At 41.4% G+C, this 144,179-nt stretch overlaps 1 protein-coding gene and 1 long non-coding RNA gene across 3 annotated transcripts; one reads left to right on the forward strand and one right to left on the reverse strand.

Moving 5' to 3' along the window:
* Positions 1 to 41,109: 41,109 nt before the first annotated feature.
* LOC112621451 lies at positions 41,110 to 85,733 on the reverse strand. The gene is made up of 3 exons (XR_003118729.1): positions 85,520 to 85,733; positions 63,309 to 63,426; positions 41,110 to 41,417 (listed from the first exon to the last, which is right to left on the reverse strand). It is a non-coding gene; the product is annotated as an uncharacterized LOC112621451 (long non-coding RNA).
* A 66-nt stretch (positions 85,734 to 85,799) lies between these two features.
* Positions 85,800 to 92,687, forward strand: SEC61G (Sec61 translocon gamma subunit). 2 transcript variants are annotated; one of them, XM_025379795.1, is made up of 4 exons: positions 85,800 to 85,888; positions 87,464 to 87,563; positions 89,067 to 89,169; positions 92,517 to 92,687. In XM_025379795.1, the coding sequence occupies exons 2-4, from the start codon at positions 87,470 to 87,472 to the stop codon at positions 92,524 to 92,526; spliced, it is 207 nt and encodes a 68-aa protein (XP_025235580.1). In that variant the 5' UTR covers positions 85,800 to 85,888; positions 87,464 to 87,469; the 3' UTR covers positions 92,527 to 92,687. The 2 variants fall into 2 exon arrangements, with proteins under 2 accessions (XP_025235580.1, XP_025235581.1); XM_025379796.1 differs by having other exon boundaries at positions 85,806 to 85,888; positions 87,468 to 87,563.
* Positions 92,688 to 144,179: the final 51,492 nt, after the last annotated feature.

The raw sequence follows: 144,179 nt of genomic DNA on the forward strand, positions 1-144,179 counted from the left end.
ATTTCTGCTATAAATACCCAGATATAAGAAGTTATAGACATTATGTTGATATATTTATATGTAACATGCCATTGTGTACATGGCAATATTATTGAAATTATTCTTGAAAAATAAAAAGTATAACAACTAAACAACAACAACAAAAGGGATGTTAGGAACGATAAACATGCTTACAAAGGACCAAAGACAATTGCAGTGCAGTAAAACCTTGATCAGGAAGGCAAGCATATTTCTCCTGAGCAGCTCCATGAATGTACAACACAGTGGTGGTATCTTCTTTCAATCAGTGCTAGTGCCATAAGCCAAAAGATTCCGAGTTTGTTTGAGCAAAGCCACAAAGGAACTGCTGTCAGGAATCAATTTCAGGCTGTGGAGAAAGCCCTCCAAAAGCCAAAGAATTTGGTCTCATGGAGGGTATGGGATTTTGAAGGCATATTTTGTAGTGTGGGAATGACTTTTTCCTGACATGAAGGAAATGGGGAGTAAATGAGAAAGTATTTTTCCTATGAGTTGGCTAAAACTTCAGTAACCTGATGCTTTTATAAATCAATCAGATGCAGCATCCTCTTTCTTCACATGACTGTTTTTCTTAGATGATTAGGCGCCCTTACCAAATGGATTTGAGTTTTAAAATGCAGTAAATGCTAAGTCAACTCGGTCGCAACAACCAGGCTTTTGTGTCTGCCTGAGCTGTTTAGTTAGCCTTGGTCCTTGTTCACTTGTTGAGGCCAAACTCTTTTCATTGTGAAAGACCAACAGTTTGGAGAAGAGAAGCTCAAATAGTATTTTCTTGCACCTAGAAGGTTATCCTTTGAAAAAGTCTTATTTCCAAGAGTATTGGCTCCCTCTGGGTGCAGGAAAGCCTACGGTTTTCTGGACTCTCTGGCTTCCTTCAAGTTTGGCAGACATCCTGGTTTACTTTGCATCCCCAGTACACATAGGAAATGGAGCAAAGAGAATAAAGCGCTGCTGCCAACGCTGCTGCAAACCGAAGCCACTGACCTGCTGGCTTTGGCTGTGTGTCCTCCAGGGGGCGTGACACATGCATTTCAGTGTGAATGACTGATGTGCAATGTTGTACTCTAAAATCCCCCAAATTTATAGCATCTCTGTGACAGTTATACAAAAGTGACCTAGTGTGAAAACTGACATTCAGAGTCATCAAAACTTGTGATACTAATGATCCTAGTGGCTTTATTTTTTCCTCTTTAGAAGTTCTCAGATATTACACATATCCAGAGGAGGATTTGTGGTATTAATATTTCCCGAAACGTGTTAGACCACAGAGCCCTTCTTCTGTGGAACATTATGAGACTAATGTCCACAAACTATTCTTTGGGAAACACTTACCAGAATGCATGCACTTAAACACAAATAAATAGCAATGCAAAGATGTTTATCTACATTACCCTTTCAGCAAGTTAGAGAAAATCTTCAAGTGCATTGGTCAAAGCAAAACATATGACAAAGCATTGAGTTAACAATATAAAATACTCAGTTCAAATATTTCTATTTCCCTTGGGATCCTCTAGAGAAATTAATCCATATGTGTACCAATTTTACTCTCAGCCTTTTCTCTGATATCATAAACTGTTTGTATCCTTTTGTCCTGAGTTAAGACAAAAAATAGAAAATTACTGAATGAGAGACTGAGTAGCTTCTCAGGGTGTCTTCACTACACTAAAACCATTAAGATGCAAAGTAAAATATCTGAAATATCTGAAGGGGCATGTTCAATGATAACACAAAGGCACAAAGTAAAAATGTCAGTGTAAAAATGAAAATCAGGAATTCTGTGAATATTTATGTGGAGACATGTTCCTCATCTCGTTATCTTGCATCTACACAGATATTCTTTAATTTCCATTTAATTCTCATAAGTTCTTGGAGTATGAATTTATAATCCTGAAGTATTGAATGATTCTTATTTTGTTCTTTCTATTGTTATTCAATTTTTTCAATAGACATGCATTTTGTATAATTATGTGTAGATTGTATTTCTAAGCACCATTATATAATATGTAGATTACAACAATTTTCTCTATCTCAATTAGGTATCATATATTTGTAGTTCTCTCACCCCTAAAGAAGTTAGCGGACCAGAAGGTAAACAGTAGCTCTCTGTGTGGTGGGGATGTGGTGGAATTTTAAAAATATTGTAACTCCTTTTGAATTTCAGATTTTATACATGTGTTTGTTACTTTTTCAACAGAAAAAAAAATTTTTTAGCTTTCAAATGTATCACAATCATTTTATGAATGGACTATGAAGTCCAGATCGGTAGGGTGTGAATCTCAACTTCTCCCTTTCCTCTCTGTGCGGTCCTGGGCAAGTTACTTAACCCTCTGTATCTCAGTTTTCACGTCTGTAACATGGGGGGAGATAATAGAATCTACTTCCATAGGCTGCTGTGTGGAATAAATGAATCAATACTTTGAAAGGACCTGGAGCAAAGTCAGTAGTCTGAAAATATTAGCCTTGGTGACAATTATTTTTTAACTGTGGAAGTGTTTTATTGATGAATTTGGAAGAATACCATTGCTAGAAGGACTTTCCCAAGTAAACACTTTAATCCTGGAGTGGGAGTAGTTCCTCAGAAATGTTGTACTGCAGCTTGGAATCTAATGCTGCTTAAACGTGGCTCTTTTGTCCTTGCTTTTTCTCTGACTGTGAGGTGCTGGGGTGTGTCATGACTCCTGTGCCTACTGTGTTGTACCTCGCATTGTGTATGCAATAAACGTTTGTTAAATACCTGGACCTAGGCGTCTTAATCAATGTTTCAGGGAACAGGGGCCTTGGTCTCTGCCCCAGCAGTTCTGAAATATTTGCACACTGCAGCCACTTTCTGTGAACCGGTGGGACTGCAGCAGTGGCTTCCTCAGTGTGGTACCCCATCCAGCAGCATCAGCATCACCTGGGAACCTGTTTAAAAATGCACATTATCAGGCTGCACCCCAGGCTGACTGAATCAAACACTCTGGGCCTGGGGCCTGGCAATGTATGTTCAAAACAAGCTCCGCAGATGAGTTTTGACCCACATTAAGCCCCAAAGAGTCTGACACAGCAGGTCGCTGCAGAGGCCCTGACCAAGCCCTGCTGCCAGGATGGCCACTGTTCCCACAAGAGGGAGGCAAAGGGCAGGGAGCAGAGGCAGACGACCGCGAGGGAACACCCTGCAACCCTGGCCAAGGCTGTCCCAAGCCAAGTGCAGATGCAGCCTGCAGATGGGAGGGGATCCCCAGGGTGGAGACCCGATTACTCATGGAAGCCGGGTCAAGCTGGGGACACAGGGCGTGGGTGGACCCAGGGAAGTGGAGCCCTGGATGAAGATTGAAATGTTGAAGGGGAACTAAATTAGATGTAGATCTAAGCCCGTAAAGCAAAGCACAGCCCATAAGGCACAGTACAATAACGACTGTAGGGTGCATTTGGGACCCGAGTCAGATTTGCCTGTTTTCTCCTGGGGATCACTCCCCCTTCTGGGGATCAACTGGGTTCCTAAGCCCAGTTGCAGGACTTGTGTTTCTAATTTCTTAACTTGATAAGTAACATCTGAGCTGGGTTTTGAAGTGATGTTCTGTCTCCTGTTCCCTCTCACTGAGTCCTCGGGTGGCCAGCAGCGAGAAGGTTGTGAGTGCTGGGCTGTCATCTGAAATTCTGCTTTCTACACCTTACCAAGCGCCTCCTCTACAGTCTGGGCAATGGTGCTTTAGTACCGTCGCACATATGAAATGAGACATGGATGTGAAAGTCCCTTGTAAACTGAACTTTGTCCAAATGGAACCTATATTTCAACCAGGGTTCTCCGTGACTCAACTTTGCCTCCCCATGTCCCCAGGATGGGTCCACCAATTCTTCTGATGGACGCATTTATTTTGTGAAAGGTGGTGTGGTTATTAGAACAGAGAAGAACAGATTCGATTCCACCTTAGCTTGGTCAGTTACTAGCTCCATGACTCTGGGGAGACACTTACCCTCGCTACCTCTAAAACAAAGCAGAGACCATAAAACCTAACAGCGGGCTTCAGTGGGAGGATAGGCCTGGCACACAACCACACTTGTTGCCTCTTTTTCCAAAGACAACACAACTGAGGTCAAGAAAGAGCTCAAAGAAGAAGCCAGTGATGAAGTTAAAATTTGTGCCGTTTCCCTGTTTGGAGTCCTACAGTGACTTCCCATCTCACCCGGAGTAAGAGCCAACATCCTTAAAATGTCCCTTAAGGCTATTCCCTTAGATAGTTTGGGCTCTGCTATCCCTGGCTCCATCTTCTACTCCCTCTACCGCCCACCTCCCAACCCCCTCAAGGCACTGCAGCTGCACTGGCCTCAACTTTACCCAGCTATCACCCTTTGGGGAGGCCTTCCTTGCTACTTTACCTAAAGTTCTCACCCTCCCCAGTACGTATACCCCTCCTTTTTGTTCTGCTTTTCTCCTTGCATGTCTTTTTATCTAAAGCACAAGTTATTTTACTTATTTGTCTTGTTTATTTTCTCCTCCCTTACTACAAGTTCCATTAGGTTGGGGAATTTTTATCTGTTGTTCGTTCCTTTATCCCCAAGGCCCAGAATATTGCTTGGCAGGTAGTAGGCACTTATAAATTATTTACTGGACACAGGAAGGGGAACATCACACACCAGGGCCTACTGGGGGGAGGGGGGAGGGGGAGAGGGATAGCATTAGGAGATATACCTAATGTAAATGACGAGTTAATGGGTGCAGCACACCAGCATGGCATATGTGTACATATGTAACAAACCTGCACATTGTGCACATGTACCCTAGAACTTAAAGTATAATTTAAAAAATTATTTGCTGGATGACTCAAGATGAGAGCTCTGTCAATTATACTATAATAATAACTAAGATTTACATAGCTGTCTGGATTGACAAGTGCTTTACATGCATTATGCTGTTCTATCCAAGAGTGGATGTGCAATAATTTTGTACAGCAGTGGGCTAATTCAATGTACATAATTTTCCAAAACCATTCCTCTATATCCTTGGCATTATATTGGTTTTTGACTGGAGGAACATGCTTGAATGTTCAGGGATCATTTACAAAGGCTTCTGGTGTCTTCACTTTTGCTGCCGTGCAGAACAGGGGTGCTCTGGATTGTCAGTGTGGATCAAGGACTCTGCAGTGGGAACTGGAGTTCACGTGACATGGGCTCCATCAGCTTAATTCTGAATCCCTAGCTCAGGAACAGCGTCAGTGCAACATCACAAATACACTGAAGTGTGAGGAGGCTGAGGGGCACCCACACCTACAGTCCTTCATGTAACTCATGAAACTCTACTCACTCTACTTGACAAGAACCGTTTAATTTGTTGTTAGAAACTTTAAGTCCTACTTGGCCTGGACACCTATTCCATTCACTTACAGCCTGTAACACCTCCATGTGAAGGCAGGGCCTGGCCGTTCTACTGAAAAGCAGTCTTCAGGCAACAAGGATGGATTAGCTCATTTTCCACTAGCAAAACCAGTATTATCTATCGTTTTTACTTTGAAACACAGAGATCTGTTTAACTGAAATATCTCAAAATATCCGACTGGCTTTAATCTTTAGTATTCGAAAAAGGCAAAGAAAACAAAGCAAAACAGGCCTCAGGACTCTGAAAACTCTGGCACATGTGACACTAGAAACTCAAAATTCATCACGTGCTGGGAAAAGTTGTGCAAGATTCCTAAATTAGGGCTGTCTGGCCAGGGGTTGTATCCCGAGAAATATTTTCAACATTTCCATTGCTCATTACTACTGAAGTCCCACACTGGGATGGTCATCTGCTGGACACCAAAAACGCATACTGAGCTCTCTCTCACACCGTATCCAATGCCCAGTTAGCGTTCGCAGGCAGGTCCAAGAAGCCAGCTGCCCCAGTTAAACGTTGTGTGTTTGGGTGCTCTGCCCCTCAGGGGCTGGGCTGAGGAGCGTGCAAAGGAATCAGGTTTTGGGTCAGGACACTGGGTCACTTTCCTCAGGTCAACATGAAAGAGAATGTGTATTTGTATGTGTGTGTAAGAGAGAGAGAGAGAGAGAAACTTTACACTTATTATAGTGCAGGGATCTATTTCCAAAGGGAACAGGGTGACCGAGTGCAAGGTTTCAAACTACATTCCTATCCATTTCTTAGGGCAGGGTGTTTTTGTCCCTTGAGGAGTCTTATCTGTGGTCAGGCATGTTTCCCACCAGAGATCCCCAGACATCCGTCTCTGCCTGAGGGTTGGCAGCCATTCCTGTCCTTCTACCACCGCTCTCTGCCTCATGAATTTCTCAGAAGGAGGAGAAATGGGAGAGACTACTAAGTCTCCACCAAGGCATCGCATTGCTAACATCACGTGCTGGGTCACAACCCAAGAATTCACTTTGTCCTGTCTGTCCACCCTCCACTAAGCATAGCTGCACTGTGTGACCCCACTGAGTTGTCCGCAGGGTCTCTGGAAGAATGTGCACCCTCACTTGTTCACACCCTAGTCTGAACAAGAGGACCCCAGGATAATCTTCTGCCTTTCTTATGTTCCGAAATTGTGCCAGGAACCTAATTAGCATGCGAGCCTCATTGGCTATGTTGGTTGCTTACCCTTTTGCTCCCTATCAGTCACAGTTATGAACCCAGGACTTGTGGCAAATTCTTTAATTTTTACATAGCTTTTGATTTATTCATTGTGATACCTGTGGAAAATTTGACTAATACAAAACGGGTAAACATAAAAGAAAACAAAACACAATCAACTACCTAGCATCATTCTTTACTTGGCTACTTTGCCCAATTGCTTTCTGTATATTTTTTGCACAGTTGAAATCATTTAACATACAGCATATTACATTTTCTTCTTATCCTCATCCCATAAAATGTTTCCAAAGTAAAAAAAAAAAAATTATCAGGTACTATTTTCATGGCATCATAATATTTCATCAAGAAGTACTTGATAGTTTATTCAATTATTCTCTAACATAGGATATTTAGATTGTTTCCAACTGTTTCTGTGCAAATTATAATTAAATTTGTATTTAATCTTTGTCTACCTTTCTGCTTACATTCTTGTAATATTTTCTTAGAAGAGGAGTTATTAGAGATAGGAGTGAACACACATTTTGTTTTTGATTTTGTTTTTTTTCTTAGAGACAACATGTCACTCTGTTGCTCAGGCTGGAATGCAGTGGCACCATCATAGCTCACTGAAACCTTGAACTCCTGGGCCCAGAAGATCCTTCCACCTCAGCCTCCTGAGTAGCTAGGACTACAGGTGTGCATCACCACACCTGGCTAATTTTTTAAACTTTTTTGTAGAGATAAGGTCGCAGTATGTTGCCCAGGCTAGTCTTGAGCTCCTGGCCTCAAGCAATCTTCCCACTTTGGCCTCCCAAAATGCAGGAATTATAGGTATGAGCCACCATGCCCAGGGAAACCACTTTAGGATCTTTTTACTCTGTGAAAGCCATTGTAATGGGCACTGGCTTCACTGAGTAAAAGGGTCCTAAAGTGGTTAGGCAAAGATTCTCAGCCTCTTGGATACTATGTTCTAGCTAACTAGAAACTCTGTAGGTTTAAAAGTATGTATCTTTAGTGCAAGAGTCTTGCTTAGTGCATTGTGCAAGTTTTATTCAACACACATTTTTGAGGACCTCCTTTGTGCCAGGCAAGGTGTTAAGATGCCAGCAAAGAGAGAGGCAGTTCAGCAAGGCGTGGTGGCTCATGCCTGTAATCCCAACGCTTTGGGAAGCCGAGGCAGGTGCATCACCTGAGGTCAGTAGTTCAAGACCAGCCTGATCAACATGGTAAAACCTTCCGTCTCTACTAAAAATACAAAAATTAGCTGGGCATGGTGGCACGCGTCTGTAATCCCAGCTACTCTAGAGGCTGAGGCAGGGGAATTGCTTGAACCTGGGAGGCGGAGGTTGCAGTGAGCTGAGATCGTGCCACTGCACTCCAGCCTAGGTGACAGAGCAAGACTTCCTCTCAGAAACAGAGAGAGAGACAGTTCACGACCTTGGCATTTATCCTCTAGCAGAGGGAGGTGCCAAAGGGATCTCACAAATGCAAGCAAGCTTCCTTCTATGATAAATATGATGCAGAATTGCTGAATTGATGCATGGCGTCAAGGGACTTTATGATGGAGGGAGTTGACTTAGAGAGGTCAGGGCAGTGAGGATTGAATCGAGATTTGAAGGAGGAGGAGGATGTGTTGCCCTGAAGCAGATTTGAGGGAAATTGCAGAGATGGGGATGCAAAGATTCTGGCCAAAGACTGTGCGGTGAGCATGAGGACAGGACGGAAGGTCACCATGCAGGGCACGAAGTGAGGCAGGGAACACAGCAAACGTAGGGCCTGGTGAGCGTTCTGAATTCAATGCGTACACTGGGGGTGGGAGCAGGGTGGGTGGAAGCACATAACCAGATTTGGTTTTGAAATGGCCAAAGGGCATTATGATAGGCAAATCAGGCACAGGACTCTGCCTGCTATTAAACCATTGTCTCTCAGCTCCAAACCACCCCTCCGTACTTGTGATTTTCTGGCAACGTCACTGCCAACTCAATTTCTCCTTTGCAGATTGGTCCCTGTTCGCTTCTGCCACTGGGGCACTGGATCAGGCATTGGGAGGCGGGATGATGGCCGAGGGGACTGGGGGCTGTGGCTCCCTGTCCTTCCTGGTGGGGTCCCTCCGCAAGGACGCTTCGCCCCAGCAGCAGCATTTGGTCAATCCCCTTTCAGCAGTTCCGGGAGCAGCGCCTCTATGGCACCTGAGACGTCTAGGGCCCACCCTGGGCCATCAAACCTGAGCGGTCCAGGCAGAGAAAAGCAGGCGGGCCGCAAAGGCCACTTAGTGAGCTTGACCGGAGGGCGCCAGCCAAGGCTCTCAGCCTCCAACGCGTGTTAGAATCCTGGGGCTCGGAAGCCCCCCAAGTCAGAATCCTAGGGCAGGAGGCCGGCCCTGTGTGGATGGGTGGGATCTGGCCATGGGGATGACACAGGGTCACCCAGGAGCCAGGCCCCAACCATTTAGCTGCCGTCCAGGCACCCTCCGTAAGCTTCCCTGCGCCTACTTTGAACCCATGGCTGCCAGGCGCGGTCACTCACGCCTGTAGTCCCAGCACTTTGGGAGGCCAACGCGGGCGGATCACGAGGTCAGGAGTTCGAGACCAGCCTGGTCAACATAGCGAAACCCCATCTCTACTAAAAATACACAAATTAGCTGGGCGTGGTGGTGCGCGCCTGTAATCCCAGCTACTCAGGAGGCTGAGGCAGGAGAATCGCTTGAACTCAGGAGGCGAAGGTTGCAGCGAGCCAAGATCACGTCACTGCACTGCAGCCTGGGGACAAAGCAAGACTCCATCTCAAAACAAACACACACAAAAACAAACATAAAAGAACCCAAGGCTAAGAAATGTTGGCCGGATCTCACCTCCTCTAGGCCCGCGTGTCCAGAAATCGACAAGAATTCTAACCAGAGGTTGAGAGGCATTAAGAGCTCACCCCCCGCCCCCGCCCCCGCCCCCGCCCCCCCACTCCCCGACCCCTCCACCCCGCCTCTGGCTCCACCCCTCGCCTCCGACCTCCCCGGCCCCCCGACCTCCCCCGACTCCCTAACCCCCACCCCCCTCCACCCCGCCTGCCGCCAGCACCAGCCCGTACGCACCGCTCTGGGAGCCGCCACCGCTGCGGCTTCCCTCGCAAGGCCCGAGGGCCACAGGGCCTGGAACCAGTGCGCGCCTCGGACGCAGGCTTCGGGAAGGTTCGGCAACCGCAGGGCCCGGCGCCTGGCCACCAACCTGCACTGCTCTTGCTGTGTTGTGTCAGCCTCAAACCAGATTTACGTTGTTTCTGGAAAAATAAACGCATCCTTACTCACCCAGGCTCGGAAACAAGCGGCACCTCAGCCTCGCCCGCTGTCCTCTGGCTGCACAGGGCGGGCGAGTTGGGCCCGCGAGGCCAGGACTGGACACTGCCCGGGATGAGCGCGTCCTGACCCACGTCTGGCCTGCCGCCCACTCAGCCCTGCGCTATGGAAGAGTCACTCAGCGTCGCTGCACGCCTCGGTGCCCCTGTTCACAAACTTGCAGCCCAATCCTGGGCTTCCTCGCCCAGATGGAGCAGGCAGGGCTCCAGGACGCTGACTGAGTCTTCCCAGTCTTGTGTGAACCCCAGGCCCAGGGAAGTGCAGTCCTGGCCCTCTTAGGAGGAGAATCCTTAGGATCACCTTCCTCCACTCTGCACTCCTATTGAAAAACCCACACTACAAGGGGAAGCGGGGGCCAGGGAATGGGGAGCTTTTCTTCTTTGTTTGAAATGGCATTACAGCTTCTCTGATTATAAGGGTAATACATTATCATCGCGAAAAACCAAGGCAAAAATAATTTCTGTGATATCAACTCCTAGAGATAATTTCTACTAGTATTTTACTGTATTTTTGAGGTACATATTATGAAAAGAGAAAGGATAGGTGTATTTTAAAACCAACAATGATTTAATCTTTTTAATTATATTTAAGTGCTTTACTTTAATGCTATTTTGTTTAATTACTTTATTTCCATCTGCTATAATCTTTTAACTACTGTTTTGTAAAAATACTAAGATAACTCCTAACACCTCTTCTACTTTATATTTTTTGCATATTTTTTTCAGTGTTTGAAAGTTGTATGGTATATTTTAGTGGGCGTGGAATAGATTTTTTTTAAAGAATATGTATTGAATCAAATGGTGCACTTAATTCAGTCTTCAAGGTTTACCCATGTTGCAGAAATGTGTTAGAATTTCTTTCCGTGTAAAGGCTGAATAATATTCCATTATATGTGTACATCACATTTTCTTTTTATGGTAGTAAACATTTTATTTTTATTTATTATTTTTTAATTGATGGAAAAAATTGTATGTATCATAAACAACATGATGTTTTGAAGCACAGTATCTTCCCTTATCTGCAGTTTCCTTTTTGTGGTTTCAGTTACTTGTGGTTAATCATGATCCAAAAGTGTTAGGTGGAAAATTCCAGAAATAAAGAATCAGTTTTAAATTGTGTGCCATTCTCAGTAGTGTGATGAAGTCTCATACTGTCCCGTCCATCACACCCAGGATGTGAATCATCCCTTTGTCCGGCGTACCTGGGCTGTGTAAACACTACCTGCCCGTTAGTCACTTAGCTGTCTTGGTGATCAGATTGACTGCCAAGTATAGTGTGTAAACCAAAAAGTATCTGAGAAAGGTATCCATCAATTCAGAAGTTAATTTTGCCAACGTTAAGGACATGCCTGCAAGGGAGGTCTGTGCCTTGCTCCAAAGACGATTCTGAGGGCTTTGGTATTTAAAGGGGAAAGAGGGAAGTTGTGGTTACATGACTGAATCCATGTGTGGCAGGAGAAAAGGAGCAGGTAAGGGAATAGCCTGTTATGTGTTCTTCTAGCCCTTGGTAAATCGGTGCTTCACTTAAGATAAGGTGAGGGTACAGTAGCTACCTGTGGGGATGTTTAACCTTTTATCTGTACTACTCTGCTTAGGAATATAAGGAAAAGCAGCTTCTTGCATGACTCAGCTTTCAGCTTAATATTTTCTTTTGGCAGAGTGAAAGTAGGTTCCCAAGTTTTTGTTTTCCTTTCGCAAGTATATACAGGGTTTGGTACTATGCATGGTTTCAGGCATTTACTGAGGGTCCTGGAACGTATTCCCTTGGAATGGATAAGTAGAGACTACTGTATATATACATTGTGGAATGGCTAAATCTAGCTTGCATTACCTCACATAGTTGTCATTTTTGTGGTGGGAACACTTAACATCCTCATTCAATTTTCACACGCTGGTACTGAGTGTCTACCATGTACCAGATTCTGTTCTGATACTGGGGACAGAAGAGAGACAGGCCACACCCTGAACCCATGGAACCAGGAGAGACAATGAATAAGAAAACAAACAAAAAAATTGAGCAAGACGATCTCAAAGTGTGGCATTAGTAGTAATAAACAAGATGATGAACGAGTTGGCAAGGGATGGGAGAAGGTTATTCAGATAGGATGGTCTGGAAAGGTCTCTGTAGAGGTTGTGTTTGAACTAAGCTGAAGGATAAGAAAGACTCAGGGACAGAAAGGACTTGAAATATTACAAGAATGGAAGGGAGGCTAAACTGCTGAAATACCCCTGTGTGCAGGTATGTGTATGTGTGTGTGTGTGCGCGTGTGTGTGCATGCGTGTGTGTGTGTGCATGCGTGTGTGTGTGCATGCGTGTGTGTGTGTGTGTGCATGAAAGATGAAAGATGAGGCTAGAGAGAGCCTTTTATTATTGTAAAATATTATGGTTGAAGAGTTTTAAGCTTATGAATGAGACAACCTGAGTATTAGATTTAAAAAGATGGTCCTGGCTACTTTATATGAATTAACGTTTGTGTAAAGTTTTACAGTTTACAAAGTATTTTCCCATTCATAGTCTTATTTTATCCTCATTCCAGACTTGTGAAAGGGTTTTCCTCATTCCCCTTTATTTTTCATTTGTGATAAGAGCACTTATCATGAGATTTACCGTCTTAACAGATTTCAAGTGTACAATACAGTATTGTTAACTGTAAGCATGATACTGTACATCAGATCTCTAGAAATTATTGATTTTGCAAAACTGAAATTTTATGTCCATTGGACAGCAACTCCCCCTTCTCTCCTCCCTCCAGCCCCCAGCAAACACCATTCTACTCTCTGCTTCTATGAGATTGACAGTTTTAGATTCCTCATGTAAGTGGAATCATGCAGTATTTATCTTTTTGTGACTGACTGACTTAGTATAATGTCTTCAAAGTTCATCCATGTTTTCACATGCTGCAGAATGTCCTCCTTTTCTAAGGCTGAATAGTATTCCACTGAAGGTATACACCATGCTTTCTTGATTTGTTTACCTTCCAATGAATATTTAGGTTGTTTCTACATCTTGGCTGTTGTTAATAATGCTGCAATAAACATGGGAGTATTAATTTATCTTCAAGATCCTTATTTCAGTTCTTTTGAATAAATACCCAGAAGCTGAATTGTTGGATCCTATGTTAGTTCTATTTTTAATTTGTTGAGGCACTTCAATACTGTTTTTCATTATGGCTGCACCATTCTGCATACCCACCAACTATGAACAAGGGATTCAATTTCTCTATATCGTCACTGACACGTGTTGTCTTTTTTTTTGATAATAGACATCTTAACAACAGTAGGGTGATATCTCACATTGTGGTTTTGATTTGCAATTTCTTCGTGATTAGTGACATTGAGCAACTTTTCATATAGTGGTTGGCCATTTGTATGTTTTCTTTTTCATTTATTTATTTATTGAGATGGAGTCCCACTCTGTTGCCCAGGCTGGAGTGCAGTGGCATGATCTCTACTCACTGCAATCTCCACCTCTTAGGTTCAAGCGATTCTCCTGCCTCAGCCTCCTGAGTAGCTAGAATTACAGGCACGCACCACTATGCCTGGCTAATTTTTTGTATTTTTAGTAGAGATGGGGTTTCACCATGTTGGTCAGGCTGGTCTCAAACTCCTGACCTTGTGATCCACCTGCCTTGGCCTCCCAAAGTGCTAGGATTACAGGTATGAGCCACAGCGCCCAGCCAGCCATTTGCATGTTTTCTTGAAGAAACATCTATTCAGGTCTTTAGCTCATTTAAAAGTTGTGTTATTTATTAAATTAAAAGTTGGTTGTGTTTTTTTGTTTTTGTTTTTGTTTTTGTTTTTTGCTATTGAGTTTTAGCAAATGTGTTTCTTAAATATTTTGGAAATTAACTCCTCATCACATGTATGGCTCGCAAATATTGGAAAACTGGGAATAAATGTGGGTAACTAAGTGTATGAGTCCATTTTTGTGTTACTATAAAGAAATATCTGAGGCTGAGTAATTTATAAAGAAAAGAGGTTTATTTGGCTCACAGTTCTGCAGGCTATACAAGAAGCATGGCACTAGCATCTGCTTTTGCTGAGATCTCGGAAGTTTCCAATCGTGGCAGAAGGCAAAGGGGAACCAGTGTGTCACATTGCAAGAGAAGAAACAAAAGAGAGAGGAGGTAGTTCCAGGCTTTTTTGAACAACCAGATCTTTTGTGAATGCATAGTGTGAAAACTCGAAGATGGCACCAAGCCATTCATAAGGGATTTACCCCCACGATCAAAACACCTCCCGCTAGGTTTCACCTCCAACATTAGAGATCACATTTCAACATGAGATTGAGAGAGACAAAACATCTAAACTACAGCACTCTGCAAAGGTCACAGTGGTAGAATTGCACCCATGTCTTCTGACTCAAAATGTCTTCAAGATACTTTTGGACAATCACTACTTTCTTTCACATACTTATTTTTTTATTTCCATTACAATTTTAGTTCTCTAAGTGAATGGACAAAAAATGTCAGTCAGCTGCCTGCTACTTTAACAGAACCATGTTAAATGCTAAACAGACACTTCAGTTCAGATGTATTTCTTGTACTCAGTCTAGTTGGAGTGCAGTTGGAGAGCCCAGACATATTTTCCTGCATAATTAATAATGTGGGACTACAACAAAGAGCATTAAGAAAGTTACCGGAGATTGTCAAGAGTAATTCTTAAGGAGTTAGGACATGAGGCCTGTTTTATAAAATGAGTAGACATTGGACAGGTCATGGGATGAAGAAGTGCATTTTGAGAGATTTAAAAAATTGGTAGCCAATAATTTAACATCCCGATCCTTACACTCCATAATCATAATACCGACAACTTCCCGCTGCCCCACCAAGTTCCAAAAAATTGAACTGCAATATAAATAAAACCAACATGCCATCTTCACAAAAGTCTCCAGCTAGCAACCCTCAGTCTTTCCAATCACAGAACTGTTGCACAGTCTCTCCTTTATAGAAATTTTGAAACTACTAATGAACAAGCCAGGAATATTTGAAAACAAAAGCACTGAGGTTGAAATTTGTAAAATGCATTTGGAGGATGCAAAGGCCGATGACATTGGTAAAACAGGTTGAGAGTGTTGAACTTTGAGAGGAACATGCATAGAGCTCTGCTTTGGTAATTTTTAATTTACAGCAGGGAGAATTCAGAATGTCATAGAGACTGAAATCATTTAAAGGGATAGGAGGTTTCCTTGAATAATCCAGGTAGTTAGAATGCAAACAAAGATGTGAAGAAAAAGGACAAATTGGAGAATCACGTTGTGGTCATGTAGAATTGAATTGGGAAGGCCTATTAATTAATGGAGCAACACTCAGCATTCAGTTTTTCTTCAAGAAGAAGGCTATGTTGTCTCATGCTTTATGACGGCAACAGTGTGTAAAGAGCTTGGAACTAGTTCCTTCAAAACAGGCTCATTTTTTTAAACTTGTTTATATGAGTCAGTTTTATTTTACTTTTATTTTAGGTTCATGTCACAAAGGAAAACTTGTATCATGGGGGTTTGGTGTACAGATTATTTCACTATCCAGGTAATAAGCATAGTACCCGATAGGTAGTTTTTTAATCCTCACCCTCCTCTGCCCCTCCACTCTCAAGTAGGCTCCTGTGTCTGTTGTTCTCTTTTTTGTGTCTGTGTTTAGCTCTCACTTACAAGTGAGAACATATGGTATTTGGTTTTCACTTCCTGTTTTAGTTTGTTTAGAATTATGGCCTCCAGCTCCATCCATGTTCCAACAAAGAACATGATCTCATTCCTTTCTATAGCTGCACAGTATTCCATGGTGTATATGTATGACATTTTCTTTATCTAGTCTACCACTGATGAGCATGTAGGTTTATTCCATGTCTTTGCTATTGTGAATAGTGTTGTGATGAACATATGCATGCACCTGTCTTTATAATGGAATTATTTATATTTTTTGGATATATACCCAATAATGGGATTACTGGGTTGAATGGTAGTTCTGCTTTGAGTTCTTTGAGAAATCATCAAACTGCTTTCCACAATAGCTGAACTAGTTTATGTTCTCACCAGCTGATTGTAAGCATTCCCTTTTCTTCACAAGCTCACCAGCATCTGTTATTTTTAAAAATGTTTTAAGAATAGCCATTCTGGCCAGGCATGGTGGCTCATGCCTGTAATCCCAGCACTTTGGGAGGCTGAGGCAGGCAGATCACAAGGTCAGGAGATCGAGACCATCCTGTGAATGGTGAAACCCCGTCTCTACTAAAAATACAAAAAATTAGCCGGGCACAGTGGTGGGCGCCTGTAGTCCCAGCTTGGGAGGCAGAGGCAGGAGAATGGCATGAACCCAGGAGGTGGAGCTTGCAGTGAGCCGAGATTGCGCCACTGCACTCCAGCCTGGGCGACAGAGTGCGACTCCATCTCAAAAAAAAAAAAAAAAAAGAAAAAAGAAAAACCATTCTGACTGGTGTGAGATGGTATTTCATTGTAGTTTTGACTTTCATTTCTCTAATGATTAATGATGTTGAGTATTTTTTTCATGTTTGTTGACGACTTGTATGTCTTCTTTTGAAAAGTGTCTGTTCATGTCCTTTGCCCAGTTTTTCATGGTTTTGTCTTTTGCTTGTTGATTTGTTTAAGCTCCTTATAGATTCTTGTTATTAGACTTTTGTCAGATGCATAGTTTGAACATATTTTCTCCCATTCTGTAGGTTGTCTGTTCATTCTGCTGATAGTTTCTCTTGCTATACAGAAAAGCTCTTTTGTTGAACTGGGTCCCATTTGTCAATTTTTGTTTTTGTTGCAATTGCTTTTGGCATCTTTGTTATAAAATTCCTTATCCAGAATGGTATTTCCTAAGTTATCTTCCAGTGTTTTTATAGTTTTAGGTTTTACATTTAAATCTTTACTCTATCTTGAGTTGATTTTTGAATATGGTATAAGGAAGGGGTCCAGTTTCAATTTTCTGCATATGTCTAGCCAGTTATCCCACCAACATTTATTGAATAGGGAATCCTTTCTTTATTACTTGTTTTTGTCAACTTTATTGAAGATCAGATGGTTGTAGGTTCATGGCATTATTTCTGGGTTCTCTATTCTTTTCCATTGGTCTATGTGTCTGTTTTTATACCAGTACCATGCTGTTTTGGTTACTGTAGCCCTGCAGTATAGTTGGAAGTCAGGTAATGTGACACCTCCAGCTTTGTTCTTTTTGCTTATGATTGCCTTGGCTATTTGAGCTCTTTTTTGGTTTAATATGAATTTTAAAATATTTTTTCTAATTCTATGAAGAAGGTCATTGGAGTTTGATAAGAGTAGCATTGAATCTGTAAACTACTTTGAGTAATATGGCCGTTTTAACAATATTGACTCTTTCTGTCTGTGAGCAGGGAATGTTTTCTATTTGTTTGTGTCACCTCTGATTTCTTTGAGCAGTATTTTGTAGTTCTTATTGTAGAGATCTTTCACCTCCCTGGTTAGCTGTATTCTTAGGTATTTTATTGTTTTTGTGGCAGCTGTGAATGGACTTGTATTCTTAACTTGGCTTTCATGTTGGATGTTGTTGCTGGACAGGAATATTACTTATTTTTGTACATTAATTTTATATTCTGAAACTTTGCTGAAGCTGCTTATCAGCCTTAAGAAGCTTTTGGGCCTGAACTATCGGGTTTTCTAGATATAGAATCATGCCATCTGTGAACAGAGATAATTTGACTTCCTCGCTTCCTATTTGAATGCCTTTTGTTTTGTTCTCTTGCCTGATTGCTCTGGTCAGGACTTCCACTACTATGTTGAATAGGAGTGGCAAAACAGGCTTATTTCTATAAGGAAATAGACTTTAAAGGAGTAATTTTCATCATAATAGAATCCCTTACAATGTTTCTTAACCAGGATGAGGTAAAAACAATTCATTTTGCTTAGGATCACTGTGAATTAATTGTTTAGATTATAATTATTATGAAGTTTTGAACTTCTTGCCAAAATTTAAGACTGAATTCTGCCTTTGAATACAATGATAGACTGATATTTGTTTTTCAAGGACCAAGACTGAAAGAAACCTTATACAAACAGTAGTAGATATTTTTTATAAACATTCAGTGTGGCCTTACCATGCCATACTGACCTTCATCTTTGACCTGCAGAGAAATGTGGCTTATGGTGGTGAGATGTGAAGCCAGACGAAGCAGCAGTGGAGGCTGTCTGGAGAAGCAACTCACTGTGCTAGAATTAACTGGAGAGTTTTTGAAAAGCAGAGATTCCCAGAACCTACTTGTGGGGGTCCTGCCTCAGTGTGCCTGGTGTGAACCCTGGGCACTGGTATTTAGAGAAGCTTTGCAGAAGCTTTCTGTGGTGCTGCCCAGTCTCTTGCTCACTCCCTCTGCTGATGAAGCTGTCCTAAAGGCCTGGTTTGCAGCAGGAGAAAATCTCCTTTTATATTTTTCTTTAGGTTTATTAAAACTTTCTATTAACCTGGAATCAACCTAGGCTTTTTTCGTGGAAAAAAATTTGCTCTTTATTCCTATGTTTATTCGTTCAACAAATATTTATTTAGCAAGCCTTTTAAAAAAGATACAGTGGTCACTTCTAAGACTCACGGGTCAGTTCTTTCATACTGTTTATATTCCAGTGGGGGAAGATTCTTTCAATCAGAAAGAATGAAAGGAAAGAAGGAAGAAAAGAGGAAGGAAAGAAGAAGGAAGGAGAGAGAAAGAAAAAAGGGAAAAGAACAGAGGAAAAAGGACCCTAAGGAGAAATATGGCTAAAGGAGTGTTTACTTTCAAAAGAAATATTTACAAACATGTGTGTGTAGGAGAATGGTATGTATTGGTGCAGTGCTCCTGAGTGAGAGGCAGCCTGGCTTGTATCATGTGTAGACCTGAAGGGAGGATGAGAGTGTGGCTACTTGAATCCGGAAAGAAGCTGAATCCTGCACAGTGGGCTATTTGTAGAGAAGCTGCATCCTTAGATAGAGGGGCAGAGCCTGGTATAAACTGGGAAAAATTATTCCCAGCACGTATCTGATAAAGGATATGTATACAGACTATACAAATAACTCTTACAACTCAATAGTAGAAAAATAACCTAACAAATTTGGCCATTTCCCCAGTAAGTACACAAAAAGGTGTTTAAGAACATTACTCATCAGAAAACAGATTAAAATCATGACTGACCCACTAGGAAAGCTATTTTAAAAAAAGAGTCAAACAATAACAGATCATAGCAAGGATGTAGAGCAAGTGGAACTTCATACATAGCAGGTGGGAATGTGAAATGGTACAACCACTTTGGAATATACTTTGGCTGTTTCTCCTAAAGTTAAAAATACACTTGTCAAAGGATGCAGCAATTCCTTACCAAAGCATTTGCTCACCGCCCCCAAAATGAAAACTATGTCCATGTAAAGACTTAACTTGAATGTGCATTGTAGCTTTACTTATAGTGGCCAAAACCAAGCATGACCCTAATGTCCACCAAGAGGTGAATAAATATACCATTTGTGGTATAGTCACATAATGTAATACTACACAGCAATAAACATGAAACAAGCAAACTACTATGGCATGCAGTTCCGAGGATGACTTTCAAAAACATTTTGCTGAGTGAAAGAAAACAGACATTAAAAAGCCCTTAGATAGAATTTTAATCTGCAGGACAGGATAAAGTCTTATAGGGAGATTATGTAGACAGGGAAGAAAATGAGCCGGGTATTAATTCTAGAGTTTTCCAGTATTTCCAGGCCAAGCAGAAAAAGATGATCCAAAAAAGGAGGCTATGGAGATACAGCCCAAAGGATAGGAAGAAATCTGGAAGGAGTGGCACCACTGAAATCAAGAGTAGAAGGAAGTGGTGGCTGTCCTTGTCTGCTGCTGCCGAAAGAGCAAGTGCAATCAGAACATGGAAGTGACCATTGGATATAACAAAACAGGGCACATTGGTGACCTCGACAAGAGCTGCCTCAGTGAAGAAATGGGGAAACAGTGTGACTACACATGTTAGCAGAGGAAATGTGATGAAAGGAAGCGGAAATGGCAGCTCCTGACAACACTAGCCAGCTGTTTTGAATTGAAGGACTGCATAGAAATAGGGCACAAGCTCATGCGGGACAAAGGGAGGTTAATTTATGTTTTATTAGCTTGTGTTTTGTTTGTTCATTTTAGAATTGGAGACACTAGCCCATGGTTGTATATGGGAATGATCTGGCAAAGAGAGAGAAAGAGAAGTAGATGACTCAGAAGAAAGTATAATTGCAGAGGAAAATAGAATGGAATTGCAACAGAATGAAGATAATTAAAAATACATAGTGTCCTTTTAATTTATTGCTTTCCAATTATATATTTACTTTTTAATTCAAGTATTACAACAAAGTCCCCTTATCAATCATCTTCCAGAAAACTTTGATCTCAAAGTTACGCTTGGTTTATTCATTGTATAAACACCAATTTGATTTTACTTGCTGGAACAAGTAAGAGGGAAAGAGTTGGAAAATGAATTGATGCAAGGGCTCTTAATGGAATTAACAAAGAACAGGAAAGAATACTGCCAGAGAACTAAGTGACAACTGTCTTTCTCAAGACAACAGGGAGATAACCATGAAAAGATCAGATAGAATAAACACAAGAGACAGCTACATTCATGTATACAACTTTAGCAATGATCACTTGTATAATATTTATAAATAACCAAAATGCAACAAAACTGGAAAGAAATAAATGTTTAAAATAGCAAAAACAAGCAAAGGCAAATTTAAAAGGTAAATGACGAAGAAAAAAGAAACCACATGGTCCACAAAGGGATAATAAACTTGTAAAAGCTATAACAAGTCAATAAGAAAAAATCATGGCCGGGCGCGGTGGCTCAAGCCTGTAATCCCAGCACTTTGGGAGGCCGAGGCGGGTGGATCACGAGGTCAGGAGATCGAGACTATCCTGGCTAACATGGTGAAACCCCGTCTCTACTAAAAATACAAAAAACTAGCCGGGCGTGGTGGCGGGCGCCTGTAGTCTCAGCTACTTGGGAGGCTGAGGCGGGAGAATGGCGTGAACCCAGGAGGCGGAGCTTGCAGTGAGGAGATCACGCCACTGCACTCCAGCCTGGGAGACACTGCGAGACTCCGTCTAAAAAAAAAAAAAAAAAAAAAGAAAAAATGGAATCAATGATTGTTTAATGAATAGAAACATGAAATTACTCATAAAAAAGAAATAGAAATAGTATGAAAAGGACCTTTTATTTACTACTGATGGAAGTGTAGTTTTGGGTGACTTTTCTGCAGAACTAATTACTACTATAAATCAAAAGCCTTAAAATGCCCTTAAAAATTGACCCAATAAGTCAATTTCTGGAGATTTCCTGGGGAACTAATCAGACTTATCTATAATGATTTTATGTACAAGAGTGTCTGCTATAGGAAAAAAGGGAATAAATGCTCCAAGCTTTCAATATGGTAAGATTCTACAGGAGCATTATAAAATTATACTGTGGTGAAATATTCATGCTGTGTTATGAAGCAGAAAAAGACATTTCACAAAGCAGTATATACAATATTATCTCATTTTAATGTATTTCACATATGCTGGTAACAATGAAAAGTATATGTGACTAAATATTGATAACAGTTATTGCCGTATTATGGAATACAGTTAATTTTTACTTTTATTGTGCTTTCATATTTCTCTCCAAAGTGTTAGAGTCATAAAAAATGCCACTTTAAAAATGTTAACTTGTGTATCTATTTTTAAATCCAATCTCTCAAATAACTATTGAGTTAAGGAGGAAAAATAAAATTAATGAGAAAATAACATACTTTTTAGCTTTCACTTTGCCATCGTCATAAATGTCTTTATTATTCTGAATAAAAGGAGGAAAATAAATAAACTACCCAACCAAGAAACAAGTGTCAACAAAGACATTTTTAAGAGAACAGGAACAAGAACATAATAAACCTAAACTAGAAATAATTCAAATAAATACAATATATGTAATAATAAAAATTTATTTTATATGATGACTGAAAAAATTTTGTAACAAATCTAGAAAAGAAAAAAGAATGAAAGTGCATATATGTAAAGAGAATTTTTAAGTTTACAAATTGTAAAATAACATGTCATATAATTTCAATTTGTACGTGCATGATGTATGTGTAAACACAAAGACTTGAAGTGAAAACACTAAAATGTTAACAATTTTTCTCTCTCTGTGATGGTATTACAAGTTATTTGTTGTACGTTTAAATTTATGTTTATTTCCCACATTTTACCATGACAAATATTTAAATTATATTTTAAGATAACATTATAAACACTTCTTCCTAACAGAATGCAACTATATTTCTCATACAGATGAATGCAAGTTCACTCTTTCCCCAAAGCAGGAAGCACAGAGTGGACCCCTGTGAGGAGGTGGCTGCAGTCACTGCATTCATCCCAGTGTGATGTTAAGCCTTCGTCTCTTTTAGCCACCATTGTACCTTGGACATTCTATAACCTAAAGGCTAGATTGTAAAATTAACCACCAACGCTCAGTGTTGTGCACAATAAGCAAGGAAGAAAATGTGTGTAGCTGCTACAGTCTTTGTTTTGGTAATAAAACTAGTTGATTGGTTAAAAAATAACATTATAAGATACTTGAAAACACAAATTATAAGTAAATACTCCATATAATTATAAATAATTAAAATGTCTAAAAGAAATGGAAAATACAGAAAATATAGGCAATCAAATATTAAGCATATTTAATAATTACAGATAAAGATACCAATTTCTTAGCAACAGTATTTCTGAATCATAAAATTAGATAATTTAAAATGTCTTTCCCTCACCTGAATTTTCCACAAGAGACACATACCACTTTTGTTTTAACTGAGTTTCACTCTATTGCCTAGGCTGGAGTGTGGTAGACAGATCATGGCTCACTGTGGCCTACACCTCTTGGGCTCAAGTGATCCTCCTACCTCAGCCTCCCAAGTAGCTGCAACTACAGACACACACCATCACTTACATTTTTTTTAGTTTCTATAGAGACAGAGTGTTGCTATGTTGCCCAGGCTGGTCTCAAACTCCTCAAGTGATCCTCCTACTTTAGCCTCCAAAGTGCTGGAATTACAGTTGTGAGCCGCTGTGCCCAGCCATGACACATATCACTTTTTAATAAAGGAAAATAGTACTTATTGCTCTAAACAAGAAGGAAAAGTAAATAATGTGATTCCTTTTAAAAATACATTGTATATTCTTACTTGTAAGTAGGATCTAAACATTCAGTACACACAGACACAAAGAAGGGAACAGTAGACACTGCGGCCTGCTTGGGGGTGGAGGGTGAGAGGATGGGGAGAACTGAAAAACGACCTACGGGGTACTATGCTCACTACCTGGATGATGAAATAACTCATACACCAAACCCCAGTGACAAGCAATTTACTCATGTAACAAACCTGCACTCGTAGCTCTGAACTAAAATAAAAGTTAGAAGACAAAAATACTGAAAGAACGTGAAAATAGCAAAAACCTCCCAAAACACCAATGTCAATGTTTTCAAAATTCTATCAATTTCCTCAAAAGCTACACTTGTACGTATATATAGTTAGTATTGATGGTGAAGGTGCTCAGACTTTCAAGAAATGAATAAATCCCATTCCATATAAACAGTCTCACAGAACAGTAAAAGTTACTGCGTGCAATTTAATTTTCACACATAAGTATTGCAAGTGTAAATCTCAGTTCACAGCTTTGACCATGCGAGGAATGAAACTTTTTGTTTTTCTTTTACAATTCAGGATGGCAGCATTTTAATCCTGGTTTCCTCAGGATTCTGCTTAAATTCTATGGAGTTTACTATGTACCACAGTGTCACAGGTGACTATTTGATTTAGCCCTCAATGACACTTCTTAATGGAGGTATTGATTGATTGGTTCATTATCTGCTGTGTTCCAGGCAGCTGGTGGCATGTCCATTGCCTAGGCAGTTAGTTGTGTATGGGGCCTTCCCTCTTCCCCACCTGCATGGTCTTTTGGGGTTTTGTGGTTCTCTCTGCCACTCCCATGCTGCTCCAGTGTGCTTGGGGATTAGTCTGCTCTTCCTGGATCTTGCTGTCTCTCCAGGAAACCCTGAATGTCTCAGATCCGCACATCAGCCTGGAGTTTCTGTCTTCCCCTTGGGGCATGGTCTGGGGAGGAGTGTGCCGAGGTCACTCTTTCTTGGGCCTACAGATATTTTCATCTCCAAGTTTCTTTCCAACTCTATGTCTCTCCCTAATTTAAGGAGCAATAATCTTGGTCGAGAATCCTTGCAGTTAATAATTTTCTTACCATCCCATAAGAACTTTCCTCTCCTTAAGGGTCCTTTTTTTTCCTCTCATTTTTGATATTTCATGCCTGTTCTTAAGATAATGAGCACAGGTGGCCAGGGCATCACTGTGGGAGAGGGCCAAGGGAAATATTGAGACAATAAACTCTTCATATTGCAAAAATATTTCCAATATAAAAATGTAACTGGCTGGGCATGGTGTCTCACATCTGTAATCCCCGCATGTTAGGAGGTCGAGATGGGTGGACCACCTGAGGTCAGGAGTTCGAGACTAGCCTGGCCAACATGGTGAAATCCCATCTCTACTAAAAATATAAAAATTAGCTGGGCATGGTGTCAGGTGCCTATAATCCTAGCTACTTGGGAGGCTGGGGCAGGAGAATTGCTTGAACCCAGGAGGCAGAGGTTGCATTGAGTGAAGATCGTGCCTTTGTACTCCAGCCTGGGCAACAAGAGCAAAACTCCATCTCAAAAATACAAAAAAAAAAAAAAAAAAAAAAAGTAACTGAGATAGCACACATAAAAATGGAGTGGACTACTCAGGAGGTTGAGGTGGAAGGACTACTTGAGCCCAGGAGTTCAAGGCTGCAATGAACTGTGATTGTACCACTGCACTCCAGCCTGGGTGACGGAGTAAGACTTCATCTTGAAAAAACAAATGGAGTTGAACAAGCAGAAGAAAGAACTTCAGCACTCGAAGACAAGGTTTTCAAATTAACCCAACCCATCAAAGACAAAGAAAAAGGAATTTAAGAAAATGAACAAAGCCTCCAAGAAGTTTGGGACTATGTTAAACATCCAAACCTAGAATAATTGGTGTTCTTGAAGAAGAAGAGAAATCTAAAAGTTTGGAAAACATATTTGAGGGAATAAGAGAGGAAAAATTGCCTGGCCTTGCTAGAAATCTAGATATTCAAGTACAAGAAGCTCAAAGAACACCTGGGAAATTCATCACAAAAAGATAATTGCCTAGGCACATAGTCATCAGGTTACCTAAAGTCAAGACAAAGGGAAGAATCTTAAGAACTGTGAGGCAAAAGCATCAGGTAACCTATAAAGGAAAACCTATCAGATTAACAGTAGATTTCTCAGCAGAAACTCTACAAGCTAGAAAGGATTGGGGTCTTATTTTTGGCCTCCTTAAGCAAAACAATTATCAGTCAATAATTTCGTATCCAGTGAAACTAAGCTTCATAAATGAAGGAAAGATACAATCTTTTCCAGACAACAAATGCTGAGAGAATTCCCTACTACCAAGTCAGGACTACAAGAAGTGCTAAAAGGAGCTCTAAATCTTGAAACAAATCCTCAAAATACACCAAAATAGAACCCCCTTAAAGCATAAATCTCACCTATATAACAATAACACAATGAAAAAAAAAAAAAAGAAGGTATTCAGGCAACAAATAGCACAATGAATAGAATAGTACCTCACATTTCAATACTAACATTGAATGTAAATGGCCTAAATGCTCCACTTAAAAGATACAGAATTGCAGAATGGATAAGAATTCACCAAACAAGTTTCTGCTATCTTCAGGAGACCCACTTGACACATAAGAACTCACATAAACTTAAGGTAAAGAGGTAGAAAAAGACATTCCATGCAAATGGACTCCAAAAGTGAACAGAAATAGCTATTCTTATATCAGACAAACTTTAAAGCAATGGCAATTAAAAAAGACAAAGAGGGACATTATATAATGATAAAAGGACTAGTCCAACAGGAAAATATCACAATTATAAATATACATGCACCTAACACGGGAGCTCCCAAATTTATACAACAATTACTGCTAGACCTAAGAAATGAGATAGATGGCAGCACAATAACAGTGGGGGACTTCCATATTTCTCTGACAGCACTGCACAGGTCATCAAGACAGGAAGCCAACGAAGAAACAATAGACTTAAACTATACCCTAGGACAAAGGGATTTAACAGATATTTACAGAACATTCTACCCAACAACTGCAGAATATACATTCTATTCATCAGCACATGGAATATTCTCCAAGATAGACCATATGATAGGCACAAAACAAATCTCAGCAAATGTAAGAAAATCAAAATTGTATCAAGTAATTTCTCAGACCCAGTGGAATATTAGAAATCAACTCCAAAAGGAACCCTCAAAACCATGCAAATACATGGAAATTAAATAACCTGCTCCTGAATGATCATTGGGTTAACAATGAAATAAAGATGAAAATTAAAACATACTTTGAAATGAATGATAATAGTGACACAACCTATCAAAACCTCTGGGAAACAGCAAAAACAGTGCTAAGAGGAAAGTTCTGTGAACCTCAAAAATTTGAGACAGGTCTCAGTTAATTTAGACAGTTTATTTTGCCAAGGTTGAGTACACGCCCGTGACACAGCCTCAGGAAGTCCTGATGACATGGGCCCATGGTGGTCAGGGCACAGCTTGGCTTTATACATTTAGGGAGATAGGAGACATCAATCAATATATGTAAGAAGTAAATTGGTTTGGTCTGGAAAGGTGAGACAACTTGAAGCAAAGGCAGGAAGACTAGAAGCAGCCAGGGCGCTTTCAGGTCACAAATAGGTGACACAGGATTACATTCTTTCAAGTTTCTGATTAGCCTTTCCAAAGAAGGCAAATCAGATATGCATCTATCTCAGTGAGCAAAGGAGTGACTTTGAATAGAATGGGAGGCAGGTTTGCCCTAAGCAGTTCCCGGCTTGAGTTTTCCTTAGTGATTTGGGGACCCAAGATGTTTTCCTTTCACAGTTCAGAGCATTAAATGCCTACCTCAAAAAGTCTGAAAGAGCACAAGCTGACAGTCTAAGGTCACACCTCTCAGAAGTGGAGACGAAACAAGAAAAATCCAAACCCAAACCCAGCAGAAGAAAATAAATCACGAAGATCAGAGCAGAACTAAATGAAATTGAAACAACAACAACAACAAAAATACAAAAGATAAATGAGGCCGGGCGCTGTGGCTCATGCCTGTAATCCCAGCACCTTGGGAGGTCAATGCAGGTGGATTCACAAGGTTAGGAGATCAAGACCATCCTGGCTAACACGGTGAAACCCCATCTGTACTAAAACTACAAAAAATTAGCCAGGCATGGTGGCAGGCACCTGTAGTCCCAGCTACTTGGGAGGCTGAGGCAGGAGAATGGCGTGACCCCGGGAGGTGGAGCTCACAGTGAGCCAAGATTGGGCTACTGCACTCCAGCCTGGGCAACAGAGTGAGACTCCGTCCCACCAAAAAAAAAAAAAAAAAAAAAGATAAATGAAACAAAAAGCTGGTTCTTTGAAAAGATAAATAAAATTGATGGCCCAAATACACTCAATTAGAAATGAAACAGGAGCTATTACAACTGACACCACAGAAACACAAAAGATTATTCAAGGCTACTATGAACAGCTTTATATGCATAAACTAGAAAACCTAGCGGAGATGGATAAATTCCTGGAAATATGCAATCCTCCTAGATTAAACCAGGAAAATATAGAATGTCTGAACAGACCAGTAACAAGCAGCAAGCTTGAAATGGTAATTTTTAAAATGCCAATAAAAAAAAAGTCCAGGACCAGACAGATTTACAGCTGAATTCTATCAGACATTCAAAGAAAAATTGGTACTGTTGGAACCGAACTCTCGATTCCCTCCTGGGCAGGGGTCGCCGCGAAGGATCACCGACACGAGGTTCACAGCAGAGAGTTATTTATTACTAGCGCGCTAGGGTCCCAAGCTCTAAGTTGGCCCTGGGACCCCGACTGCTTGTTACAGGCTGTTTATATAGGCAAACACAAGTTCAAACACAGTTTATGGCGCGAAATTCAAACAAAGCTTAAGGCGTAAAATGATTGGGTCTAGCTATAGCCTGAGCAAGGGGTCTTGGTTTAATTGGTTAGAGCAGGACCTTATGAGGTTCTTTCCTGGAGTTGTTGATTCCGGGAACTTCGAGGCAGGGTGAGACCCCTGGAATTGGCAGGGTGGGACCTCATGAGGTTGTTTCCTGGAATTGGCAGGGTGGGACCCTATCAGGGTGGGACCCTATCGAGGCAGGGTGGGACCCTATCTAGGGCCACCTGGTGCTAACTTTTTAGGTTTTGTGAGGCCTAGTTTCATTCCCTCCTCTTTTTGTGTCAGAGGCTCAATCTTGAGCCTCTTTTTCAGTCCTAAGGGTCTGGTATTGTTGGGTCAGAACCATAGCATGTACTATGTTTAATCTATTTTTAATAAGGGCGAGTAAACGGTTAAGTATGCACGGCCCGAAAGTCAAGATGAGCGTGAGCAGGATGAGGGGTCCTAAGATGGTGGAGATTAGGGTGCTAAACCAAGGGGAAAAATAGAGGCCCCATATTAACCTTGTTGTTATTTATCTGTTATCAGATTTTGCTGCATCTTTAAACTTGATGCGGACCAGGTTGCAATTTTTCAAATATCGGGTTGTGGTACAAGGCTGGACAAAGGATATGGTTATATACCAAGGTTTTGTGGCCCATTTTTATTTTTTTATTATTAGTAGTTATACAGGACCAGCTTTTGTAATACAAGTGAGTCAGATCTCTACAAGTTTTTTTTATTTGTCCTGTCCTGAATCCGGGACAGGCATAAAACCCGTTTCGGCTGATGGACACCCTTTTAGCCTGTCCTTTTTATTGCGAAGGCGGCCAAAAGTAGACAAAGACCAGTGTGCCTACTGCAAAGAACGAGGACATTGGATCAAAGATTGCCCCAAGCGTCCCAAAGACCAAAAGAAACCGGCCGCTGTCCTCACCCTAGGTGAAGATAGCGAATAGGGGAGTCAAGGCTCTGGAGCCCCCCCCGAGCCCCGGCTAACTCTCTCTGTAGGGGGGCAACCCACCACCTTCTTGGTGGACACTGGCGCCCAACATTCAGTTTTGACAAAGGCAGACGGGCCCCTGTCTTCCCGCACATCCTGGGTCCAGGGGGCAACAGGGGGAAAATTGCACAAGTGGACTAACCACCGGACAGTTAATCTTGGACAAGGAATGGTGACACATTCCTTCTTGGTGGTACCTGAATGCCCCTACCCCCTCCTAGGGCGAGATCTTCTGACCAAGCTCGGAGCCCAAATCCACTTCTCCGAGACTGGGGCCCAGGTATTAAATCGGGACGGTCAGCCCATCCAAATTTTAACTGTGTCTCTGCAAGATGAGCATCAGCTTTTCGACGCTCCGGTTATCACTAGCCTCCCCAATGTTTGGTTGCAAGACTTTCCCCAAGCTTGGGCGGAAACAGGAGGACTCGGGCTAGCTAAGTATCAAGCCCCAATCATAATTGATCTAAAGCCCACGGCGGTGCCCGTGTCTATCAAGCAATATCCCATGAGCCAAGAGGCTCATATAGGAATTCGGCAGCACATTAACAAATTTCTAGAACTCGGAGTGTTGCGACCTTGTCGCTCGCCCTGGAACACTCCTCTTCTGCCAGTAAAAAAGCCCGGTACTCAGGATTACAGGCCTGTCCAAGACCTGAGAGAAATTAACAAAAGAACCATGGACATCCATCCCACGGTCCCCAATCCTTACAACTTACTCAGCACCTTAAAACCAGGCTATAACTGGTATACAGTATTAGATTTAAAAGATGCTTTCTTCTGTTTGCCTCTGGCCCCCCAAAGCCAAAAACTCTTTGCCTTTGAGTGGAAAGATCCTGAGAAAGGAATTTCGGGCCAATTGACCTGGACCCGGCTTCCCCAAGGATTCAAGAACTCTCCCACTCTCTTCGATGAGGCTCTTCATCGAGACCTGACCGACTTCCGGACCCAAAATCCAGAAGTGACCTTACTCCAATATGTAGATGACCTCCTCCTGGCTGCCCCTACAAAGGAAACCTGCATACAAGGTACCAGGCATCTACTCCAGGAACTGGGTGAAAAAGGATACCGGGCATCTGCCAAGAAGGCACAGCTCTGCCAGACCAAGGTAACATATCTGGGGTATATCCTGAGTGAAGGGAAAAGGTGGCTCACCCCTGGGCGCATAGAAACAGTGGCTCGCCTTCCACCACCACGAAGTCCCAGGGAAGTACGTGAATTCTTGGGAACTGCTGGGTTCTGTCGCTTGTGGATACCCGGTTTTGCTGAATTGGCCGCCCCCCTTTACGCACTCACCAAGGAAAACACCCCTTTCACCTGGCAGACAGAGCATCAATTGGCTTTTGAGGCACTAAAAAAGGCACTCTTGTCTGCCCCAGCCCTTGGGTTACCGGACACCTCGAAGCCCTTTACCCTCTTCCTGGACGAAAGGCAAGGGATTGCCAAAGGAGTCCTGACCCAAAAATTGGGGCCTTGGAAAAGACCGGTAGCGTACCTGTCCAAGAAGCTGGACCCTGTGGCGGCCGGCTGGCCCCCATGTCTTCGTATCATGGCAGCCACCGCTATGCTGGTCAAGGACTCTGCTAAGTTAACCCTTGGGCAGCCACTGACTGTTATTACCCCACATACTCTAGAGGCCATAGTGCGGCAGCCCCCGGACCGGTGGATAACCAACGCACGCCTAACCCACTACCAGGCCCTCTTACTGGACACGGACCGCGTCCAGTTTGGCCCTCCGGTCACCCTAAACCCTGCTACGCTGCTGCCGGTACCAGAAGACCAACCAAGCCCACACGATTGTCGGCAAGTACTGGCTGAGACCCCTGGAATTGGCAGGGTGGGACCTCATGAGGTTGTTTCCTGGAATTGGCAGGGTGGGACCCTATCAGGGTGGGACCCTATCGAGGCAGGGTGGGACCCTATCTAGGGCCACCTGGTGCTAACTTTTTAGGTTTTGTGAGGCCTAGTTTCAGTACCAGTCCTATTAACACTATTGTAAAAGACAGAGAAAGAGGGAATCCTCCTTAAATCATTCTATGAAGCCAGTATCACCCTAATACCAAAACCAGTGAAGGACATAACAAAAAAAGAAAACTACCAACCAATATCCCTGATGAAGATAGATGGAAAAATACTCAACAAAATACTAGCTAACCAAATCCAACATCATATCAAAAAGATAATCCACCATGATCAATTGGATTTTATACCAGGGATGCAGGGATGGTTTAACATACATAAGTCAATAAACGTGATACACCACATAAACAGAATTAAATACAAAAATCACATGATCATCTCAATACATGAAGAAAAAATATTTGAGAAAATCCAGCATCGCTTTATGATTAAAACTCTCAGAAAAATTGGCATAGAAGGGACATACCTTAAGGTAATAAAAGCCATCTATGACAAACCATAAGCCAACATTATACCAAACAGGGAAAAGTGGAAAGCATTCCCCCTGAGAACTGGAACAAGACAAGGATGCTCACTTTCACCACTTCTATTCAACATAGTACTAGAAGTCCTAGCCAGAGCAATCAGAGGAGAGAAAGAAATAAAGGGCATCCAAATTGGTAAAGAGGAAGAGAGACCATCGTTGTTTGCTGATGATATGATCATATACTTAAAAACCCTAGAGACTCATTCAAAAAGCTCCTAGAACTGCTAAATGAATTCAGCTAAATTTCAAGATACAAAATTAATGTACACAAATCAGTAGCTCTGCTATATACCGACAGCAACCAAGCTGAAAATCAAATCAGGAACTCAACCCCTTTCACAATAGCTGAAAAAAATTAAAATACTTAAGAATATACCTAACCAAGGAGGTGAAACACCTCCACTGGGAAAACTAACACTGCTGAAAGAAATCATAGACAACACAAAGGGAAACACATCCCACGCTCATGAATGGGTAGAATCAATATTGTGAAAATGACCATAATGCCAAAAGCAATCTACAAATTCAATGCAATTCCCATCAAAATGCCACCATCATTCTTCACAGAATTAGGGGAAAAAATTCCTAAAATTCATATGGAACCAAAAAAGAGCCCCCATAGTTAAAGCAAGACTAAACAAAAAGAACAAATCTGGAGGCATCCCATTACCTGACTTCAAACTATACTATAAGGCCACAGTCACCAAAACAGCAGGGTACTGGTATAAAAATAGGCACAAAGAACAATGGAACAGAATAGAGAACTCAGAAGTAAAGCCAAATATTTACCGCCAACTGATCTTTGAAAGGGCAAACAAAAAAATAAAGTGGGGAAAGGACACCCTATTTAACAAATGGTGCTGGGAAAATTGGCAAACTACATGTAGAAGCATAAAACTGGATCCTCATCTCTCACCTTCTACAAAAATCAACTCAAGATGGATCAAGGACTTAAATCTTAAGACCTGAAACCATAAAGATTCTAGAAGATAACATCAGAAAAACTCTTCTAGACAATGGCTTAGGTGATGACTTCATGGCCAAGAACCCAAAAGCAAATACAACAAAAACAAAAATAAATAGATGGGACTTAATTAAACTAAAAAGCTTCTGTACTGCCAAAGAAATAGTCAGCAGAGTTAACAGACAACCCACAGAGTGGGGGAAAATCTTCACAATCTATACATCTGACAAAGGACAATTTCAGAATCTACAAAGAACTCAAACAATTCAGCAAAAACAAAACAAAACAAAAACAAACAAACAAACAAAAAACGAACAATCTCATCAAAAAGTGGGCTAAGGACATGAATAGACATTTCTCAAAATAAGATATACAAATGGCCAATAAGTATATGAAAAAATGCTCAACGTCGCTAATCATCAGGGAAATGCAAATCAAAACCACAATGTGATATCACCTCACTCCTACAAGAATCACCATAATCAAAAAAATTATAATAATAGATATTGGTGTGGATGTGGTGAAAAAGGAATACTTTTACACTGTTGATGGGAATGTAAACTAGTACAACTACTATGAAACAGTGTGAAGATTCCTTAAAGAACTCAATGTAAATCAACCATTTGATCCAGCATTCCCACTATTGGGTATCTCCCCAAAAGAAAAGAAGTCATTATATGAAAAAGATACTTGCACACACACGTTTATAGCAGCACAATTTGCAATTGCAAAATTATAGAACCAGCCCAAATGCCCATCAGTCAATAAGTGGATAAAGAAAATGTGGCATATATATACCATGAAATACTACTCAGCCATAAAAAGGAACAAAATGATGGCATTTGCAGCAACCTGGATGGAATTGGAGACTATTATTCTAAGTAAAGTAACTCAGGAATGGAAAACCAAACATTGTATGTTCTCACTCATATATGGGAACTAAACTATGAGGATGCAAAGGCACAAAAATGACACATTGGACTTTGAGGACTTGGGGGAAAGGATGGGGGTGGTGAGGGATAAAGGACTACGGACTGGGTACAGTGTACACTGCTTAGGTGGTGGGTGCACCAAAATCTCAGAAATTACCACTAAAGAACTTATTCATGTAACAAAACACCACCTGTTCTCCAAAAACCTATTGAAATAAAAAATTAAAATAAAATAAATTTTAAAAAGAAAAAATAAATTGAGTAGACACCACTTAGGGTGGCTGCCTGACTCCAATTCACTTTTCTAGGAAAACTCTCCCAATACACAGTGGTTGCTGCCAACCGTCCTGTCCGTGGTAAGGAGCCCTGCCTCCTGCTAGAGTCAGTAAATATTTGACTCAAACTGAGCCCATCGAATTTTGTGCCAGGATTGTGTAACTTGGAGCTGAGAATCTAGAGACATATGAACCTACAAAGTGGAAACTATGGGCCCCACGGTGTATCCGTAGAAGCACTCTATGGGGACAGCCATGAGCCCCTGGGTGGAAAACCTCGGAGCTGCCCTGGTTCCGCTTCCAATAAGTTCTTCTGTGATTCCATTCCGTGAGCCCTTCATTGCAACGTACTCCAACTCGGGAAACAAACAAAAGGATAAACACAAACAAATCCAGGAAGATGCAAATCAACCTATTCCTGCAAGTCTCCTCACTAGGGAGAGAGGCAGTGCCATGAGCAGTAATAAAATTGAAGACTTTATGTTCACCCTATCTGGGGGCTGAGACTCAGGGTGACCATATAGTGTATTTTCTAAACTGGATCACTTTGCAAGTAAAAGTGCATTATTAATTATGTTGGAATAGGAGCTGCAGTCTGGTATACAAGGACAAAAGGTCACTCTTCCCAGACTGCACCTGATGCATCTTCCTCAATCCAAAATCTGTGATAGAATGGGTAGCTGCAAACCAAAGACAAAGGAGGGCTTACAAATGATGAAATTGTCTAGGAAGATTTCTATGTGAAGGAGTCTGCAAAAAGATGCAGGAAAGCGTAACTCCCATGAAATGAATAAAAAGCAGAAGCATACAGGCCTAGCTGAAGGCAAATCAGAAAAGGAAGCTGGAGGTTTTAAGTCTCTCTGGCAGGAAGAGTTGCTTTCTGCACTGCGCCAGAGCTGAAAATGGCTGCTCCATTGTTCAAAATCATTGTTCAACATTGTCCAACACCATTTTACTTTCTATAAACACAGCGACACTCTTCCTGGCAAGTTTCACGGTGTGAGCTTTCCAATTTTACATCCAATATTCTGCGGTTTGCACATGCACATGAGCTGGCTGGAATTCAGGGTGGGGTGTAAAACAGAGACGAAAACCAGAGCAATGCTCTAAGGAAGTCTCATCCAGTTCAGAACTGTCCTGTGCAGCTGTCTCCCGAAGGCGCCCAGCACGGCCGTGTGCTAAGGCTTTCTAGCTTGTGACTGCTGGTAAAACAGGAGAGATCATCTCCTATAGCGGAAGGTCTCTGATGGAAAAGATCCACAACCAACACAGAAAATAATGTTCTTGAGGCAATTAGGAAAAGATGACCTTTCAAAAAGACTGAATACGTGATATAGCTTGAGAAAAGAATACTGGCTTCTCTCTTTTTTTGTAAATAATTAATTCTTTTTCAAGGAGACATGCAGTATAATTCCACAATAGATAATTAAGATGGTCTGCAGTTGATGAAAACAAATGGAAAAATGATAATTGTAATAAAAATGGAATTCTATATTGAGCACTGATGATGTTCCTGAGACTGTGTTAAGCATGCTAGTTTAGTGCCTCATTGCTCACAGTGGTGAGAAGACGTACTATCTGCATTTTACAAGTGAAGAGACGTTAAGTTCGCATAGCCAGTGAATGGTAGGTAGAGCTGGTTTGAATTCACATCCGGCCAGTCTGAAGGAGTGTTGATTGTCATTCCAAACTACCACAGAGTCTTAGCGCAGATAGGGATCTGAGCAGAAGCTTCTCAGAGTCCCACGTGTGCACACTGTACACTTAAGTCAGTGAACTGTGCAGTAGGCATTACAGGCCCTGTGAAGAGGACTCTTAATGGGTAATGTATTAATTGGATATTACTCCAAAAGCAATGTGCACTTAATGTCAATAAATTAGAATCCCATTTACAGTAAGTATAATTAACCCACTGAATATCCATTACTAGCCAGCTTTCTGCAGAGAAAGATCATTTTATAAAAAAACTTTTTTTTTTTTGGAGACAGTCTGACTCTGTCACCAAGCTGGAGTGCAGTAGCATGATCTCAGCTCACTGCAACCTCTGCCTCCCAGGTTCAAGCAATTCTCCTGCCTCAGCCTCCTGAGTAGCTAGGACTACAGGTGCCCGCCACCACATCCGGCTAATTTTTTTTTTTTTTTTTTTTTTTTAGACGGAGTCTTGCTCTGTCACCAGGCTGGAGTGCAGTGGCCAGATCTCAGCTCACTGCAAGCTCCGCATCCCGGGTTTATGCCATTCTCCTGCCTCAGCNTTTTTTTTTTTTTTTTTTTTTTTGAGACGGAGTCTTGCTCTGTCACCAGGCTGGAGTGCAGTGGCCAGATCTCAGCTCACTGCAAGCTCCGCATCCCGGGTTTATGCCATTCTCCTGCCTCAGCCTCCCAACCCGGCTAATATTTGTATTTTTAGTAGAGATGGAGTTTCACTGTGTTAAGATGGTCTCGTTCTCCTGACCTTGTATCCGCCCACCTCAGCCTCCCAAAGTGCTGGGATTATAGGCATGAGCCACCGCGCCTGGCCTACAATGTCATTTTTTTATAAATATACTTTTTTTTCCAGAAGCATACAGCTAATATTAAAATATTTTTAAGCAACTGTCAAGCAGCAGGTTCAGTAAGTCTCCTATTCAGTAGGAGGGTGGAACTTTCTTTGTACTTAGTGTAAGTAAACTAAGTATGATTTTCAGACTCTACATGGAAAATGGCTTTTCCCTGCTTACATCAAACAAGTAGACAATTTATCAACACATCACTTCTGATTATTTCACGTTTGAGCGAGAGCCACAGTTTAAAACCCCAGTCTGAACAATGCATACATGCTCTCTTTCTGACAGTGGAATGAAGGAAAGGTATACCATTCTGACTTTAGTATACGTCCCCAGGAACGTGTTTACACTGAGAAGCGTGTGATATGATGAAAGTCACTTGGCAGTTTGGCCCTTTCTTCTCTTCGGCAGTGGGAGGCCATGACAGCCGGAATTCTCACGAGCAGCAGCGGCCCTGCGGCCCTCAGCAGAGGGACAGACTGGAAGCAGATGTGGCACAAGTCTCCCGCTGTAGCTTCACTGTTGACTCTCAGGACATCTACCCGGAGACTTCCCGCACCAAGAAGACCTTGAGGCGAGATAAATAGGCATCTTTCTTTCAACATATTAAACAAAAGTGGATAACTTGATGAAGTAGCTGCAAATCAAGGTCACTTGCTTTTAGAAATGAGGCCTTATAAAGTGAAGGTGAATTGGAACATCTGGAAATATTTTTGGAAATAAATCACTACTCAACTGAAACATTAAATAGCATTTTTTTTTTTGGCAAGTGATCTATCTTAGCATTACTTAGAAATGAACTCCTGGCAAACCACGGACTTAATGCTCTCCGATGAGATCAGCACGTACTTTGTTGTATTCTTAGGATTATTGTGCTTGAACTATTTCAAGAGTTTGGCCTGTCAGGAAATAAGTTTAGGGTGAAGTGGGGATGACAGGCACTACAATTTCTCAGAGCAGATTTTTATCAATCTGTGTTCAAATGGAGACCTGCATAAAGTCAGGAAACTTTACAGGAAATTGTCTATACATACTTGGTTAAGAATCTTATTCCCATAAAACCACAGTTAAAGTAAAAAACATGTGAAAAGCCATATTTGATGGAAGTAGAGACACTCTATAAAAAGAAACAGGAAAGCCCCAGAGTGGAATTAAACACACAAACTCACATTTACTTCAAAGACAATAGAATAACTGTGTCAAGACCTCATACGATGGGAACCTCCTCTTTGCAGAAAAAGCAATGCTTCCTGTTTTGGGTTTTCATTATGTTTCTATAAATCCCTGAGAACAGAAAGTGTGATTTCTGATCATTCTTCAACTACCATGTTTATGATAAAAGGCAACATTTCTGTGTGTGTGTGTGTGTGTGTGTGTGGGTGTGTGTGTTCTTCTCTGTGAAATGCTTTGGCCAACACAAAAAATTAGTGGTGTAGCAAAATATTTTTGTGTGTGGAAAAATAAAAAAAATCATAAACAAAATGATACTAACTATAGTAACAATGATGCCAAGATATGCTAACATGAGAACAGCAGGGAAAAGGTGTTTACAAACAAATGAGCCAGGGACCTGTAGGAGGGGCTGAAGAAAATTGTATTGACTTTATTTTGTTTATGTATTTTTAAATTAATAGCCCTGTAGAAGATCTTAGGAGTACTCTGTAGACTAACATACATTCTGGAATTTCTTTTCCTGAAAAAGAGCTCTGATCAGCAAGAATTATAGGTTTTTTTTTTTTTTTTTTTTGTCTGTGTAGGAGTGTTTCTTCAATGATTCATTTCATTGTTTTGAGAGCCTCAACGAATGGGTAAGAAAATATTTAAGATGGATAAGAACTCATTTTCTTAGGAAGAAGAAAACATTTCTGGAAACTTGGAAACACCCATTCAGCATGTGTAAGGAAGTGAAATAATCTTTTATAACGTGTATACCAGTAAGACACAGAATGATATTGTTCTTTGTTAAAAGGTAGCAGGAAGGATTCCTGCCTCACTGCTGAAGGAATATCTCACAGTCCAAACAGATGGTTTAATCTGTTCTCCTCAGTAGAACATTGACCAGTAATAATGTTAATTGGCACCAACCATCTATGTGACAGTCTAACTTTAGAGAACAGTGCGATTTTATTTATGTGTCCCTAAGAATGTCTTTATTCTAAAATTCAGAGTGTACTGCAATTTTGTAAGTGGCTTTGCTCCCACAGTTGCTGGGATCTAAGTGAGTTCACCCATCAGATCAGAGAACTTATGTCCAGTACTGACTTTACTTCAAAACATTTCCACATCCATCTGGGGTCTTTCACCAGAGACCTTTAAAACTGAGATGAAAATCTATTTTAATACATTGAAATGTATTCAACTTTAGCAAATTAAAATGTATTAGTGGCCAAATTGTCGTTTGTTTCACTTGGGCTGATTTCCTCTGTCTAGTTATCTGCTAACTCCAAAAATATTTGTCAATAGAAATACTAACTAGCATTTATTGAATGCTTAACCAAATGATAAGAAAATTGCTATAACTGATCGGGCATGGTGGTCCATGCCTGTAATCCTGGCATTTTGGGAGGCCAAGGCAGGTGGATCGCTTGAGCCCAGGAGTTTGAGACCAGTCTAGGCAACATAGTGAGACATTGTCTCTACAAAAAATAAATAAAAAATTAGCTAGCTTTGGGGTGCGTGCCTGCAGTCCCAGATACACAGTAGGCTGATGTGGGAGGATAGTTTGAGTCCAGGAGGCAGAAGTTGTGGTCAGCCGAGATTGCACCACTGTGCCAGCCTGGGCAACATAGTGAGACCCTGTCTCAAAAAAATTGCTGTAACTGAGTATTAAATTTAGCCAACACAAAAAGATGCCACAATAAATGTATAATGCTTACTGGAAGATTTTTAAAAAATCTTGAAGGAAAAAAAGCATGTTTCTGGCCATATCCTTTAGACAAATATTGCCCTATAAATTTTGCTTTGACAAATATTTGAGCGCCTATTTGTACCAAGTCTACTGTGGGCAAAGGTGAATATATTGATGCACAAAATAGGTAAAACCCCTGTCCTTTTGCATTCTGTAGGCAAACAACTAATAAAACATATAGGATGCCAGATGATCCTATGAAGAAAAATTACAAGAGAAGTGACATAGGGTGAGGTGTGCTGGTCTCCAGGATGGCCTGGCCAGGCCTCATCGGAAGGTGACATTTGAATTTCCATTGCGAGGGATGCGAGGGAGTGAACCATCTAGAGAAAGAACATTTAGGGTGGAGCAAATAGCCACTGCAAAGTCCTGAAGCTAGTACAGTAATACAAGATCTTTTCATCTGATAATCTTCCACACTACCTGTATGGTAATATCCTTATAGAGAGTTCAAAATAAAGTTGAGCCTGTGCTATTTAATAGGAATATCTTTCCTTAGATACCTGGGCAGATACTTTATTTGGGACTGGTACCAAAGGAAGTGGCTAGAAAAGTAAGACAGAAGGGAGGAAAGTCAAAATAGGGTATGTTCATGAGCTTGTTTCTGGGTGCACAACTAGGTCTGTGTTCACTGGGACACCATTCACACAGAAATCTCTCACTAGACAAAGGTGTCTGGGCACTTATTTTTTATTATCATTTTTTGCAGAGACAGTGAGGGTCTCACCATGTTGGCCAGGCTGGTCTCAAACACTTGGCCTCAAGTGTTCCTCCTGCCTCAGCCTCCCAAAGTGCCAGGATTACTGGAGTGAGCCACAGCACCCAGCCCCAGGGCATTAATTCACTGTATTTTCTTTTCCATTGGTTGACGATTTTCCTGAGCACTTTACCCTCCTCCACCTCAAGGTTTCTGATGATTGGCTGTCCCCCAACTTCAGGAAGGGCCCAGAGGAAGCAGGGCAGAGAGATACCTGGCAGAAACCTGTGGGTGACAGCTCACCACGCAATGCATCATGGACGACTGCCGCAGAAGAGAATAGTTACTGGTACTTTCTGCTCAGTGCAGATAGTCCGTTTCTAACGAGCGACAACATGAAACAGACAGTGTGACTATACAGTTGACAGTATGTTATAAAAATGTGAGAGCCCAACTTACCTGTCTTGAGCAATAAGCCAATATGCAGACTTATCAAAGAGACTCTTTAAGGTGCTCACAGGCAACACCCTTTAATTTTAATTTTGTGCAAAAAATGCTGGAATTTGCTTTAAAAATTTAAGAAAACCTTGTTGAAATCAAGGACATTGATAGAAGAAACAGTTTGACTTCAAAACTTTTCAGAGAATTTCAGTAGACTCCAGTTGGCTTTGAATAGCATTAGATTTTCTCCAACCTCTCAGAAGACCCTTAAAAATATACCTCAAATACCTGAATGTGTGATGCATTGAGTAAAGTGAGTTACTGGGTAACATTGGAAGATCCCTGGGCTCAGTCATCGCTCTTCTTCTTCTCTGTCTACAGTCACATGCTTGGTGCTGTCCCTATCTCTGATGGCTGTAAATTCCATTTGCCTGCTGCTGTCCATGAACGGAAGCCTACCCAGGACCCTCTCCTGACCTGGAGACCCATACATCCAACTGCCTGCTTGGCAGCTCCCGTGGATGTTTCATGGTCAGCATTCTCAGCAGTGAAATCCTGAACGCTCCTCCCCAAATCTACTGGACGGTCAGCCCTTCTGTCCCCAACACCTAAATTGGGATTGAATCATCTCCTGTGTCTGTCTTACTTTATTTGTTTATTTCAGGTGCAGAGCATTGTTCTGTACTTATGACCTGCTGCATTCTCTCTGGAATCACTGGAGGCAGATTGGGAGGAAGGGATGGCTCTCCGTTTTACTTTAATTATCCCCTACACAAACACTTTATACGTTGAAGATGTGTGACCCACAATGCATTGGGAATAAAACTGTTAAGTAAGCCACATTGCTTATAAGCAATACTCCAAACTACTACTGTTGGTGGGGAGAATTAATGTCACTATCCAGAAAGTCTTGTGACAAACTTTTTTTGAGACATCTACTTCAAAATCAGTTTATTCAAAAGAGATTAACATGTTCACTCCCACCCCTGCCCTACATGCTCACGCCGTCAGTGTGACAGGGAAGATCCAGGGAAGAAGTGCTCCCAGATCACAGACAGTCCATCACGGTGTGAGAGACCCACCTCGCAGTAAGGAAAACAGTGCGTTTTATAGGAGTACAAGTCCACTGGTCATGTTCACGAAGGCTGCTATTCAGTGGATCTTTCAGCAAGTGCATACACAAAGTTGATGACTTCCTACGAACAGTTACAAAATGTTCAGTCTTCTGACTAGGTCGAGAGAAAAAACAAAAACAAGAAAACAGACAAACAAAAACAAACAACAAAAAAACAGACATCCCAGGTTATATACATCTGTCTGCACTGGCAGGATGCTCCCAGTGAGGGGAACCCCAGCTTGGAAAGCTCCCAGCAGGCACTGCCAGGTAAGCAGCTCCTCTTAAAGAATGCAGTCTCTACTGGGTTGTTTAGCCTGTGTGTGCCACACATTGATATTCTGCCCAAACAACAGCTGTTTTAACTGAAGTGGAATATTCCATGCAGCACTGATACAAAGGCAAAATACCTCTTCGCTGTATATTTTCCTATCTGGAAAATATAGGCTTTCTCAATTCCATAAATGTAAAAAAAAAAAAATTACAGAAAATGTAAAGCCTATTGCACAAATTGGAAAGCCTGTTTATGTTGTGACATATTGTTACATTCAAATTATATAGGAAGTTCCCTGGCAATGCTCATTGCTGAGACCAGTTTGTTTCTGAAGAGACCATGTGTGTCTGGAGTTGGTTCCTGCTGGTGGGTTCATGGTCTCACTGACTTCAAGAATGAAGCCACGGACCTTCATGGTGAGTGTTATAGCTCTTAAAGATGGCATGGACCCAAGAAGTGAGCGGTAGTAAGGTTTATTGTGAAGAATGAAAGGACAAAGCCTCCACAGGGTGGAAGGGGATCTGAGGGGGTTGCTGCTGCTGGCTGGGGTGGCCAGTTTTTAATCCCTTATTGTCCCCGCCCATGTTCCATTTCTATCCTATCAGAGTGCCATTTTTTCAATCCTCCTCGCAACTGACTACTTTTAGAATTCTGTTGATAGGTGCATTTGACAGAGTACTGATTGGTGAGTTTTACAATCCTCTTGTAAGACAGGAAAGTTCCCCAAGTCCCCACTGGACCCAGGAAGTCCAGCTGGCCTCACCTTTCACATGGACCTTGGCAAACCCTCAGCTGGGCATAAGAGAGGTGATGGGCGTCTCAGGTTGGGCTCTACACCCAGGGTTATCCTGGAGGCAGCTCCTGTGGGCTCCAAGCACCAATTGTTAAATGCACAGGAATTCTATGAGGAAGTTGCTAAACTGTTTATAGCTTGAAATCAGCTGTGGCAGGAATCTTTACACCACAGAAATCAGCAAATGCTGCAAATCAGGGTTGTTGTTTAAATTCAGAAAGCCTGTTTACACCACCATGCCTCATTCCAGGAGGAGGAGTGTAAAAGGTGGAGAATTATTACAGGATGATTACACTGCTCAGAGGGGTAAGAGATGCTATCCAGAATGCAACAGCATACTGTACCAGGAACATTTTTTAAAGCTGCCTGCTAACATGTTTCGGTCTCTGAATTTGATTGGATTATTAAAGGTTCCCATCCTGCATGTTTTTATAATTATTCTTTCAAATTACAGTAATAATTTCAGCCTAAGAATTAGCTAGCCAACGTTTGGTCTCCTTATATGTCAGAAAACCTTTCCATGTCTGGTTACCATGCTTTCAACGGACATCTAGTGGAGAGGCAACAAAAAGAAGCAGGCCAGGAAATTGCTTACATGTAATTAGAAGAGAAAGTTGTCAGCAACCTTGTCGGAAGTCCTAGTCACCTTCCAACTAGTTCTGACTCAGCAAGCCGCTCAGGAGTGCACCCACCAAATCCAGCGGAAGGCCCGGTAGGTAGTGAGGGAAGGTGGCAGCCTAGCGGGTAGCCCCTCAGCTGAGATGTGAGTCAGTGAAAAACGGAAATATGCTCCCCTGACTCAGCCATACTGTGCTATGGTAAAAACCCAAGGGGCTAAGAGCAAAGTGTGATTTTTCACGGAGAGAAAATATTGACACAAGAGCACATGTAGGAATTTTTCCATTTATCTCACAAATTATGCTGATCTAATTGACCCAGGCATCAAAAAGCCAGTACTCACAGGAAAGTTGCAGCCAATAACATAAAGGAGTGAATAAGATAGATTTGCAAATATCAGAATATCAAGAAGGATGCCAGGCCTGAAGAGGCAGAAGAAGATGTAGAATAATTATCTGAGCAAGAGAGATGCATCTGAGACTTAGTGAAGGGCACAGGGGCCTTGAGTTACAATCCAAGGGCAAATGCAAGAAGGGTTAGCATCGTCATTCAAGTAAGTTTATTCCAGGCAGAAATTTCTACATACCAAGTAATGCCTGAGGGAATGGTCCAAACTTACTCTGGGGGAGGGCGGGGAAAGTAGTATTGTTTAGGTGCAAAGCAAAGACACAGTAATAAACTGAAGCAAAACGTACAAGTGCAGGTGTGAACGAAAGGACTGGAGAAGACCCAGCCTGGAGCGTGGCCCTGAGCCAGCCGGCAGCTGCTTGGGAAGGTGTTGCGCTGCGGCTGATGAAGAATCTGACTTTAACTGCAAATGCTACCTCTTACCATAGCCTTCCCTGATGCTGGCCTCTGATGGCTCTGATCTTTGCTGCCAGAGCTGCCCTGAGTTTTCTCTCTCTGCTTTTTACATTTCCTTGGCTATTTTAAAGAAAAAGTTAAAAAAAAAAAAAAGAGGCTATATCCTGTTCTAAAACATTTTCAGGAAGTCCACTACAAATTGCATTTGTAAAGAAATAATAAGTGCATTCAAAGCACTAGGCATGGATTTATATTCAGCCCACAGCCTAGCAGAACCAATAAAACCAAAGTCAAGTCCCAGTTTCAGGTGGAGACCTCTCAAGTCGCGACATCCCTTTTAAAGATGTTAGGTTTATTTATATACAGGAGGTGGATGGAAAAACAGGGTTTGTGGATATTAGTATTTTTGTTCCACGAGGGAACAGTTTTATATTCCTTGACTACCAAACAACTGGGCTAAAAGCTTGAAATTAGCAATCCTTGTCATAAAGACAGAAGGATATTACGCTGAAATGGAGGAGAGATAGTATTTCATTAATTCAACAAATTATTTTGGAACAATGTTTTGAAAGAGTCACACTGTCAGATACTAGAATATGTAAATGAATGAGACATATTTACCACTGTCCTGGGACTGAGGGATTGCTGAGGAAGACATGCGGAAAGGTTGTTACAATCCAGGTCAGTGAGATTTCATGTGAGTAATGCACGAAACGATCCCATGAAATGCGGAGTTACCGAATGCACATGACGTTCTCATGTTGGCAGGCTAGCTTACTGATGTGCAGAGTTGGCTAGTCATCAGAAGTGGAGAAAATCAACTGTGTACTAATTCATTCGGATGAAACACAATAAAAGGAACTCTTTTTCTGTTTTTGTTTTTTGAGACAGAGTCTCGCTCTGTTGCCCAGGCTGGAGTGCAGTGGTGTGATCTCGGCTCACTGTAACCTCTGCCTCCCGGGTTCAAGCGATTTTCCTGCCTCAGCCTCCTGAGTAGCTGGGATTACAGGCACATGCCACCACACCTGGCTAACTTTTGTATTTTTAGTAGAGACGGGGTTTCACCATGTTGGTCAGACTGGTCTTGATCTCCTGACCTCCTGATCCTCCCACCTCAGACTCCCAAAGTGCTGGGATTACAGGCGCGAGACACTGTACCCAACAAAAGGAACTCTTAAAAGTTCATTAACAAAAAGCATCATGGAAATGCAAAGGGGAACTTCATACGGTCTGTAGAATTGGGAACGGTGTCCTGGGGAAAATGATATTTTTGTTGTGAAAATAGGAGTTGGCCAGAGAGGGAGGATAAAAAATTGTAAGGTGGTCAGAAATGGCACAGCAAGTGGAGGACCATGGGCAGTTCTGTGTTGCTGGGTCATGATGTGCAAGGCATAGCTGACAATGGCAGGTTGGAGAGGGAGGACCCTGTATGTGCTGGTGGCATACTTGGATTGCTTTCTTTCTTTCTTTCTCTTTTTTTTTTAAGATTCACTCTTGTTGCCCAGGCTAGAGTCCAATGGTGTGATCTTGGCTCACTGCAACCCCTGCCTCCCAGGTTCAAGTGATTCTCCTGCTTCAGTCTCCTGAGTAGCTGGCATTACAGGTGTATGCCTCCACGCCCAGCTAATTTTGTATTTTTAGTAGAGACGGGGTTTCTCCATGTTGGTCAGGCTGATCTTGAGCTCCTGACCTCATGTGATTCACCCCCCGTCAGCCTCCCAAAGTGCTGGGATTACAGGCATGAGCCACTGTGCCCGGCCTTGGATTTCTTATGTGGGCCATGGCAAGGCACTAAAAGGGGCTAAGCCAGACAAATTTCCATTTAAAGGTGAGTGCCCAGACCCCAGTGTGGAGGACAGATTTAAGAAGGACAAGACTTGAGACTAGAGATGATTTTGGAGGCTACTGAGTTATCTAGGTGCAAGTGAGGGTTTGGACTGAAGCAGTAGGAGTAGACGAGGAAAAGCAGAGCAGGCTGGAGAAATATTTATGAAGGGAAATTGGCAAGGCCTCCAAGGGTAGAGAAGGTGATGAAAAAGACAGAACTTCTGGGTTTTGATAATTGGTGATAGTCCCTACCAGCCACAGCAAAGTACAGAAAAGGTAGGGGCTATAGTTAAAGAGGTAGGTGATGATGTCACTGGAGACACCAGAGGAATACTGATGATGCCCCGGAGGCAGTTAGGTCCTTGTCTCTGCAGCTTGGGGAAGGGCGGAACTGGAGCGCAGGATTGGAGAGTCAGAGGAAGTGGGCAAAGAATCCAAAAAGTGCTCATGACATTAATTAAGGGGAGTGTGTGAAGGAGATAAGCAGGGAGCCAGGAATTTAAGGTCCGAGCCAAGAAAAAGAAAGGAAGCTATGGAAAAGCTAGAGATACCTCTAAAGTTCAGGGACAGGCATTTGGGGTGATGGGGGCTGCTGTCCTCAACTTCCTTGAAGAAGCAGGATGCAGAGTGGCCTGCTAGCACAGATGAGGGGTGGCTCGAGGAGAAAAACAAAAGTCTTAAATAGATACAATTCTTAATTTAAAAACAAATTTAAAAAAGAAAAAAAAGAGAAAATTCTCACCAAAGACAATTAGGAGAATAAAGTGAGGCCAGCTGAACACTGATAACGTGCATTTTCAGTGGCGTAATTCCGCCATGCTCTGTATTAATCCTTTTCCCAAGCTGGTCATCAGTTACCAGGGTTGGAAGAGAGAAGGCTGACCTGAGCACGCACATCACTAGATTCTACTGGGCTGTGTGAGGAGAGGCAGGATGGTGGGGAGTGAGGGGAGTGGCTGGGTTCAATGTGGGTGCGGAAGGACTCGAGGCCAGGCCAGACCTGACAGAGCGTGCTGTGATTTAGAGTCATGGTACTTAATTGGCTGTGTTTGTCAGAGGTATTTCCCTCCTTCCTCCTCATCTGACTTTCACCTCTCCGACTTCTTTAAATTATCCTTAGCTGTTTCATGGCTAAGAGCTTTCTAATACTTACTTCATTACTTTTATCCCATGATAATTTTCCTTTTATCTGGGGTTATCTCTCAAACACTAAGTTGCTTGATACATGAACAACAACTCCATTCTATCTTGCTCACCAAAAATGTTTCTGAAGTCGTTAATGTGTTCCGCCCCATAAAGTCAAATTAAGAATGTTAAAAAGTCTTCTAGCCATTTATCCCATGTTATCTTAATTCAAGCCATTTCATGTTTTATGAGCTCAGTTACACAACACGTCACCGTCTAATTGGCTTAACTCCTCTTCTGAAAGAAACTTGAAAAATTTTCTTTGAGATTGGGACCACCTCTTGCGTCTTAGTTCTTAGACTCAAATGTGAGTGAAGTTCAGAAGAGTGGTCACTGAGTGGGGAGTAAGCCAAGTTCAGAGTGCAAAGGGTGACTGGGGAAACAGCCTAGAGTCTTGAGATATCCGATTCCTGGGCATAAATGAATGACTTTGCAGACCTTCATCCCAAGGCGATGACTTATGCCCTTGCATCTGCCTTTGCATGTGAGAAAAGGCCTGGGCTGGGGAGAAGTTCTGTCCCTGAAATACTCCCTCAATTCCCCTCACTAATTCAGAAACTCACCAAAGGGAGGATAGTTTAAAACATGCATCTTTGCCAATATGTGTAAACTTTCCAGTCATGACCAGCTCGATGTGAACGAGTCTGAGAGCTACCTCTTCCTAACTGCGTTGGCCATCACGTCACAGATGGGCAGGGCTCACAGTGGGCATTTGTTGTTCTTCTGTTAGTACAGTCTCATCGTTCACTGTTTTTCTAAAAGTGAGTTTGGACCTGTGAGAGAAGAAAGCTAAGTCATCAGAAGCTAAAATGTCTGTGAGCTCTGTGGTGTTCAGCGCCCTGGCGCAGCCTGGGTCGTGAGGTGTTCTCACGCTCTCTCCCACCCTCAGTGTGCATGGGACAGGGAACCCCACATAGCCGCCTTTGTCCTGTTGGCGGCCCACGGGCACTGCGTCAAAATTAGCAATAGTAGCACACTGCCTTTCTGTGCCCACAATACTTCTGTCCTCCTGATGCTTCCTTCCCTTGCCCCTCTGCTAACCTTGGGCAGCTTTTGGCCTAGGTCCCTTCTTGTGTCTTGAATGGCATTTCAGTGGTTAGTCCCCACATTGATACATGATGCCTGCCTAGAGCTGGCCATGCCTCCTTTTGACTGGTTCTCCCCTGAAGCCTGTGTTGCCCTGGCCAGTCTTGGTCAAGACATACAGGCCTTGATGAGGCAAACTATCCAGATCTTCTCTGGGTTAATAGTTCATGCGTTCATTTTATAGACATTAATTAGTGGGACACCAGCTTGATGCCAAGCTCTGCATTAGGCCTGGAGATAGCAAGATATATAGACAATGGTCTCTGTCTTGGAAGGTCTTTGAGGTACCCACATTGCAGTGACAATAACCCATATTTGCACTTGTGAGAGCAGTCTGATTATTCTGGAGCTAGCAGCTGATATCTTTTTTGATGTCCCAGCACATAATATCTTGTGATTTTAGGCATCCTGCAAATACAAACTTAGAGGCTGCCAACAGGATTTCTTCAACATCTGTGAAACCCAGTGCACTGACGGAGGCAAGGAAGTTAGCACAAAGAAAATTGGAAATACATATTCCTATGCGATTGTGAGCTCCATCTCCTTGGCGGTCAGGACACCACGTAGCAATGGCAAGACTTGGGCATATGCCTCTGTTGAAGATGGAGGTAGAACTGCAGCTTTTAAAGAAAATAATCGGCTGTGAAAAACTGGGAAAAATAGAGCTTTTGAAATGCCACTCTGCCTTGCATAATTCTGGAATAAACAAAACAAAAAGTTTCCAGAACAGTGTTTTGGCATGTGTCCTTAATAACCTTGTTTATGAAAAGCACTTGAGATATAACCTAGTGCCTAGAGTAAATGAAAGAGTAAATACATGTCTACTGGAGCTACTTTATGTGGTACCACTGGCCAGGTCCATATCCTAATACCACAACACTGCTTCTATGAGAAAATTTAATTCTACTTCTATCGATTCAAATACAGCCCCTTTCTTGATGCATGTGTGTAAGAGAATATCCTCTGGCCCAACACGTCCTTTTTGAGACAGATCTCAGCAGGGACATGCGTCCTTGGCCCTGCCTTCCCTAGACAATGGGGTCACCTCAACCGGATATCATTACCAATGAACAAACCTTAAAATAAGTGCTCACCCAGGTTTAATACAGGGCAGACTGGTCATTTGGCATCCCTTGAAATGGGGATTCTTTGTCTTGGTCCAGTGCTTTTCTAGAGGAGAAGGCTGGGTGCTGCCTGAGAGAGAAGGGAGAAAGGTGGTCCCTGTCAGTCATTCTTGCCTTTCTCCAAAACAGGAGCCTTTGGGAACAGCCCTGCCTCCCTACAGACAGAATAGTGACCAGGTGTCACTCAAGCATGTTCACATTGATGGTCTAGCAAGGTGTTTTTTTCAATGACATCAGAACGTCCTGAAAGACTTGTGATGATCACGCTACACAAACATCTTACCAGCTTTCCATGATTAGGGACTATTGCCCATGAACAGTTTGGTGGCCCAGGGGGTTGGCACCACAAGCTGCTTAATCCAGTACTGATGAGAAAATGATGTTCTGCTCAGAGATGAGGCTGAAAACAGACCCTCTGATTTCTCTATGCCCTGGTGAGTCTCAGGTTACACCAGTAAATAACTCCTCTTCTTTATTAAAGAACCATGCAGAAGTAGCTCAGGAAATTACTGTTTAATCATGTAATACTCAGATTGCTCAAAGAGTAATCTAAAGAGAGAATTTTTATGGTGCATTTAATATTTTGGTATTTCAAGAACATGCTGCCTTGTGTATAGCAGAATGTCTGCAAACATTTGTGGACTCATTGATTATAGAATTAAGCTATTTACATTTTTAAAAGAAACATCAAGAATTAGGCTTACGGCCGAGACGGGTGGATCACGAGATCAAGAGATTGAGACCATCCTGGCTAACACGGTGAAACCCCGTCTCTACTAAAAAAAATACAAAAAACTAGCCGGGCGAGGTGGCGGGCACCTGTAGTCCCAGCTACTCGGGAGGCTGAGGCAGGAGAATGGCGTGAACCTGGGAGGCGGAGCTTGCAGTGAGCTGAGATCCGGCCACTGCACTCCAGCCTGGGCGACAGAGCGAGACTCCGTCTCAAAAAAAAAAAAAAAAAAAAAAGAAAGGATACACATCAATGCTTTTCTGACTGTGAATAATTAAAATTTCTAGAAATTATCCTGCATCATTTTTAAAGGACATGCATAAGGAAATGCACTCTACAGTCAAAATATTAAAAATATCAATGCAAGGTGGAGACGGCATGACAAACATTGCAAAAGAGGAAAGAAACGCAGGCCAGGGTCGCCCACCCACTCATCAGCTGGGGATACTGCTGTTGGGGAACATGATTTACCCATATTGACAAAATTCCTATTTTTGTTGTTACTCTAGTTTTTATCCGCAAAATACACACCAGAGTCAGTCGATAAGTGGAAAATAATATTTTTTTTCTGGAAACCCTAATCAGTATTTCTCAGTGTTTACAAAGAATCGAGGAAGAACAAGTAGTTTCAAATACAACAGAAAATATTTCATTCAATAAAAGCATTTGGAGGAAAATATTGCAGCATGGCCTTCCTGGCTTCAAAGTGTTCTTGGGAAGAAAATGCACATCCATCTGTGATGGCTTGACAAAACATGTCTGCCTGAGGAGGAAAAGAGGCCAAACTTATCCATCTCTTAAGGTTCCTCTAGTATTAAAGTGATCTTAATCCATTTTTAATTAGATTTATATGAAAGTAGCTATCACATGGTTCCAAAGTTGTGACCAAGCACTCACATCATAAACATCTTAATTTGCAAAGTACCAACCCTGGTTCTTGGGAAGCAGGAATATTGTGTCAACAGGATTGCCCAGTAGGTGGCCTGCAAATACAAACTGCCAACAGGATCTCTTCAACATCTGCAAAACCCAGAAATTGTTTACAGCATGTATTATCTTTGTGTACACACATTTGCCAGAGAGAGGATCAGTCTCAAAGAGGCCCCTGACGCTAAATCTGCCGCCCTTGGGAATTCTGTGACCAGCATTGTGCTCTATTTAATGGCCCCCAAACAAGATAAACTCTTAAACCTTCCCTCCCTCCCTCCCTCCCTCCCTCCCTTCCTTCCTTCCTTCTGTTGGAACCGAACTCTCGATTCCCTCCTGGGCAGGGGTCGCCGCGAAGGACCACCGACACGAGGTTCACAGCAGAGAGTTATTTATTACTAGCGCGCTAGGGTCCCAAGCTCTAAGTTGGCCCTGGGACCCTGACTGCTTGTTACAGGCTGTTTATATAGGCAAACACAAGTTCAAACACAGCTTATGGCGCGAAATTCAAACAAAGCTTAAGGCGCAAAATAATTGGGTCTAGCTATGGCCTGAGCAAGGTGTCTTGTTCTAATTGGTTAGAGCAGGACCTTATGAGGTTCTTTCCTGGAGTTGTTGATTCTGGGAACTTCGAGGCAGGGTGGGACCCCCGGAATTGGCAGGGTGGGACCCCATGAGGTTGTTTCCCAGAATTGGCAGGGTGGGACCCTATCAGGGTGGGACCCTATCGAGGCAGGGTGGGACCCTATCTAGGGCCACCTGGTGCTAATTTTTTAAGTTTTATGAGGCCTAGTTTCACTTCCTTCCTTCCTTCCTTCCTTCCTTCCTTCCTTCCTTCCTTCCTTCCTTCCTTCCTTCCTTCCTTCCTTCCTTCCAAGATGGATTTTCACTCTTGTTGCCCAGATTGGAGTGCAATGGCATGATCTCAGCTCACTGTAACCTCTGCCTCCTGGGTTCGAGTGATTCTCCTGCTTCAGCCTCCCAAGTAGCTGAGTTTACAGGCATGTGCCACCACACTCAGCTAATTTTGTATTTTTAGTAGAGACGGGGTTTCACCATGTTGGTCAGGCTGGTCTCAAACTCCCGAACTCAGGTGATCTGCCCTCCTTGGCCTCCCAAAGTGCTGGGATTACAGGCATGAGCCACCACGTCCGACCAACCTCTGTATCTTTCATTACGTTGAGAGGACCTCCTCTTCTTACTTCTGGGACCCACTAAATCCAAGAGTCCCTCTGAGGAGGATGCGTGTGTGCTGGGCTCCCACTAACCTCTGGGCCCAGCCTTTTGCATCGTTTTTGGAATTAAGGCCAAATAATATGTATCAAATTGAATGGATTTGATGACTCTCCTATCCCCCCATTTCTTCCATATATAAAGCTGACCAGTTTCTTTTTTTGTTTGTTTTTTGCATGTGCTTACTTTTTAATCTTAATTTTTCTTTGCGTTTAACGTTTAAATTCAGGGGTCTATCTGTAGGTTTGTTACATAGGTAACAAACCATGTAACATGGTTTGTTACATAGTTTCTGTGTAACATGACACAGTATCATGGGGATTTGTTGTACAGATTATTTCATCACCCGGATATTAAGTCTAGTACCCATTAGTTGTTTCTCCTGATCCTCTTCCACCCCTCATTCTCCATCCTCCAATAGATAGGCCCCAGTGTGTGTTGTTCACCTCTATGTGCCCAAGAGTTCTCATTATTTAGGTCCCACTTACAAGTGAGAACATTTGGTATTTGGTTTTCTGTTCCTGTATTAATTTGCTAGGGATAATGGCCTCCAGCTCCATCCTTGTTCCTGCAAAGAACATGATCTTGTTCCTTTTTATAGCTGCATAGTATTCCATGGTATATATGTACCACATTTTCTTTATCCAGTCTACCATTTAGGTTGATTCCATGTCTTGCAATTGTGAACAGTGCAGCACTGAACATACGCATGTATGTGTCTTTATGATAGAACTATTTATATTCCTTTGAGTATATACCCAGTAATGGGATTACTGGGTTGAATGGTAGTTCTGTTTTTTGGTCTTTGAGGAATTGCCACACCGTCTTCCACAATGGTTGAACTAACTTACACTCCCACCAATATGTATAAGCATTCCTTTTTCTCCACGACCTTGCCAGCATCTATTATTTTTTGACTTTTTAGTAATAGCCATTCTTACTGGTGTTAGATGGTATCTCTTTGTGGTTTTGATTTGCATTTCTCAAACGATCTGTGATGTTGAGCTTTTTTCATATGCTTATTGACCACATGTATGTCTTCTTTTGAAAAGTGTCTGTTCATGTCCTTTGCCTGCTTTTTAATGGGGGTGTTTTTTTTCTTCTTGTAAATTTGTTTAAGTTCCCTATAGATGATGCTGGATATTAGACCTTTGTTGGATGCATAGTTTGCAAAAATTTTCTTCTATTCTGTAGGTTGTCTGTTTACTCTGTTGACAGTTTCCTTTGCGGTGCAAAAGCTCTTTAGTTAAACTATGAAAGAGGTCCCATTTACCAACTTTTAATTTTGTTTCAATTGCTTGTGGCGTCTTCATCATGAAATATTTGCCTGTTCCTATGTCCAGGATAGTATTGCCTCGGTTATCTTTCAGAGTTTTTCTACTTTGGGGTTTTACCTTTAAGTCTTTAATCCATCTGGAATTGATTTTTGTATATGGCATAAGAAATGGGTCTAGTTTCAATCTTCTGCATATGGCTAGCCAGTTATCTCAGCACCATGTATTGAATACAGAGTCCTTTCCCCATGGCTTATTTTTTGTCAGGTTTGTTGAAGATCAGATGGTTGTAGGTGTGCAGCCTTATTTCTGGGTTCTCTATTCTTTTCCATTGGTGTATGTGTCTGCTTTTGTACTAGTACCATGTTGTTTTGGTTACTGTAGCCCTATAGTATAGTCTGAAGTCGGGTAGCATGATGCCTCCAGTTTTGTTTGTTTGTTTTCTTAAGATTTCCTTGGCTACTAGGAAATGAGGAGCCCCTCTGCCCAGCTGCTGCCCATCTGGAAAGAGAGGAGGGCCTCTGCCCAGCCGCTGCCCCATCTAGGAAGTAAGGTGCGCTTCTGTCCAGGGCCACTGTCTGGGAAGTTGGAGCGCCTCTGCCCAGTCACTGCACCGTCTGGGAAGTGAGGAGTGCCTCTGCCCGGCCTCCGCACTGTCTGGGAAGTGAGGAGTTCCTCTGCTCCACCGAAGCCCAGTGTGGGAAGTGAGGAGGGCCTCTGCCCCGCTGCCCCACCTTCTGGGAAGTGAGGCGCGCCTCTGGCTAGCCGTCCAACTGCCTGGGAAGAGAGCACCTCTGCCCAGCTGCTGCACCGTCTAGCAAATGAGGAGGGCCTCTACCGGGCCTTCCCACTGTCTAGGAAGAGAGGAGCACCTCTGCCCAGCTGCTGCCCTGTCTGGGAAGTGAGGAGCGCCTCTGCCTAGCTGCCCAACTGACTGGGAAGAGAGGAGCACCTCTGTCTGGCTGCTGCCCTGTCTGGGAAAAGAGGAGTGCCTCTGCCCAGCTGCCCACCATCTGGGAAGTGAGGAACGCTTCTGCCTGGCCCCCGCACTGTCTGGGAAGTGAGGAGTTCCTCTGCCAGGCAGCCCCAGTCTCTGGGAAGTGAGGAGCACCTCTGTCTGGCCGCTGCCCCCTTTGGGAAGTGAGGAGTGCCTCTGCCCTGCCACTGTGCAACCCTCCAAGTGTGAAGTGACAGCCTTGTATGTGGTCTTTCTGCCTTCCCCAAGTTTGCATTTTCGGTATTAAAGTTTACTTTTTAATTAAAAAAAAAAAAAGTCCTTGGCTATTTGGGCTCTTTTTTGGTTCCATATGAATTTTAAAAATAAGTTTTGCTAGTTCTGTGAAGAATGTCATTGGTAATTTAACAGAAATAGCATTGAATCTGTAAATTGCTTTGGGCAGTATGGCCATTTTAATGATATTGATTCTTCCTATCCAAGAGCATGGAATGTTTTTATATTTGTTTACATCATCTCTGATTTATTTGAGCAGTGTTTTGTAAATTTCATTGTAGAGATCTTTCACCTCCCTAGTTAGCTGTATTCCTGGGTATTTTATTCTTTTTGTGGCAATTGTGAATGAAATTGCATTCCTGACTTGGCTCTCGGTTTGACTGTTGTTGGGCTTACCAGTTTATGATTAGGACAATTTCTGAAATTCCTTCTGTCTCTTCAAGTTCTTTGCACAGTAACTTTTCCTTAGGTTCCTTAATCTACCACTGAGGGAAATTTTAAGAAAATACAGAATAGTGCAGAATTAAAATGGCCATCGATCTCACCTCAGCACAAAGGTTTGGCTTTGGGTTTGCAGTCTGCTTTTCTCTTCCTCAATTGTTTTGGCACAACCGGCTGAACAAATAAAGAGTTTTGGAGTGTGAAATGATGAAATAGTGTTTCAACATGAAACTCTACGGCAACAATGTAATGCATTCATGGTAAGGGGCACAGTCAGAAGATGTGACTCTGCCAATGTTTGATATTTTACTAGTGTGTACAAACTAATTAAACTGATTGCACTATAAGTATGACTTGGTATTTCCATGTACTTTCTTCTGACAGAAAAGGTGTCAAATGTGGAGTCTGATCTTACATAAAGGCCTGTAATGACATTTACTTTCCTGACCTGCATAGCCAAATTGAAATTTATACAGTTCTTCCTTGAAGCCAAAAGAAATATAGGTTGGAGTCAAAATTGCTTTTAGGACTCTGGCGTGAGAAGCCCACGCTGAATTCATGAAGATGACGCGTGTCCCAGGGGTGCTGCTCTTGCCTGTGGAAAAGGATCTCCTTGTCCAGAGCCCAGTTTGAGCCACAGGGAGATTGCAATGGGCATTGGACAACAAAGGACAGGGCTCTGATGTCTCCCAGTGAGAACAGCCATTTCCAGGACAGTAGGATTTTAACACCTGGACGTCTGTTTCTATAGAAATGCTGAGAAACAAGAGGCAGAGGGTGGGTGGCAGGCACTGGACCAAAATGATTTTAAGAATTTCAGTCAAGGAAAACACCAGCTAACTTGGGTCACAGAAAATGAAGGGAGATTCAGGCATGATATTAAGGATCCAAGCAGCTCAGTTCCCGAAAAGAGCCAGCATTCTCCCTGGAGCTGCTGTACGCGCTGGGCCCTGGCCGGGCGTCTGTGTGGCACTAAGACCCCAGAAGAGGGTCTCCCTCCATGGGGCGAGAACTGCTTGAAACAGGGGGTACACCAGGTGCCTCGGCTCCAAAGGGAAAAAGACCTACAGGGTCCTCACATCACTCAGTGAAAAGCACTGTGGGGCCACCCATGGCTGTGGTTTCAGATGAGAACTGCAGGAAGAATTCTGAACTCAGGTGGAGAGAACACAAATCGCGTTGAACATGAAAACTCACGAGCACCAGAGGAAAGCAATGTCTGCCTTCTCCAGGTGCCACCATACCCTATGCGAGAGCGGATGTGCTCACTTAAGGGTTCTAAACTCCAACTTCACAAAAGCAACCTCAATCACCTTCAAGGGCATCTGGTGACATCTGAGATAACAGAATTGGGCTGTGTGGGTTACTGGACTCAATTTCAAGATTGTCTCAGAAATGTTCTTGATTGACACGTTTCTGAATCAAGTTCCTGTGCGTATCTGTAAGAACTTATCAGGGCTGCAATATTTTGAGACTTGATGGTCAGGTGGCAACTCTCTTCTGCTCTTTGATGACTGAGATGGGGAAATGTCTGCAACAAAATGCGTGGGAGTCCTCAATGTCCTCTCAAACCCTGGAACAGCGCCAAGGCTCCTTTCACCCACTGCTCCTACTTCTATCCTCCATGGTCCTGCAGAGCAAGGCTGGCCCTCTTTCGGGTGACTGCCTTTAAGGTGGCTGCAGATGGTTGGCAGCATCTCTGAATTCTCTCTTCCTCCGTGTTTCCTCAAAGGACAGGATTTTGAGTCCTTCAACTGTCTTTGTTGCTTTTTTTCCCCTGAATGTGCCAGTCTATCAGAAAATATTTGGGCTTAGAATTTAACATTATATTCCTCAATAAACAATCATGAAAAACATCAGAGAGCCAGTCTGAAGTCTGTAGAGAAGCGCAGGCCCACTGTGTGCAGACATCTCTCCTGCTATGGCATGTGGTAGGCTCACATCTATAGAGCTCTAGAAACAGCATAGTACCAGAGAGTGACACTCATGTGTTCTCTGCTAACTAGAAACTGAATTCATAACTCAAAAATTGAGAGCAACCAAAATGACCTTTAATAGTTGAATGAATGAGCAAACTGTAGTACACCCAGGCAACAAAATATTATCCATTGGTTTCAAAAAAGCTCTCACGCTACAAAAAGACATGGAGGAACCTTAAATGCATATGGCTAAGTAAAAGAAGTCAGCTTGAAAAGACTCCATACTATATGATTCTTACTGTATAGTACTCTGAAAAAAAAAAACAAAAACCCTATAAAAATAGTAAAAAGATCAGTGGTTTCCAGGTGTTGAGAGCTACAGAGAGGACCATACATACGTTAAGCACAGGGGATTTTTAGGGCAGTGAAAATATTCTGTATGATGCTAGATAATGGATGAGTGATATTAGCATATGTGAAAACTCATTAAACTGTACAGCACAAATTATACAACTATATAACAAAAGGGTAAACCCTAATTTAAATTACGGATGTTGGCTAATAGGAGTGTACTAACATTGGTTTGTTGGTTGTAACAAAGGTACCACACTAACGCAAGGTGTTAATTTTTTAAAATAGCCAAAACCCAAAAAAACCAACCCCCAAACAAAATTGAAAGTACTCTTCCCAATCTCTTCTACTGCGTTTTCCTGTGGGTTTTGAACCCAAAAGGAGGCTTTGTGGCAGCGTGTCCTACCGCATTGCTTGCTGCCCTGGCAGGAGAGTTTCTGACCCTGATTCTGTTGCCTGACACGTGGCTGTTCTTTTTTACATACATGAGTACTTGCTAGCCAAATATTTGGTGAGTATGCTCTTTATTCATCCATATGCCATGAATATAAGTGAATGGAGCAATTTACTCAACAACTATTGGTTAAGTAACTGGTAGGAAGCAGGCATTGCTAGGTGTCATTGAACACAATGGCCAATAACATCTCTGTCGTGGAGCTGAGACAGCGTGGCATTGTAATGAGGTATGCAGTGACAATACTGTTTGATTCACTGCATCGTGGAAGCCTGTGACAGTAGGTGGAGCGTGCAGATCTGAGTGGGATCCTACTTGACCAGTTAATAGCGAAGTCTTCTTGAGAGCTGACTTTACTTTCTGAGCTTTAGCGCTGTCTTCTGCAAGTCCGGGGTCATTACTTCCGTGAAGAACTTTTTTCAAGCTTGGAAAAGATAATGTATACAAACTCCAGCAGATCGGGTTTTTTGAGGAATTCTCAACTGTTTCTGTCTCTGTCCCTGTGTTTCCGTTTTACCCCTTCTGCACACACACACACACGTGCGCACGCGCGCGCCCACACACACACACACACACACACATTTCCTTCTATAGTTTCCTATTTCCTATTTAAATGAATGCTACTAGTAAAAATGGAAATTTGCTCTTACATGCCATGCTGTGTCCCTAGGGTAACTCTTTAGTCTCCTAGTTGGTGACTGACGTGTTTTAAAATCTGTTCCAGAATTTTTAACACTCACTATAACAACATCGTAGATGGGAGAATGCAGCATATTTGGATTTCCCAATTCCAGTCTTCTACCACCCTGACGCAAATCCTGCGTGCGCAACCAGAGAAACTACTGTAATGCGACAGGGGCCCTTGATTTCTGTGAGGCTGCACCAGGCAGCTGAGGGAAGAAACTGAGCCTGGACAGACAGGGTCCTCCAGAATTGGAAATGGGCGACGTAGCTTTGGTGGACAGACAAGAAATTGTGAAACGTGAAATGCTGATGGGATTATCCTAAAATGACTGATCATTTTGCTCTGCCGGGGTGATGAGGAGTGAAGTGAGGAGCTAGGGTAATAGATCCCAGTGGTGCTAAGTGCAGGGTGACCTGGAATAAAAGAGTGGGGAAGGCGAAGAGAAAGACGGTGCGGTTTAGTGAAATTTAAGTTTATTATTTCAGAGGTGGGATAATCACGGTGCTGGCTTAGCTTAGGGTGTGGCCAAGAGCACAGACTACTCAAATAGCATGGAAGTGAAGATTGCCTCTTATACGAGAATGTTTTTAGAAAAATAATAACAGGATAAGTATCTGTACCTGATATCAAAACATACTACAGCATCATGTTGAAAGCAAAGAATTATAAATGAAAAATATAAAAACATATGAATGCAAATGCGTAGAGAGCCCAGAAATTGACCTAGATTAGTGTAGGATTAATATAACCTTGCAAAAACAGCAAAACATCATAAATGATATTAGGTTAATGATACAGTGTTGTGGAAAAGAAATAAATATACAACTACATTCAGAAGTTTCCAAGTATATAAAACAAGATATTAAGGAAATTATAGATGAGCCAGCAAAAAGGCAAACTTTAAAGTGTTGATAACATTCTAAGAATTAAAGCAATATAAGATAGAAGAGAAAATACAATAGAAGATACAATTACATAAAAATATAAATTTTTCTAAGTAAAATAAAGGATAATATAAAAATTACAGAAGAAGATTGGGTAAGACATACAAGTAGAATGCAGACATGTAATGAGGCAAGTGGTATAAACAAATACAGCCCTCATGGAAAGTTAAAAGGCTATGAAAATGTTTATATGACTTGGACCAGTATTCTAACACTGAAGGATTTATTCTAAGCAAACAGTGGAAAGGAAAAAAAGTGAAGTCCATTGAAGTATTGATTGTAACATCATCTGTAACTGTAAAATAATTTTTTTAAAAAGTATCTAACAATAAGGAAATGGTTAAGGAAATTGGGACATAGCAGCTAAATGGCATATTTAGCTATTAAAATAGTAATTTAAAAATATGAAATTATACAATAAACTATTTGAGAGAAAAATTTAAGGCTATGGGTATAATTATTTATATGATTACAGACATGAAAATAAGAGACTAAAATGTAGAGTAATTACTTTGTGAGTTAGGGTTATGGATGACTTTTTTCCTACAATTTTATTTAAGAGTTTAAAATATTGTTTTATAAGAAAAGTATGGGAGCATGAAGCAGATGGCATGGGCAGGAAAGAAAGCTGAGCCAGCTCCAGGTCTCACTGAAACCAGGGTGGCAAGGCACCCAGATGAGGCACAGGCTGAAAAACATCTAGACTGAGTCTGAGGCTCAAAGACCATTTCCTAAACACCAAATTCTCTAACACTAAAGTTAATTTGTGTTACTCACAGGAGGTGGGTTTGCTCTAGGGTGCAGAGAATGGGGACTGGAGGGAGGAACACTGGAGAAGAGTTGTTCTTGGTTTTGAATCTGACAGACTGTCCATGTCCTAACCACACACACACACACACACACACACACATACACGATAGCTACTGGGGGCCATGGATGTGCTAATGTGAAAATTATTACACAATGAATATGTGTATCAAATGATCACATCTTAGGCCTTGATTGTAACCGCCTTTTAAGTAGTTCGTTGGCTGAACTGGGTTTCTTTGCTATCTGAGCCATTAATTTCACAGAAGTCTGGCAGGCGTGCAGAGCGCATGAGGGCTCTCTTCCGCCGTGGGTCCATGCTGGGGCAGTATAGCCCACAGTTGCCAAGAAGGTGAACTTCTCAGCAGCAAGGCCATGCTGAATGGCTAAGGGCAGTTTGGTTGGAAGTGCTCTCTGCTGGGCTTTTCCCAAGGAAGGGGAGTGAAAGCAGAATCTTCAGCATCTGCGTTGCAGGATAAAAGCTGCCAAGGGGAAGAGCATTTCGACAGGGAGAGGAATTGCGCGCCATAGAAATCGCACTCTGGAGTAAGGCAATGAAAGGTAGATAAAGTCTGTACTTTCGCCAAATGTACAGTATTAGTTCTCTTCTGGGGTGATACTTAAAATATTCAAGTGGTTAGGACCTAACCATTCTGAATTAAACCATTCTGAATTCTGTAGCTGCTGGAAAGGGGAAAGACAGTGACAGGGCACTAGGAAGGTGGTGGGCTTGAAGCAGTGGCCACTTACCAAGCAGTTGGAAACATCTCAATATTTTAACAAGAAGCAAGGTCATCTCAGTGCTTATTAGCCAATTACCAGCCTTGGTCCTTCCTCTTCTCTTCTTGGTGATTGCAGCCTCTATTTTTTCTTTCTTTGCCTTCGCCAGCTGAGCGCAATTCCCTCTCCCTCTGATTATGAGTCACGTCATGCCATGCACTTCCTGTCCTGAGTGGATGTGTGTGTGACAGGGACTGGGATCCCACATGTGGACTTACTGGTTAGGTGACATGAGGGCAAGTGAGCAGTGATGCAATAGCCAAAGAAAGACCCACCATCACAAGAAGGCCACGGTCTGTTCCTGCTGTGGGCAGGAGGCCAGAGGGTGCCATGGTGGCCAAACAGTGCCGACAGGGATGTTCCCAATGGGAAGTGTGCTCCGTGACAGGCATGGGTGCAGGCACCCTTACAAACCACGTACCCCCAGATCACAGTGAAACCTCATTTTGGTTTCATTCCTGGTCAGGCATGGTGGGCAATGATCAGGATGTGAGTGCTAGAATCAGATGCTTTGGGCTGCAGTATTGGCTCCCCAAGTAACTGCCTGAGTGCCGTTTGATTATCTCATCACTCTGAACCAACAGCTCTAAAATGAGAACAGCAATTGTACGTACTGCTCTAGGTTACTGTGGAGGTTAAATGAGTTAGTGTTTGCAGAGTGCTTGGGGCATAGTAAGGACTCAGTAAAGATCTCATTGTTATTATTGCATTCCTCCTGTTCTATGCTGCAATTGCTGAGACTAGCTTGACTCCTTCACCCCAATCCTGTCTCTCAATTATACTCACATCTAGATCTTTAAAGTGGTCTACTTTGTGCTAAGACAGTTTCTCAGCCTTTTTGACCAATGCGTACTTCTGATGAACATAAAAATGGTATGCCTAGTTCTCCAAGGAGATTTTGACCTACTCTTCAGTGGGACTTGCCCCTACCACCCCTCTCCTCAACTCCAATCATCCCTTGGTGGATAATCAGGGGTGAGCATAGTTTAGTTTTTAATGACAAAATAATCACTTATTCAATTTGACTATGTCCACAAATTCCCAAGTACATGAATAATTTGTCCAATATTGGCTGTTAGTCTTCCAAAGGGACAACGTTAGAGAACACCTCCACAAATGCACAGAGATTTGAAGAGATGGACTTCCATGAATGACCTGCATGATGAAGGCTGTGATAGACTCCAACTTCAGAGCACTGTGTTAGGGGAGGAGGAAGGTGGAGGTCAGGATTAATAAACCCAAGAGGAGAGACGATGAGGTGCTGCACCAAAAAGATGCAAACAAAGCCCAACCTCAGATCTAGATTTGTTCCAGGAATAATCCCCAGAGTCTGGATCCAAAAAAGAAAGAAGAGCAGAAGCAGCAGGTGGAGAATAAGCAGAAAGTGGAGCCTGGAACAGTGCTTTTGCCTGGGGCTGGCTTTCACAGGGAAGCCTTGCAGGGGCCCGTGACAGCATAGCAGGCCTTGAATAACCAGGGACCAACCACAGGGGATAGTGGTCTGACAAGAATTAACTTCCGGAAATTCTCAAACCCAGCTGTGGATTGTGTGCCCATGATGGCACTTTAAAAGACCACAACAAAATCGCTATTTGACAAATACCACAGGAGCAGCTATTGCAGGCAAAAGTTATCAACAGGTGTTAAAACCAGCTGGGCGGGAGGGAAGTATAATGAGAAACAGGACATTTGCTTAGTTTCAGTGTAGCTCTCTACAAGATACTTAATAATTGCAACGGGAAAAATAGTAAATGTTATGGTCGAGAAACCTGCCATATACCTCCTTAACAAAGGCATCAAAGTGTAAGACCACACACATGCTGATATGATGCATTTAGAAGGCACAATAGTCATGTTGTGGGAGACTGAGACATGACAACTAAATGCCACTTGTGTTCCTGGTCTGGATCCTGACAAAGGACATTAGTGGGGCACTGCAAGTTGAATAAGGTGTGTGGATGTATTTCTAGTATTCTAGCAATTTGAGTTCCTGACTTTGATGATTGTACTACAGTTATTTAGGATAGCAACATTTTGGGAAGGTACGAAAGGGTATATGGGAATTTTTTGTAGTACTTTTGTAATTTTTTTGTTGTCCAAAATTATTTATTTATTTATTTGAGATGGAGTCTGTCTCTGTCGCCCAGGCTGGAGTGCAGTGGCGCGATCTCGGCTCACTGCAAGCTCCGCCTCCAGGGTTCACGCCGTTCTCCTGCCTCAGCCTCCCGAGTAGCTGGGACTACAGGCGCCCGCTATCACGCCCAGCTAATTTTTTTTTTTGTATTTTTAGTAGAGACGGGGTTTCACTGTGTTAGCCAGGATGGTCTCGATCTCCTGACCTTGTGATCCGCCCGCCTCAGCCTCCCAAAGTGCTGGGATTACAGGCGTGAGCCACCGCACCCAGCCCCAAAATTATTTAAAAATAAAATGTTAAAAATAAAGAATAATTTTTAAAAAGACAAAAACAGACCTCAGCAGTGGAAATAATATTAAGCAATTTCCAGGCTCACCATAGTTACCTAACGGAGGCAGTGGTGGAAATTCCCATTCACCACGGTGCCACGGAGGGAAAGAGGCTGGGACCCAGTCAGTAGCATGCAGAAGCCTTGTGCTCCAAAATCAAAGATCCTGACTAACCTGGAAAGGGCTGCTAGCTGTCCAGCCCAGCTCCATGCTAGAATGCAGATGGGATGGCTAAAGTTTATGCAGCCCCGGGGTCGAAGCCACATGCAGAGAACGAGGCTTCAGAAACCTGGGAGGCGCGTCGCCCTTTCAGAGGACGCTGTGTGGCTGTCACAAAGGGCCCAAGCTGCCTGTATGCAGGCTGCCTTCGCATGCAAGGAAAAGAGACTTCTATCTTCTTTAAGCTATTGCTAGCTGAAATCTTTCTATTAGTTGCAGCTGCTCCTCTGTTGCCATCTTGTCCTTGCTCAAAGATACTGCAGAAAACTACACTCCCTCCAGCACCCAGGAGCCCCATTCTGAGTGGTGACATGTATACTCAATTCCCTGACCTCACAGGCACCACTCATGTCATCTCCATTCCACACGACAACCCCCAAAGGCCATGAGGCCGGGTGCATGGGAAGCGAGGTGCACCTGGCCTTCCTGGAGGTGCAGTGGTCACATGCAAAGTCCTGTGGCAGACGAGGAGAGGCTGTGTATGGCCTTGGAGGCCCTGCAGCGCGTCCACCCCATCCGTGGACACCTCCTCCTCCCAATCTTGCACCTGTATCCTGTGCTCTCAGCACACTGCGCACTTGTACTTCCCTGCGTTCTGCCTGTTCTCTGATGCCTCTGAGCCTTTGACATACAATACAGCTTCTTCTGATAGGAACATCCTCTATTCCACCTTTTCACCTGTGCCACCTATTTTATTCTTAAGGTCTCTGTTTAAATATCATCTCTTCCAAAAAGCCTTCCCTGACCTCGGAAGATGGGTTAGATGGCACTCTGGTGCGTGAATATTTTCACTTCGTCTTTCTCCATCACTGCATCCACCATATCACATCACGATCACTCGCTAATTGGTCCATGTGGACTATGGAGCAAGGACAGTATATCCCCGGAACCTAATATAATACCTGGAATATAGTATGACTTCAATAACTAATTGATCAATGGGTCAATGGCAGACTTTATGAAGTCACACGATGATGACTTATCCCAGTGATGTGATACTGGACAGCCCGTAACACCTCTAATTTCTCAAAGTTGCAACTATTGCTAGCTTTTGTGAGACCACCCAGACCCCCACTGAGCCCAGCTGCAGCACTGTTTCATAGCAACGGATTCACTGGACCACATCCTGAAGTAGGGGTGAGATTGGAAATGGGAAGGCTTTCCCATGAGCCATTGATTTCGTTAATCGCATCCTCACTACTTCCATCATCCACTAGAACAAGAAAGTCATCTGTGCTGCTGTCTCCAATTCAAGCTGGGAAGAAAAAGGAGTAAGTGTTTCACATCATAAAGAGAAACAAAGGAAAAATAACAATGCTTTAAAAGAGGTTGACGATTTCAACACCTCCAATCCACTCTCATTCACTCAGTACTTTACTTAGTAAAGTAATACAAAAAAATGTCCCATTAAAGAAGCACACAAAACATTTGCATTTGAATGAGTAAAATTCCAAAACCCTGGTAATGTAAAGCAGCAGCTGTGGTGTGGGAGAAAAGAAGTTTTGGACTAGGAGATCTAGGCCTGGCTCTGCTTCCAGTAGCTCGGTGACTTTTCCAACTCAGCCAGTCTGAACTTGGGTTTCCTCTTTAGTACATGCATGAAACGTTGAACTAAATAAACGACCTCTAATAGCCCCAGCCAAGTTTCTCTCTTATCATTGTGTGCAATCATCTCCCCCAACCAGTTTCCGATCATCTCCCCCAACCAGTCCACACCCAGGAGAGCCTAGAGGTTAGGGAGTGGCACCCGCAGGGAAGGATTATGCAGCTATACTTTCCCCAGTGCCCCCCTTACATTATCAGTAGTGGTGGAAAAGCTTTCAAACCTAGAAGTCCCTGGGCATAGGTGAGAGGTGAGTCTTAGAATATTCTTATTTTTAAATTTTTTTTCCCGTGAGACGGAGTCTCGCTCTGTCGCCCAGTCTGGAGTGCAGTGGTGTGATCTCGGCTCACTGCAACTTTCGCCTCCCGGGTTCAAGCAATTCTCCTGTCTCAGCTTCCTGAGCAGCTGGGATTACAGGCATGCACGACAATGCCCAGCTAATTTTTTGTATTTTTAGTAGAAATGGGTTTCACCATGTTGTTCAGGCTGGTCTTGAACTCCTGACCTTGTGATCTGCCCGCCTCAGCCTCCCAAAGTGCTGGAATTATAGGTGTGAGCCACTGCGCCCGGCCCTGATCTTATTTAAAGACCATAATAATCTATAAAACTTTTTTTTTCTTTTTTTTTTTTTTGTGCTTTGTGCAGCAAAGTCTTCTTTTTCAGGAGCAGAGGAGTCAGAGAACATTTGGTGTGTGGTGCTGCTGTGTCTAGGTAGGGGTTTCCTGTCTGTAATTTCTTTCCGCTCCAGACAATCTGGGCTCCTTGAGGAATGACTGTCAGCACTGTTCCCTGGCAGACAGGGTGGATTCTTCATGGCGTTTCTATTATTGTTTACTTAAACCGTTATTTTAAACTATTACTGATATTTTACTTTTCAAGTATGAAAGTCTTGTGCTTCTAAGTTATAACAATTATGATTTGATGAGAATCTACCATGTGCAACTTTTGGGGCTATATACTTCATATGCAACATAATTTAACTGTCAAAACGTATCTTTGACTGAAGTGTTCTTCTTCATTTTACAAAGAAACCCAAACTAAAATATCTTGCCCCAGTCAAACAAATGGGGGAGCTGAAATCCAGAACCAGGTCACAGCAATCTCGGTTTCTCACCCACTCCCACGCCTTCTGAAGGTCAGCATTAGTATCTTTCACTTCCATGGTTTTTATTCTCAAATTCTTATACATTTTTTATATAGAAGAAATATTTATTAGCATAAATTGTATTTCTTCCTGATAAACTCTCTGTAATGTAAGTATAATGAATGTAGAGCCATATTAATACTGAAGAGGTCCCACTTCGTCTCGTCGAAGAGGCTTGAAGAGACTTGGTGACTGGGGCCTACTCCTCCCAGGTGGAAGCTGAGTACCTTCTGAGCTTAGGGAGACCAGGCATGAGCCTTTCAGTGGTTCTGGTTGGAATAAGATATATAGGAAGGAAAAGAGAAAATATTCTAAGGAATTGCAGGCTGCTGGGTTGATGGCTGGATTCAGAGAACCGTAGTGAGTGAAAGGGTGGGATGCAGAAAGGTTCCCACACTTAGCATTGGAAAATGAATCACGTCCATCCCAATGTGGACCTCAAGGAAGCACCTGGAGTTGGTGGTGGGGACGGAGGAGCTGTGGGTGAGTTGAGTGTCAGGAACCTGGGGGGCTGTTGAGTGGAGATGAGTCCATTTTTAGATATAGCTACAAACGTTATTGAGAAGTTTGACTGAAAGCCTGTATTTAAGCGAAATTTGAATCTATGTGATCAGATGAGGTTAAAAAAAAAAGTGTCAGGAGGAGAATGGATTGATTGGGGACTACTACTGATGTTCAGGAGGTGATCAAAGAAAGAAACATCACTTAAAAGTCCCGACAGGGAGCAGGAAGAGAGCAGCATCAAAATGGGGAAAGATGGCGCTAAGGAGAATTCTAAGAAAAAAGTAGTCAGGAGTGTAAAATGTCAGAGAGGGTAAGACTGTGTTAAACTAATCATTAGCTTAAGAAAACTGCTTTAAAGCTACTGCAACAGACTACTTGACTTGTAGAAACACATAGTGACCTAATGGGTATAATTTCTCCATTATGTGTAATTTTTTCAGTTCCTAAGAGACCTGAAACACAGGTATTACCTTGGTGGAGAAAAGTAATTCCACTAATGGGCCATCATGGAGACCGCTAAAGATTTGTTTTGCTTACTTAATAGTTTTTATTGACATTTTGAAAACAAATTTTGTCTATTTTACAAGTCAATAATATCTATTACAAGGTTGGTATTTGTGAAATGGGAGCAACCAGAACACTGACTTCATCTCCAGGGAAGTGTATTCTAATAAGAAACCCTCCTGAGGTGCATGTGATCAAGTGCCTGATGAGTATTTCATGTGTAGTATTAGTCATTCTCCTCAGCATTTAGCTCATCGTACACTTTTCCTCCATTTAACAAGTTTGTTCACTTTTCTAATTTAGAAGCATTTCAAAAATTGATTGTGATGCAGTAAGCATTAACAACGTTGACCTTATCACCATGGAAATGACTTCATTATCACTCTTGTTGCCAAAACCCATCCAGGGCAGTCTGTGATGCTGGTTTGAGATGAACAAAACAGTCAGAATGAGAAAGATTTTTCTTGGTATGAAAGGCAATTGGCCTATGTCTTCCAAAGAATCCCAGTCTCTTTCTCTACAAAAGTAAACATGAAACTTTGCTTGTGGTCTCGGCTCACTGCAACCTCTGCCTCCCGGGTTCATGGCATTCTCCTGCTTCAGCCTCCTGAGTAACTGGGACTACAGGCACACCCGGCTTTTTTTTTTTTTGTATTTTTAGTAGAGACAGGGTTTCATCGTGTCAGCCAGGCTGGTCTCGACCTGATCTCGTGATCCGCTTTGCTTGGCCTCCCAAAGTGCTGTGATTACAGGCGTGAGCCACCGTGCCCAGCCATGGTATGTATTTAAAACCAGGAAAGGAACCTCTAAGAGTTGGAGCCACATCAGTGGCTGCCCTCCTGCTGTGCCTTCTGTGCGCAGTTACAATGCTGCAGTAAATTAGACACCCCCTCCCCATCAGCTCCAGGTCACTAGCAAGATATCATTTCCAGTAAAGTTGGTCTTTCTCTCTGAATTTCAGTTACTTTTGAATCATGATTTTATTATTACTCATTCTACTATTCTCCCATTCATGCAATACATATTTTTTGATTGCCTTTCTATGTGCCTGGTACTACTGTAGTGGTAAACAAGATAAAGTCTCTTTCTTAATGGGGCTTATATTTTACTGAGGAGAGGCAGAAGAGCATGGCCCCAGGGACTCACTTCCTCCCTGCTTTTATGTAATAGCTCAGCAGAGCACTTGGTAGGCACCCTACCCGAGCCTAATAGGAGGATGGGTCAGTGTCTGGTTGCCAGGTTCTGGAGGACCTTCCCTTCCAACAAGGCCACTTTCTCAACTAGGAAATGTGTGCGGTCCCACAGATATCCCCTGCCCTCTTCTCTTAAATACACACCATAAATATACAGAGCATCATGGGGACATTGTTCTTCCTTGCTGGTGCCTTGGCCCTGATGCACCAGACTGTCTATATCCTGTCTAAGCGCTAAGGAGTAACACGCGTTAAGGAGATCATGCACCCCACTAATTCTTGGCCTGTTTTCCTCCAGTAAACTCTATTTTACACCTGAACTTTGTGGTGCTGGAACAAATAAAGACAATTTTCAACCGCGCTAAGTGTGATGAAGGAAACGAAATGTTACCATGGCTTATACAGGGGCTGAGGCTAAGTGAGGACTACTTCAGTTGGCACAGCCGGGAAGACCTCTTTGAGGAGACAGTGATAAAACCAAAGCAGGAATTGATAAAAGGCAGCAGCCGGGAGAAGAAAGAATATTAGAGCACTGGACTAGCAAATGGGGAGGCCTGAATGACAAGCTTGACACGCGTGTAGTCAGAAAGAGCCAGGAGCACAGCGAGTGAGGGGAAGAGAGGGAGCCAGGGTCTTTGGAGGGTTGATTTGACTCCAGCTACAGCAAGCAGTTATGCAAGAAGTCAAAGTGAAGAGTTAACATGATGTGATGACCGTATTTAAAAGTTTAAGTCTTGGATGTCGGGAAAATGGCACGCAGGGCCATGAATGAAGAAGACAGAGAACCTAGCCAGGAAGCTGTCACCATGGCCCAGCAAGAGCGAAGGGCAGAGAAGCAAAGACCATTGACTGCAGTGAGAGGTAGAGGAGAGGATGGGTCCTGGATGCAGAGAGTGAGTGCTTTTAGTCCTTGTGTGCACGGTCACAGAAAATCATGTAAAAGTTGCCACTGACAAAAAAAAGAAAAAAAAGAAAAAAGAAAAAATATAGGAGGCAATAGGAAATGAAGATGAGCAAAGACTAGAGAATCTCATGTAAATGCGAAGTCCGCAAGGCCAAGGTTTGACAAAGCAAGTGGTTCTGAAACATTCTTGGAACATTGTAACTCTCCAGCCTGCTGGCTGCAGCCCCCCAGGGGCTCCTCTGGGGAGGTCTAAAAGCTGGTGCTCACTGCAAAAGCATGGCCGAGTAGTCTTCAAACCTGGATTTCAAAAAGGGAGACAGACAAGATAACCTAAGCTTGTGAGAAGCAAACTCACTGCGTTTACGGGTAAGATCAAGACCTGAGACCCAGCTGACTTGGAAGGTTGCCACTAGAACTGATCTCAGAAACGGAGTTAGTCACAAGATGCCAGGGAAACCACAAACAAGAGGCGGGAAGCAAATTAATGACAGAGTGAAGCCCTCTGTGTCAGGTGCTTTGCACATGTTATCCCTGGTAGTCCTCAAAAGCAGCCCTAGGAGAGAGGTCCGGTTTCATCTTTTCTCTGGAAAACAAACTAAAACTCAGGGAGCTTTGGTAACAAGCTCAAGACATTAGGAGTAGTGGTTGGGAGCAGAACCAGGCTGTAAGCCCAGGGTTGCCCTCTTCCACCTTCCACTCATCTCCCCACAGCATGGGGAACCTGGGTGGGGCAGCAGGGCCATCAGGGCTGCAGGGTTGGGCCTTAGCAAGGGAAGCCTGTCAGGTCCATGCATGGCCCTGCTAGGAAGTCAGCCTTTACTCACCGTCTGAGGTTCTCTGTCTCTGAGCTCTTCTGTTTGTCAGAACCCCACCCCCCCGGCCGCCAGTGACTGTGGTTGTCCTAAACTTCGTCCTCTGGTTCTTCAAGGTAGTGAGATATTCTCCATGTGAGCTTTCACCATCCACATGGCACAGACCAGGGGCTGCCCCAAGAGTACAAGTCGTGGAAATGGGAGATTCACCTGGCGCCTCCTCCCTCTGCAGGACCGTGCCCTCAGCTGGCCCCTGCCTGCCCTCTCTCCAGTCTGCACTTAGCTGCTCTGTACATCGAAGCTCTACAGTTATCTGTAGAGTTCTAGAGTTCGTCTGATGGACACAACTTTGTCATTACCAAGAATTTTTTTTTTTTTTTTTTTTTTTTACGACAGTCTTGCTCTGTTGCCCAGGCTGGAGTGCAGTGGCATGATCTCGGCTCACTGCAGCCTCCACCTCTCGGGTTACAGCGATTCTCCTGCCTCAGCTTCCCGGGTAGCTGGGATTACAGGCACACACCACCACACCCAGCTAACTTTTGCGTTTTTAGTAGAGAAGGGGTTTCACCACATTGGCAAGGCTGGTCTCGAACTCTTCACCTCAAGTGATCTCACCTCGGCCTTCCAAAGTGCTGGGATTACAGGCGTAAGCCACTGTGCCCAGCCCAAGAAATACTCTCTTAAACAAAACATTCTGAATCAAACGGATGGTTTCCAGAATGGATTCATTTTCCCTTCCCCTCTGCTAATAACCTGGTCCTAGGCTCCCTTAGGAGATGCAGTTGCTGCAGGGTTTCCCGCCTCCGGGGCAGATGAGGGCATTCATGCTTCTGCACTGCCCTCCAGTGGCTGACTGCCTGAAATGCGAATCCGATTCTCTGGGATGCAAAGCGCTCTTCCCAGAGGTAAGAGGACTTCTCAGGGGCTTCCATTACTGAGTAACAAACTGCAGTAGACATGAGTCTCCCTAATAACGAAATAGATTACTGATTGCAAACTATTTACATTTTTCACTTTTATTTGCAACAACAACAGAAAAACAGAAGCTCTATTTCAAAGCTCTTGAGATGTTTTAAGGATCTGTGACGTAGTTATTGAGTGTAGACAGTAATTAAGTACATTAGAGAAGACTCCCATTAGCACCTGGAGAAGAAAGTACTGAGGACAATCGTGTCAATGACGTGAAGAACTGCCAGGTGACATGAGACTTTACTGAGAAAGGCACCATACACTTTTGCTTTCTCTGAGTAACACTGCCATCTTGTGTCTTTTCTCCATACTTCCGATAAAACTGGGCAAACCTTTTGCTACTTTGAGCACTTCTAAATGTTTTCTAATAGAAAAACTTTGGAATGTTTTTTCAAAGCTCAAACAGGAGAAAATAAATACACATAAACTCTTCTTAAAAACTGCAGTGAGGCGTATTTTTTATTCAATAAACTGCACCTTTATATCAGTTCAAGGAGTTTTGGTGAATGTATACACACAGTCAACCTCAACACAGGATGTAGATTTCCCTCAACTCCCAAAGTACCCTTGTGCCTATTTACAGGCAAGCTCACCCCAGCTCTTGTCCAGGCAACCACTGATCTGCTTTCTGTCAGCAAAGATCCGTTCTGACTTTTAAGAATTTCATCGAAAAGTAATTATATAGCGCATACTCTTTTGTGTCTATGTAAATACTTGCTTTTTCCATTCGACATAACACTTTTGATATCTATTCATTTTGTTAAATCTAACAGTATCTTATTCATTTTTACTTCTCAGTACTATTCTCTTGTATGAATATACCCCAATTTATTGACCCAGTCTCCTGCTGATGAGCACCTGGGTTGCTTCCAGTTTTTGACTATTAAGCTTGCTATGAGCAAATGTGTATAACAAGTGAGTACAAATGTTCTCATTTCTCTTGGTAAATACCTAGAAGCAAATTACTGGGCCTTAGAGTAAGTAGATGTTTAACTATAAAAAAACAGCCAAAGTATTTCCTAGTGATACCATTTTCTTTTTTTTCTAGGCTGGAGTGCAGTGGCATCATCTCACCTCACTGCAACCTCCACCTATCAGGTTCAAGCAATTCTCCTGCCTCAGTCTCCCGAGTAGCTGGGATTGCAGGTCCCTGCCACCATGCCTGCCTAATGTTTGTATTTTTGGTAGAGACAGGGTTTCATCATGTTGGCCAGGCTCATCTCAAACTCCTGACCTCAAGTGATCCACCTGCCTCAGCCTCCCAAAGTGCTGGGATTACAGGCATGAGACACCGTGCCTGACCATTTATACCATTTTCTATTCCCACGGCAATCAGTGAGAGCTCCAGATGAGCCATGTCCTTGTCAATATCTGTTATAATCATCCTTTTGAACATCGATTCTAGTGGGTGTGTGGAGGTGACTCATGATGAGTTTAATTTGCGTTTTCCTGCTAATAATGCTGAGCATCTTTGCATGTGGCTATTGGCTATTTGTATCTATTCTTTGGTTAAAGTCTGTTTAATTCATTTCCTTGTCTCCCTTTATAAAATTGGGTTATTCATCTTTTAATTATTGAATCATAAGATTTCTTTATATATATGATGCTCTATAAAAGTATCTTGTTACATATATGTAGTTTTTTTCCCCTAGTTTGTGACTTGTCTTCTTATACTATTAATAGTATCCTTTGGGGAGCAAACATTTTAAATTTTGATAGTCTAATTTATCATTTTGTAAAGTTATAGATTTGTTGGCCAGGCACAGTGGCTTACACCTGTAATCCCAGCACTTTGGGAGGCCGAGGTGGGCGGATCATGAGGTCAGTAGATCGAGACCATTCTGGCTAGCACGGTGAAACCCTGTCTCTACTAAAAAATACAAAAAATTAGATGGGCGTGGCTGTGGGCGCCTGTAGTCCCAAGTACTCAGGAGGCTGAGGCAGGAGAATGGCATGAACTCAGGAGGCGGAGATTGCAGTGAGCCGAGATCATGCCACTGCACTTCAGCCTGGGGTGACAGAGCAAGACTCCGTCTCAAAAAAAAAAAAAAAATTATAGATTTATTACCTCAGAAATGTTTGCCTACATTGAGATCACAAAAATTTTCTCCTCGATTTTTCCTAGAAGTTTTATTGTTTTAGTTTTTGCATTTTCATCCATGATCTTTTTCATGTTGACTTTTGTGCATGATACGTTGGAAATACTAAAGGTTTTTTTTTTTTTTTTCCCCCAGACAGATATGTAATTGTACCAGCATCAGCTCTGTTGCTGTTCTTAGTTCCTGTTCTTAGAGAAAATAAGTTCAGTCTTTTGCCATTAGGTAGATGTTAGCCGCACATTTTTAAAAGTGCCCTCGATAAGCTTGAGAGTTTCTTTTTATTCCTGCTTTGATGAAAGTTTTTGTAATAAATGTGGCTAAATTTTGTCAAGTGCACTCTTTCTTCTAGTCCTAAGGGAGAACAAAACATTTCCCCCTCCTATTAATATGAGGAGTTGCCTTGGTTTTTCAAATATTAAGACAACCTGATACTTCTAAGAAATATTCCACCTGATTGTAATATATTGTCCTTTTTATACATAGATGGATTCTATTTGTTAATATCCTGTTAAAGGTTTTTTGCATCTAGATTCATGAAGAATGTTGGTGTAAAGTTTTCTGTAAAGTATTTGTCTGGTTTTGGTATCAGCATGATGCTGGCTTCAAAAACTGAGTTGGAAAGGGTTCTTTTTATATTCTGAGAGAGGTTATGTTTTATTACAATTAAATGTGCTTTTTAGGCCGGGCGCGGTGGCTCAAGCCTGTAATCCCAGCACTTTGGGAGGCCGAGACGGGCGGATCACGAGGTCAGGAGATCAAGACCATCCTGGCTAACACGGTGAAACCCCGTCTCTATTAAGAAATACAAAAAACTAGCCGGGGGAGGTGGCGGGCGCCTGTAGTCCCAGCTACTCGGGAGGCTGAGGCAGGAGAATGGCGTAAACCCGGGAGGCGGAGCTTGCAGTGAGCTGAGATCCGGCCACTGCACTCCAGCCTGGGTGACAGAGCGAGACTCCGTCTCAAAAAAAAAAAAAAAAAAAAAAAAAAATGTGCTTTTTTAAATGTTTGATAAAATTCACCAGTGAAGACATTTGGGCCTGGGAGTTTTGCTGTAAGAAGGAAATTATGAATTCAATTTCTTTAATACATATAGAGCTATTCAGATTTTCTATCAACAGTTTTTGCTGTACAATTTTGTCATTGCTTCTAAGTTATCAAATTCAATGGCATAAATTTGTTTGTACTGTTATTACTCATTTAATGTTTGTAGGACTGGTAGCACTGTCTTTTCTTTCATCCCTAATACTGGGAATTTCTATGTAAAATTTTTCTTTTTTTCTGATCAGTTTAGCAATAGATTTATCAAGACTGATTTTTCAAAGAATGCTCCTTTTAGTTGTATTCATTTATCTCTCTTGTCTGTTTCTAGGGGTAGCGAATTTTTCTGTAAATAACTAATACATATTTTAGGTTTGCTGACCATATGATTTCTAAGGCAGCACTAGACAACAATTAGTAAATAAATGAGTGGGACTATTTTCAAATACAAATATTCACAAAAACAGATGTGAAGCCAGATTTTTGCCTGAAAGTTGTGATTTGCTGACCCTTGTTTTATTAATTTTACATCTTTACTTTTTGCTTCTTTCTACTTACTTTGGTGTTAATATACTCATTTTTTCTAGCTTTCTGATGTAGAAATAATTCCTTGGTTTTGAAGAACATTCCCAATGGATATGGAATTCGAGGTTCATACCCCCTTCTCTCATTCCCCACCCCAACTAGTGGTTTAAAGAGGTGATTCTGTCCTTAATTGTTTCCCATGATGTATCTGCTCTTGGTTTTATCTTTAGTCCTCGTATATATGTGTACTTTGTAAAATTCGGGTTTTTAAGATTATCTTTTTCTACTGTGTCTTTTATTTAGGTTTTTTGAGCTTATTGGAGATGTCAGTTTATAATTAGTCTAATTTGGAAAATTTTGTATTCATTGATGTCACATTGGCACCTTGAAATCAGCCACGGTGGGAATATTTACATCATGAAAATTGGCCAATGCTACAGATTGAGGCTTTTTTCTCCATAAAGGTATTTGTTAAAATTTGCCAATATATTTCTGCCCACAGGTCACTAATGTTGGGCTCATTTTCAGTCTTCTTTTCTCTCTGTGCTTCTACTATGATAGTTTCTATTGCTGTGTTCAAATTTACTGATCTTTTCTTTTGAAGTTCTCACTGGATGTTACACCTATAGTGGAAATTTTTCATTCTAGATATATTTTTCAGCTCTAGAAGTTCTGTTTGGTTCTTGTTAAAACATTTTCTATGGATCTTTTCATGATGTTTAATTTTCTTTAAATCCTTGGGCTTATTTTTACAAAAGATTTTTAAAGTCATTCACTTAAGTCCTTCCTCTCTGCTATTTCTGCATCTGCCTCTGTTGACTGATTTTTCTCCTGGTTACAAGTCCACATTTCTCTGCTTTCTTGCATGTTTTGTAATTCTGAGTGGATGTCAAACATAATTTTTAATTTCAAGTATGTAGTTTTAATTTTTTTCCTTCCTTTCTTTGCACAAGTTTTTACGCTATAGCTAATTTAGCCCTGTTACTAAGATGCCACCCTCCTGAGGTTTCTACTGAAAAACGTCCCATACAGTCAGGGAGGACTCTCCACCGGGCTAGTGAGAACTCACAGTCTCCCAGCCCCTGTGTCCTCTGCGAATTGTTCATCTTACAGCTCCTGGTCATTGTTAGCCCAGCCTCATGGTGTTGCATCTTACACAGGCAGGATTGGTTTTCCTCAACAGACTCAATGGGAGCTCTTTGCAGATTTCTAGAGCTCTTTTTCCATTTAGCACCCTCCTCTATGCTAGTCTGCCCTAGAAATTCCAGCTATCTATCTTCCTGGTCACTAATAATTACCATTCTCTGCATATAATCTTTTCGCCTTACCTTGTGGCTTTGGTTTGAAAACTGCCTTTCAAGCAGAATTCTGAGGTGATAGACTCACTCTATTTTTTTACCGTCCCCTTATGAATCACAGTCTTGTATTTCCTGTTTCCCAGTGTCTGAAAGAGTTGTTTCACATATTTTTTCCAGTTTTCTCATTTTTGGTATTGGGAGTACAGGTCTTGCTCCAGTTTCTCCACCATGACTAGAAGCTGAAGTCCTTGTACACTCCAGACCCAACCAATTATCCTCTTCCTTCATCGAGGATCTCCCAACCCCTTGGACAGAGCTGTTTTCTGTTTGCTTGTTTTTGTTTTTTAACAGAGAGACAGGGTCTTGCTCTGTCACCCAGGCTAGAATCATAGTTCACTATAGCCTTGAACTCCTGGGCCCAAGAGATCCTCCCACCTCAATCTCCTCAGTAGCTAGGACCCAGGAGCATGCCACCAGGCCCCGCTAGGTTTTATTTTTATTTTATCTTATTTGTAGAGACAGGGTCTCACTATGTTGCCCAGGCTGGTCTCAAACTCCTGGCCCCAGTTGATCCTCCTGCCTCGGCCTCTCAAAGCACCGAGATAACAGGGATAACTGAGCCACTGTGCCCGGCCTCAACAGAGCTCTTGACAGCACTATCAGTCTTAGGTGGGAAGCATTATGAACAATAAAAAGGGAGGAGATATGAAAATCCAGTTAATTAATCCCAGTTATAACTGAGGGAACTGGGCATTGCAGCTGGGTGGTCTTTTGTACAGTGAATAAATTATGTCCTTCGTTGATACTCAGTTCTTAGACTGAACTGAACTAACCTGAGAATGAGGTATTAAATTTCCCATTTCTAAAAACAGATAGAAAGTAACCATCCAGGGGCCAGTAAGGGATGGTAGAAAAGCACACAGATAAAATGGTGGAAAAAATGTCTGTCCTGGGAGTTAGAAAGCTTGGTTCAAAAGCCTCTATACGTATTTTCCTCACTTGCTTCCATTTCTGTCTGTAACACTAGGCAAGTGAACTCTTTACTCTACAATAATCCTACTGGCTCCTTTATTTTTCTAATGTTTTGGTTTCTCTCCCTTGCTAGCATTACCCTCTGTTTAGTGGGGTCATCTGGGTAGGCTGGAACAGCTATCCCCTTAAAGGTTAGATCACTCCCACTGCACCAACGAGCACAGGGTAGGTCTGAGAGCAATTCAGGGGAAGTGAATGGCATAGAAAAACAGGACATATCTAATAGCTTCTTGAAATAATAGGGACATTTCTGTGTTTTCCAGTTAGAAAGGACTTCTGAGTTAAAAGGATCACAAGATGGCAGGGCCTGATATTTTAATTTCCCATCTTCTTATTAAAATAGCAATGGCTGTGAAGTAAAACAGGCACCCAGAATTCACCTCCTCCAACATCTGATGTAATCAACAATAATTATTGACAGCAGCAAAAAGAACAGGAGCAAGAACCCAACAGGGAAACGTGTACAACTTCATGCCGCCATAATGAAATAAGAAAACAGAAAAAGCACACTCTGCCATGGCTTGGCATAGCTACCTATCATGGACCCTAAGCCCCCACAACAGAGTGAATAATATGTCGAGAATTTCCACAAATTGTTCCTGCTTTGGAGAAATGTTGTCTGAAAGGTTGAGCTGGAAGCTCAGCCAAAGTCAAAACACAATCCAAGAGCAGAGACCTCTCCAGCAATATGCACAGCGCGGGCGAGAGGGATGTTAGCTGAGGCCCTGGAGGAAGAGCCTGAGACCCAGGGTTCTTCCCACTGTCACCGTGTCCTGGATAGGGCCCTGGGTCAGACTTCTGAGGAGAAAACAGAATCCATATCCTTTGCAAAGGAGCAGCTGGAACGAGGGCTAGCCATTTGTCTACACTGAAGCGAACACAAGCAAAGCACAGCTTACAGGCGAGAGTTCTACAGGGCACAGGGGCCCGGAAATGTACCAAGGGCACTGAGGAAAGCCCGGCCACACAGCAGACAGCGAGGCGGAAGGCAGAGCCTCTTGCTCTGAATGTGCAAGAAAACCCATGACAAGATTATATTCTCTTCAGTTTTGAGTTTTAAACTTTTATAACATACATTTTCTTAAAGGATCTACTAAATTTAAATTATACAAATATGCCACTGAAAGATAAATATATCGAGAGGTGGTGGTCGCATGCAGAAGCCAGATGAGGAGCCTGGTGAGGAGGCAGCTCGGAGACAGGAGGCCTCCATGGCCACTCTCTGCAACCAGAGAGGTCTCAGGGCACGAGCCCTGCAAAACGCTTCTCCATCAGTGAACTCGCCTAAAAATAGAATGAAACAGGATGGAAGATGGTCCCACTAAGGAAAAAATTGAGAACCAAAATAACATCACAAAATAAATTTAAAATAGCAAGAAACACAGTAGTTAAAAATGGAGTTAATTAAGTGCAAAAAACATTTAAAAACGAGCTGATCAAGGTGCGTACAGAGGTGTAATTAAGGTAACACAATTAAGAAAATACAAAAAGAACAAAGAAAAGCTGACAAAAGGGTAGTCGCCTTAAACAGATACTCCAACATATCAAACAGAAAACATATTACAAGAACACAACATTTCCCTGAAGTGAAGTAAGAATCGAGCAGTCTCAGGAAAAAATGATATAGAATGTCACTTTTCATTGAGATCCTGTTTGTCACTGAAACTCAGTTGCAGAGAAAGAATGCTTTAATCACATCAAGGGGACAAGGATGGGACAATCTGAGGTAGCATCAGATTTCCCCTTTGAAACACTGAGTGCTAGGATGTAATGGAGTATTTGTCTTTCAACTAGATTATAAAGAAAAGAAAGTGATGCCCACATTTATATGCACCCACATCACTAAAGTATACAGACAGGCATATTCAGGCACGCATAAACTCAGGAAAAACCGTGTCCTTAAGCTCCTTAAAGAAAACCACTTGACAATAAAATTTAACTGATTAAGAAGTATTAAAATGAAGTTTCAAAACTGTGATCCCTTTCCCTCACGTGAGTACTCACAAAGCTCTCTTCCTAAAAGATTAGTTCCACATTGCAGCAATAGGACAGGACACCTCCTGATTTTTATATTCCTATGAGATTATTCTGTGTGTGTCCAAAAATCACATTCGCTTGAACTGTTAATATTTCTCTTAGGAAACAGGAAGGAAAAAAAAAGCAATGAAAGCTTGCCTTCTATGTGGGTTTGTGAGGGCCGCCATAACAACATACCACAGACTGGGAAGCTTGAACAACAGCGAGTTATCCTCTCACAGTTCTGGAAGCGGGAGATCTGAGATCAAGATGCCAGCAAGGCTGGTTTCTTCTGAAGCCTCTCTTTTTAATTTGTGCATCTTCTCCTGGTGTCTTCACATCACCTTCCTTCTGTGCATCTGTGTCCATAAGAACACCAGTCATCTTGGATTATAACCTACACCTCTGGCCTCATTTTAACTTTCTTTTTTTTTTTTTTTTTTTTTTTGCGATGGAGTCTCTCTCTGTCACCAAGGCTGGAGTGCAGTGGCCTGATCTCAGCTCACTGCAACCTCCACCTCCTGGGTTCAAGCAATTCTCCTGCCTCAGCCTCCTGAGTACCTGGGATGATAGGCGGTGCGACCCCATGCTCATCTAATTTTTGTATTTTTAGTATAGATGGGGTTTCCCCATGTTGGCCAGGCTGGTCTTGAACTCCTGACCTCAGGTGATCCAACTGCCTTAGCCTCCCAAAGTGCTGGGATTACAAGTGTGAGTCACCATGCCCAGCCTCTCATTTTAATTTAATAAACTCTTTAAAGACCTTATCTCCAGTGGCCAAACCCTGTCTCTACAAAAAAAAAAAAAAAAAAAAAAAAAAGAAAAAACATTAGCTGGGCGTGCCTGTGGTCCCAGCTACTGGGGAGGCTGAGGTGGGAGGATCACTTGAGCCCAGGAGGTTGAGGCTGCAGTGATCTGTGTAAGGTAGTGCTAACAGCCTGCGTGACAGGGCGAGACCCTGTCTCAAAAACAAACAAACAAAAACAGAAAAGACCTTATCTCCAAATTCTGAGGTCTTAGAGTTAGGCCATCAACATGTGAATTTTGGGGGTGGCACAGTTCAGTCCGTAACATCCTCCACATCTCAAATACTGTAAAAAAGCGACTGCATGCCGTCCTAAATCGTAATTCATTATACAGCTCCAGGGGATGTAGTAAAGAAGCCAGAACCCCTTACCTTGTTTAAATAAGTCACCGTGTTATAACAAGGTTTGTGGTCAAACTGGACTCTGTCAACTGCTTTGTCTTGGGAAAGGCACTGGGCTTCTCAGCATCTTGACAACAAGATTGACTGGGGCTGGGAGTGGTGGCCTGCGCCCATAATCCCAGCACTTTGGGAGGCCGAGGCTGGTGGATCACCTGAGTTCGGGAGTTTGAGACTAGCCTGACCAACATGCAGAAACCCCGTCTCTACTAAAAATACAAAAATTAGCCAGGTGTGTTGGCACATGCCTGTAATCCCAGCTACTTGGGAGGCTGAGGCAGGACAATCGGCTGAACCCAGGAGGCAGAGGTTGCAGTGAGCCGAGATTGTGTCATTGCACTCCAGCCTGGGCAACAAGAGTGAAACTCCATCTCAAAAAAAAAAAAAAAAAAAAAAAAAGATTGACTGGTAGTGGAGGGAAAGAGTGCAGGAGTCTGATGGTGCTGGGTGTCGCTTCAGACAGAGCATAAAGGAAGCAGTGACATGACTCTAGTTTCTCTCCCTCTCCTAGGATCTTATATTTTATTTCTAATTTTTACTAATAGACTTTATTTTTAGGGGTTTTAGTTTTTCAGAAACACTGAGTAGAAAGTAGAGAGGTACCACAACCCTTTATACATCCTTCCTGCAGTTTTCCTTATTATTAATATAGTACTAGCGAACATTTGTTACAACTGATGAACCAATATTGATACATTATTATTAACTACAGTCCATAGTTTACACTAGAGTTCATGCTGTATAGTTCTTTAGGCTTTGATGAATGCATAATGGCATGTATCCACCATTGTAGCATCACGCAGAATGGTTTCACCTGCACTGAAAATTCCCTGTACTCCACCTATTCTTCCCTCTCTCTCACCCTCCCTCAGCCCCTCAAGACCTGGCAGTCCCTGATCTTGTTACTGTCTCTATAGTTTTGCCTTTTCCAGAATGTCATATAGTTGGAATCATACAGTGTGTAGTTTTTCAGACTGGTTCTTTTACATAGTAGTATGAAGCTGAGGTTCCTCCCTGTCTTTTCATGGCTTGAGAGCTCATTTCCTTTTAGCATATTCCATTGTTTGTGTTTATCACAGTTTGTTTATTCATTCATCTGCTGAAGGACATCTTGGTTGCCTCCAAGTCTTGGCAATTGTGAATAAAGCCGCTATAAACATTTGTGTGTAAGTTTTTGTGTGAGCATAAATCTTCCTGTTATTTAAATATCGAGGAGTGCAATTGCTGGATAGTATGGTGGACTACGTTTAGCTTTGTAAGAAACTGCCAACGTGCCTTCCGCAATGGCTGTACCATTGGCATTCCCACCAACAACGAAGGAGACTTCCTGTTGCTCCACATCCTTGTCAGCACTTGACTTTAGACATTCAAATAGGCTTGCAATAGTAGCTCATTGTTGTTTCAGTTTGCAATCCCCTGATGACAGGTAATGGTGAGTACCTTTTCATATGATTATTTGCCATCTGTATATCTTCTTTTACGCAATGTCTGTTCAGATCTTTTGCTTATTTTTTAATTGGGTTGTTTTCTCCTGAAATGTATTAAGAACCCTTAACAGGCAGCACTGCACCCTGGGGAGCCTGAAACCCTGCACGACCGTGTGGAAAGAACACGGCCCTGTGCCACATCTGCGGAGACTTACTATGTGGAAAGAACACAGCCCTGCGTCAGATCCGCGGAGACTGGCCTGGCCAGAAATCAGCACCTGGCCAGCCCAGAGAGTGGCTATGTGTGTTGGAGCAGTTAGACTTCTCTAATACAGGATGATGCAGGAAAAGAAGTCCATTAGGCAGATGCAGAAAAGGTTTTTGTTTTCGTTTTAAGAAAATGATCACGAAGTAAAGGGAACAGTGAGTTTCAGGAGGAAGTAGTCAATTGAAACTGTTTACTGTAATTGATAACATAGAGTCACTGGCAACTAATTCTGTGATATCTAAATCTTCCACGTCAGCTTCACCACCCTATTCTGGTTATTGCATTTTTAACTAAATAAGATGGAATAACTTTTTTTATAGTACTTAAAATTCTGTTTTTTCAAAAAGGGTTTGAGGAGGGGAGTAAACTTTATTTGACCTCATCACATTTAACTCTTAAAATATTCCTGTCTAAAAGACTCTTTATGTTTGTATCTAGGTCCAGTCTTTGATTTTTCCTGGGGAACTCTTGACACTTTCATAATTTCAACCACTGTGTCAACTTCATTTTTCAAAAGATACAGTTCTTTCCACTTTGTCATAATACCTAAATGAAGTAATACAAAACAAAAAGACAGGTGCTATGGAGTCCTTGGTTCTCCATAGATCTTCTTAAACTTTTTCTTGCTTCAGGCAGAGATTCAAGAATATAAATGGAATATTAATTCAGCTTATCTCAAATGATGTTATTAATATTTCATGTATTTTTAAATTGAGGGTCAATTTAAAATTTCTGCTATATATACATTCAATTTATACTCAGTACAATTCATGTCAAAATTTTTAAAACTTGATTTGGTGATCTATATATTGACTTTTTTCCATCTTATAAACATTTTTAAACATACAGAAAAATGGAAAGTTATTCAATGAACATCTTACACCACAACTAAGTCTACATTTAACATTTTGTTGTCTTTGCATTATCACGAATAATTCCTCTAACACATATTATTCCTCTAACCATGAACCTGCCCTTTTTTGAATCAAAATAAGTTGTAGATACCTGTACATTTCCCTCCCAAATGCATCGACAATTGTATAATTTAGAGTTCAATATTTGTTGAGTTTTGTTTTGTTTGTTTTGTTTTGTTTTGAGATAAAAGGCACAGATCTGCTGCTATGGATGGAATGTTTGTGTGCCTCCAAATTGGAGGAGGGGCTTCTGGGAGGTAATCAGGTCAAGAGGCTGAAGCCTCACATTGGGATTAGTGTTCTTAGGAGAGGAGGAGAGCTGGTCCTTTCTTTCTCTCTTCCTCCACCCCCCGCCATGTGAGAATGGAAGGAGAAAGTAGCTCTCTATAAACCAGGAAAAGCCTTTACAAGAACCTGACCATTATCTCTGACTTCCAGTCTCCAGAACTGTGAGAAATAAATGTTTGTTGTGTAAGCCAGCACTCTATGATATTCTGTTATAGCTGCCCACATTGACTAAGACCCCTGTGAAACCCTGAGACCTGTTAAATTACAGAGTGTTACTTTCACTCCCCAGTTCCCTCACCTGCCCTCTCAATCTGTACCCCGAGGCAAACACTGTTCTGATTTTTTTCACCATTCATTAGTTTTGCTTTGTCCAAAACTTCTTGCAAATGGAACTGCACACTGTGCCTTCTTTAGCGTAGGCGTGTTTCACTCACCGTGTTTGTCACTCATCAATGTTGTGGCAGAGAGTTTTCTTTCCTTAGCTGTGGAGTACTATTATGTCGTGGGACTATACCTGTATCTTTATTCATTTTATTGATGGTACCCAGTTGCTTTTAGTTCTGTTATCAATAAAGTTACTATGAACATTCCTGTACAAGTCTTTTTGTGAATTTAGTTTCATATAGCTTCAATAAGTACCTGGAATTCGAATTGTGGAGCCATAGTTGGTGTATATATGCTTCGTATTATGATAAACTACTAAACTTTTCCCAAAGATTTATGCCATTCTACACTCCTAGTAACCAAGAATTAGAGTTCTAGAGTTCTGGTTGATTCGTATTTTTGCACAGATCTGCTGTTACTGGCTTTTTTTTTTTTTTTTTAAGACGGAGTCTTGCTCTGTTGCCCAGGCTAGACTGCAGTTATGTGACCTCGGCTCACTGCAGCCTCCACCTCCTGAGTTCAAGCACTTCTCCTGCCTCAGCCTCCCGAGTAGCTAGGATTACAGGCCTGCGCCACCATGCCAGACTAATTTTTGTATTTTTAGTAGAGACAGGGTTTCTCAATGTTGGTCAGGCTGGTCGCAAACTCCCGAACTCAGGTGAGTAGACAATTATAACAATACACTGTAATGAAAGTTATTTGAATGTGGCCTCTGTCACATTACCTTCTGGTACACACCTCTTTTTGAACCAGATTTTCTTGGATAAGGGGAACCACTGTATGTGTTACTTGATTTTCTGTGTTTTGCTGGAAATACTGTGAAGTCAGACATTTGGTGGTTGGGGTGAACTTGCCAACATGTGATTTTACGTTTTTTGTGGAATGAATTATTTTTTTGAAAACTATTTATTGAGCATTTACTGTGTTTAATACTTTACTAGGTGCTGTGAGTAACCCAGATATGCTATACCCACTTGGACCTTATGGTCTAGTAAGGGGATTTACAGTGTGGGAAATAGACCGAGGAGTAAATAAATACATATTAATACAAATGCTATGCAGCGAATGAAGAGGGTATTGTGAAAAAGGAAAAAAGAGCATGAGATAGACAGGATTGCCTTAGATGGTCACTATTGGCCTCTAAACAGATGATACATGGGCTGAAGTCCTAGGGAGGAAGAACTAATCAACCGCATCTCAGTCCGTTCAGAATTTAAAAGTGACTCTTAAGGCTAAGGTAAGGTATGTGTAGTGTGTACAGACCACCTACAGTCACATATAGGGAGGTGTGTGGCCTCTAACCCTGACCCACCGAATCAGTATCTGGAGGTTCTGGGGTTACAAATTTCATTTACTAAAAAACTTAACAGGAGATTTCAGTTACTGAAGTTTAAGAAGCACTGGGAGTTGTAACACCTCTTAAGGGTCTATCAGCTGTTCCAGAGTTATATTGTTCCTCAGATCCAGTTATGCTCCACTGCTAAAAGGAAATATGGCCGGGCACGGTGGCTCACGTCCCTAATCCCAGCACTTTGGGAGGCTGAGGAGGGTGGATCGCGAGGTCACAAGTTCAAGCCCAGCCTGGCCAATATGGTGAAACCCCGTCTCTACTGACGGTTTCAGCCCCGGGCCTGGAATGCATCCTTGTGGATAAGTGGGGAGCTGTGTGTACATTATGACCACTCCCGTAACCAAACCTAGCGTTTGACAAAGTACGGCCTCAATTACAGCGGCATTCATTACCGTGAATGACAGCCAAAGTCAAAGTTTAGGGTGGTGATACTATTTTGAATTAGGCCATAACGTTGTATTGCTCATAAGCTTCATTTCGACCAACATTATATACATACATAAAGTATGTACCGTAAGGACACACAACAAGCTGGACCGCAGGAAAAAAAAAAACACAACTTAGGATTTACCTAGTCAGCCGCTACCAGAGAGCAAGCACCGCGCAAGGCCGCTGGGGCTCGTGCTGTGGATGCCAGTGGTTTGAGGTAGGGCTGGTGGGATAACCCTGGACCCAGCCGGGAAAAAAATGGCTGACGCTAAAGTCACACTCCTAAAGAAAACCAACGCCCCAACAACGAGCTCCGCAACGCATCTCTTCCGGGAAGCGTGGCCGGGGCGCACGTCGCGCTGCGATTGCGTACTGAGGTTTCGCGTAAGGAACCAATAGGACGGAGGAGTGGGCGGGCTGTTGGCAGAAACCCGGATTCCGGTTCCGGTGGGCCTCTATCAGTCCGCTCCAGTGCTACGTGTCCCTGGCATTTTAGGTGTCGGTTGGGCAGGTGAGTTTCTTCCCTCCAGTAGGTACGGGCGAACCGGGCGGCCACGCCTTTGCGACTCGCTGGGGCAGCGGGCGTGGGCGAGCCGGCGTGTCTCCCCGGGCGGCCGTCGCGGGGCGGGCGATGAGTGGTCCCTTGGCTCAAGTCTGGGGCCGGGGTCTGGCCGCCGACATCCCACCAACTCGGCCTCTGCCGGAAGGCAGACCCAGGGCCGCGGGCTCCCGGCTCGCGGGGTCGCCGGCTCGCGGGGTTCCAGGGCTTAGCGTCCTGCCCCGGCGTCTTTTGTGCTGCAGCCAAAGATGATGTCCTGCTGCCCGATACCTTCGGGGTTGGCTCTGTGTGCGGGTGTGGAGTCTTGTCTGGGAAAGGCTGTGCTCAGCTCTGGCCCTGCCGCCGCTCCCGTAGTTTAAAGTGAGAGCAGTGGTCTAGAATCTAGTTCGAGAGATCATAGTTGGTTTTTGGGTCTCTACCCCTGACATTGAGTGCGGTATTGTGTGTAGCGTGCATTTTTCTGGATAAATAATTCTTAGCTTCTTTCATGATAACTATGATTACAAAAAGTTTAAGCCCTTTGGATTTCAAGAGCAAAGTTAAGTGAAATACTGAGAAAACAGACATTACTGTGTTTTTGCCCCCAGAACGTTGCAGAAGTCCTGGTGTTTCATTGACGTTAATTCATTTCGTTGTCCACAGCCTACATTAAGTGAGGAAACTGGGGCTTACAGAGGTTTACATTCCATAGCCAGTGATTTGAACTACCACCTGGCCACTGTTCTGAGTACTGGAAATGGAGGAAAATACAAGTAACACTTTGATCTCTTTACTTTCTAAAGCAGTGGCTCTCAAAGCTAACATCGGATGACATTTCTGTTGGGTAATAGATTCCTCCAAAGAATATATATAGTAAAATATATAGCCCTGTTTCCTTAAAAGATGTGTTCAAATCGAAAAGTTTGGAATTTAGCTATTAGCTTCTCAGAATTTGCGTCTTGCTTTAGCTATTCTTTGTACTTTAGAAAAGTGTGTTGTATTGGCACGTTTTAGAAAAATCAAGGTTGAAATTCACGTTTGCCTCCATTCTAGGCTCTTGCAGCACCATAGTTGGCATTCACTGTACAAGACACTGCCTTCTGCATAGTTTAAAATAAAATATGGAAAGTAATTGTTGGATCTCAACATTGATGGTTCCTTAGGAGTGGTGAGGGGACTGTAGAATGAGAAATGGATGGGACTGCAGAGTCAGAAAAGGAATGGATGTGTTATCAATTGCTTAACCTTTTTTAACCTCTTAATAGAGATAGGCTTTTTATATTGCGTGTGCTGTTCTTTGTCAGTGAAGATATCATGAGTAAGATCTGTGCTTTTCTTATTGCCTTTGATCTGATAATTAACTGAAATTTACAAAAACAATATCAATTTAGGCTTTGGAGTTTGTTTTTTGTTTTATTTTAGGAGGTGGAATTGACCCATGTTAGACGTGAATTCAATGACTGGTCTCATTTACATCTTGATATCAATGAGTAAGTGCTTAATATATGGTAACCAATACCAGTGAGTATCTTTGTTTATTTTAAACAGGCAGTCATGGATCAGGTAATGCAGTTTGTTGAGCCAAGTCGGCAGTTTGTAAAGGACTCCATTCGGCTGGTTAAAAGATGCACTAAACCTGATAGAAAAGGTAATTGCTTGACTATGAGAAAAAAAATTAAATCTTTGCATTTTCTGAGCCTTTTGTTTGATTAACATCTTCTTGATTAACAGCCATTGCATTACTTTCGCCAACATTTTTATTGATTGATACTGCTCGATGGCTTTTTAACATTGTCACTTCCTAAATTTTTTACTCTTGTCTAAATTTTTATTTTATGTATTTTCAAATGGTGTAAGATTATTTATCACAGCCTTATGTTCCAGGTAACATTTTAGTTAATAATATTTTATGACTTTTAGTATCTTACATATCTTCTCTTTGGAAAAGCTTTGAAGTCTCCCTACTGAACTCCCACCCCAATGAACAAAACCTTAACATGAAACCAACAATCTAGTTTTTGCCAAACTAGAAAGTTAATTTTGTTATTTATCATGATTCATGTGTTCAATTTGTCTACTTGTATTCATTCATTGAGTTAGGAGCTGGTAATATAATAGAGAATATAACATGTATGTAATGTAGTATATAATAAAGGGAATAGTCCTTGCTGTCATGGAGCTTAGACTCTATCAAGGAAGACTGTCATAAACAAATTTTTGCAATTATGTTTTTTAATTACTTCTGTGGTAAGTATTATGGAAGATAACTAGAAGAAAGTTTGACAGCACATAATAGGAGGACTAACCAAGTCAGGAGATCAGGGAAAGCTTCTCTTAGGAAGTAACATAAAATGGTTACATTACTAGTGTAATGTTTTATAAAATAGTGCTCAACTCAGACTGTCTCACTCTATTGCCCAGGCTGGAGTGCAGTGACGCGATCTCAGCTCACTGCAACCTCCGCCTCCTGGGTTCAAGCAATTCTGCTTCAACCTCCTGAGTAGCTGGGATTAGAGGCACCTGCCACCACGCCTGGCTAATTTTTGTATTTTTAGTGGAGCCAGAGTTTCACCATGTTGGCCAGGCCGAACTTAAACTCCTGACCTCACGTGATCTGCTTGCCTCGGCCTCCCAAGTGCTGATATTACAGACATGAGCCACCGTGCCCAGCCGAACTTGATTTTTCAAGCCTTATTTTTGGCTTCATCATAATAGCAAAGGCACTGGACCCATTGTTTATAATGTACCAAAAAAAGGTATGTTTCTGCCTGTATAATCGATATAATAAAAATTACAATGATACGTTTTAAAACTTAAGAAAAATAATGTATATTTCTTTCATCCATGTCCTTATTTTGGTATTTTCTGGTCATTTGCTAAGAAGAAAAAATATTTTTAGTACTTGTTGATGAACTCACTGGCACAGACATGCACTGTTATGTTTCCTTAAATATCAACAAAACATGGAAATTTTAAAACCTATCAAACAACTTGTTTACTATTAACAGTTTCACCTTTTTATTTTTAAGTTATGTATCCATTACCAGGATAAATGTATACTAGTTAAGTTCATTTATGTTGCTGATAGTTTTTTTCCCATACTTTCAGTGACAGTGCAAAAAATATGTGAATTTCGTGTTTTTAAATGCAGAATTCCAGAAGATTGCCATGGCAACAGCAATAGGATTTGCTATAATGGGATTCATTGGCTTCTTTGTGAAATTGATCCATATTCCTATTAATAACATCATTGTGTAAGTAAACTTTATGAAATAGACTAGGATTGAATGAAACTTGAAACCATTTGAGATGACGGCCTGCTATTTTGTTAATACAGAGATGCATCTCTTTTTAGTGCTGTTGGAGTCTACTGATATTTACGAGTACCTGATGATTGAGTGCCTTTAGATCTTAAATGATCTTTCCAGAAATTCTGTGTGCTAGGCACTATTTTCTTTAATAAATAAAATTTTACAGAGTCAAGAAAGTATTAAAGACACTCATATGTCACAAAGCCAGCACTGAAACCTAAGTCCTCTTTGTGCTGTTATCTTGTTAATCTCTAAGGAGCAGAGGAAATGCTTCCCATCCAAAAATCACTGCTATGATGGAATTCTAACTCTGGACCAGATTGCCTAGATCCAAATCCTTTTTCTTGTTATACAGTTGCTGTCCTAGCATCAGGCAATTTGCGTCACCTCTCTGTGCTCAGTTTACTCAGTGGGGATAATAGTTCTTACTTGGATTATGACTTTAAGTCATGTAAGGCCCCAGAAACAATTTGGGTAAGAATACGAGTGAAAGTTGTTACTGTAATGAGCCATTGATACTGATGGGAGAATATCATAACTTTTAAGTATATTAGGAGGCAAAAAAGGCTGAGAAACATTGGGATCACTTGATTCGTTTCCAAATAATTTTGCTTATTAAATTCATTACAAGTCATTGGGATATGTTGTGGCATTGAGCAATTAGAGCAATTAGGTAATTCAGTTTAGGGTAAGGACTTAGTATGGGTTTTAGTATTTACTTACTCTGTGATTTTGTATGCATTTAATCTCAGCCTCATCCACTGTTTGGAGCTAATAAAATCTATTATTACCTGATAATAATATCAGGTAAGCACTGATATACCTCAAGTGCTTGTATCCATTAAAAGCACTGAATAAGTGTTAGTGGAATTAAGTGAACAACTTCAGGTTCTTTGCCTTTTCTGATGATAATGGTGGCAATAGTAATTAACATTCATTGAGAACTTTCCATATGCTGTTGAAATCTGATATCAATCAGTAATATCAATTGATTTTATGGGGTGGTGAAGTTTGAAGCAATGATTTAAAAAATTTCTAAGCTATAAATCTCCTAAATACTAGGTGTTTTATCCCAGGTACTGGTACAGGTTGCCTTTTAAATGACAAGTAACAATGTATATTGTCAGAGGGATTTCTTAAGTAGGGTACCATAGTTATTAAGGTAAAATTGCCACAAAGTGATATTCAGGATCAGAAGTAGTTGGAACTAGATGGGCCCAAGTCACTGATACCTCTTTTGTCAGTTCAGAAATCCCTCTATTTTACCAGTGAGAAATGCCAGCTGTAGAACTGTGGAGTCATGGGGAGAATACTGAAGTAGAATGAGGAAATCAGTAAAAAGAAGTGGCAGAGTCTCTGTCAGGTCCGTTCTTTTTCATACTCAGTGCTTCTCCTCTTCTTACTTCCCATTCTGTCATGAGACATATTTAATTGATAGGAAGTGTTTCTTTAAAATGATAACAAAATTAGTTTCCTGTGATAATCATTGTTCTTAGTTGTACCTTTCAGAACATGTAAGCCCACCTTTTCCAATTTTTTGGTATACAAGCACCTTTCAAATTTTTTCGCCAGCCTTCACTTAACCTGTATTTTTGTCCCTTTTGCCAGACATCACTGTCTGCCTTGGGTTATTCTCAGGTCCGTCTTTCACGTTAGATTATGAGTTGTGAGGCAGGCCTGCCTTGTTATTTATACTGTATGTCTCTCCTATAGAGTCTAGTCCAGAGCTCTCTTGTATCTGTTAAAAGCACTGAATAAGTATTTGTTGAATTAAGTGAACAACTTCAGGTTCTTGCCTTTTCTAATGGTGATGGTGGCAATAATAATAGTTAACATTCATTGAGAACTTTCCATGACTCTGTGTGTCAACTCATTTAATCTTCATGAGGAAACTGAGGCATGGGGAGGCTAAGTAACCACTCGGATTGCATGGCTAGTGATAGAGCAACACAGGAAACCTTTCAGAAGCTAGTTACTTAGAAAACTTTTCTTCTAGTTAAAAAAAATGGTTTCAATGTTTAAGAAGTTAAAAAATCTATCTTTAGATATTTTTTAATCTTAATGTGAAGGCTAATTAAAACATTTTGTGAGAGACACTACAGAAAACTTACTCTTTTCTCATGTCAAACCATGATAGCTGTACAACTGAAAGGAATCTTGCTTTCCCTGCTTGAAAGAGGATTAATCATTGTTTACATCATTTTGGAGATGGTAGCAAGGGAAATACTCATTGGGTTGAATTATCTTTTTTTCTTACAATTTTTTTCTTCTTTTTCTTTATAGCAGTCAAAATTAATATTCACAGTATTAGAATTTAAAATAAGCACTTGCTGGCCTTTTAATTATAGCAATACTGTTTAATAGCATAAGCATTTAAAATGCTAAACATTAAAGTATATGCTCAGGGGTATTTTATGTAATAATTTTCTCTCTTTTATTGAGGTGGAGTCTCACTCTGTTTCCCAGGCTGGAGTGCAGTGGCGCAATCTTAGCTTATTGCAGCCTCTGCCTGCCGGGTTCAAGTGATTCTCCTGCCTCAGCCTCCTGAGTAGCTGGGACTGCAGGTGCACACCACCATGCCTGGCTGATTTTTTTGCAGTTTTAATAGAGACAGGGTTTCACCATGTTGGCCAGGCTGGTCTCGAACTCCTGACCTCAGGTGACCTGCCTCCCACAGCCTCCCAGAGTGTTGAGATTACAGGTGAGAGCTACTGCACCTGGCCTATTTTATGTAATTTTCTTCTGGTAATGGAATTATTTTGCTTTAACATTACTAAAATGTGTATCTGACTATGTAGGTTTAATGTTTATGCTTTTAAAACTCAGAAGTTCTTCTGTAGAAAACGTGATTTTTGTTTTCATCATGACTAACTCAGATTTTGGAATGATTATGGTAAGTTGCAGTGCTTGAGCACCTTGTGCTCATGTGCAGTCTACTTTCTGCTGGTGTGTTGACGTTATCAAATTGAAAAGCTTCTCAGCTAACCATCCTGTCATCTAATTGATATTTTTTGTTGTGTTCAGAAAGGCTAGACTGTTCCAAAATGGCATTTCCTGAATGAGCATTGTGAGTTTAGACATAGACCTCTGCCAGTAACCACATCATCTTTTCAGGTCCAGGATTTTAAAGTTCATTGTGCCATTCTTTTATGCCATCTTTAGATAACGTTAGGTGGGATTCAAATAATTGGTCTTGAGCCATTAAAGTTATAGCATATTGCATTTCAAATAATAATAATTATTAAAATTATATCTCTACTCAGAAGTAATAATTTTTCTTTCTTTTACAGTGGTGGCTGAATACATTTTGGAAGAGAGTTTTTCATCTTAGAGATTGGTGAACAAGTGTGAGAGTGTGAGAAGCTCACAGAATACAAATTTGCCTGTATATTTTGTGGGTTTCTTTTCCTTTCAAGATGTTTTCTATTTCTAAATTAAAGTAATTTCAAAGTAAATGAATATCTCTTTTTTCTGTCATAGATACTTATCACATTTCAGTGATAGAAAACAGTAATTTCTTTCTCTGAGTAATTTAGTTTATAAGAGAAATGAAAGAGCCTGGTGAAATATTACACTTTCTGAGAGCTCTTCTGTTTTAGCCCCTTTGTGCTAGAATTACAAAATACCTGAGACTGGGTAATTTATAAATAATAGAAATTTATTCTCACAGTTCTGGAGACTGGGAAGTCCAAGATCAAGGTACCAGCAGGTTTGGTGTCCAATGAGGGCCTGGTCTCTGCTTACAAGCTGGTGGCTTAGATGTTGTGTCCTCACATGGCAAAAGGGATAGACGGGAAAGGGCCTTCATCCCATTCATGAGAGAAGATCCCTTGTGACCTCCTCACCTCTTAAAGGCCCTACCTCTTAATACTATTACATTGGAGATTAAATTTCTTTATACATATGTACGTATGTGCATCTTGCTCTGTCGCCCAGGTCGTGGCTCACTGTGACCTCAAACTCCTGAGCTCAAGCCATCATCCTGCTTCAGCCTCCCGGGTAGCTGGGACTACAGGTGCGTGCCACCATGTCTGTCTAATTTTTTGTAGAGATAGGGTATCGCTATGTTGCCCAGTCTGGTCTTGGACTCCTGGCCTCAAGCAATCCTCCCACCTCGGCTCCCAAAGCACTGTGATTACCTGGCTAAGCCACTGTGCTTGTCTGGAGGTTGAATTTCAACATGAGTTTTTGAGGGAGATAAACATTCAATTATAGCATGTGCTATCAGATAAATGTTTATGGTCAAAGAAGAAACAGTAAATAAAGTATGGTGATTCCCTATTAGAATTTGAGGTAGGGTAGGAGTTTTTCTGTAAGCACTTAATTTTTTTTTTTTTTTTTTTTTCTTTTGAGATGGAGTTTTGCTCTTGTTGCCCAGGCTGGAGTGCAATGGCACGATCTCAGCTCACTGCAACTCTGCCTCCCTGGTTCAAGCAGTTCTCCTGCCTCAGCCTCCCAAGTAGCTGAGATTACAGGCATGTGCCACCACACCCGGCTAATTTGGTATTTTTAGTGGATACGGGGTTTCTCCATGTTTGTCAGGCTAGTCTCGAACTCCCGACCTCAGGAATTTTAAACAGGTAGTCAAAATTATTATAGTTTAGAAGCTACTTGAAAGTTTCCTAGAATTACGGTTAAAACTTAAAAGTGAGAGATCCTCTTCTAGATATGCTAAATTAGTCACTCTGTCTTGAACACTGGAGTTCTGAATTTTATTAAGAATTCACTGATAAGAGTCTGAAATGAAAAGGGGACTTACCCTCTTTCTCCTTTAAAAAAAAAAACTAAAGCCAGGTGCAGTGGCTTACATCTGTAATCTTAGCACTTTGGGAGGCTTACGCAGGAGAATTGCTTGAGACCAGGAGTTTAAGACCAGCTTGGGCAACATAGCAAGACCTCAACTCTACAAAAATTTAATAGTTAGCCTGGTGTGGTGGCACGTACCTGTAGCTGTTTGGGAGGCTGAGGTGGGAGGATCTCTTGTGCCCAGGAGTTTGAGGCTGCAGTGAGCCATGATTGTATCACTACACTCAGCCTGGGTGACAGAGTGAGATCTTGTCTCTAAAAATAAAATACAAACAGTAATTTAAATTTGAGTTTATTCCCCCTTTTTAAAAACAAGCAATTGCATTGCTTCAATTTGTTCATTCAATGTTTAGTTATTGAGCTTTATTTCCCTACTTCTAATATTTTTAAAAAATTTGTTAGCAAAACACATGTTTAAATGTTCTTTCATCCTCAGTAAGGTAGGGAAGTGTCTTATTAGTGTGGCTGGACAGTATTCAGTTTTGGAATCCCCGGTTCAGAGATTCTGGTCTGTTTTTGTAGTAACAGTAACAAATTTTTCTGCCTACTTATGAAATGTTGACAGTGTTTCAATCTTGAATTAATTGATGTCTTCAAAAAGAAAAATACAGTGAAAGGCCGGGTGCGGTGGCTTATGCCTGTATCCCTACCCTTTGGGAGGCAGAGGTGGGTGTTTCACGAGGTCAGGAGTTCAAGACCAGCCTGGCCAAGATGGTGAAACCGCATCTGTACTAAAAATACAAAAATTAGCTGGATACAGTGGCGGGTGCCTATAATCCCAGCTACTCAGGAGGCTGAGACAGGGGAATCGCTTGAACCTGTGAGGCAGAGGCTGCAGTGAGCCAAGACCATGCCTCTGCACTCTAGCCTGGACCACAGAGCAAGACATCTGTCTCAAAAAAAAAAAAAATACAGTGAAAATTTGCTCATCTCTAAGCTTAAGGAGACCATATAGTCACATTTATAGCTATTAGCTGCTTAAAGACCAAAATTGTATGTGCACATATAAGCAAGTGCGTGTATACTTGTATATGTTTACATATATGTATGTATATATAGATATTTACATACATGCACCTATATACATGTATATTTTAAACACTTCTGGTAGAAATTCTAAAATGTAGGTTTGCCACTGGCAAATGTGTATTATGTTGTTGGTTAAGATGATTCTGAACATTAATACTTTTTGACATAAGATAATTGTAAATTCCTGTTTATAGCATACATTTAGGCTGATTATTTTGATGACTTACTTGGTTCTTGACACGTGAGTGGATAAAGTATTACATGAATATTTTGTGTGTATACATGCAAATGAAATGAGGGCTGACCAAGAACTCTGGTGACAGAGCAGAGTAACCTTCACAAGCAACAGTTGCATTTCTCAAGTAGGAAAGAATAAGTAGATTTTTCTTATTCGCCCTACTCGTAGCATATATGAGAACTGGCACATTGTGCTGTGAAACAGGACTTACTAAACTTCACCATGCATGAATCACCTGAAGGAATTTCTTAAACATTTTCTATTTTTTAAATACCTGTAGCAAAACATACTAATGCACTTCCTGTGGCAGTTCCCCAGTTTCTCTTCTTTGCAAGCAAAGTCATCTCGTTTTTCTTCAGGTTGTGTACCACATGTATGGGTATGTGAACAGCACGTTTTTGTTCACCTGTTTTTAACATCATGTAATTGGAATCATGCGTTCGTATTCATCTGTGACTTGCCTTCTCTCTAAAAATAGTATTTTTGAGGTTCATGCATGCTGCTAACGTAGCTGCAGCAACTGTGGTCCATTTATTTGCACTGGTATATAACTTTCTGTTACAAAATTATTCTGTAACTTTTTCATTTATTTTATTACTGATGGACATTTGGGTTGTTTTCAGCTTTTTGCTTTTAACAATTGTTCTAAGTTTTCTGCTAAGAATGTGGGTATACATGTCTTCTGGTATAGCTGTGCAAGCATTTCATTTGTTCTCATACCTTAGTAAAACTGCAGTGTCAAAAGTATGTCCATGTTCAGCCTTGGTAATGCCCATCATTTTCTGAAGTCGTGCTGATTTCTACCCCTCCAGTAAGAGACTCCTGCGTTACATTCTCCTATTAGTACATTGTGCCTGTCGTCTTTTGGCAGGTGTTTTCATTTACTTTATGGTGTTTCGGGATGAAGGAATGCTTAATGATAGTATTTTTACTGTGTGAATATTTTCACCTAACATTTGTAACTTTTGTGTGTATTATTATTAATATTGTCAGCTTCTTATAGGATTACCCAGTTTCCTCTTCACAGACCAGTGCTTTCCACCTTTCTGAAATACAAGACTCACGTGGGCACTTGCCCCACCTTAGATCTACCACATCAGCATGTCTAGATGTTGAGCCTTGGATTCTTTGCTTTATACAAATTCTCTTAGATGGTGATTCTTAACATCATTTGAGATTGAGAAACATTACCCAGCCACACAGCTCATCTTTTCAGCTAACGCCCAGCTGAAGGTCACTAGCTTGTTGTATTATGACTTTTGTAGTAGAAAATGCTCCCATGTAACTAGCTGCAGGTAACTACTCAGAAACATGGACAGCCTCATTCAGAAAAGAATACTTCTGAAGTACGACTGCACAATTCTCATTCTAAGATCATTAAATGCTTAGCTCGGGCAACGATGCAGAGCAGGGTAGAGGTCAGTAAAATTAAAATCTTGTATTTCTGATTCTTTTTTAAGGCAAGTACCAATGCATTATTTACTCAGAACCTCTCTTGTCTCTGAGGAATTAATTCTAACTGACAATAGGTCATCTCCTGCCAGTGTAAAAGAACAAAGTGTGGCTGGGCATGGTGGCTCATGCCTGTAATCCCAGCACTTTGGGAGGCTGAGACGGGCAGATCACAAGGTCAGGAGTTTGAGACCAGCCTGGCCAATATAGTGAAACCCTGTCTCTACTAATAATATAAAAAATTAGCCGGGCGCAGTGGCACACACCTGTAGTCCTAGTTACTTGGGAGGCTGAGGCAAGAGAATCACTTGAAACCGGGAGGCGGAGGTTGCAGTGAGCCGAGATTGTGTCAGTGCACTCCAGCCTGGGCGACAGAGTGAGACTCTGTCTCGAAAAAAAATAGAAAAAGTACTTTAATTTGTTTAATTCAATCTCAAAGCATCTGAGCATCAACTAGGCATCAAAATAGTTCTCCTTTGTGAATAATTACATATCACTGACAAACAATGAAAGCCTGGTGAGATTGCAGTTGCTAAAATGGGGAAGATGAGGAGAAGGGTAGATGTTGGAAAATGGCTAGGAGTTCGGTTTGGGGAACGCTGGTTTGAAATACTTGTTAGTGAAGTAGAGGTTGAATGTGCAGTTGGATGTACTGGTCTGGAGTTCCAAAGCGATGTTTCAACTAGAGATACGGATTTGCGAATCATGAAGCCAGAAGAAAGGGTTTCCAGGAATCAGTGAGCAGGTGAACCAAATGCTGCCGATAGGTTGTGTGAGATAAAGATAGAGGTTTGACACAGACTTAGCAATGTAGAGGTTGGTTGTAATCCGGAGGGCCTGGCTGGGGTGGTTCAAAAGACGATGGAGAGTTAAGGAGTATGGACAAACTGCTCCTGTGATTTTTGTAAAGGGCAGTAGGTTAAAGGGGTATTCAGGTTGAGAGGGGATTTATTTTTAATATGAGAGAACTAGCAGTGTGTTTTTATGGTGCTAGGAATGGTCTGAGAGGGGAAAATTGATAAGGAGGGAATGAGAAGAAAGGGAGTCTGTGGTTCAAGTGGCAGTGGGAGTAACTCATTCTTGCTGATGAAGGAGCATATGGGTACAGAATCAGACTCTTTCCAAGGAGGAGATGACAGGAGGAGACAGTGAGGTTGAGGACACATGTCAGAGAGTGATAGAGTAGTTCCATGGAATTCAAACTAGGTGAGAAGTAGAAGGCAAGATGTGGGTGAGGGGCAACATAGACTGTGTACCGGAGAGGTACAGGTTTGTTTCAATTGAGGTCCTAAGGAGAATTAACTGGAAAGGTAGAATTGCTGGTTGCAAAGTACAATGCTTGGATTCGAATTATGGAGGGCCTGTAGTTATTGGTAATGACCAGTTATAACATTGGAAAGACCATGGGATTCAGTAGCTAATACAGGTTGAAAATCAAGATTCTTGGAGGTGAGGAAGTCAAGAAGCTGGGAGGCCACTGTATTGAGAAGGATTATGTTTGTGGATATTAAATTACTGTGAATTACCATAGAAGTAGGGTTGGAAAGAAGGACAGCAAGCCAGGAGCCAGAGTCTTCTGGGGCATGGTGTGAGGGTACGATGACTGGAGGTGAGTGCTGTTTCAGATGAATACTGTTAGGAGGGGTAGTAGATGCTACACGTGTCAGAACTGGAGGGTGGAGGTGTGAGAAGAGGATGATCTGGAAGTTGCTTTGAGGAACAAGGAGAAGCTGCCTGCCCTCCAGCCCCAGTGTTGTGACTAGGATGGGAGAGGGAATGAAATCTCCGTGAATAGGGCTACAGGCTATACAGTGCTGGAACAGCATAAGGGGAAAGGAAATGTTCTGAAATGAGGTTGAAGTGTTTGAGATTCTCTATAACTGACCATGGATTCTGAAGGGCAGCGTGGAAGGATTTCGGGACTTAAGGAAGGGTGAAAAATGGAATCAGAGAAATAAGAGAGCGGCTTATGAGGGATGGTCAGGAGTCTTGGTCTTCTGAAGTGAGTAGGAATTAAGGGCATGATGGTTTTTGCCCTTCTTTTCCTGAGAGTAGTGAGGCAACGTAGTGAGATTCACTGAGGCAAGGCAGTGAGACTGGAGGACAGAGGAGGGCGTGGTTCTGAGGCCCGCTCTTCATGTGCTGGTGGTGCTAGGAGCAGAGCTTCCCACACTGCAGTGTGCAGATGAACCACCTGAAGGTCTTGCTGCAGATCCCAGTTTGGGAAGTGTGGGAGGGGGCTGAGATTTCACATTTCTGAGATTGCATGGACTCCCAGGTGATGCTGATGCTACTAGAGGAGACAGAAGATTTTAGTTTTATCAAGAGCCCATTGGCTCCTGCATTGGAGGCATTCGTGAGAGTATTCATAATACTTATACCAGCTTGTGTGTATCGGGTGGGGTGAGAAAGGTTTTCTTGAGGAGCATATATTGTAGAGGAAAATTTTAGGATATGTTGGATTCCCAAAGGCAGATACTAGAGGTAATACGGTGTTGTCTCAAAGGATGGATACATGTTTTGTTCCTCAAAGTTTCTTAGACTTGGCACATTGCTTCAAGAGAAGCTGTGACAATAAGATAGTATCAAGAAACAATCAACTTTGTGCTTTTTTTACCTGATGACTTGAAAATTTACTTTTCCCAAATCAGTCAGAGGCAACACACTGCCTGCCGAAGAAGGGACTAGTGTGGAGTGAGTAAAAGGAGCTGTACAAAGTCAAAGTTCAAGTTTTATTCAATGTATAGGACAGGCCTTTTGAGAATCAAAGGTAAATCTTGAGGATAGGAAGGCACAGGGTAGTATATGGCATAACAGTAGAACTAGAAGGAAGTAGGCGTGTAGAGGAAGGAAGAGACCACTGTCATCCTCACCTGCTCTTGGGTTTGGGAAGAAACCAGCGGATCCTATAGGAATTGGGGTGTGGGCTAGGAGAGAAGGAGGCCTGACCTGGTAGGAAGTGAGGGAGGGAATGAGGCTCCCTCTTAGACAGAGGCCAGTACTTCTTGGGCCACACCAGGGAAGCACCCAGGGAGAGCTTAGCCTGTATTTGTAGACCATTTCCTTGCAGGGAATGAATTTGGAGGGAATAACACCAACTGTTCTGGAAGAAAAACTGTGTGGCTTTGCCTCCTGTGGGGTGTGGGCCTTCCATGGATGCCCTCAGAATAATGCCTAGTGTTACCTGGCAGGCATTTGACTATTTGTGCTTGAACTCTCTCCTGGCCCCCATGTGACCTGCCCTATGAGGACAACTCTCACACTTTTGTAAAGAACCAGAACACTCATAAGCTCTCCTAGGATGGCGACCTTGGACCCCCCAATGCTGTAAAAATGTGGAAAGGGTGGCACACAGGTATGTTATAACTACTGTTGTTATAAAATTAATCCCTATTAACTTTGTAAGAGGCAATTTTAGGGTGTAAACTCTACAAAAGCAGAGATCCTTGTTGTTTTCATGGATGTGTTCCACAAACAAAACAGTGCCTGACACAGGATAGAGGTTCAAATGTTTATTGGCGAATGAACACAAATGGTTACTATATTAATCTTAAAGTCCCTTGCATGTTAGAGAAGGTAGTACTGAAAAATGCTTCAGTGAATTTCCAGCCAGTCTGTATCATAATGAAAGGTCCACCATAAGAGTGGATGTCGGGGAGAGGGTCTGGCGTTGGTCTCAATGTAGGTAGGCATAATGCAAGACAAAGAAGCATAGGTGACTGCAAAGACAGGGCATGAGAAAGCTCCCCTGTAATGAAATGAAAATTATTTTAGCCAAAAGCTTCCTGTTGTCATAGTGAGCAGTATTACATTGCCAGCCGCAAAGAGTCTAATGGTCTAAGAGTAAATGGAAGTTTAGCTTAGGTAGTAATTAGAGAACAACATTTATAATTTGGGTGATGGGTCCATTTGAAGCCCAAACCTCACCATTACACAGTATATGTGTGCAACAAATCTGTACATTGTGAACCCTGAAAATTTGGGACAGGTCTTAGTTAATTTAGAGAGTTTATTTCCTGGTTCCTTTTACATTGTTTTATGTATAACCTTTAAGCTTTGAATTAGACAAAAAATTTTAACCTTTTTTTAAAAAAGGACACACTTTTTTTTTTTTTTTTGCAAGAACGTTTTCCTACAATATATATTTATTGGAAAATACCCCAATAATGAAGTATCTATTATTTAACTTAATATAACTTTATATTCTAAATTATGACCGGTTTATCTATATAGTATAAGTATATTATAAGTATTTATCTCATTACATTTAATTGTTTACCTAGATTATTTATGAAAACTCTGATAATCATGAATTTAAAGTTATGAAACTGCTACTGCAAAATTATAACAGAGTGAAACAAGATTTGCCCTAATTGACTCCATATTGCTCTTAACCTCCACGCTGTACTTGTGCATTCCTGGGCATCAGCTGAACCAACTTTGGGAGGAAATTAGCTTATAGCTTTGAAACAAAGATAACAGTGCTTTCTCAAAACAAACCTCCTTACTGCCAATGGACTAGACTGCCTAAAGCCCCAGGATTAGAAGTTATGGTAATCTTACTAAATTCAAGATGCAGCTATTTTCAGTAAACCCCTATCAATGTCTTATTTATTAAAAATTACACAAGCAAACATCATTCTGTTTTGGGCAGGGTTTATAGTTTTGAAACCCCTATGACAAATTTTGACATCTTACAGTATTTATCAGGGATAAGTATGAAATTGTTTGATTAATAAATGCAAAACAAAAAATGCATGTTGGCAATTCTTAAGATATTTCTAATTTTCTTTTTTTTTTTTTTGAGACTAAGTTTCACTCTTGTTACCTAGGCTGGAGTGCAGTGGCACTATCTTGGCTCACTGCAACCTCCTCTTCCTGGGTTCAACCGATTCTCCTGCCTCAGCCTCCCAAGTAGCTGGGATTACAGGCATATGCCACTACTCCTGGCTAACTTTTGTATTTTTAGTAGAGATGGGGTTTCACCACATTGGTCAGGCTGGTCTCCAACTCCTGAACTCAGGTGATCTGCCCATCTTGGCCTCCCAGATTGCTGGGATTACAGGCAAGAGCCACCGTGTCCAACCTCTAATATTTCTTTACGAATAATTTTAAAGCTAGTGTATTTATTAAAGAATTTACTGGCCGTGCGCGGTGGCTCACGCCTATAATCCTTGCACTTTGGGAGGCTGAGGTGGGTGGATTACCTGAGCTCAGGAGTTCGAGACCAGCCTGGAGCTACTCAGGAGGCTGAGACAGGAGAGTCACTTGAACCCAGGAGGCAGAGGTTGCTGTGAGCTGAGATCACGCCACTGCACTCCAGCCTGGGCAACAGAGTGAGACTCCGTCTCAAAAAAAAAAAAAAACAAAATTTGGCCGGGAGCAGTGGCTCATGCCTGTAATCCCAACACTTTGTGGGCCCGAGGCGGGCAGATAACCTGAGGTCAGGAGTTTGAGACCAGCCTGGCCAACATGGTGAAACACTGTCTCTACTAAAAATACAAAAAAATTAGCCGGGCACGGTGGCGGGCGCCTGTAATCCCAGCTACTCAGGAGGCTGAAGTAGGAAAATCACTTGAACCAGGGAGGTGGAGGTTGCAGTGAGCTGAGATCGTGCCATTGCCCTCCAGACTGGGAGACAAAAGTGAGACTCCATCTCAAAAGAAAAAAGGTTTTACTTGTTGCATAAACATGAAAAAGCATGTGACCACTCTTTTTTAGTATCTGATTTAAGTGCTTTTATTTTTCTTAAAAATGAAACCGGCCGGGCGCAGTGGCTCAAGCCTGTAATCCCAGCACTTTGGGAGGCCGAGACGGGCGGATCACGAGGTCAGGAGATCGAGACCATCCTGGTGAACACAGTGAAACCCCCTCTCTACTAAAACTACAAAAAACAAGCCGGGCGAGGTGGCAGGCGCCTGTAGTCCCAGCTACTCGGGAGGCTGAGGCAGGAGAATGGCGGGAACCCGGGAGGCGGAGCTTGCAGTGAGCTGAGATCCGGCCACTGCACTCCAGCCTGGGCGACAGAGCAAGACTCCGTCTCAAAAAAAAAAAAAAAAAAAAAAAAAAAAAAAAAAAAAAAAAAAAAAAATGAAACCAGTTAGAGCTCTTTTATATATTTTTAGTAGTGAAACATTTTGTATACAACACATAAATACATATAAAGACATATTAGGCATGCCAATGGAAGTACATTTATTTATTTATTTATTTATTTATTTGATTAATTTATTTTTTTGAGACGGAGTCTTGCTGTTGCCCAGGCTGGAGTGCAGTGGCGCGGTCTCGGCTCACTGCAAGCTCCGCCTCCTGGGTTCACGCCATTCTCCTGCCTCAGCCTCCCAAGTAGCTGGGACTACAGGCACCCGCCACCATGCCCGGCTAATTTTTTTTTCTATTTTTAGTAGAGACAGGGTTTCATGGTGTTAGCCGGGATGGTCTCGATATCCTGACCTCATGATCTGCCCTTCTTGGCCTCCCAAAGTGCTGGGATTACAGGCGTGAGGCACCACGCCCGGCCTGGAAGTACATTTTATAGATTTATAAAGTCACCTCCCTTTTTTTTTCTCTAGCTTAGACTTTCAGATTCTTGATAACCCTAGGCAGTTGTCAACTAAGTAGCCCTAAATTTGCACATTAAACAACTCAGTTTGTGAAAATCAAATAGCAAAAGTTACCTCACTTAAGGTACAGAGAGAAAAGGTCTGGTGGTGCTAGAGGGAGACACTTTTATTTTTCTTTGAGCCAAATTAAACATAAAATTAAACTACACTCTTTCTTAAAAACCCAAGAGTACCCTCTGTTGCAATAACTACTTTAGTCAAAAAGAAATAAAAAAGGTGAAAACAGAATTCAGTCAAATGAAAAGAAAAAGAAAAACTTTTGCTCAAAAAGAAAGACAAGGTCCTAGGAGAGTAAAATCTTTAATAAATAAGCTAGCTTTTAAAAACAAAACCCTGAAGGCCTTTCAAATACAAAAATGCACACACACACACACACACATCTTGGATTTTAACCATTGAACGCTTTAAAAAAAAAACTTAAAAAAAAATCTTCTTACTATATTTCAGCTAGGACAAAATGCTGCTAAACGAACATGATCACACAAATTGTATGATTTCTGAGCCCTCTTAAGCAGAAATTAACGCGAGCTGGTTGTTAAATGCTACCTATAATCATTTGAAGGGAATTTCCAAGACAGATCCGAAACCAGTTTCTTACTAGTGATGGGTCTCAGGCTGTAGACTGTTCTCTACCATCTTAGAAGCAGGGAAAAACAAAAACCCAAACAACTCATCTTCCCTGTTGGAAGACAGCTCAAACTCTATAAAGGAGTTGCTTGTCTTCCATCATCACAGAGGCAGGAAAAATTTGTCTTCCTTGGGTTGGAAGCAAGCAGAACTCCAAAAAAAAAAAAAAAAAAAAAAAAGTGGAGTTGTACAGCAAAATAAACTTTAGATCTCAAATTTTGTGAGATCAAGGATTCTCTGGAGGGACTGTGTTCAGACATCAGCAAATTGTCCTTTTGATTTGAGCCATAAAGTTAGCTCATGCTGGTACCAAGCACCGATGTGAGATTTGTCAAAGGTCAGGGGCATCTCCACTCAGAATCCCCCCATGGTTACCAAAATGTGAACCCCGAACTTTTGAGACAGGTCGCAGTTAATTTAGAAAGTTTATTTTGCCAAGGCTGAGGATGTGCCCGTGACACAGCCTGAGGAGGTCTTGACAACATGTGCCCAAGGTGGTTGGGACACAGCTTAGTTTTGTACATTTTAGGGAGGCATGAGCCATCAATCAATATATGGAAGAAGTACATTGGTTCAGTCTGGAAAGGCAGGAGAACTTGAAGTGAAGACAGGAAGACTGGAAGCAGGGAGGGGGCTTCAGGTCACAGATGGGTGATAGAGGAACTAATGGTTGCATTCTTTTGAGTTTCTGATAAGCCTTTCCAACGCGGCAAACAGATACTCATCTGTCTCAGTGAGCAGAGGGGTAACTTTGGATAGAATGGGAGGCAGGTTTGCCCTAAGCAGTTTCCAGCTTGATTTTTCCCTTTAGCATAGTGATTTGGGGGCCCCAAGATTTATTTTCACAGCATGTACCCTCTTTCACAACGTACCCCGAGAATCTCTAATTTAAAAAACCAACCAAAAAACCTCCCTCAGGTGATTCTAATGTGCAGACAGGGCTAAGAACCACTGCCTACTTCACACTGAATTTGGTTCACTGCTACACTTTGTTTACTTAAAATGAATATTTTATTATTTTTGAATAGGTAGAGTTACAGATTTTATAAGTAAAAACAATATTAAAAACAACTAACTAGAAAAAAAAAAGACAATCCTAAGATTGGAGACCATAAATAGTACTTTGCGATACTTAATGTTTAAGGAAGGCACTGGGAACTCAGGAGGGGGCATTTTTGTTAAGTTTTCTCGGAGAAGATGGATCCTAGGCACGCAGCCCAGGAGCTTTTGTGCAGAGGGTCCACGCGTGTCAGTGTCTCAGCTGTGGGGCGTCTGGCATGCTGCAAGGCTGTGGCTTTCTTCTGCTCCAGTCTCTGTGGTGCAAAACAGTCTCCCATGCCTCCTGTCTTTCTTCCCCTTGGCTGTTTTTCTGGTCTCAGTTGAAAAGTCACGTCTCTGGGGAGAATTTCCCTGACTGATGGATGAAATTGTGTCCTTTCCTGTGTGCTACTCTAGAACTCTGTTCCTTTCATGAAAACCCACAACATGGCTTTCTGTAAACATGAGTTCATTTATGTGTGTGTGGTTTTCTGCTCCCAGGGCAGGCCCTTTGTCACCCTTTCTTCTCCTTCCCTGGTGAGTCCTGGTGCCTTGTGTGGGGAGATGCAGGGAAACAGGGCCTTTGACAGACTAGTTTGGCTTCAGTTCTCAGTTCCCAGTTCCTGTGGAGCCCACCTCTGTTTCTGCTGCTTTCTATGTTTCCATGCAACTTGACAGTCTTCCTGACAATAGACAGACCCCTTCACCTGAGCTGGGATGAGTGGGTTGCCCTTCTTTGTAACTAAAGGGCTCTAGTAAGGCAATTTAGGAATGGATGCTGTCCATGGATAGACAGAGTTTCTGTCCATCCCACCAGTATTCTGATAGGAACAGAGGGAAATGCCATTTTCTTTGAGAGTACATGATTGGACACTTTTTTATAAGAAGTGTGAAGTGTACAGTGAGCACACTGCCCTCTCCACTAGTTCCCGTCCCTACCCTAAACCCGCAAGAACACGGAAGATTGGAGGTGGGGCAGGTGTTTGCCTTATTCCTCCTTGCCATGGCTTGCCATTCTCCCTAAAACCCCCAGCTTCTACTCATTCCATCGTGGAATATTACCCACACTTGTCATTGTGTGATAACAGATTTTTGTGTCTTTATTTTTAGAATTTTGAACTAATTTTAATGCCTCAACTCTGAATGCCCAGTTTACACATACTTTCTAATTACATTGGTTAAAAATTCTTAAATCAGGGCCTAACAATTGCTGAGAAGAGCCCCCTCCCCACTATGCAAACTTAGACTAGGCCTTTGCTTTAAAACTTCACATTATTGAAAGTAAGCTGCCACTCCCAGCAGAAGAGGCTGCCTCTGGGCAGCTGCTTAAGGGCCTTGAGAGTTTCTGTAGGGTCTTTGACTACTGGTGATATCCTCCATGAAAGATAAGGGTCTTGGTAGATGTTAGAATCTTAATGTTATATGGTATCACACACCTTTTTATAATTGGGGCACATATAACTATGCATGTCAGAAACCATTAGTCTGGTTTCAAAAGAATATACAGACATCCAGATGGTTTTGGTTCTTGAGTCAAATGCAGAGTTATGAAGACCACATTGTCATTTGTGGAAAAAATGGTTTGGGCATCAGGCATTCCTACGTTCTCTAGGGTTCTGTGGAGTTAGTCTCCTACCATTAGCACCGCACATTTAACATTGTCTTCATATAGAAACCCCTCTTCTCACATAATTTGTGCTGTGCAGCTGATCTTTGGTTTCTCAAAGCTTTCATTCTGGCAAGAAAGAAATCCAGGCCCCTCTTTGAATCCGTTTCTCAGGAACACACCTTTTGTCCATGCAGTCCCTTTCCCCACGGTAGCATCAACTCTCAGTCCCATCTCACAGCACTCCCAATGGCTCTTTGTTGTGTGAAATATATGCAGTGGTTCTAAGATTTGCATATATGATGAGAAGCTTGTGAATATTTACTGAAGAGTACTCTTGGCTTTATGTTCCTGTGCCTATAATAGGGAATTGGAATAATTGATTCCTTGGTTCACACTTGCTTAGAAGACTCAAAATTTATCCTTATTCAAAATTTAGGGTTGTTTCTATTTAGTGAATAGTTTCATTTTATGGAAAGAGATATTTTCGTGATTTGGTAGAAAGTGTAATTAATTAAGTCTGAGCTTCAAGAATTACTGTGTGTGTATGTGTGTATATAGAAGGTTGGTTAATTAAGTCCAGATAAAATTCCTAATAAGTATTATGACACTGTATGGGTAAAGAAAAGAAAATTTGTATAATCCTTCATTATTCTTCTTAATTGTTTAGTGTTGTATAAATATACTGTTCAAACCAACAGAAAAGTATCAGTGTTTTACTGGATTTACAGTACAAGTTTTCTATAGTGATGAAAAATTGTCCATACTTTGAAACCCACTGCCATCTGAATTTCATTTATGCAATGTTTTCTCAAGAGACTACCATATTTTTACATTTATGTTAAACTAATTTTAAATCTATATTTGCAGTTTCATTATTTCCTCTCTGTGGTGTATACAGATGAAGACATTCATTACCGGAATCAATTTATTTGCTATTTGCTTAACAGCGAGTTTCACTTAACGTGACCTTTACTTGATAAAAAGGAAATAGAGCATCAATAGATTCTTTCATCAATAGGATACAATTACCTTGATGATGATTTAATGGAAGAATAATGTCAGAAGAGCTGCGTTGGAAGAGCTATTTAAAGACCAAAAGACAGCTTCATGCAAAAAGCATTCACAGAAGACAGGGATTTCATTAACCTGTATGTGGCAATGAGCAGTGACCCTCTGCTCTCTTTTCTCTTATTTCATGCTTAAGCAATCATCAACATAAATGATATGGATGATAGATATACTTTATTTCTACAAAATCAGATAAAGAATGTTGAGTTTAGGGAAAACTTCAGTTCTTCATTTTCTTTTTATTTTTTTTTAATTATACTTTAAGTTCTAAGGTACATGCGCACAACATGCAGGTTTGTTATATAGGTATACATGTGCCATGTTGGTTTGCTGCACCCACTAACTCATCATTTACATTAGGTATTCCACCTGATGCTATCCTTCCCCCTACCCCCCACCCCATGTCAGGCCCCCAAGTGTGATGTTCCCCGCCCTGTGTCCAAGTGTTCTGATTGTTCAGTTCCCACCTATGAGTGAGAACATGCATTGTTTGGTTTTCTGTCCTTGTGATAGTTTGCTCAGAATGATGGTTTCCAGCTTCATCTATGTCCCTGCAAAGGATGTGAATTCATCCTTTTTTATGTCTGCATAGTATTCCATGGTATATATGTGCACATTTTCTTAATCCAGTCTATCATTGATGGACATTTGTGTTGATTCTAAATTTTTGCTATTGTGAATAGTGCTGCAATAAACATACATGTGCATGTGTCTTTATAGTAGCATGATTTATAATCCTTTGGGTATATACCCAGTAATGGGATCGCTGTGTCAAATGGCATTTCTAGTTCTAGATCCTTGAGGAATCGCCACACTGTCTTCCACAATGGTTGAACTAGTTTACGGTCCCACCAACAGTGTAAAAGTGTTCCTATTTCTCCACATCCTCTCCAGCACCTGTTGTTTCCTGACTTTTTAATGATCTCCATTCTAACTGGTGTGAGATGGTATCTCATTGTGGTTTTGATTTGCTTTTCTCTGATGACCAGTGATAAGCTTTTTTTTTTTTTTTTTGAGATGGAGTCTCGCTCTGTCACCCAGGCTGGAGTGCAGTGGCACGGTCTCGGCTTACTGCAAGCTCCACCTCCTGGGTTCACGCCATTCTCCTGCCTCAGCCTCCCGAGTAGCTGGGACTACAGGCGCCTGCCACCACGCCCGGCTAATTTTTTTTTGTATCTTTAGTAGAGACAGGGTTTCACTGTGTTAGCCAGGATGGTCGCGATCTCCTGACCTCGTGATCCACCCTCCTTGGCCTCCCAAAGTGCTGGGATTACAGGTGTGAGCCACCGCACCTGGCCCGATGATAAATAGTTTTTCATGTGTCTGTTGGCTACATAAATGTCTTCTTTTGAGAAGTGTCTGTTCATATCCTTTGCCTACTTTTTGATGGGATTGTTTTTTTCTTGTAAATTTGTTTAAGTTCTTTTTAGATTCTGGATATTAGCCCTTTGTCAGATGGTTGATTGCAAAAATTTTGTCCCGTTCTGTAGGTTGCCTGTTCACTTGGATGATAGTTTCTTTTGCTGTGCAGAAGCTCTTTAGTTTAATTAGATTCCATTTGTCTATTTTGGCTTTTGTTGCCATTGCTTTTGGTGTTTTAGTCATGAAGTCCTTGCCCATGCCTATGTCCTGAATGGTATTGCCTAGGTTTTCTTCTAGGGTTTTTATGATTTTAGGTCTAACATTTAAGTCTTTAATCCATCTTGAATTACTTTTTGTATAAGGTGTAAAGAAGGGATCCAGTTTCAGCTTTCTACATATTAAGCAGTGTGTAGAGGGAAATTTATAGCACTAAATGCCCACAAGAGAAAGCAGGAAAGATCTAAAATCGACACCCTAATATCACAATTAAAGGAACTAGGGAAGCAAGAGCAAACAAATTCAAAAGCTAGCAGAAGGCAAAAAATAACTAAGATCAGAGCAGAACTGAAGGAGATCGAGACACAAAAAAAAAACCTTCAAAAATTCAATGAATCCAGGAGCTGGTTTTTTTGAAAAGATCAACAAAATTGATAGATCGCTAGCAAGACTAATAAGGAAGAAAAGAGAGAAGAATCAAATAGATGCAATAAAAAACAATAAAGGGGATATCACCACCAATCTCACAGAAATACAAACTACCATCAGAGAATACTATAAACACCTCTGCAAATAAACTAGAAAATGTAGACAAAATGGATAAATTACTGGACACATACACCTTCCCAAGACTAAACCAGGAAGAAGTTGAATCTCTGAATAGACCAATACCAGGCTCTGAAATTGAGGCAGTAATTAATAGCCTACCAACTGAAAAAAGTCCAGGACCAGATGGATTCACAGTCAAATTCTACCAGAGGTACAAAGAGGAGCTAGTGCCATTCCTTCTGAAACTATTACAACCAATAGAAAAAGAGGGACTCCTCCCTAACTCATTTTATGAGGCCAGGATCATTCTGATACCAAAGCCTGGCAGAGACACAACAGAAAAAGAATTCTAGACCAATATCCCTGATGAACATTGATGCAAAAGTCCTCAATAAAATACTGGCAAACCGAATCCAGCAGCACATCAAAAAACTTATCCACCACGATCAAGTGGGCTTCATCCCTGGGATGCAAGGCTGGTTCAACATACGCAAATCAATAAACGTAATCCATCACATAAACAGTTCTTCATTTTCTAGAAACTTTGCAGAAATCAGCAGCCACCAACTATAAAGCTACGATGCGCTTTAATTTTAGTGTGATCCTCCTCCCAACTCATTCTCTTCCATGCAACCTAACACATCATGTGGGCAATTCTGTTGAAATGCATGGAAATAGCTATATTGCCTTGATCTGGACAATCATAAAACAAAAATTATTGTGCTATAATATGAAATGTGTTATGTTTGTAATAAAAAGTGTTAACACTTTAGAATTTGTTTCACTTTTTTTGTACAATCTCGAGTCAGAATTTATGAAATGTCAAAAGCATGAAAAGTTACAATCTTTGATGATCATTGCTGAAGCCTTTGTTTGGCATCAGTACTATAGTGGTATCATTTTAAAATGCCAGATTTAAGGACCTGTAGGTAAAGAACTGAACTGATCAGAATGTGGGAAAGCCTTTGGTGGGTTTCCTCAGCCAGAAATCTATAGATTGTTTTCTTCTACTTAAGAAATTTAACTGTATAAAACAAAGATGTGATGTAAATGTGAGAAAACTCACATCAAATTCAGTACATCTTTCAGAAATTGGTTGAACAAGTCAAGATGATTACTTGTGCACCTTTTAACCCAAGAATAAACCAGTCTCCAAATACCAATGTATCTGAGTTTTAGAATCAATTTTTAAAACATTCATAATTGTTTAAATTATTTTTTCTTTTAGTCACATCAGCTTAAAGACTGTCATTCTACTTTCTAGGGTTTTTTTCCTTAAAGATTATGATGATAATTTTAAGATAATTGTCCAGTTGTGTTTTTCAGTGGCACAGCCAGTTACTGGTCATTAGCTGAGTGTGTCAGCTATTTATTATTATGTAACAAACCACCCCAAAATTTGGTTGCCTCAACACTAAGAATTTATTATTTCTCACAATTTCATTGGTTGGCTAGGGCTTAGTTGGGTGGTTTCTCTGATGGTCATATTTGAAGTCTGTTATGCAGAAAGCTTGGCTGGGACTGGAATATCCAAGGTGACCTCTCATTCTACAGGACTTCTCTCTATGTGGTCTCATTCATTTAGTACTCTAGTATGGATTTCCTTATATTCAAATGCCCAAGCTCCAGGACAAGAAAGTGGAAGTTATAATTATATTAAAACATAAGCTTGGAAGTCCCAGAATCTCACTTCCACTGTTCTCAAATGGACAAGGCAAGTCACACAACTGGCCCAGATCCAAGAGAAGGGAAATAGATTTCATTTCTTGATGAGATGAAAGGCATGCTTTTAAAAGAAGAGAAAGAATTGATGTCTGCTTTCATTAAGCACTCAAGTACCCTAGGGTGGTAATATGTATTTGTTCATTGTAAAACATTTATCAAGCTCTGGGATACAAGATGGGGATAAAGTTAATAAATTGATGTAATTCCTATCTTTGTGATAGTTAACAATGTTGTAGAAAAGATTCATAATTAAATGTGCACAGTATTTGCATTTCTGGCAACATAGCAGATAAAATAACAAAAACACAGAATAAATTTTGACCAAATTTGTGAATGCATAGCCAGGAAATTTCAAGTAACATAAATAAAGAGAATATTCATTTAAAGTATGTTAAGTAGGCCTGGTGCGGTGGCTCATGCCTGTAATTCCTGCCCTCTGGGAGGCTGAGGCGGTGGATCTCCCAAGATCAGGATTTGGAGACCAGCCTGGCCAACATGGTGAAACCCCGTCTCTACTAAACATACAAAAAATTAGCCAGGTATGGTGGTGGACACCCATAATTCCAGCTACTCAGGAGGCTGAGGCAGGAGAATCTCTTGAACCCAGGAGGCAGAGGTTGCAGTGAGCCAAGATGGTGCCATTGCACTCCAGCCTGGGCAACAAGAGCGAAACTCCACCTCAAAAATAAAATAAAATATGTTAAATATACAAAGTGATACTGTGGTGGCTTACAAGGACATCAGATAGGATAATAGGATATGAACATTAGTGCTAGTGGCAGGGGTTTGAACATACACACAGGACAGGCAAGGTGGAAGGTAGAAACTGACATAGCTGCATGTTTCATGTGATTGGTCTAAAATTTCTAACTGAGCAATAAGGAAGCTTACCTCTGTAAAAATAAATCCAGTGAAATATTGAAACTATAAACCTGAGCAACCCTTGGACATACAGATAATAATTTATGAGATAGACAAACCAAAGCTAAAAAGTTAACACAAAAACTGGTTATATCCGTAAAATCCTAAAATCCTTGGGGCATCAGGCAGAAGTTAATACAAATATTTTCTGTGAGGGCACCTCAAATATACAGAGCACAAACAGTGCCCATCATAAAAGTAGTTCTCGACAAAGTTGAGCTCACAATAAAAAATTAGACACTATGGGTGGTAGTTCCTTAAGCTACTCATCAACATGTCTGTGTTTTCCCTTTTTTAGGCACTCAGTGTTAATACATTCCTTCATCCTCTTGAATGAAACGAGACTTGCTTTAGCCAATAAAATTGCTTGGAAATGATATGTGTCACTTCTGGGTGGAAGCACTTAAGAGTTTGTGTGCTATTCTTTGTGGTTCTCATTCTGCCAAGGTGGTTGATTTTGGAAGCATGTGTTGATAAAGAATGTCCACTTCAGTCCTCATGGGGAGCGTACTACCAATAGAATGATTTACACTCGTATCCCAATAGATAGGAGTTTTAAAAACATTTAAACTTTCAGATTATTTGCTTGCAAGGCATAACTTAACATATAATTAATAAACTACATAAGAAAATAATCTATTTTAAGTGAGAGTTAACAAATAAAACATGTCCAAGTATAGCACTTAGAGGACTTGAGATAAAAGACAGTCTAAACATGTCAGTGAAATAATATTATTTTATTTGAAAATACTAATTTTTTAAGTGGTTATAAAGGTAAAAGAAGAAATAGGCTCTATAATGAAAGAAAAGGACAATCTAAAAAGGCAGTTTTTAAAATAGCCAATAGAATTTCTAGAAATACAAAAACATAGTTATTTAAATCGAAAACTTGGACATTCACACAAAATCACCAAGCATGTCTGCAAACAAGACCAAGTGAGTAATAATCAAGAGTAATATCAGACAATAGAAATAGAACTAGAAGTAATTCAGACATTGAGCTTATCAAATAAAGTAACTATGGTTAGTTTCCTGTCAGTGTGGGGTGATGGGCATTTCTTAAGACAGCTAGAACAAGTTCTCCATGCAGGAGTAAGAGAGAGAAGTAGAAATATGAGTTGTAGTAAAGCTGAAATGTCCACCAACACAAACATCAGTCTTCATTGCATGCTGACACTGTGGAAGGAAGCAACAAGAAGTAATGTGTTCTAGAGTGTGGAAGTGCTATACTTATAAGACTAGAATCATCCATGGGTCCACAATGATTCTAATAATGACCTATGTTAACATCCTGATAAAGAGTATTGTGCTCATAATAGTGCTTCAACGTTCACCAAAGGGTCTTCCTAAACTCAATTAAATGTTCAGACTCATAGATTACCATAGGTCACTCTCAGCAGCATAATCACTTAGGAAGCATCGTATGCTATCAGTGCAGTGACAGGTATTTCTGTTCTGTGGTATTGCTTGCAATCGTCCATACATTTGTCTGGTGAAAATATTTTTGGTCCCTGGTAACATCTTAGGTACAAAGAATTAAGATACTTATTGATTAACTTGGGTGAGCCCCTAGCTTGAAAGCCTCATGAAGCACAGGAGCTAAAATCCCATGTAATATTTGCACTGGCATAGCTTCTAGGGTATCCTCAAGGGAGATGCCCAGTTTCAAGTCACTACATTTATGGAAGCACAAACATATCGTTTTTCTGGGTACTTGTAATTATCCTAGTCAGGATGCATTTTTTACTATTTAGGAGTTAATTTTTACCATAAGCTGTATTGTCTTAGAACCAGTTGACTTTATACCTTTATCATGTCTCCAGATAATCAGATCTAGACATTTTACTAAAGGTCAAATTCTTACGCAGAAAAGGGAAGAATTTGTTAACCATTATTTATGCCAACTCATATTGGCAGCGATACTAGTCTAACTACTCACTATCTTTGGGCCACAAGGAGGGAAAATTGTTGACTCCAAACTAGATTATAGATGGAAAACTTCAAAATTCAATAAAACTAAAACTAATATTGATAGTAAAACTTAACATATGCAAACCAAAATTAAAGCTACAAATTTTATCTAAAATATAGATGCATACATTTCTTAAATATAGATGCATACATTTCTTAGCTAATAAACTCAAGACAGTATTGTATTTTAAGAACGAAGTTACCATAACCAAGTAGGCAATAGGAGAATGGCTTAATGTTGGAAAATCAATGAATACAGTTTATTTAAATATAGGTCAAGGAAGAACACTGTACATGATTTTCTCAAAGTCAATGTCCATTCTTTTTTTTTTTTTTTTGGAGACAGAGTCTTACTCTATCACCCAGGCTGGAATGCAGTGGCGTGATCTCAGCTAACTGCAACCTCTGCCTCCCGAGTTCAAGCAGTTCTCCTGCCTCAGCCTCCTGAGTAGCTGGGATTATAGATGCCCACCACCCATGCCCAGCTAATTTTTGTAGTTTTAGTAGATATGAGTTTTCACCATGTTGGCCAGGCTGATCACGAACTCCTGACCTCAGGTGATCTGCCCACCTCGGCCTCCCAAAGTGCTGGGATTACACACGTGAGCCACGGCGCCTGGCCTCAATGCCCATTCTTGAAAAAACATTAGCATAAAATGATGGTAAAGAATATATATTTCTCTAAAAAGAACATACTTAATGGGGTAAAATACCATAATATTTTAAATACATTTTAGATAAAATCAAGAATGCTCTTTATCGTCTCCATTCTTTTATAATTGAAGAATTTCTGAAATCTAATAAATTAAGAAACAGAAATAAGAGTAATACTATCCCAAAGGGAACAGACAAGTAACATCGTTTGACTCACATCCAGCTGGCAATCACAAGAGAATAAATTGAAAAACAACACAAATCATTCAAATTAGTAATGTACAAGATTAAGATAGCTCTAAAAGTATATGACAAAATCAATAGTTTTCTTAAGATTTCTAAGGTAATCATTTAGGAAATGTAAAGCGAAATAAGAACTCATTTAGTATAGGGACAAGAATGTAGGATACCGTATAAATCAGGGAAGACTAGCTGCTCTAACAAAAACAAACAACATAGAATCTCAGTTGGTGAACAACAGAAAGGTTTATCTTCCCTGTCATAGTGCAAATGAGTTTGGGGTGGATAGTCTTTATTCCTTCCCTCTAGCCACTTTGCCACTCTCTAGGGCTTTGGATCTTCCATAGGATCTTCAGTATCCATCCAGGAGACTACGCAAGACAAAGGGTTAAGTAACGAGAAGTGTCATGATCTTGGATAGAGAGACCTAATATTGTAAAGATGTATTTTTTACCTAAAAGTATAAAATAAAATAATTAAAATATATGACTTAATGTAGTTCTCATAAGAATACCAGTAAAAATTAAGTTTGTTTTGATACTTAGAATATTATCCTAAAGTTTACCTATAAGACTGCATTGGAAAGATAAACTGAGACACTTTTGCAGAATAGGAACAATGAGAATATATTTGACCTTTGGTACAAAGCATGTAATGTAAAGGCAAACATAATTAAACACATAAGGTGCATAAATGAAAGGATTATGGAACCAAATGGATAGCATGGAAACTGGACCTACTCACCAGATGATAAATAAGCTATAACAGAGCGCTATGAAAAGGATTGTGCATCTAATAATTATTCCATAAAAATTGTTTGAAAAGGTTTGTATTTCTTCCCATCACATACACAAACACAAGACCAGATACCTTAAGGCAAGCGTCAGCATCCTACTACCCGAAATCCAAATCCAGCCCATCACCTGGTTTTGTAAATAAAGTTTATTGGTACATGGCTGTATTAGTTCATTCTCACACTGCTATGAAGAAATATCTGAGACTGGGTAATTTATAAAGAAAAAGGATTTAATTGACTAACAGTACTACATGACTGAGGAGACCTCAGGCAACTTACAATCATGGTGGAAGGCACCTCTTCACAGCAGCAGGAGAAAGAATGACTCCCATCTGGGGAAATGCCAGATGCTTATAAAACCATCAGATATCATGAGAACTGACTCACTATCATGAGAACAGCATGCGGGAAACCACCCCCATCATTCAATTACCTCCCAATGAGTCCCTCCTATGACATTTGGGGATTATGGGGATTACAATTCAAGATGAGATTTGGGTGGGAGCACAGCCAAACCCTATCAATGCCCATGCACATTGGTTTATGTGTTGTCTATGGCTGCTTTCCTAGATGGGAATTGTCACATACACCCTATGGCTCACAAAGCCTCAAATAATTACTATCTGGCCCTTTACAGAAAAACTTTACTGAACCCTGAACTAAAACAATTAAAATTATTGAAAGAAAATGTCAATGAATGTTTACTTGCTTTGGAATAAGAGTTTCTCCATATAACAAGAAACCACAAATACAGCATGGTATATATTGGGCATATTAACTAATTCAACAAATAAACAATGCTCTAAGTCAAACGAAAACCTGGGAAATATATTTGCAAATATGATCATTACAATTTCTCTCATCCTATGTGCATGTCCTCATGACCTCATTGTGTGTACCACCCAAAGGTAGACTCTATTTCCCCTCCATTTGAATTTGAACTGGCTCTGTGACTTGCTTTGAACAAGAGAATTTGGTGAAGCAAGGCTTTGTCACTTTTGAGCCTGACCTGAGGAGACTGTACAATGTGCAGTCCAGCATTGGAATACTTGGAGCACGGCATCTTCTGCATGAGCCCAGGCTGGCTCCTTGAGGATGGAAGACCATACGGAGAGAGAAGTCCTGCTGTTCAGCCACCTTAGCAGAGTTCCTCAAGTGAGTGAAGCCATCTGGGACCAGCCAGCCTCCAGCTGACCCACAGCTGACCCACAATTGACAGCACAGCCTGAGTGAGCCCAGTCCTAGCTGCCTCCCTCTCCACACCCCCACCCCCACCAAGCAAATTACTGACCCCTAGCACTGTAAGGAGACAAATGGCGCTGGAAGTCATGAAGTTTGGGGGTGCTTTATTTACAATTAACAGACCCAGCACAGTTGCATGACTCAGCACATGTTACATGACAAAGGGCCAGCATTCTTAGGAGATAAAGATTGTTGGAAGGTCAACACTGTTTTCCTTTTTCCTTTGTCTAGAATTGCTTCTGATGCTCACCTGCATTTCCAGTTTGGGTCCTGGGGATATGCCTTCTGAATCGCTTATCTTTTCTTCATTCTTCTGAGTGGTAACTGTGGTTGGCAGTTGTGAGAGCATTCACGCATGCTTCATTACACTCAATGTTGACACATACAGGGGTTTGTTTGTGATGGTGTCCTAGTCAATCTCAGTTATTGAATCTTTTCCCCTAGTGTTCCTCCTCCCTTTACATGTTATAAATGGACTTATAACTTAAATGCAGTCATGTGCACACTTCTTGAATATACAGCTCAATTAATTTTTACATATGCATTCACTCAGGTAAACACCACTCAAATCAAGATATAGAACTTTCCCAGAATCCTCTCTGTTTCTTCAGAGATGATGTTGCTTCTAAATTCTCAGTATAGTGTGCTTGTTTTTTGGTGTTGTACACTATCCTCATATGATTGTGTGTGTGTGTGTGTGTGTATGTATTTTCTTTGTAATCATCCTTGAACACAGAATAAGTGATACCATTTGGGAGGTGACCATATGGTCACCCCTATGTCTGGTGCTTCCTAGAGGGGCTTCCTATCCTCCTCAGAGCATGGTGGGGTGAGCATGGGCACACACAACCAGATGTCAGACCACAAGCAACATTGCTGAGAAATTCACGGAGGAAGCCACAGGAGAAGATCAGTGGAACTCTGACTGGGAGCCCACGGAGGACTGACCTTTTTCTATGAGAACCCAAGCCACTTAAATCTATTAAAGAATGAGTATTTGAATAGAGGGCCAAGCTACATGGTATACTTCTGGCAGAATGGTTAATGATAGAGACATAGAATAGAAATGATTAGATCATGATTTTGGAAATAGAATACTGCATTAACTGACCCAATATTGGAAAGATTTTTCTAAAATGAATATCAAGCATATCCCTAATTCAAGTTATAATGCCCTGGATCCTTTACACATTTTGTTGGCAACACTGCATTATTAAAACTCCATATATACGGTATGTCACGGAATCTCCCTTTTACATTTTTCTCACTTTGAATGCAGCTGCACACATCTTTAGAAAATATAGCTGATATTTATATATTTATTCTCTTGAATTTCGCTGGCATTGTTTTGGGAAAAAATATTGATGTTTAAGTCTTATTGACAGTCTATGATTGTGTATTAGCTACTGTTCCATCTTCTTTGCCTTGGCAGATAAGTATCTGCTCTCCTGCTGATTCAATGTGATTGACATCTCTCTCTCCGTGCGTAATTAGCATTTCATATAATAAAGGGCTTTCCTCCCTAAAACCCGGGAGAGTCTCACTTGTGCCGGGTCACTCAGACAACGAAGTTCTGAATTTCATTATCTGCTACTCTTTTCTGAGGGGGCAGGGAACTTGAAGAGATTGTAAATCTTAAATATGATGCCCTTTGAATGACCTTGAACTTACTATATTTCATACCCCAGGTGGTGGCGTACTGTGTGCAGGACACGGAGAGAGCCGGGCGGAGGCATCCGCCTAACAGAACAAGCCGTGAGGTCGTTGTACGGGGCAGCATCAGCAGGAGGGAAGGGATATTCTTCTCATCCATCCAGCCGCTGAGGCCATCCTGTGTTCTCTCGTCTTATATTCTGGCTCTGCTGTTTCAATTTAATATTTTTTCAACAAGCAAGTTATATTGTGTACTCATAAAAACATGAACTTTAAAAGATGCAAAAACATTCATGTTGGGAGGCGGGCGGATCATTTAAGGTCAGGAGTTTGAGACCAGCCTGGCCAACGTGGTAAAACCTCATCTCTACTAAAAATACAAAAATTAGCCAGGCGTGGTGGTGCGTAATCCCAGCTACTCGGGAGGCTGAGGCAGGAGAATCGCTTGAACCCGGGAGGTGGAGGGTGCAGTGAACTGAGATCAAGCCATTGCACTCCAGGCTGGGCAACAGAAGGAGACTCCGTCTCAAAAAAACAAAAAACAAAAAACAAAAAAAAACAAAAAAAACCACGTTGGAATTTTGATTTTACCATTTATTACCAGCTTGAGTTTTGATAAGTTAGGATACTTCTATGGACACCTGTTTCACATTCTTTTAAAAATACACTTTAAAAGTAATTGCAAATGCTCATAGGAAATGAGTAAGCACCCCCCAAAAAGGGATGATAAACCTCCCAGGATTCCACTCCAGAGGATAAACACAGTTGAGCTTGGTGTGAATACTTCAGTATTTTTTCTTTGCCTGCACCTGAACTTCTAATTGCTTTAAAATTAGGTTAGAGCATACATATGTTTACTTTTAATTCAACTTCATTTTTAATGACTGTATCTTAGGAATGCACTGTAATTTATTTCATTAATTAGCTACTGTTTCACATAAATGTGCAGATATACACACATCAAACAATGACTTTTGCCTCCTAAATGTATTTTTCCAAATGGTTTTCTCCAAACTTATGTCCATAACTGTCATATATGAGTGGTGTATAATAGATGTCTATTGCTGCATATTATGGTTCTTTAAAGAATGTATGCTTTTTTGATAAATAAAAATATTTCTTGGTTGCGGTAATTTGCTTTTCATTGATTAATAATAAGATTGAACTTGTTTTTATTTGTTTACCTATACTAGTATTTCTTATTTTGTGAATTTCATGATTGTGGCTTTTGCCTATGCTGCTATTCTTAAAAAATATTTTTCTTATTAGTTTGTTAGAGTTCTTTATGTAATAGAATTAACGTTTCCATGTCCTGTGTTCATTTCAGAGATTATGAACCAAAGATTAGGAGCCTTCTTCTTGCAGAACTCTTAATTTATTCACTGCTTTTCTGTAAAAGGCAAAGAGGATTTTGGAGAGTGACCTTTTTCTTTTTTTAATGGTCCTTTACTTTTTGGACAAACAGCATTAACGATTGGCTGCAATCTGTACTGGCTTTATAGCTTTTGGTTGGCAAGGTGTATTTCTTTGGTCTATTTCCGACCCATGCAAACATGGAAACTGCTTCTCTTTTCAGAGGTGGGGACAAACATGAAGTGGGTCAATGGTAAACTTTCATGGACACAATACCGTTGCTGATTTTTCCCAAGATGAAGTGACCTGCCTTTCTCTATAATATGTAGGATGATTGACAGTAATGGCATCCAGTTATGGCATTTTCTTTCTCATACAGGCTACAGAGGGCTGAACTTCTTTCCTACTCTAACGGAAGCATTATAAAAAACATGCACGATGAAGACATTTTCATCATATAGAACAAGCTATAATTATTTTTTATCTCATACTTTCATTCTCTCTCTCTGTGTTATAACTTAACACATAAGCCTATTAAGGCACATGTATTAAAAATGACACTGGGGGATGATTAATGGCACAATCATCCCCCAGTGTCATTTTTCCAGGATTTGCTTTTTTCTGGATAAAGGAAGAAAACTTTTAATTTGGAAAATGACCAAAGCCTTTTCAGGCCCAGGCAAGATTTCTCTAGGTTCTCTGGCACAGTGAATTGGAAATAACATTTTTCAGTGTATCATTTCCCTTTTACTTTTGTTAACAGTGTATTTCCCCATAATCTCATTGTGAATATTTTCAAACATCCAGAAGTAATTAACTAATTCAGTGAATACTTCTATGTCCTCTACCTGTCTTCACTAACTGTTAACCATGTTTTCATATTTGTTTGTTGTGTTCTCTATATATTTCTTTAAACCATTGGAAAATAGGAAAATAAATTGCAGAAATTATGTATCTGTGAGAATATTGTTTTCTACATAAACACATATCATTGTTATCCTTACATCCAGTCAAAATATGGTATTTTTTGACATATATACATTCATGTTTTAAAATCATCAAAGCTATGAATCTTTTCCTTTGAGTTTCGTTTCTTTGCTGATATGCTTTGAAAACTTCTCTACCTCAAGAAGTAAAAATATTTTGTTACACATAGCTGCATTCTTGTCCTTATGTGCTCTTTCTTCCATTTGAATTTCTGATTTATCTAGATCCATTTGGATGTGTGTTACAAGGTAAAAAATCAAATTTTATTTTTTCCATACTATTAGATGATTATCTTACTACAAGTGACCAATTCATATTTCCTCTACTGATTAAAAATGAGATCTTTCTAATTTATAAAAATCAATTATGTATTTGGGTCTCACTTCACCATCCTGTTGTTTCCTGTGCCAGTGATGCACAGTTACAGTTTTCTAGCTTTTTCTTGAGTTCTCATATTAGATATTCATTATGCTCATTCCCCAAATCCCTGTCAATTTCTATCTCTAGTCCTCTCACCGCCTTCAGCTTGGTTTGGTCATACTTTTTGTAGTGAGGAGGCATCCTTGAATACAAAATGTCAGTCATATCTGCCATGTACAAAATGTTGGGAGTACCCACATTCACTGTGACAACTGAAATTGTCCACGTGAATTTCCAAAATGCCACCTAAGGGGTCCAATTTGAGATCACTTAGTTGGAGGCTCATTTTATTTAAAATGTCATTAAGCATCATTTCATTAAGCAATGTCATTCTGAAATAGGAGCTGAGTGCTTCCGTTGCATACACCAAGGCACATCTGAACTCCCTTTAAACGTATTAATCATTCCAAATTCGTCTTGGTCATCAGCACCTATTACATACAGTGTCTGACAGTTGGTGTGTGTCCAATAAATATTTATTAAGTGGCTAATGAGTGGAATAACAATATATAAACTGTATTAGAAAAATAACATTAGCAGCAAAAGCCTATACGATCTAAGAAATGTGTGAGAGCTATATGAAAAAAATTAAATTATTACTAAAACATAAAAGAATACATGAATTAATTGAGAGAAACAAATGATGGCAGAAAATATCAAATATTATAAAGACACTATTTTCATGAATGTAAATGGCTTATTGGTCTAATGCAATTTGGATTTTCTAATTTTATAACATTAAAATAAAACTATCATTCAATAATTCTAAGATCTTTGTAAAACAAACAGATGAAACTCGCCAAGCAATGTTAAAAAGTTAACACTGCAAGATGGTAGTGCCAGAACCAATAAATAAAATATTTTAAGGAAGCAGACTCCAAGGGGCTCTATTGTGTTTGAGTACCGGGCCTCAAACACACCAGGAGGGCAGAGCCCATCTAGCACACGGCTTTGGAAAAACCGGCCAGATATCTGGAGTTTAAAAAGATAGATGAGGCCGGGCGCGGTGGCTCATGCCCGTAATCCCAGCACTTTGGGAGGCTGAGGCGGGCGGATTACGGGGTCAGGAGATCGAGACCATCCTGTCTAACACGGTGAAACCCCGTCTCTACTAAAAACACAAAAAACTAACTGGGGGAGGTGGCGAGCGCCTGTAGCCCCAGCTACTCGGGAGGCTGAGGCAGGAGAATGGCGTGAACCCGGGAGGCGGAGCTTGCAGTGAGCCGAGATCGCGCCACTGCACTCCAGCCTGGGCAACAGAGCGAAACTCCGTCTCAAAAAAAAAAAAAAAAAAAAAAAAAAAAAAAAAAAAGATAGATGCTTAACTCACATCATACAATGAAATAATTTTAATATGGAATCATGAGCTAAATATAAAAGGTAATAAACATGTTATTCGTAATTCACCTCCTGCCTTCTAACGAAATAGATGCAAAATAAGAAAGGATGGTAGGTAAACGTGCAAAGTGCTGGACAGAGTGATGTGTGAAACCAGAGAGGTCAGCTGCCCTTACAAATGCCTTACATAAGAAGAGAGGCAATGAAAGTGCACAGGCAAGAGAGAGAAAGGGGAGGGGAGAGACAGAGAGGGAGAAGGAAAGAGAGAGAGAAAGAGAGAGAGAGAGAATGGGGAGGGGAGAAAAAGTTGGGCAGACCCAGATACAGAGAGAGAGAGAGAGAGAAAGAGGGTGGGAGAGAGAGAAAGAGGGAGAGGGGAGAGAGAGAGACTGAGAGAAAGGAAGAGAAAGTGAGAGAGAGAGAACCAGAGGGAGAAAGAGGGAGAGAGGGGAGAAAGGGGGAGAGAGAGAGAGAGAGAGAGAGAGAGAAAGAGGGAGAGTGGCAGGGAGAGAGAGACAGAGACAGAGGGGGAGAGTGTAAGGGAGGGGGAGAGAGAGACAGAGAAGGAGAGAGTGGGAGAAGAGAGAAACAGAAAGAGAGACAGACACACAGAGAGAAAGCTGGGGAGAGGAAGATAGACAGGAGACACAGAGGGGAAGAGAAGAAAAGTAGACACGAGGGCAAGAAGGAGAGTGGAGGCTGAGGATGAGAAATCCCTACATCACTGAAAAATTTAAAGAGAGTTTTCAGAGAGGTGTTTTGTTGTGCATCTGAATTTGTGAACGAACACACACACACACACACACACACACACACACACACACACACACACCATGGACAGCGCTCTGGAGCAGTCTCCATCATCGTGTGCCTGAACAGTTACCTTTCATCAGATCTCTCCGCATCACCCACTGCAACTGCAGCGACCCAGAGTGAACGTTAAACACTCCATCTCTCCATGCGGCTCTGCTGCTGAAGGAACTGTGGCGGCTTCCCATTGCTCTTAGCATAAAGTTCAACAGCCTTAAATGACTTCTGAAGTCTTGCCTTGACTGGTCATTGACGAGGTCCGCAAATGCACCTCCTGCTACTTCGTCTTTTACTCGACATGTTCCAGCCTTATCTGAATATTTTCCTGCCCTTCAAAAGGGTCATATGTTTCTCCACTTCGGCGCCTTCACCACATCTTGTCTTTCTCATTTGGAGCAGTCTTTCTTCACTCTCCACCCAGCCAGGGCCTCTTCCTCAGATTGACCTTCAAGGTTTTCACTGGAGGTGCAGCCAGATTGGGTCACGCCCCTGTGGAGCCCCCGTCACAGAGCACAGTGCCTCCATCCCTCCTGCCTCAGCGTTTGTCACTATCACCAAACAGCGGACTCTTCAGGGAGAGGAGCGTTTTTGTCCTGTTCCCTAGTGTATCTGTGCTTAGCAATGTGCTCAGCACCAGTTCAGTGCTCAGTGAATTGTTGTTGTTGTTGTTATTATTATTATTATTATTGAGATGGAGCCTTGCTCTGCTGCCCAGGCTGGAGTGCAATGGCACGATCTCGTCTCACTGCAACCTCCGGCTCCTGAGTTCAAACAATTCTCCTGCCTCAGCCACCCAAGTAGCTTGGATTACAGATGCGCACCACCACGCCTGGCTATTGTGTGTGTGGGTGTGTGTCCTTTTTTAGTAGAGACAGGGTTTCACCATGTTGGCCAGGCTGATCTCGAGCTCCTGACCTCAGGTGATGTGCCTGCCTTGGCCTCCCAAAGTGCTTGGATTACAGGCATAAGCCACCAGGCCTGGCCTCAGTGAATTATGTTTTAATGAGCAAATGGTAAACGATAGAAAAGATTCAAAGGAAACGACTACCATGCTATCAGCACTTAACTCCCAGTGTTGTCACATTGACTTTCATGTTTCTGATTTTTCTTTCCTGTGTTTCCCAAATTTGAGAGGGATTTACTGTACTGTTTTATCACAAGACTTAAAATTACTTTTATAGGTAGGGAGAAAACTCCTAAAAATGCTATTCTGTACATTCTTCAGGGCTTCTCATTGACTTCAAGAGAGGTTCAGCTTCTTGATACATCCCCACAGGGCACTAGGATCTAGCCCTTACTTCTGGGTAGTGTCAGGAGGCAGTATAGAACCAGTCTGACATCGAGTAGCCACAGATTCCTGTCCCAGTCCTACCATGTAGAAGCCACATGACTTAGGGAAGTTGCTTATCCAATCTCTCTCCACCGCATTTTCCTTGCTATGAAATGAATAAAATGGTCCCTGCCTCATGGAGCTGGGTGAATTATATGTTAGGTCATTCACACACAGCATTTAGCATCATACTTGGTAGCACGGTGGCTCTTGGTAAGCGTTCATCAGTAACCTTGCTGTTATTTACGGCCCATGTGCCATTCTCTGATGATACCACATTCTCTGTTGCCCTGCGGCTTTGCCCACACGGCTCTTTTCACTTCGAGCTGACTTGCGCTTCAGGGCTCAGTTCACCTGCCCCACTTTTCCACAGCTGCACCTGTCAGTGGGGTGCCCTGTGTTTCATGGCAGCCTTAGCTCTTCTCTGTACTTACATATGTCTTGTATAGGCTGAAATATCCTGGAGGTTTGGAGCTATGCTTAGCTCTTATCTGTTCTTATCTGTTCTTTTCAATTTCTAAAACAATAGCTGATAGTTAATAAGTGCATGAGGTAAATAATAAATATTTATGAAATGAGTGAGTGAATGCATGAATGGGCAAATTAGGCAATGCCAGACTGAGTCTGTTTTATCTCATAATGATCGTGTTTTGCAATCTATTTGCACTTTCTGTGCAGTGGGGGTGTAGGGAGTAAGTGGTGTTGTATGAGTTCATTTGCGTTGCTATAAATACCTGAGGCTGAGTAATTTATAAAGAAAAGAGGTTTATGTGGCTCATGATTCTGTAGGCTATAAAGGAAGCATGACTCTGGCATCTGCTTCTGGTGAGACCTCAGGAAACTTTCAGTCATAGAGGAAGGTGAAGGGGGAGCAGGCATGTCACATAGCAAAAGAGGGAGCAAGAGAAGTGCCAGCCTCTTTTAAACAACCAGCTCTTGCATGAATGAATAGAGTGAGAACTCACTGATTACAATGGGGTGGGCACCAAGCCATCCATTAGGGATCTGCCTTGATCCAAACATCTCTTACCAGGCCCCACCTTTATTATTGGGGATTACATTTCAACACGATTTGGAGGGAAAAAACCATCCAAACTATATCATGTATGAAGCAGAGGCTAGGTCCTAGTTGGTTGCGGGTGGATCATTTATGAATGGGTGTGAGGTGGGGTTGGGGGATGAATGAGTGTGAATGGGAGCAGGTGGTGACTGTGAGCATATGCATGTAAATCCTGAGTGTGGAGGGGCTAAAGAATGAGAGGGTGTTGGTAGGGGTATAGATAGTGAATGGGTGAGGGTTGAGGCATAGGTGTTGAGTGTGTATGAGGCAGAGTGTCAACAGAGTGGGTAGGGGGCAGTGGGGAGTTCATGAGTGGGTATGGGGTGAGGGGCATATAATGAGGAGATGGGAAGTGAGGTATTGAGTATGCCTGGGACAAGGTCTACATAGTGAGTTGCCGTGGCCAGGAGGAAATCAGTTGGTGGTTATGGGGTGAGGATAGGTAATCAGTGAGTGTAAGGTGGGATGTAGGTAGTAAGCAGGTGTGGGAAAAGGAGTAAGTAGTGACTGAGTGTAAGGATGCGTTAGGTAGTGAGTTAGAGGTAGAGAGTAGTAATGAGTATGGGGTAGGTTGCCAGTAGTGATGGGATATGAGGTGGGGGTAGGTGGTGACTGGGACCTCAGATACGGACAAGTAGGTTGGAATTGAACCATGGACCTGGACATGGAGCTAGGACACAAACCTAGAGTCAGTCCTTAGACTGAGACTCAGACCTAGGACTTAGACCTAGACTCACTCCTCCATGTTGGAGCTGGACTTTTGCCCTGCATTTGACCTGGAATTTAGACCTGTCAAATCCTGGTTTTCAGACCTGGTCCTCTCAACTCAAACCTGCACCTTCCACAAAGAACTCTCATGTGGACCTGGACTTCACCTTGGACATATACATTGGTCCTGGACCATAGATGTGGAGATAGTCTTTAAACATGGACATGAATATTGGATTTGGGCCTGAGACCTTGTTCCTGAACTTTGGACCTGGGCTTTGAACCTGGATGTTGTACCAATTTCAGATCACAAACTGGTCTTTGTCGTTGGAATTTGGATCTTGCTTTGGGTCTTGGAACTGTTCAGGTTTATGCTTTCAGGTTCATGTTTCAGGTTTATGCTTGGACCTGAATTTGTCTAGGACCTTGGATGTGAACTTTGACCTTGTCTTGATCAGAGGACTTGAACTTTGACCTAGATATTGGACATTGACCTCTTAGTTGAGACTTGTACTGCACACCTAGAGCCTGGAACTGGACCTCAGACCTAGACCTCATATCTGCACCTGGCTGTGACCTTGGACCTGGAACTTAAACCCAAGTCTTGACTCTGAAATGAGGCTGTGGCCTTGACCTTGAACCTGGACCTTTATTCTGAATCTTGACCTGGTCCTGGACATTGACTCTGAAGGTAAGATATGGAGACATGGATTTTACTGTGACCTTCCTTAGAAGTGGACCAGAATCTGAGCCTGCACCTAGACATTTGCTCAGGATCCTGGACTTGACCTTAGACTTGGAACTTGGATGTCTATCTGGACCTTCTATTTGGACCTTGAATTTTGGTACTGGGCCTAGATCTTTGATTTGGGGCTTGAACTCAGACAGAACCTTGGATCTGAAATTTGGATCTAGATTTTATGTTATCCGGGACTTGACACTATGCCTGGACACTAGACATGGAAATGACTTAGAACTTGTAATTGGTTCCAGATCTGGATCTTGGTCTTGGTCATTGGACCAGGAACTAGACCAAGACCGGGATTTGCAATCTGGACCTTGGACCTAGGCACTGCACGTCGCCTTTTGCCTTGTAACTTGACAGATTTGGATCTTCAAACTGGGCTTTTGACCTTTGTACTGGATATAGAGCTGCGATTTGACCTAGACCTTGAATGTAGATTATGGTTTTGGATCTTGGACCTCGAATTTGGACCTTGGAACTGCACTTCAACCTTGGACCTGGCTGCTGAGGAACTTGGCACTGACTTTAGTCAGTATCTTTGGTCATGGAACTAGACTTTGGACCTGAATCTTGGATCTTGACATCTAACCTTTATTTTAGGTCTAAAACCTAGTTTACAACATAATCTTGGTCCAGGTACTAGGATCTGGACCTTGATTCTCAATTAAGATTATGGACCTCAAACTTGGACCAGGACTTTAGACCTCCCTTGACCTGGTCCTAGATTTTGAACCTGGTCTTCTGACATGAATTTGACCCAGACTTTGGACATTGGACATTGGACTTATGCCTTGGAACTGGATCTCTAAACTCATAAGTGGACCTCAGACCTGGAACTCAGGCAAATCTTAAATCCAGGACCTCAGATCTGGATTTTTCCAGTTCCTTTAACCTGCAATTATGCCTGAAACTCAAACATGTACATAGGCCTTGCACTTAGATATTGGACCTAAACCTAGACTGGGTCCTGGATATTGGACCTCAACCATGGATTATCTGCAGTAGACATAGATTTCAATCTGGACTTTAACCTGGAACTGAATTTGTACCCTGAACATCAATGCCAGGCCTAGTACCTGAACTTTGAACCTAATCTCAAGCCAGGACCTAGACCTTTAATCTTGAACTCGAACTTTCAATCATGATCTCTGTTCTAGACTTGGACCTAAATCTGACCTAAGATATTAATTTTGAACCTGTATTTTGGTCTAGATAGGGATCTTAGATCTGAATCTGGACCAAGAAGTTGGAAGAGGACCTTGGAACTGGATTTCTAAACTTCAATTTAAACTTCAAATCTGAACTTCTAACCTGCCCCTGAACATGACTATGGACGTAGATCTTGGACCTGGACTTCATACCTGGAGGTAGATCTTGGACTGGATTTTTGACTTTGCACCTAGAATTAGAAAATAAAATTCAGACCTCATTTCTAGACCTCATACCTGGAGATGTTTCTAAATAGGCCTCAGGGAGCTAGAACTGGAATGCGCACATAAATATCATTCCTTAGACCTGAACCTGGACCTCATACGTGGATGAAGACTTGGACAATGAAACTTAGAACTGGACCTTAGACAAGGCCCTGGGGCTCAGACTTCGATCTGGACTGTGGACCATGATTTTGACTTTGGACCTGGGCGTAGGCCCTCAACGTTAGACCTGGATATGTCTAGGACCTTGGGCTTGACCTTTAATTTGGTCATTGTCATAGACTTGGGACTTGGATCTGGATGTCTAAAGTTTTTCTTGGATCTTTTACCTAGACCTGGACATAACCTTAGACCTGGAACTTGTACTTAGAACTTGATCCTTGATCCATACTGTGGACCTGAACCCTGAACTTGCCCTAGATGTTAAACATGAATTTGTAATTGTTTCAACCTGTACATTGGAACTGAACCAATACCCGGTTTTTGGACCTATTTTTAGGACCTTGGAGGTAAACCTTGTAACTGCTTCTTACTTTGGGATCAGGCAGTCAGATCTGGACCTTAGACTTGAAACTGAATTTAATCTTGGACATGGATGTTGGCTGTAAAACTTGGACCTGGGATTTTAAGTTTCTTGGACATGACCTAAAACTGGAAATTTGGGTCCATACCTTGCACTTGGCTATTAACCCTGGAACTAGAACTGGACCTAGAGTTTGGACCTGGATCTTCAACTCTGTACCACAATTTGATCCAACTGCAGATCTGAAATTTACTGAAAATACATAATAAAAATATAAAAGAGGTACTTAATGGATTTTGTGCCTCTATGGTTTAGGTTACAACTTCATCTCTGCTGAAGTGCTGCAACTGGTAAACCTTCATGGCCTTGATCTATACTGCACCTCAAATTACTATTATAGTTGGGGATCCCACTAAATTTAAATAAGTTATCCTATACCTGGGGACCTCAGTAAGCTTAAATAAGATATCCTCTATACTCTTAGAGGAACTGCAAATATAAAATAGAAGAAACATAGGTATGTCGCACCTTAACAATCAGAACTATTGCTTTGCCTAAATTCCCCATGGCCATTGTGCCAATTGCCTTAAAATATCGCATAGCAGGTATGGACACTCTGACCCAATGAGTAATACATTGGAATTAAATTCAGTCTTTGGTACTTACAACTGGCATGATAGAATGTGATCCTATAGGTTTGTTCCCATCTATCATAATTGTTACCACAGCTCCAAATAAATTAAATCAGGACTTTCAAGGATCAAAGTCCCATAAATAGGACTATAAAAGTCCTATTTTGGTTCAATTTAGCCTATTCTTAAACCTGAAAAAAATGAATGTGTCTCACAGTGAATTCTTTAATGCCATGGTTCTACCCATTATGATCCCCATACTCAGTGTTATTAAAATTACTGACTTCATCCAATGAGCAACTGGAAAATAGCGTGCAGTCATAACTTTGGCTGGTATGTTCTGTCCTGCACCTGTTGCAACAGCCTCTCGGTGGCCTTCAACTTCAAGGGGACACAATGCACCGTTACCCAGCTGCCCATGAGGTACCTCAACAGCCTGACCATCACATAGTCTGTCTTTGTCCTGACCATCACGCAGTCTTTGCCCCAACCATCATACAGCCTGTCTTTGCAGGAAAGATCTTAGCTACAGCCACCTTTTTCCAGGAACATAGGTGTGATGTTACACTGGTGACTTTCTTCTCCAAAGAGATTCATCCGACACACTTATTCAGGACATACAAATATTCACAAAATTGCTCACAGAAAGGGATGAACTACTGTCCCACAGATAGTACAAGACCCTTCCACCTTAGCAAAATGTCTGGGCTTTATTTGATCATTTGAGGGCTACCTCATCCTTGACACTGTCAAGAAACAACAATTTCAGTTCCCACAATGTTAGAACAGTTTGGCATCTTTTAGGACTTTCTGGGCTTGGGTTTCATTAACATTTTACCTAAAACCATTTATTCTGTTACTGGCTAATTGGCCCATTTTGAATGAGACCTTCTACAACAAAAGGCTCTAGTACATGCTCAAATGGCAACAAAACAGGCACTCCCATTGGTGGCCCCCAGAGGCTCCTTCATTGTAGAGCTTTTGCGGCCTCCTTTGCTGCCTCCTGGAGTCTGGTCAGAATAGCCCTAAGTTGTTCCTGGGCTTCTGCCTTCCTGGGCCCCGTGCTTTACACCATTAGCTGTATTGCGCTGCACATTGGGTTTTTCTGGGCAAAGGCTCTCACAGGCCCTGAGATTCTCACTATGCCTTGGGTCATGGAGGCAGTACCCTGCAGGCTTGGCATGGCCACTGAAACCTTGCTAAAGTAAAAATGGTATTTTATAGGATAAAGCAAGATCTGTGACATCTGGCATATCAACTTTGCAGGAGAAAGCAGCTTCACCTTGTCCTCAGTCATTTACTATATAGTCCTGGAGGAAATCATCCCTCTCTTGGACTCATTGGTCACTTGGGGGTCCCCTGAGTAAATAAAAAAGGGAGCTAATATATTTTATGGATAACATCGTCAACATGACACATGCTAGAACCTGTTGAGAGTTGCTGCTGGCCATCCCTTAATCAGTGTCTTGGACAAAGTCCGGGACTGGATGTTCAGTGCAATTGGCTGAACTTCGGGTAGGCATCTTAGCACTTACCTGCACATTCTTTTTTTTTTTTTTTTGAGACAGAGTTTCACTCTTGTTACCCAGGTTGGAGTGCAATGGCATGATCTTGGATCACCACAACTTCCACCTCCCAGGTTCAAGTGATTCTCATGCCCCAGCCTCCCAAGTATATGGGATTACAGGCATGCACCACCATGCCTGGCTAATTTTGTATTTTTAGTACAGATGGGGTTTCTCCATATTTGTCAGGTTGGTCTTGAACTCCTGACCTCAGGTGATCCGCCTAACTCAGCCTCCCAAAGTGCTGGGATTGCAGGCGTGAGCCACCGCACCCGGCCACCTGCACATTCTTATAGATCTTTGACCATTGTCCATGATCTGGCCATCGAGTTTAGCCAATGGCAACAAAAATTTCTTTTCTAAGAACACAACCTTGGGAGTAAAGAACTCTTAGAACTTCTTGCCTCACAACTATCAATAATATAAACCAAGGTCACACATGACTCAGCAAATACTAATCTACAATTCAGGTACTCTCTATCTCCCCCAACAGTCGAGGTATTATTGATAGTGGCCAAGATACTCAGTTCACTTTTAAAAATATGCAATGTTGGGCTCTTGAACATGGTGTTCAATGGAAATTTTATCTCCCTTACTGGACTCAGAATAAGGGCGTCATAAAACATCATAATGGCGCACTTAAACACATTTAAATTCAATTATGTGAAATGTGGTGCGTTTCAGTCATCAGTCATTCATCAGGTGTGAATTACAATGAAAAGCCTTATGCCACTTTTAATGTCTGAGTGACTTTCAAGTCGAGCCCTCCCTCTTTCCCACTTGCCTCATAGTTTGGAGAGATGATCAGAAATCCCATGGGCTCCTCCCTTGGCATTGGCAGAAAATTCAGACCATGCCTGTCCTGGTCCATGCCCTGGCCCCACCCCCTAACCACAATAAAGCCCTAAGCCACTTGCCTCTCCTTGCTCTCTCAGCTTCTTTGAGACTGAAGCCTTTCCTGCATTCCCAGAAAGCCTCACTGTGAGAATAAGAAACCTTTCGTATGCTTTTGGTGAGCTGTTGCATCATCAGTGTTGACATCTGTTCTGTGGGGAGTTGATCCTGTGCTCACACAAGAAAACCACAGATAGGGTGCAAACCCCAGATTATAGTCAAAGGCACAGCACCAGGGTCCAAGATCTAGGACTAATTTTAAGTCCTAAATTCTGGACAAATGCAGATCCAAGGTCCACTTTCCATTTCAGACCCAGGTTCAAGTCCAGGGTCTGAAATGGAGATCATGATCCAAGTCTGAGATTTTATTTCCAGGGCAAAGTTCAGATCCAAGGTCCGAAGTCCAATTCTAAGGTCAAGGTCCAGGCCCAATTTCTATGCCTCAGGTCAGATTTGATGTCCAGATGGGAGCAAGGTCCAAGATCCAGTTTCAAGATCCAGGTTTTGATCCACTTTGCACATCCAGGTTCAGATGCAAGATACAGATCCAAATACAAGGTGTATGACAAAGGTCCAGGGCTGATGTTTGCACCCATGGTTCTGATACCAAGGTCTAAGTCCAGCACATATGAAGGTCAAGGTCTGAGGTTCCAGTACAACATTTATGAGAAAAGTTGGTCTAGGCTGAGATCTAACGTCAAAGCTGAAGTCCAAGTCTGAGGTAAGAGAGCCAGTTCCACCCATGAGTAAAGTCCAAATCCAGGGCACAAGTTCAAACTCTACATGGAAAGCTCTGGTCTAAGAGCCATATCCCAAGTATGGTTCCCAGATCAAGTCCCATGGACAGTCAGGTCCAATGAACTGAAAAACTCCAATTACAGGTCTAGGTCCAATGTTTGTATTCACTCCCTACCTACCTACTCATTAACTACATCCCACCTCAAACCCACTCAGAGATGACACTGTTTGTCATGCAGACTCACCATCTATGCACTCACTATCCACAACCCATTGCACATCTACTCATGACCTACCCACCTCGGCCTTCCAAAGTGCTGGGATTACAGGCATGAGCCACCATGTCTAGCCTTAAAGTAGCTATAACATTTAATTTAATTTTTGTTATCTAAGCACCTTGTCAACTGAAAATATTACTTTTAAATAATTCAAGCTATTCATGTGGTCTGGAAGCATGTATTTCCAGAAATTGGCATAACTGTGTATTCTTTATAAATTGTGGACCAAAACTAACTATAAGCAACATGAAAGTCTATGCAATAGTTTTTGCAATATCACTATTCAAAAAAATAAAAAGTTCACATTTTTAGCTTTTAATCAGTGCATACTAGGCAGATGAGTAAGAGCTATGGGACACCTGGAGAGACAATGCTTATTGAAACTCTAGGATGAAACCTTGGAGCAGATGTGTTGTGAATGAATTACAAAACAAATGCATGAATCACTAAATTGCAAAACTATTGGACACATAAAAAAGATTCCAACAGGTGCAGGAGAAAGCAACGAATCTTTCTGATCTATTTTGTTGAATTGAGGGCTTATATCATGTTTTTAGAACACTTGTAAAGAAGACCAATTCTTCTTACTTTGAAAAGAACATTTCAGCTTTTTTTTTTACTCCTTTGATATAAATCACTAATATTAGTATTTCCTCTGGTAAATTCTTCTGAAAACGACTAAATCTTTTAAGTAAAACTAATTTTGTAAATCTTTTGATATGTATTAGGGACTTAGGACCCATTCTTCTACATTACGATTCTGTAATTGTGAGCACTAGATCGTAGGTTACATAACTAAAATCAAACATTAAAAAGATTGTATTATCTCTTGCATAGAAACAACTGCATGGGAGTCAGGAATACGATGACTTGAGTTCCCTTTTTTTTTTTTTTTTTAGATAGAATCTCACCCTGTCACCCAGGCTGGAGTGCAATGGCGTGATCTTGGCTCATTGCAACCTCTGCCTCCTGGGTTCAAGCGATTCTCCTGACTCAGCCTCCCAGTAGCTGGGATTATAGGCACCTGCCACCACGTCCAGCTAATTTGTATGTTTTTAGTAGAGATGGGGTTTCACCATGTTGGTCAGGCTGGTCTCCAACTCCTGACCTCATTATCCACCTGCCTTAGCCTCCCAAAGTGCTGGGATTCCAGGTGTGAGCCTTCGTGCCCGGCCTTGATGCCCTTTTAAAATCAAATGTTTTTATAGAAATGATGTTTAAAAGAAACTCCTTCCATCAATTTGACACTGCACAATCTGTGAGGAAGAGGGAATGAATAAAGAGGACTTTTACAGGATCCAATTGTCTGATAAATTGTTGTCTAATAGTTTGGATCTTCTCAGGAAAAAGTTGTCTAAATTTTATTTACCATATGGACAAGAGCCTCAAGGAAAAAAATAAATATTTGTAAATTTATTCTAAGATAGCCAAAAAAGGAAAATAAAAGGAAGATCTATTTTTTTTTTTTGAGACAGAGTCTCGCTCCGTCACCCAGGCTGGAGTGCAATGGTACGATCTCAGCTCACTGCAACCTCTGCCTCCGAGGTTCAAGTGATTCTCCTGCCTCAGCCTCCTGAGTAGCTTGGATTACAGGTGTGCACCACCATGCCCAGCTAATTTTTGTATTTTTAGCAGAGATTGGGTGTCACCATGTTGGTCAGGCTGGTCTCGAACTCCTGACCTGGTGATCCACCCACCACAGCCTCCCAAAGTACTGAGATTACAGGTGTGAGCCACTGCACCTGGCCAGGAAGCTTTATATTTAATGTCTGAGTCAAGCAATTTTGTTTTAAAACAACTTCCATTCCTGGGGGAAGGAAGAAAGACTGCCTGGGTTCTACTATGCTCCTCATAATTGCTATCAGGCCCCTGAATAATTCCTAACAATACACTTCAACAGTATGTCTTAGGACAGGACAAATAAATACTAATAATTTAAATGTTTAAAAAAAATTTGTTTTTAACATAGCTGATCACATGACAAGAAGATGTTTTCTAATACTAAGTAATTTTCAACATGGAATTACTAAGGTATCTTACTATTGATAACTGTGGCCACAGTAAGTCCAACATGTGACTCTCCAGCAAACCGTAAGAGCACAGCTCTGCCCACATGCTGTGTGAGTGTGCATGAGACTCCCACAAGAGAGAAAAAAAGAAAGAGAGCAGTTCTTGAGTGTGAGACACTAAACTCACCAGGATGCCAAGCCTCCATGCTCCACTCACAAGCAGTTTCAAATAAGTAAGGACAAGGTAGAGGTAGAGGTTCTGGCTTAAGATCATGAGTAGCTAACAAAGCTGAATTGCCCTTTCCTAACTCCCTGTTAAAGTAGTTGGATGGATGGATGGTTGGTAGATAGATAGACAGATGGATAGATGGAGAGAGAGATAGGATTATTGAACACTTAAGTAAGTATCCATAGGGAACATAGGACAAATTACAGGTGGGTGTGGGGCAGGAAGTAGAAAATGGTGATGGGGCAGCGGTTTGACAGTGAGTAGCTATGGAGTTGTGAGAACAAGTGGGTGTGAAGTGTGTGGGAGGTAGTGAGTGGTGTGGGATAGCGAGTGGCAGGGATAGCAAGGGGGTAGCTAAAGAGTGGGTGTGGGGCAGAAGTAGGTAATGAGTGGGTCTAGAACAGAGATAGATAATGGGTGTGTGGGTGTTTACAGGGTAATTACCTCCAACATACTAACCCTCTACCTGTGAGTCATTAAAGGATTAAATTTAGTCTCCTCTATCAAAGAATAAAGGATTTGCTTTTTTTTTTTTTTTAATCCTTGAATTGTCACTTTGGTCAAAGGAATGACTTATTTTACAATGACCTGTGATCCTATTTTGTGATAGCAAGCATTTTTAAACTTTTGATATTTACAAACTCTCCAAAATCAAATGATAAATTGTGTCTTTTTCTGACCTAATTACTCCTTTAAGATATTAGGTTTCCTAAATTCCAAACATGACATATTTGGCTTATTTGGCATAAAAATCAGACAGAAAGCATTGTCAAATATGAAATGTTTGGCTTTCTTTGGGCTGTATTTGCATAAATATGTTATTGGTATGTGTTTAAAAATTATGGGAAACTCCTATAATTCTGATATGACTTAGTGTATGTTATCAGTAATAATTATAACTGTTATGTTAAATTATTGTGTGCCACAGAAGTAACAAATTTCCTTGTCAATTGTGTCTTTGACTATGGCTGCCCTAAAACTTTTTGTCATTCATGGACATTTATTGCCTTGTTTTGGTCCTCTTTAGGAGGTGGTTTTATAATCAGCTATAAAACTCTAGCAGGTGTTCTTGAATGCAGGGCTCTGATAACTTTGGAGATTGTGACATTAGAAAAGGGGAAAAAATTTCAGGTCTCTCATGGAGAGCAATGTCCATGAATAGCTTGTAGAACAGGAGTTAACTGCATGGACTGAACTAATAAAATATTGAAGTAATCTTTTTTTGACTTTTTTGCTTAAAATATTGCTGATCCTTTGTTTTGTTTTCCACAGTGAAGAAAACTTTTCTTTTGAGCTACTTACAGCTTGTAGCAATTGAGTAAAGTATACTCCTGGAACAAAATTTGGAGCATATTTGTTTCTCTCTACTTGATTTATCCAGATTTGGGAACTATTTGTAAGTACTCTTAGCTTATGGCAATATAGTTCTTTGCATAAGTGCAATAAGAATATTTTATTTTGCAATAGGACACCATTTGGGAAACTGGTTATTTTACCAAGGCTTCAGCTGGAATGGTGTGCTTTCCTTTAAGGAATCTAACTTGACTTATAGAGCCAATAAAAGCCCCTTGGGGAAGCCGGCCACATACCTTGTCTACAGAGTCCCTGCACAGGGTTCCTGACCTGTGGTAAGTAAAGAATGTAACTTTCTGACAGGTCCAGGAGCCTCAAGTTATCTTGGGACCTCAAGAGGAGAGGAATTTACCCAACTCATAGGTATGTGATGGTACAAATCCATGGTGAGGCTTGGCTTTAGTGGGTCACCTGAGGCTAGGAGTTTGAGACCAGCCTGGCTAACATGGCGAAACCCTGTCTCTACTAAAAAGAAAAAAAATACAAAAATTAACCAGGTGTGGTGGTGGGTGCCTGTAATCCCAGCTACTTGGGAGGCTGAGGCAGGAGAATAGCTTGAACTAGGGGTGAGGAGGTTGCAGTGAGCCAAGATCATGCCACTGCACTCAAGCCTGGATGACAAGAGCAAAACTCCATCACAAAAAAGAAAAAAAAGAAAGTCTTATCTGAGATTCCTTCTATGGAACAAAGTTCCATCAAAGCCAATTTTAAAAGCCTATGTAAAATATAATTATTCTTGCTTCTCTTTATACAAATAATCTGGCCAAATCAGTCCTACCATGGTTTGTCTTTAGTGGAAAAGGGAAACTGGAGAGACAAAAGTTATGTTTCAAAAACTATAGTACACCTGTTGTTAGACTCTAGTCTTGCCTAGTGTTTTTCAATTTTTATTATTTTCTACAGTTTGGACTGAATTCTAATTTTTCATGTCTCCAAGCCTCCAAAACAATGTTTTCCATTTTTTTCTTCTTTCTTTTCCTTGCCCCCTCCATTTTTCCTGATTTGAAATCTCTGAAAACTGAGCTGTGCTTTGTTAAAGCCCTGTGAACTAAAACTAGACAACTTAAACTTCCAAAGAACAGAACAGACACTATTTACATACATAAGCCACTTTCATACCTGCATACTGATGTATAGACTTCAGAGTAGTGTGGTATCAATTTTCCAGGGTTGTTCTTTGGTTTGTTGTTTTTCTCCCTTCCTCCCCATATTTTCTCTTAATAGGAAGTGAGACATCACAACCTGCTAAAAATGAGCTTTCCTAACAACATAGGACCTGACCATCTGGGAAAAAACCAGAGACTCATTTTCTTCTAAAATGCTTTCTTTGGAAGATTTTAAAAAGAAAAGAGGGGGAATGTGAAAGGAAAATAAATCTTTGGGCCCCCAAATCACTAGGCTAAAGGGAAAAGTCAAGCTGGGAACTGCTTAGAGTAAACCTGCCTCCCATTCTATTTAAAGTCATCCCTCTGCTCACTGAGGTATATGCATATCTGATTGCCTCCTTTGGAAAGGCTAATCAGAAACTCAAAAGAATGCAACTATTTGTCTTCCACCTACCTGTGACCTGGAAGCCCACTCCTGCTTTGAGCTGTCCCGCGTTTGCTTCAAGTTGTTCCGCCTTTCTGGACAGAACCAACATTCATTATATACATATGTTGATTAATGTCTCATGTCTCTCTAAAATGTATAAAACCAAACTGTGCTCAGACCACCTTGGGCACATGTCATCAGGACCTTCTGAGGTTGTGTCACAGGTGCACATCTTTAACTTCGGGAAAATTAACTTCCTAAATTGACTGAGACCTGTCTCAGATATTTGGGGTTCACAATATCTATATGTCTATCTATATCATTGTTTTGGAAAAAAACAAGAGTGATATTATTACTTAAAAAAACCCTGCAGAATGCAGTTTAAGATTTTTTCCCCCAACTTTATTGAGGTAAAAATTGATAGAATTTGCAAACATTCAAGGTATACAACGTGAGGATTTGATATATACATACATTGTGACTTGCCTACCACAATCAAGCTAATTACCACAACCATCACTTCCCATAATTACCTTTCTTTTGTGATGAAAACACTTGAGATTTACTGTCTTAGCAAGTTCCAAGTATGCAATCCAGGATTATTAACTAGAGTAACCATGCTGTACATTAGATCCCCAGAACTTATCTTTTTTTTTTTTTGAGTCAGAGTCTTACTCTGTTGCTCAGTCTGGAAAGCAGTGGTACAGTCTTGGCTCGTTGTAACCTCCGCCTCCTGGGTTCAAGTAATTCTCCTGCCTCAGCCTCCCGAGTAGCTGGGATTACAGGCATGTGCCGCCATGTCTGGCTAACTTTTGTATTTTTTTTTTTTTTTTTAGTCCAGATGGGGTTTCACCATGTTGGCCAGGCTGGTATGGAACTCCTGACCTCATGTAATCTACCCACATCAGCCTCCCAAATTGCTGGGATTACAGGCCCAGCCAGAACTTACCCATCTTATAACTGGAAATTTGTACCCTGCATTTTCCCACCCAATTTCCGGGGTTCTTTCCCCAGAGATTTTGGCTCAATGGGTCATGGGAGGGCCCATGAATTTGCATTTCTAACCTGCTCACAGGAAGAATTAATGTTCCGCTTCCAGGGACACCATCTGAGAACCAGTGCTCTGAATCGAACACCACCTAGGGGAAAGGATCCCTGCCTGGTTTTCTTCCAAACCCCTGCCAAGCCTAGTTCTAACTTCCTTTTCTTCTCATCGGTTCATTTGGGTTGCTGAGGTGCCAGTACACCAATGACTCACATCAGACTGCTGGTAAAAAGGCTAGAATGAAGCCAACCCTCATGCTGCCATTGCCCTTCTGTAACATCCCTTTGTCACGGAGCCTGTTTTAAAGTTTAACTTTTAGTTCACTCTCAAAAGAGGGGTACACATTCATCAGAAATAGACTTGAATGCACTGAGTGTTCCTACCTGTTTTCTCAATGCATTTTTACTGAATCTAACAATGTGAAATAGGACAAAATGTGTAAATCTGCCCCAAGTAGCTTCTGTCTCCAAGGCACACTCTTGACTGCCTTAGTGGGTTTAAATTTAATAAAACGGGTACACATAAGTCTCTTGAAGTGTTTTTATTTCTTCTCTCGATTTAAAATGTCAGAGTACATATAAGATAGAGTAAGAATAATATAAAGCTAACATTATAGAATGGAGGCATGTGTCACTAAAAAAATCTGATATTATTTTATTGGTCACATTGTCAGCTTTGAGGAATTTTAGCCAGCATCTCATCAGCAGTGAAAGACAGGAAACAGTTATGAGGCTTGCTGAGGTAGGATTTCTTGTGTTTCTTCTTGAGGACAGATAAATAGGGACTTTGATGACTTGGGACTTTTCTTTCATCATTCATGTGGTGGGAAACATATATATAGAACAGCTGGAAAAAAGGTTTAAAATTAGAAAATGAGGTGGTTTATTCACTGATTCATATTTCTGATGCAAAAGAAACAAAAATTTCTAAATAGCTCTTAGGCCAATGAGGAAATTAAAAAAATAATTATAGCTTACTGAGAAAATGAAATTAATGAGAAGGCTATATAAAAATTTATGGAATTTGATCAAACACCAAAGCCTAAAATTATTTTGTTTTTAAAGTGAGGGATGAATTAAGTTAACCAAGTAGTAAATTCCGTGAGTTAGGGTGGAGAAGCAGCTTCTGAGGAATTAAACTCATGAATTGGTCCCTCCCATATCTTTAACCCCAAACCGTGTAGACATGATGTAAAAAAGAGAAGACAGGAACAATGGTGATGGCAAAGGGTGCTGGCCTGTTGTCTCTGGGCTCAGCAAGGGCAGGGGCTGGGCACCTGTGGGGTAAAGAGAAGGAAGAGTATCTACCTGAGGTTGAAGCAGGTGAGAAGTGAGTTGTCTTGCTCATGAAAAAAGAATAAAATAAAAATAAATCTAGTTTACCAATTGATGGAAAGATTTTGGCCTAGGAAGAAAGTTTGACAAAGGTGTAGCTTCATGTCCACATGTGAGCCAAGCTGCCCACTGGCTTGGTGACCACATCTCACTGTCTTCAACATTAATGTGGACTAGAAGTCCTAAAACTATCTGTTTCTACATTTACATCTGAGGGACCAACTGGAGGCAAATACGAAATATCTACAGAGGAAGAGAGAAACAGAGAGTGCAAGAAAGAGAAAATCAAATCAAAACAAAACAAGTTTTTCCTGCAACACATACTTGCAAAAATGTATAAAATCCCCAGAACTTACCCATCTTATACCTAATTAAAATATTTAATTTTAAAATTAAATTAAAATATTTAATTATAAAAAGACACAAGGAAAAAGTAAAAAATGAAATATAAAATTTACTACAGATAAGATTATCTGGTGTAGACTAACAAATATTTGCAATAATTACATTTAAGATGCTAAAAAGGAATAACACCCATGAAATGTGAACAATGATATGCTAAAAAAAATGAAAAACAGAAGATATAAAGAAGAATCAATGACAGTCTTAAAAAAACTAAATGGGAGGGATTTTAGACTAGACCAATTGAATAGCAAAATAGTGAACTAGAAGCTAATACTGGAAAATTATCTCTAGGGCACTATAAAGAATGAGCCAGAACCAAAATTCTGAAAACATGAGTTGTTTGTTGAGGGTTCCAGAAGAAGAGACTAGAAGAAATGACGAAAAACCTGTATTTTAAGAGAGACTTTTCAGTATTGAAACAAACAAAAAAAATGAATGATTTTGAGACCTCAGATCAAGAGGGTGGCCTAAGCTCTCCAAACTAGATAAATAAAACATCCACACTTGAGACGTAACAAAATGCAGACCATCTAGGACATAAAGAAAGTCTAACATGCACCTTGAGAGAAAAGACCAATAACCCGCCACGGATGAACCACAGGCCCTGGTGGGTGGGAATAATATCTTCAGACAGCTAATGTAGCTCATTTCCCCTCTATGCTGGACAACCCAGTGGGGGAGGATGGAATAATTGCAAATTTAGTGGGTTCTCCAGTCTCCCTTTGAAATATTTTCTGTGAAGGAACTCCTTTTCTTCTCTCAAAATTAACAGGCTTGTGGAGATGTTTCTGAGCACTCTTAAGGTAATTAAAATTTGTATGGAAGCATTAAGATACAAAACAGGCTGGGCACAGTGGCTCACACCTGTAATCCCAGCACCTTGGGAGGCTGATGCCAGAGGAATGCTTGATCCCAGGTGATCAAACCAGTCTGAGCAACATAGTGAGACCTGGTCTAAAAAAATTAGCAGGCCGGACGCAGTGGCTCACGCCTGTAATCCCAACACTTTGGATAGGCCAAGGCGGGTGGATCACCTGAGGTCAGGAGTTGGAGACCAGCTTGGCCAACATGGTGAAACCCTGTCTCTACTGAAAATACAAAAAGTTAGCCGGGTGTGGTGGCAGGCGCTTGTAGTCCCAGCTACTCCGGAGGCTAAGGCAGGAGAATCGCTTGAACTGGTGATGTGGAGGTTGCAGTGAGCCAAGATCACGCCATTGTACTCCAGCCTGGGCAACAAGAGTAAAACTCCATAACAACAACAACAGCAAATTAGCTGTGCATGGTAGCATGGGTCTGTGGTCCCAGATCTCTGGAGGCTGAGGGTGGACAATCCCTTGGGCCCAGGAGGTCAAGGTTGCAGTGAGCGTGATGGCACCACTGCACTCCAGCCTGGGTGACAAAAAAAAAAAAAAAAAAAAAGACATAAAACATTTTCAAACCATGAACCTAGACTGTCCAGTCCCATCCCAGGGCTAAAGCTCCTAATTTGATTCAAAATCACCAGCTCTCACTCCCTCAGCCGAGGCGGCTGGTGGGAAGGTAAGGCGGGGGGAGAGGAATGTCTGCCGGTTGTGTTCAGTGCTGGCCCCACACGTTTCAGGCCTGTGCCATGTTTGAAGCTGACTCTGACTTGCGTGGAGTGGACTCACATGACATCCGTGTGTTATTTAGGCCTCTTCCTTCACAGACATTCTCTTTTCTGCAGCTGCCTTGACCCATCTGGCCTCTGCGAACAAAGGAGTCCACTTTCAGCTTCTGTGCTGAGACCCCACTGCCCATCAGGGGGCTCCAAGGGACTCCAGGCCAGCTCTCAGAGTGCAGGCTTCCCCTTGTACTGACCAACGCCAGGCTGCTGGCTGGTTCCAGCTTCTCAGCTCCTCCATCAGCAGCTCACCTGCCTGTCTCTGCCTCTACAGATGTCACAGGTGGGGTTTGGAAGTTGGCCACTGCGTTCCTGCACTCCCCGGCTCACATGTTCAACTCTCCAAGTTATCCAGTTGGAGCCAGATTTGAGGAGTTGGCCCCACTTCACCCCACCATTGCCCTGGGTGGGGACAGAACAAGACACAGCAACTCTCTGCTGTTTCTCATGTGGCACCAGAGGCCATTCAGCAGCTACAGCCTTTTCCTGTGAGGACACATCCTTCTCATAAGGTTGTCCATTTTACAACTCACCTATACTTTGATGCCTTGAATTTTCCTACTGAATATCCCATCGTACTAACTAAACTCTCATTCAAGATGAGTTAGGCACATTTAGATGTAGAAAGACTAAGCATAGACAACCGTTGAAACCTATTGAGACATATTTCAGAGGAAAGAAATGAAGTTGAGGGAAGGATGGATAGAATGTGTCCAGAAATTAATTAACCATGAGAGTAAATTTCTTTCATGATTACATTTATTTTCAGT

This window comes from Theropithecus gelada, chromosome 3 (genome assembly GCF_003255815.1).
Source record: "Theropithecus gelada isolate Dixy chromosome 3, Tgel_1.0, whole genome shotgun sequence".
Taxonomy (NCBI): Eukaryota; Metazoa; Chordata; class Mammalia; order Primates; family Cercopithecidae; genus Theropithecus; species Theropithecus gelada.

Excerpts from the sequence above, each read along its gene's own strand:
- SEC61G (XM_025379795.1), top strand. The coding sequence starts at position 87,470 with ATGGATCAGGTAATGCAGTTTGTTGAGCCAAGTCGGCAGTTTGTAAAG. Across the intron at positions 87,564-89,066 it reads CACTAAACCTGATAGAAAAG|AATTCCAGAAGATTGCCATG; the intron begins GTAATTGCTTGA and ends TTTTAAATGCAG.